The sequence below is a fragment of the Erinaceus europaeus genome, chromosome 3, assembly GCF_950295315.1.
Source record: "Erinaceus europaeus chromosome 3, mEriEur2.1, whole genome shotgun sequence".
NCBI lineage: Eukaryota > Metazoa > Chordata > Mammalia > Eulipotyphla > Erinaceidae > Erinaceus > Erinaceus europaeus.
The window spans coordinates 52,862,646-52,984,541 of NC_080164.1; the positions used below are offsets into that span (position 1 = coordinate 52,862,646).

At 38.0% G+C, this 121,896-nt stretch overlaps 1 protein-coding gene across 3 annotated transcripts; it reads left to right on the plus strand.

The window, feature by feature from the left end:
* Window positions 1-63,397: 63,397 nt before the first annotated feature.
* Window positions 63,398-120,811, plus strand: PELI1 (pellino E3 ubiquitin protein ligase 1). 3 transcript variants are annotated; one of them, XM_007539616.3, is made up of 7 exons: window positions 63,398-63,778; window positions 104,765-104,904; window positions 107,953-108,082; window positions 111,904-112,005; window positions 117,371-117,568; window positions 117,656-117,844; window positions 118,366-120,811. In XM_007539616.3, the coding sequence occupies exons 2-7, from the start codon at window positions 104,834-104,836 to the stop codon at window positions 118,930-118,932; spliced, it is 1,257 nt and encodes a 418-aa protein (XP_007539678.1). In that variant the 5' UTR covers window positions 63,398-63,778; window positions 104,765-104,833; the 3' UTR covers window positions 118,933-120,811. The 3 variants fall into 3 exon arrangements, with proteins under 3 accessions (XP_007539678.1, XP_060043177.1, XP_060043178.1); XM_060187194.1 differs by lacking the exon at window positions 63,398-63,778 and adding an exon at window positions 84,017-84,155; XM_060187195.1 differs by lacking the exons at window positions 63,398-63,778; window positions 104,765-104,904 and adding an exon at window positions 110,244-110,362 and having other exon boundaries at window positions 108,009-108,082.
* The last annotated feature ends 1,085 nt before the right edge of the window (window positions 120,812-121,896 follow it).

The following is a 121,896-nucleotide window of genomic DNA, read 5'->3' on the forward strand; positions in this document are numbered from 1 at the left end:
AATATCTCCAGTCTGCCAGAGGTGTGAGTTTGTTTTTGTGTCACCCCTCACCCTTATATAACCTCCATCCATAGTTCTCTCAAAGTCTTAGACACAACTTACCTACTCTTTTTTTTTCTTTTTGAAAGTTCACATGTTTCAATTATCTTCATTCCACAAATGAGTGAGAGCAAAGAATGTGATTTTTCAATCCAAGCATCTATCTGCCTTTTTCAATGTTGGTTATTCACATATTACCTAAACTACATGTAAAATCTAGTCCAGTAAATTAATCAGTAGTTCATACATATCTAATCTAAAAGAAGTACAAAAGCACACCCTCATTCCAAAAAACAGACTTGTATTTTAAATAATATTTTTATTTTATTTATTCGATAGGGCAGAGGGAAGTTGAGAGGGGAGAGGGAGATAGGGAGCAAGAAGAGAAGCACCGATAGCACTGCTTCACTGCTTTCAAAGCTTTCCTCTTGCAGGCAAGGACTGGAGGCTTGAACCGAGCCCTGGTGCATTGTAATGTGTGTACTCAACCAGGTACACTACCACCCAGCCCCTAGATTTGCATTTTTAATATATCTGCTAGAACAATAGTTTCCTAACACAACCACCTGATGTTTCTCACGTTTTTTACTATAGTCAGAGGATAACAAGACTTTATTTTTCTTCTACTGTAGAGATCTGTAAAGGAACTAATGGCTCTAATTAAGGAAATTTTTAAATTTCCCAAACACTAGTTGGGGTAGAAGGTTCTGTTGTTTGGTAAGATGTTGTAATGTGGTTATCACAGTAGGAGTTACAGCATTATCTGACAGCAGGCGAAAGGAACTGAAAGTGTTGTGCCTTTTTTAAAATACGTGAAAATTTGCCTCCCATGCAGACATAGAGATTTAGGCAATATGTTGTATATAGAAAGGTAAAAAATGGATTTCTTAATTTGAGTTCAGGCCACTCAATCTCAGAGAATTGTTGCTTTTTCTTTGTGCATGTCTGTGCCTGTGTATTTATTGGCAATAGTGATAGTAGAGCTGGTAGTATGCGTATTAAGGATTGGGTGTGAAAGAAAAATGTTCTTATATTCATCCACCTGGAGCATGCAGAGAAAATAAGGACCTTAGAGGGGACCTTTTCTGAAAGACAAGGGCCTGCTATTAACAGTCTTACTGACTCCATGTGCTATTTTTTTTTTCTCCAGGGTTATCCCTGTAGCTTGGTACCAGCACTATGAATCCACTGTTCCTGGCTGCCATTTTTCTTTTTCTATTTTATTGTATAGGACAGAGAGAAAGTGAGAGAGGAGGGGGTGATAGAGAGGGGAAGAGAAAGATAACACCTGCAGACCTACTTCACTGCTTGCAAAGTGATTCCTTTGCAGGTGGGGAGCCAGGGGCTCGAACCGGAGTCCTTGCTCAGGTCCTTGCACTTTCTACTATGTGTGCTAAACATGGTGTGCTACTACCCAGCCCCCATGATGCTATTCTTAACTGAATAACTTAGATCTTGGGAAATGTTATTGTGGCTTCATTTAGACTACCAGGGCAAACAAAAGGAAGCAGCTGGTAGCCGGATTTAATAGAAGTTGCCCTTTTAGCAGAGTTTCACACCTGAGGCCAGTTGATAGGAAACTAAGAAGGAAAACAGAAGGTTATAGGTCTCCTAGATGATTTCATAGTTCCTCTTTCCTTTCTCCTACCTCCTAGATGTGAGAGATAAAAAAAGAAAAAAGGAAAGATTTTCCAAAATGGAAGATGGCAGGGGAAAGTAGGACATAAGCACTAAGGAGACTACAGAATAGGCCACCAAGAGATAACAGTTATTTTAAGAACACTAGAACAAGGCTAGTCCTTTTTCCAACTCTGACACAATCTCCCACAGACAATATCTGGGGTCCACCTGCATGTTAGCTGTCAGTCTCAGTTAAAAACTAGTAAAGTCATGGACCCCCCTGGAATATACCTAAAATAGACCTACCAGCTTTTTCCAAAACAGAGATCCCAAATCTTCATCTGCAATATTCTTGCCTTTAGGTTCCTGATTAATCAACCATTTGTTCTGCTTTATATCTTAATTCTTCTTTTTTAAAATTTCTTTATTGGGGAATTAATGTTTTACATTCAACAGAAATACAATAGTTTGTACATGCATAATGTTTCCCAGTTTTCCATATAACAATACAACCCCCACTAGGTCCTCTGTCATCCTTCTTGGATCTGTATTCTACCCACCCACCCACCCTAGAGTCTTTTACTTTGGTGCAATATGCCCATTCCATTTCAGGTTCTACTTGTATTTTCTTTTCTGATCTTGTTTTTCAAATTCTGCCTGAGAGTGAGATCATCCCATATTCATCCTTCTCTTTCTAACTTATTTCACTTAACGTGAATTTTTCAAGATCAGCTGAAAATGGTGAACTCAACATTTTTGATAGCTGAGTAGTATTCCTTTGTGTATATATACCACAACTTGCTCAGCCACTCATCTATTGTGGGACACCTGGGTTGCTTCCAGGTTTTGGCTATTACAAATTCTGCTTCCAAGAACATATGTGTACACAGATCTTTTTGGATGGCTGCGTTGGGTTCCTTAGGATATATCCCCAGGAGAGGAATTGCAGGATCATAGGGTAGGTCCATTTCTAGCCTTGTGAGAGTTCTCCAGACTGTTCTCCACAGAGGCTGGACCAATTTACATTCCCACCAGCAGTGCAGTAGGGTTCCTTTGACCCCACAACCTCTCCAGCATTTGCTGCTGTTACCTTTTCTGATGTATGACATTCTCACAGGAGTGAGGTGGTATTTCTTTGTTGTCTTTATTTGCATTTCACTGACAATTAGTGATTTGGAGCAATTTTCATGTGTTTCTCGGCCTTTAGGGTCTCTTCTGTGGTGAATATTCTGTCCATGTCCTCCCCCCATTTTTGGATGTGGTTATTTGTTGTCTTGTTGTTGAGATTAGCAAGTTCTTTATATATTCTGGTTATTAGCCTCTTGTCTGATGTATAGCATGTAAAGATCTTCTCCCATTCTGTGAGGGGTGCCAGATAGCTAATCTAAACTCTCTTTATTAGAAATCCCTGTCCTTTATATCTCCTGAGGCAGAAGTGTCAGGTCGGAAGAGGATGTATATAGGATGGGGGTGGGGAGAAGGAAAAAGCACACGAACCAGTGGGGATTAAATGGTGGAAAACAGGATACTAGGAGAGGGGGCAGAGTGGAAAAAGAGTGTGAACCAGTGGGAATTAAACCAGTGTGAACAAAACGATGGTTATGTAAATAGACCACAGCATCAAGCAATGCAACAGAAGGGGTCTTAGAAGCAGAATTTAGAAGCAGACCAACATTTCCCCCTTTCTTTTTAAGTAATGACCATAGTATCAGGACTGTGGGGTGAACAGAAACCTATATCATGAAGGTGTATTCAAAAGAACTGGCATAAGACATGGAGGAACAAATAGGAGAGCAGCAAGAACCAATGTGATGCCAAGGGGAGGCCTGAGAGGATATTTCCTGCCTCAAAGGGCAGTGCCTAACTGGTGAAAGGGCGTTTCCTGCCTCTGGGGGCATTTCATGCCTCAGAGGGCGTTTCCTGCCTCTGGGGGCAGGACCTGGTAAGAAGGTGAGGTTTTCCTGGCTCTAGGGGCAGGGCCTGCAGGCGAGGAGCATGGCCTATAGAGTCCCAAGACAGCTAGATGCAAAGTCCATGGACTGCTGTGGTCAGTCTTTGAGAAACCCAGCAGCGTAAAGGGAAACTGCTGTAAAGTTGTGTAAAGTATCCAAGAGATGTACCAGTAAGTCCAATAGAAGTTTCAGTCCAAAGCAGATAACCATGGAAGAAATGCCAGGGGATGAAACGCTGCACATCTGTCTCGATGGGGAAGGTCAACCACTCTAATTCCACTTTTCTGTAGAGAGTGAGCTTTGGAGTCTGTGAATCAGTTTCTTCAGGTTGTGCCAGGTCACATCATTGGTTTTGGGTGGTGTGTTGTAGTCATGCCATCTTGTGGGTGATGTCAGAGGACAGGGGTCCAAATGGATTTCTGGGGATTCCATTTGAGCAGATGCTTTTTCATGTGAAGACTTGACAGTTATAATTAACTTAGTTGTGAAACAAAACTTGTAGCAGATTAGAAGTTTACTATAATTGATAACTCAATTATAATTGGAAGTCCTTTCTAGTATGATTTTAAGGTTGTTTAAACAGTTTATACTCAATAAAATGTGGAGAGGTAAACAGAAGAACCATGGTTAGAAGCCTCAAGCATAAGAATCATTAGCATAACCATTGTGCTTTCTACCCAGCCCATACTCATACAGTTTTCAGGATTAAACGTATCACATTTATACCAAGACATAAAAAATATCAAAAGAGAAAAAAACAATTTTTTGGACTGTTTCTGGATGTCTCTAGAAATCATGGCTGCATCCAGCATTTTTTTTAAAGTCAATTAAATTTCAGAATACTCACAGCAAAATGGGTCATACAAAAATTAAGTCATTCAAATCACTTTCTTATGAAACACAACTTGAACCAGATTATTAGATTCCACTATGTCATATAATGAGTCCCCCAGAGGAATTCCTAGTCCAAAAAGCTCCTCAAAATTCCATTTAGGCTGCTTCTGATGGTTCCTGCGGGATTGCAGGCATCCATCCCCAAGAACATCTTCCCATAGAAGAAAGAATTGAATCAGGAGGGTAGAACTAACCACGTGTTTCCATTCTTGGGGACTGCCAGGGTACTGAAGAATGCTCTTTAAGTTAGAGTAGTCCTTCTCCACGGGAAACATGCGAGAAGGAGTCCAGAAAGTCCCAGGGGAAATCTCCACGCATCTCCCAAGCTCTATGATCATGGTCATAAGGAACCAAAGTTCCTGGTCAGGGAACCAAAGTGTGGCCCAGCGCAAAATGTTCCAAAGACAGAGAAACTGTCTCATGAAGAAAGAGTAGAGGCTTTGGGAAACCTCTTCATAAGTAGAAAGGCAGCCCATAGTGGATAGTCAGCTAAACAGCTTTATTTATCTGGGGGATGGGCGGATTAGGTCCCACGTTGGTGCGCCATATGCCAGGCTAGCTTTGCAGGTGGGAGAGAGATGACCAGGGACTCATGGCTGACCTGGGAATGCAGATCAATCTTTATTGATGAGGAATGCAGTGCAAGCTAGCTAATCTAAACAGAAGGAGTCTTAGAAGCAGAATTTAGAAGCAGACCAACAGAGGGGTCTGTTGGTTTGGGTAGTGGTTTTTTTAGCTGTGAGGAAGCTTTTTAATTTGATGTAGTCCCATAGGTTTATGCTTGCCTTAGTCTTCTTTGTAACTGGATTTGTTTCATTGAATATGCCTTTAAAATTTATGCTGAAAAGAGTTCTGCCAACATTTTCCTCTAAGTATCTGATAGTTTCTGGTATAGCAACAAAGTCCTTGATCCATTTGGGATTTGCTTTTGTATTTGGTGAAATATAGTGGTTCAGTTTCATTCTTCTGCATGTTTCAACCCATTTTTTTCCAACACCATTTGTTGAAGAGAGTCTGCTTTACCCATTTAATAGATATCTTAATTCTTTTTCAGCCAACAGGTTCCAGATGCTACCATGATGCCAACCTGACTTCCCTGGGCAGATTACCCAACCAATGTGTCCTGAAGCCCCACTTCCTCAGAGCTCTTCCCACTAGGGAAATGCTGGGGCTCATGTGGAGTGGCTCCAACGGGGGGGTAGGTAAGCCTCTGACCCTCCTTCATCAGCTCTAGTGGCTGTGTGAATTAGAAAAAGGCATCAGGAGACATTCTGGTACAAACATCTGTTTATTTGAAGATGGGTACAGGCTTTTATACTGAGTTAAACAAAGAAAATTTTTCACATATGTCAGAAATTACAGATTTCTTAAATGTCAGCTTGCTCCCATGGTAGGGGGTTGGTATGACAAGAACTGATGAGATACATAAAGGTCAAGCCAATTAGTTTCCATGATGCAGGCAAGTTAATTATCCAAAGGTATTTGAGAAAAGCATAGGGGTTAAACCAGTAAGGTGCAGTAGAGAAGAAGAAAAATAAAACTTGTTATAAATCACAGATATCAAAGGGCACAAGGAAATAGAATATGGGGTCTTACTGCCTGGTACTGGCAGGGGTGTATGGTAGAGTGTGTTCTCCTATATGATCAAAAGGTGAAGTTATAGTGGATGTGTGAACTTTGAGTGAACCCTCAAGCAGGCAGCCATTTGGCCTGATAGCAGGGAGAACTAAGTGTGAGAGGCTTGTACGCTTTCCGTGAGCTTGAGAGATTAACAAAGAGAAACAAAGTCTGGGAGACTTTTCCTCTTGGCTCTTCTCTATAAGGAGAGAGGCTAACAAGTGGGGTGTCTTTCCAGACTTCCATCCAAGGATAGGAGAGCTCCCCTAAGCTCTACCAAGCTTTCACATAGTCCCACAGGAAAAGAGAGTGACAGGCTGGGAATATGGATCAACCTGCCAGTGCCCATGTTCAGCAGGGAAGCAATTAAAGAAGCCAGACCTTTCACCTTCTGCACCTCAGAGTGATCCTGAGTCCATACTCCTAGAGGAATAAAGAACAGGAAAGCTTTCAAAGGAGGGGATGAAATATGGAGTTCTGGTGATGGGAACTGTGTAGAATTCTACCCCTCTTATCCCATGGTCTTGTCAATATTTCCATTTTATAAATAAAATTTTTAAAAAAATAGAAAATAAAACCTTTATAGTTTAGTTAGTTTATAGAATTGTGATGGATCAATATAAAACAGAATAATCAAAATGTATTTAAAAAAACACTAGAGCAAGATTAAGAATGAAGTGTTCCAGCAACAATATACCTCAATGTAAAAGTGCTTAATAGGCCACTATAACTAGACCTAGACCTAATAGGCTCAGCAAGCAAGTAATTGCCTAAAGAAGGCACCATAAATTATCTAACTAAATATTTACTACTTAGGCCTAGATACTCTCCTGTCATAACGCCTATTTAACTTTGTTTCAACCACTCTATCTACTCAACCCTAGCCTCTTCTGACAACACCAGCATTATTGTCACCCTTTGATAAGCTTTAGAAGAGCACTATATACATTTAGCCAACAGATATACTGGCAAAAAATACATATCAGCTAAAGGACAATTATCATCTCTATGATAATCTTTATTAGAATAATCAAAAAAAAATAAAAAAGAATCATCAAAAAAAGTAAATGCAGTAAAACTTAAGGTTACCACACTAAAAAACTAGATCTATTGAGGCCAGACCCCATAAACCTAACACCAGTTTGGATACAACACTCAGTGCTTTAACAACTGGGAGAAAGTCTAAACTCACCAGATAAAGAAAGGACTACAAAAGCTGGATAAAGAAAAGATACTAGCTCACTTAATGAGGGCCTTTTTGGTCAATACCAGGCCACCCCATCATCTAGGGCCCTATTCAAGGAATCTTTAGATTTCCAAATAGATACAATGAGCCTAGATCTCTAATAGATGCCTCTCTCCACCATCTATCGTCACTTCCATCAGGAACATCATCATAAGGCTCTTGTGGGACTCTTCAAGACTATATTCTCACTATAAAGTAGCAGTAGGGACTGCCCCACTTTTCAAAGTGGGCACCCTACTCTGCCACTTGAGGAAGATTGATCCTAAAATGAGTTCAGTCTAGAATGTTCCTAGCTGACTGACACAGGCTCCTGTGTTAAATATGAACATATATGGGCTCTGGATCAGACTGATGAGGTAAACAGTTTAAACAGAATGTATTTATATACTTTCTTCAAGGTTGGGAGCTACTGTCTGCCTTTATTCTACTTTCTAGTTCTATTCTCAACTCTGATACCATCTTCCCATTTTTAGTCTACCTGAATGTTAGCTATCAAGTTCAAGCAAAAATTACTAAAGTCACAAACCCATGGGAACATACTTAAAATAGACTTCCTAGCTTCTCTTCTTCATTCTTTCTTTTCCTTTTTTCTTTTCATATTTTATCTGATAAGAGAGAGAGAAATTGAGAAGAGAGGTAGATAGAGAGTAAGAGAAAGAGCAATACCTGCAGACCTGCTTCACCTTTCATGAAAAGTCCCCACTGCAGGTGGGAAGCAGGGGTGCCAATCCTGGTCCTTGTGCAAGTCCTTTCGCATAGCACTATGTGTGCTTAACCAGGTGTGCCACTGCCTGGCCCCCTTTCTAGCTTCTTTCCAACCAGAGACTCCTATTCTTATCTGCTCTACTCCTACTTTTTGGTTTTTATTCATTAAACATTTTGTCCTCCTTTATATCTTTTTTTAAAAGAATTTATTTATTTATTTATTTATTCATGAGAAAGAGGAGAGAAAGAATCAGACATCACTCTGGTACATGTGCTGCTGGGGATTGAACTCAGGACCTCATGGTTGAGAATTCAATGCTTTATCCACTGCGCCACTCCTCCTTTATATCTTACTTCCTTTCAGCCACCAAGTTGCAGATGCTACTATGATTCCATCCTGACATTCCTGGACTACCAGTCCCTGTTCAGGCGCCATTATGTCAGGCAGGAGAGAGAGACAACCAGGGACTCATGGCTGAGTGGTACGCAGTTCAGTCCTTATTCATGTGGAACGCAGTGCAATCTAAGCTATCTCTAATCACAATCCTGTCCTTATAGCCCTTATATATCCTGAGGTGGAAATGTCAGGTCCGAAGAGGATGTATGTAGGATGGGGGTGGGGAGAAGGAAAAAGCGTGCAAAACAGTGAGGATTAAACCAATGCCCCTCAGGGCGATGCTTAGTTAACAGTGGTTATGTAAATAGAATACAGTGTTAAGCAGGGAGGATTAAAACAATGAAACAGAAGGGGTCTTAGAAGCAGAATTAGAAGCATACCAACACTGAACCAATTTGTCCTGGAATATCACCTCCTAGAGCCCTACCCCACTAAGGAAAGATAGCAACAGGCTGGAAGTATGGATCGAACTGCCAACATTCATGTCCAACAAAGAACAGTTACTGAAGCTGGAAGTCCCACCTTCTGGACCCCATAAAAACTTTTGATCCGGGCAGGGGTAGATAGCATAATGGTTATGCAGAGACTCTCATGCCTGAGGCTCTAAAGACCCAGGTTCAATCCCCTGCACCACCATAAACAAGAACTGAGCAGTGCTAAAATAAATAAATAAATAAGTATTTTTAAAGTTATTTCATGGTCTGGGAGGTGGTGCAGTGGCTAAAGCACTAGACTCTCAAGCATGAGGTCCTGAGTTCAATCCCCAGCAGCACACGTACCAGAGTGATGTCTGGTTCTTTCTCTCTCTCCTATAATTTCTCATTAATGAATAAACAAAAATCTTTAAAAAAAAACAAAAAAACTTTTGATCCATACCCTTAGAGGTGGAAAAATATTAGGGGAAGGTGATCAGAGGGCTCTGAACTCTAATTCCATCAGGACTCACAAAGAGAAGTGGAAAAAAAGAAGGACATTCAGAAGTAGTAATAAGTATACATATAATTTAGAAAGGAAAAGAAGGCAGGACCAGAGAAAAATAGGCAAATATATATAAATACAGATAGTTATAGAATAATAGACAACCCATATCTGTGATCTTGGGAGAACTGCTGCAGTTTCCAATGGGGAGAATGGGGACACAGAACTCTGGTGGTGGGAATGGTGGGGAATTATATTGCTGTTATCTCATAATTTTGTAAATCAATATTAAACCACTAATAAAATTTTAAAAGAAGTTGCCTTATAAATTAAAAATAAATAAATAATTCCTACAAAGAGAATGGCAGAACAGTATAAGTCCCTTTAAAGGGCATCTTCACTCAGGATATCCCATCTTCCTACAGGTATGCTCAGTATCAGGAAGTGAGTCTGGATCTGAAGCTAGGAGCCAAGCTGACAAGAAAGGACTATTGGCCAGGGCAATACAGGCCCAGATCAGTTACTCTTAATTCCTGTCCTCTTACTGACATGAGCTAAGGCACTTTGGAAGCTTCATATCTATCACTTGGCAGACTGTTTACTTTGGGTATCTACTCTTCATTGTTCCAGAGAGGGTCCTGACAATCAGATCTTCTGTCTTTTGAGGTGTCCTTAAGGAAGTGTAGCAGGGAGTAAAGAAAAAGAAAAAGAAAGAAATCAAGAAAAATACATACTCAAAGTCAGAATACTAGCCTTCTGTCATGTGGTTATCCAGATCTTCCCCCTTAGAAACTGAGCATTTATCAAGAACATCAACTCCCATAATGTGAGGCCTCCACTTGACCCTATAACTATTTCTGAACAGTGTTTTACCTATGAAAATACAGGGGCTATTTATAACTGCAATCAATGGGCAAGAAATAATAGGTGTCCATAAAATACACAGTGCTGTTTGACAGTTTGTTATTCACCAGCTGTAGAAGAGTACATCTATCATCAAAGATGTACCTTCAGACACAAATGCCATTTTGTTGGTTGCCACAGCCAAGATTCTGAACATACAGAATGTATGTTTTACTGCTAAAGAGCAACCTACAATGTAGAATTACCTACCAATCACACAAATATGGTCTTTCCTGTAATGCATGTTCAGGGAATACCTGGTAGCATGCTTGCCTGGGTCACTGTGCTCCTGTTGCTAAGATGCCACTATTCCGGATGAGCTCTCAGAAAGAAAATCTAAAGCTGTGTTGTTATCGGGTTCTCAGGCAGAGAGACAAGACACACTGAGGCTATAATGTTGGAAGCAGTTTTTATTATGCTGGCAGACCCATCCAGACACATGTCCACAAAAGACTGGGACCTGAGCACAATGGCACTTGCCCTTTTATACAGTTATCAGCTTTCCTATAATAACTCATAGCAACAAGTTTAACAGGTTATTTTTTCTTTTTCTGTATACAGAGAGTACAATTTGTTTGGGTTATCAGCAGGCTGTTGGGTAGAAGTAGCAGATTCTAAGCCACCGACCAAGACCACTTTGATTACAGCAGTAGAAAGCCCTGTTTTTGCTGGGAGGAAGGGGAAGATTTCCATGAACCACATTTTATTGCAACTAAGAAGTTAACTCCTGCTTTTCTCTTTAGAAGCTAACCTTTGCTTGCCTCAGTGTGAACAATGAACTTTTGAGTGAAGACCCATCTTGCTCTTGGGATAAGAAATATATATTGTACCCCAAAACAAACTACTGTGTGCAGTTAAAACGCCCCTGTATGAGGCCACAAAATTACGGAAAGGATTTGTCAGAGACTGAAGAGATTACCTGACTTCCAGTCTTCCAGCTTAAAAAGGATGCATTTTTGTCACTTCCATAGGAAAGATTTTGCCAGCCTCTACAATTAGCAAATTGCTCCACCTCACAAAGCCTTTAGTTGAAAGGCCTCCTTGACCTTGCTGACTCCTTCAGAGGCTGCTGGGTCAGACCCACTTCTTTCTGAGATTAACTCAGAGTGTCTCTATGAAATCTAATCCTCCTGATTTCCCACCAAAGGTCTAATCAGTGAGAAAAACAGGTATTAGGAGAAAAAAGTGTAGAGCCAACATGAAAGTCTTGTACTATTTACAGGGAGATAAAAAGCTTTTAAAGTATACAATGTATAAGTAAATACATTGTTTTTAATTATTTTACCTTCTTCTACCAAGTCCTGCTCTTAAACAGTCAAACTTGCTGAGTACAAAGTAAATGGAAGTCTATAACAAGTTGGGTAATTAAGGCCAATAGATAGTTAAGACAGATAAGTCAAGGACAGTAAGTCTGAGACAAATATTGACTAGTTCCTCTGTCTATATTGATCACCTAAGTCAAATATTCAATCACTTCTTTATTCTTTGCTGGTAGACATTGATGACATATTCATAACGTATTCCTAATCACTACCAGAAAGGTTATTACTTACTGAAGTCCACCCATAGGGAAACTAAGTTACCCCTTCAGGATTACAATGCCACTGATGAATAAGGCCTAAACACCAGAGCTCTGACCAACTTGGCAAACTTTCACATTCAATTTCTTAAGCATTTCTTCCTGGGGGTCAGTTGGGTTAAGTAAACATGGAGAAAAGTGCAAGGACCAGAGTGAGAATCCTGGCTGGAGCCCCAGGCACCCCACCTGTGTATGGGAGGTATGACTTCAAGAAGCATGTCAGCAGGTGTTGTTAAAATTCGGAGGCTCTTGCCGGCCGGGCTAGCTTCACGGCGGGTAACAGAGACGCGGAGACAACGGCTGGGCAGGGAAGCTGTATTTCTTTATTCAGGAACAACGATTCACAAACTAAGACAAACTAATCACCAAACAGAACTCTGCTGTCTCTTTGCGGCGGCACAAGCACTCTCTCTCTTACTCTGGAACTCAGGAACCCAGGAACTCTGCCCTCTCGAACTCTCCTACTCGGGAACCCCCTGAAACTCTGGCACTCTGGAACTCTCGAGGTTTTCCTAGGGGCGGGGCCAAGCTGGCCCACGAAATTAACAGGACTGATGCAATTCTCTTGGCGGGGGAGAACTAGAACTCAATGTAAAGCATACAACAAGCAGGTATCTAACTTTCTCTCCCCCTCTCTGTCTTCCCCTCCTCTCTCCATTTCTCTCTGTCCTATCCAACAACAATGATATCAATAACAACAATAATAACCACAACAATAAAACAAGGGCAACAAATGGGAAAAATAACCTCCAGGAGCAGTAGATTCTTGGTGCAGGCACCAAGCCTCAACAATAACCCTGGAGGCAAAAAAAAAAAAAAAAAAAAACAAATTCTTTCTTACAAACTATTGTAATTTGATGAGATTGGGCATGTTCAGGTTGGTATTGCCGTAGACAACAAACTATTGTAATTTGATTAACTTTCTTCTATTCCATAAGATTTGTCTTCAAGACCCCACCAATGTGTCCTGGAGCTCCGCTTCCCCAGAGACCCACCCTAATAGGGAAAGAGAGAGGCAGACTGGGAGTATGGACCGACCAGTCAACGCCCATGTTCAGCGGGGAAGCAATTACAGAAGCCAGACCTTCCACCTTCTACAACCCACAATGACCCTGGGTCCATGCTCCCGGAGGGACAGAGAGTGGGAAAGCTATTAGGGGAGGGGGTGGGATATGGAGACTGGGTGGTGGGAATTGTGTGGAGTTGTACCCCTCCTACCCTATGGTTTTGTTAATTTATCCTTTCTTAAATAAAAAAAATTTTAATAATAATAAAAAAAATTAAAAGATTTATCTTCAAGACAATTTTTTTAATAAGATAAAAGGAAAACTGGGCATAAACAATTTAGTAACAATCTGCTTCTGTTAATCTCATCATGTTCCACAAACAGACTTTGAGTGTGAAAATCACTAGATTAAAATCCAGATTCCCAGAGTTAATTTCCATCCTGGACGTATTAATAATAGACTTGTTAGAAGAAACGTTTAGAATAATGACTTTTCAATAATTCTAATATTAGTCCTCCTTCTAAGTTACACTGTGAAGTTAGACTTCAAAGAATATACACCAAGGATTTTTTTCCCTGACCAAAACTGTAACAGTTTTTATAAAAATTTATTTTCTTTGACTTATGTTTTGAATGTAATGATTATGCTTCCGTGTTATTCCTGAATCACATCTAAACATAACTTAGATCAAGTGTTTTGACAATTTAGGAGATAGTTAATATTAATTTTTAAAACTTGTGTCCTCTCTCCAGGACTTAAGTAATTATATTTTAATGTTTGTTTTGTTTTGCTTTAATTTCCCCCCTTTCTCCACTGGAGCAAGTAGCAAACATATTTCCATAATTCCTCCCCTAAGTTTCTAAAAAGCGTGTTCTATCTTTGGCTACAGTTGAATTTCAGATCTTCTAAATTCTTGATCACCTGGCATCTTAGATGTGTAGTTGTGTAGCATCCTCCTTCTTCCTATGGGTTTTTACATCAAACCCTATTGTAGATGTGTACAGAGGTCTGCTTTAAGGCAGAGTTTGCTTTCCTAACACCAAGATTTAGGTTGCCCTGAGACCTACTGAGATGGTCTCCTCAAATCAGAAGAAAGGAATTGCTTTGGAGATGGGCATTGTCTCTTCAGGTTTTATAATCAAATGTATTGAAATTCTTCTTCTCCTCCTTCTCCTTCTCCTTCTCCTTCTCCTTCTCCTTCTTCTCTACTACTACTACTACTACTACTACTACTACTACTACTACTACTACTACTACTACTACTTCCTCCTCCTCCTCTTCTTTTTCTTCTTTCTCCTTTTTTTGGGTTTTTTTTTTTTTTTTTTTTTTTACCTCCAGGGTTATTGCTGGGGCTTGGTGCCTGCACTACGAATTCACTGCTCCTGGTGGCCATTATTTTTCCATTCTTGTTGCTGCTGTTGATGGATAGCACAGAGAGAAATTGAGAGAGAAAGGGAAGACAGAGAAGGGGAGAGAAAGACACCTGCCTCCCAGATCTCCCTCACTGCTTACAATGGGACCCCCCCTGCAGGTGGAGAGCCACAGGCTCAAACTGGGATCCTTGAGCTGGTCCCAGTGCTTGATACTGTGTGCGCTTAACCCAATGCGCTACCAACTGGCGCTGGTGAAATTCTTTACACTTCCTTTTTTTTAACAGTTAAAACTCTGACACCAATCTCTGACACCACCTCCTCAGGCAATACCTTTGGCACACCTGCATGTTAGCTGTCAGGCTCAGGCAAAAATTAGTAAAGTCATGGGCCCCTTGGAATATACCTAAAATAGACCTACTAGCTTTTTCCAAAATGGAGACCCCAAATCATCTACTCTATTCTTGCCTTTAGGTTTCTGACTATTAAACAATTTATTCTTCTTTATATCTTAATGCTTTTTCAGACACCAAGTTGCAGATGCTACCATGATGCCAACCTGACTTCCCCAGGCAGACGACCTCACGAATGTACCCTGGAACCCTACCTCTCCGGAACCTTGTCCCACTAGGGAAAGATAGAAACAGGCTGGGAGTATGGACCAACCTGCAAACGCTGATGTTCATCAGAGAAATAATTGCAGACCTTCCACCTTCAGCACCCCATAATGATCCTGGGTCCATGCTCCCAGAGAGATGAAGACTAGGAAAGTTTTCAAAAGAGGGGATGGGATACGGAATTCTGGTGGTGGGGATTGTATCTCTCTTACACTGTGGTCTTGTCGATATTTTTTATAAATAATAAATAAAAACTCTAAGCATCCTTTTATATTACCAAGAAAAATCTTTTTTTAAATTATTTGTAACACTGAATTTGACAAAATCAAAACAAAAAACAAACCTCACAAGTTGTAGCAGGTGTAATCCTTCTTAAGGACATTTCTTAAAAATCACTAACCATGGGGCCTGGTGGTGGCACACCTGGTTGAGTGCACATATAATAGTGGACAAGGACCAGGGTTCAAGCCCCCAGTCCCTACGTGCAGGGGGAAAGCTTTGCGAGTGATGAAGCAGGTCTGCAGGTGTCCCTCTGTCTCTCCCCTCTGTATTTTCTCCCCTCCTTTCAATTTCTGGCTGTCTCTATCCAATAAATAAATAAATAAAGATAATAAAAAAAAAATTTAAAGGAAAAAAAATCACTAGCTTTTTCAGCCCAATCATACATGATTTTATTCAAACTATGAAATGATACCCAGTGTGATCTCTATGTTCCAAAACAGCTGTGTTTTGCTACAAACTTTAGATAAAGTAGTCAAAATAAGCCCTAAGTATAATGTTCGTTGTGTGTGGTGGCAGCGAAGAGAGGGTCGTATGTAGACCCAAATGTTTTGAATGTACTCATTGGAATTTCACAACTACCTGGAGAGATAAGAGTTTTCATTATCCCCCCCCACCCCAATGTTAGGATATGACAAATGAGGAAAGTGAGATACAGAGAGATTAAATAAATTATATAAAATCACACTACTGGTGATTGGCCAGGTTATTTAATAAGAGGTCTAACATATGACTTGCAAAGATCTGCCCCTCCTGCTTTCATTCTACTCTCTCAGATTGACTCTTCTTCCTGCCCCCATGCCCTGCGTTTTAAAAATAGTGTGGGATTAGTCTGAAATACTAGTTGCCTTCAAACTCTTTTGTTTCCCCAAACCCTGTCATCCTAATAGCCACATCTTTGCCCCTGGCTGGAGTCACAAAGGAAACTTGAACATCTGACATACATTGGTCATGCCTCCTCCCTTTGGGAGCTAATTTCACACTGTGATTAGTGATGCATGTAAAAGCATTATCTCCTGCTGCAAGCGGAGATAATATACCCCAGGGTAAAAGAGTATATTCTTAGTTGTACCCTTCTTATCCTATGATTTTGTCAATGTTTCCTTTTTATAAATAAAAATTAAAAATTAAATTAAATTAAAAAGTATATTCTCTGCCTATGGCAAACCTTAGGGAAAGAAAAAGTTGGGGAAACCTAGGCGCTCCCACAAGCAGAATCAATTCTTTTAATGTTTACAGTAAAGATGAGACAAGAACAATAAAAACACATTTGAACTGTTGTCATGCTGCCCCTCCCCCTCTAGACTTCCCTTTCCTCAGGACCTGTTGGTGTGCAGTTGCTTCATACAAACACAAGCCAAAGTAGACTGGCAGAGCCAGTAATACAGAGCCAAGTAATAGCTACTTGGCTATTACTCTTGCTCCCCTTTGTCCCTATATAAGTGGAGCTGAAGTCCGATTGCCCCTCAGGATAGATGGAATCTGCCTTGTGTTTCCTGCTTTAAAGAACCTCCTATATGAACTAATCATCATTAACTTCCAAATCCTGCAGGGAAGAGGTTGAAAAAAGAATCTGTTTATGAATAGTTAAAAAAAAAAAGTCTTCCTCTGTTCTCCACCCCCCACCAAATGCTTGTGTCAAAAGCAACTGGAAGCAGCAATTGTTCTCTTCAACATTTGTCCAGTTCAGATCATCTCAGAGCTTGCATTATCTCTGCTAAAGTCTAACTCCTGGGGAGTTTGGAGAAGCAAATGATCTAAAGCATGTTTGAACCACATTGAGGCTTTGGTTACTTGAGACATTCAGAAGTTATTTGGAGCCTATTTATGGAATGAGTTAAACTTGAGAGAAAAGGCACAAAACCAGGCTCCTGGTATGACCAAATTGTGGCATAAATAATTTCCCCCATGTTGGGGATCCTAAGCATTCAGAAGTCAGTGCCACAGACAAAGCTTCCTGTACTGGAAAGACTTCACAATGGCTTATTCTGGGAGATTCTTGTACACCAACTATTTACTTTTAAAACATTCTATGGGAATCATTTTAATTTAAGAGCTACTCATGACAGCCGTTTCGGGGGCAACTTTTCTAAACAGACTGTAACAAAAATGACAGTTTCAGCTAAATCACACTCTGTTCTTCAGACACTTGACTCATTTTTCTTTACTATAGTAAATCTGTGTTCAGAACATAAAAACCTGTTCTTGAGCCACTCTGGCTCAACCTTAAGGACTTGGTTTTCAAGCTGTATTGCATTTCCTAGATGAAAAATTCTTCTAAATAGTTTTATTTTAAAAGAACAGTAATGATGACTTCCTATAGTCAACCTATTTTAACTGAGCCTTTTTGGATCTTCTCATTGGGATACTTGTTGAAGCTAATAGAATTGGGAAATGCCAGAAACCCTAATAAGGGTAAAATTTCACACACACACACACACACACACACACACACACACACACACACGTCCCAACCTCTTAGAGATATTCTATAGTGTTTTTCAAAGACTAGCTTAAACATTGGACATTGCCTCAGATTCTGAGTGATTTAATATATTGTATATTTTATGCTTTACCTTTAGGGTATCCAGCCAAAATATCTATTCTATGTCTATTACATATCATGCATTGTTCTAGACATTTTACTAAAGTTAGTCTTTTCGCCTTAGATCTTTTGCTTTTTTGAAAACTTTGCACATTGTTTATTCTGTTTTTATGATGCTTGTGGAAGTTGTGCCTTTAAGTATGTTTTCCTTTTACTTCACTTTAATTTGTGTAACAAAAATTCTATATGATCTTCATCCCTTGAGTAACTATAATAGTCTTCATAGGCTGCTATTCATTTAAATATTAAAATGAAAATGAACATGGTTGTCAAATGTTCATCCTTCCATTATCCTTCCACTTTCAAAAAAAATAAAATTCTCTGAAGATATACATCCTAAAGTTCTGTTATAAATTATTGCAACAGCAAAAAAAAATTGAAAGAAAAGATATTTTTCTTTGAAATCTTAGGAAAGTTCTTTTTTTCCATGCAAAGCTCCAAACAAATGCCAACAAGAGCCAGTAAGGTAGCTCATCTGGACAGTGCACCTGCTTTGTCATCCACACCATCCACATTGAGCCTGGCCACACTGCACTGGAGGAAAGTTTGGTGCTTTGGTATCTTTCCCTTCTGTCTCTATCTTTTCGTTTTGTTGTTGTTGTTTTGTTTGTTTGCCTCCAGGATTATCACTGGTGCTCAGTGCCTGTACTGTGAATTCCCTGCTCCTGGCAGTCATCATTTCTCCATTGTTGCTGTTGGATAGGATAGAGAGAAATTGAGAAAAAGAGAGGAAGACAGAAAGGGGGAGAGAAAGGTACCTGCAGACCTGCTTCAGCACTTGTAAAGCGACCCCCCTGCACATGGGCAGCCAGGGGGTAGAACCCAGATCCTTACCCCTGCCCTTGTGCTTTGCACTATGTGCACTTAACCCTGTACACCACCGCCCCCCCACCCCTGTCTCTCTGTATCTATGTAAAAGAGTCAGCTTAAAAGAGTGAAGCCCGAGTGATAACTGAAAAAAAATTTTTTTTATAAAAATAGATGAAAAAGCATAAAACTTACTAGAGGAATTTTTCTTTAGCACCAGAAGGACCAACTTCAAACCTAAACTTCACCTCTTCCTAGTGACCTTGATCAAGGTACTTAATTTGCTAGCCCTTGGTTTCTTGTCCAGCAGGAATAAGATTTGTATTCTGCTAAATCCAGTGTCAGAATGTATGTAGTAGACTTTCTTTCCTTCCTCCCTTCCTTCATTCCTTCCTGCCTTCCTTCCTTCTCTCTTCCTTTTTCTTTCTTCTTTTCTTTCTTTCTTTTGTTTTCTTTCTTTTCTTTCTTCATTACTGAGTGGGACTTTATCACTCCTGACTCATTACTTAACATTTATAAGCAGAAGCCAGATAATATCACAGCACAAAGAAATGTCTTTTTCTTTGAATCCCAGTGCTGAATTTGGATCTGTCTTGATCTAACTTTGGATGTTAGTCATTATAACTCATATTATATATTTATTTTTTCTTTCAATAAATACTCATTAAATTCTGAACAGATTAGTCATAGGTTCTGCCTTCAAGTTTCAGTGGGTGCAATAGGAAAGATAAGATGTACAAACAGACCTAAGTTCCAGACAAGAAGTGATAGGTATTAGAAGAAAGGCAGAAATTAAATTCTAGGGGATCACAATGATTATAATTTCTTTCTACTGGGAAGAGAATGATTAAAGACACTTTATGGAGAAATGTCTTAATAGGTGTAAATTATTTGTAAATTTACATCAAAATAAAATATAAATAGTTAAGTGGATAGGACTATAGATGGAATAACACTCATTGAGAGCTATGTGGAAGTCAAGTAATGTAATACTGTACATGGTGATTCATTACACTAGTGTGAATATTTTTAAGCAAGTTTGAAATTTTGCATTATAAAAAGTTACTCTTTACCCAGAGCCATTTACAAATTTAATGCTATCCCCATCAAGATCCCAACCACATTTTTTAGGAGAATAGAACAAATGCTACAAATGTTTATCTGGAACCAGAAAAGACCTAGAGTTGCCAAAACAATCTTGAGAAGAAAGAACAGCACTGGAGGCATCACACTCCCAGATCTCAAATTGTATTATAGGGCCATTATCATCAAGACTGCTTGGTACTGGAACATGAATGGACACACTGACCAGTGGAGTAGAATTGAGAGCCCAGAATTAAACCCCCACACCTATGGACATCTTTAACAAAGATGCCCAGACTATTAAATGGGGAGCAGGGAGTCTCTTCAACAAATGGTGTTGGAAAAAATGGGTTGAAACATGCAGAAGAATGAAACTAAACCACTATATTTCACCAAATACAAAAGTAAATTCCAAGTGAATCAAAGACTTGGATGTTCAACCACAAACTATCAGATACTTAGAGGAAAATGCTGTCAGAACTCTTTTCTTCATAAATTTTAAAGACGTCTTCAATGAAATAAATCCAATTATAAAGAAGACTAAGGCAAGCATAAACCTATAGGACTACATAAAATTAAAAGGCTTCTGCACAGCTAAAAAAAAAAAAAAAAAAAAACTACTACCCAAACCAAGAGACCCCTCACAGAATGGGAGAAGATCTTTACATGCCATACATCAGACAAGAGGCTAATAACCAGAATATATAAAGAACTTGCAAATCTCAACAACAAGACAACAAATAACTGCATCCAAAAATGGGGGGAGAACATGGACAGAATATTCACCACAGAAGGCCAAGAAACACATGAAAATTGCTCCAAATCACTAATTGTCAGAGAAATGCAAATAAAGACTACAATGAAATACCACTTCACTCCTGTGAGAATGTCATACATCAGAAAAGGTAACAGCAGCAAATGCTGGAGAGGTTGTGGGGTCAAAGGAACTCTCCTGCACTGCTGGTGGGAATGTAAATTGGTCCAACCTCTGTGGAGAACAGTCTGTAGAACTCTCATAAGGCTAGAAATGGACTTACCCTGTGATCCTGCAATTCCTTTCCTGGGGATATGTCCTGAGGAACCCAACACAGCCATCCAAAAAGATCTGTGTACACATATGTTCTTGGCAGCAGAATTTGTAATAGCCAAAACCTGGAAGCAACCCAGGTGTCCCAAAACAGATGAGTAGTTGAGCAAGTTGTGGTATATATATATATTACTCAGCTATCAAAAATGTTGAGTTCACTGTTTTCAGCCAACCTTGGATGGACCTTGAAAAATTCATGTTAAGTGAAATAAGTCAGAAACAGAAGGATGAATATAGGATGATCTCACTCTCAGGCAGAATTTGAAAAACAAGATCAGAAGAGAAAACACAAGTAGAACCTGAACTGGAATTGGTATATTGCACCAAAGTAAAAGACTCTGGGGTGGTTGGGGAGAATACAGGTTCAAAAAGGATGACAGACAGAAGCAACCAATAGCACAGCTATATACAAGATACTGGGTACTGTACAGCAAACCCTAACAAAAGGACTTTTCAAAGTTAACCCAATTACCAAATACTGTGATAACATTAACTATCAATTGTCTTTTTGAACCCTGAGACAGCAGGAACCTCACATCTCCACTATAGAGCCTCTACTTCCCCCCAGTCCTGGAACCATTGGATAGGGTCCACTTTCCCGTAAGCCTCTCCTAATCCATATCAAATAATATTGCATCTGCCGATCGCAACCTAATCAACACAACGATTGCCACCTCAACATGCTTCACTTCAGACTGTGTCCAGAGACTACATGTGTGGAATGACAACCCTTCAGCTTCATTACTCGGGTGAGACCTTTCCTTTCATAGTATACTCTAATTTCATCTCAGGTGGTTTACTTTCTAACAAAGTCCCAAAACCTAGATATAGACCAGGTTCTGTGAGAGAAAGCATATGTTCACACGTATCCATAAACTACTGCAAAATATATACCTGAAAGCAGAAGTACACTAGAGTTTGCAGTGAGTACCCCCCTAACACTTCCTCTCCACTAGTCCAAGCTTTGGGTCCATGATTGCTCAACAATTTGTTTGGCTTTGTATGTTAACTCACTTTTCAGTCACCAGGTTCCAGATGTCATCAGGATGCCGGCCAGGCTTCCCTGGACTGAAGACCCCACCCATGTGTCCTGGAGCTCTGCTTCCCCAGAGACCCATCCTACTAGGGAAAGAAAGAGGCAGACTGGGAGTATGGACCGACCAGTCAATGCCCATGTTCAGCAGGGAAGCAATTACAGAAGCCAGACCTTCCACCTTCTGCAACCCACAATGACCCTGGGTCCATGCTCCCAGAAGGACAGAGAAAGGGAAAGCTATCAGGGGAGGGGGTGGGATATGGAAATTGGGTGGCGGGAATTGTGTGGAGTTGTACCCCTCCTACCCTATGGTTTTGTTAATTTATCCTCTCTTAAATTAAAAAAAAAAAGGATGACAGAGGACCTAGTAGGGGTTGTATTGTTATATGGAAAACTGGGAAATGTTATGCATGTACAAACTATTGTATTTACTGTTGAATGTAAAACATTAATTCCCCAATAAAGAATTTTTTTAAAAAAGCACAAGGTCCTGCATTCTATACCTGTGGTGCTTTGATTCTCCTCTTGCAAATAAATTAATAAATATTTTCAAATTGGGGGGCTGCATAGTGACATATCCAGCTGAACATTGCACATCATCATGTGCAAGGACCTATAACTGAGCCCCACTCCTCACCTGCAGGGAAGAATCTTCATGAGCACTGAAACAGGTCTTCAGGTGTTTATCTTTCTCTCTCCCTCTCTATCTTCCCCTCTCTCAATTTCTCTGTCCTATCAAATAGAATAGAAAGAAAAGAAAAAATAAAATATCTGGGGGGAGCAGTGAACTGATAATGCTCGCACTAAACCACAGCAATAACCCTGGTGGCAATTAAAAAAAAAGTCAATGTATTTCACAAAATTGATTTGTATACTAAACTACAGCAAAAAGCCACAAAGTATATGACATCTGGGTCTGGAGGACTGACTAGACAAGAGAGGCATTAGTGATCACCAAAGAAATTATCTAAATTCTCTTCCTTATGGTTGAAGGAAAAGAACTTCTTACGGCTTCTTCCATACCCTACTCAATCATAATCCTAATCACCTGAGGTTTCTTAGTGTGAAACAATAACTTGTAAAGAGCACAAATAGGCTGATAACAACACATGATTTTTTCTAATATCAAAGCCTATCCTTGGAGAAGGATGAAATAGCAGTCTGTTTCATCATGGTGAACATAATTCTGTGAATTTATATGAAGTTAAACTGAGCCCCATCAGCAAAGTTCAGAGACTTCAGGACATCTGTGGACTTCAAGTCATTAAGCAACAAGCCATAACTCTCATACTTCATGGAGATCATACATGAAGGCTCAGGGAAGAGCATGTGTCAGTATTTGTTGGTGAGACAAAAGTGTTCAACAAAGCATTGACACAAGGATTCTCTGTGGCTCTGTGTGACACACACAGCTACAATGCTCTATAGGTATGCTACACTATGTAGTGATTTCTGCTAATTAAACATAATGTAGTTTTGAGATAGGCAAGTCTCTAATGTATTCAAATACTCTCAGACATACCAGGGAAAGAGAGAAGCACATGGGTAGAACCCAGTCACCTCAGCATTCCATAAAATTAAACAGATTCAGAAAAATACTGCAATAGGGGAGATGCTAGAGACATTTTTATACACTCTTAAGAGTGAGACCGTATTTCTCATAGATGTTGTGTGGCATATTATTGTGTCCCTGCATATTTTATTATTTATTTGTTTTATTTAGCCATCAGGGTTATCATATCATATGTTATTTCATAGATATCTGCTAGAATTTTCAGAATTTAGAGTTCTACAAGCAAACTAGATTCTTGTTGCTATTTATACTGCTTTTTGATGGTTTTGTTTCCATAATCCTCAGATTATTTATTTATTTATTTTATTGGATAGAAAAATCAACAAAGAAGAGATAGATATGAAGAGAGAGAGAGACAGCTACAACACTGCTTTATAACTTGTGAAACTTTCCTCCTGCAGGTGGGAACTAAGGGCTTAAACTCAGGTCCTTGTACTGAAATACATGCTCTTAATTAAATGTGCCACCATCTGGCCTCACTAAAAAATATTTAAATGCTTGTCTATATCTTAAGATCAGTAGGAATGTATCTTCCTAAGAACACCAAAATGTTTCATTCAGGAAATGTTAGGAAAGGTGTGTGTGTGTGTGTGTGTGTGTGTGTGTGTGTGTGTGTGTGTGTGTGTGTGTGTGTGTTCTAAACATTATTTCAGTAAGATAAATATACTCTTACAAGGGTCTCTGCTTTTTACTGTGAGACAAAGTAATCTGAATACTCTTTAGATATGCTATCAACAGTTGCTCTGCTTTCAGTTTTGACAGTTACAAGGTCCTGATATCCTTACTCTTCCTTCTAAAGAGAAACAATATTTCCTGTTTATATGTATATTCAGTCTGACAACTAGTTAAATTTGTTTCTCAGCCCTGCTTGATCTCTGTATTGTCAACTGATAAAATTTCTTGCTTTTACAGGGCCAAACATCTTTCAGATCTGAGATCAGAGGTCACTTCCTGGGGGAAGAAGGGAATCAGAGGACTTTAAAGAGGTTGAAAGGTCTAAATTTACTCACAGAAATCAACTCAACAATCTAACCTTGTAATCTTCATGTTTTCCTTATTCCCACCAGTCATGTGATAATTTGACTGGTGTTCATCTATTCATGAGATGATGTAAGTTTCACGGGATGAGATCTCCATTAGTTTTGCTTACTGTTATATTCTCAATGATGAAACCAAAGAAAGTGCTCAAAAAGTACTTTTGAGGGAGTTGGGCTGTATCACAGCGGGTTAAGGCAGGTGGCGCAAAGGACCAGAGTAAGGATCTTGGTTCGAGCCCCCAACTCCCCACCTGAAGGGGAGTCACTTCACAAGTGGTGAAGCAGGTCTGCAGGTGTCTATCTTTCAACACCCCTCCTCTCTCGATTTCTCTCAGTCAAATTAAAAAAAAAAAAGTTGAATTAATGAATGTGATATACATGAGATTAAATGAGAAAATCGAAGAAATTTTTCAAAGAACGTGTTAATAGAACTTTATATATATATGTATATATAATATATATTGTCTTTTGACTTTACTTGATAGGACAGGGAAATTGAGAGGAGAGGGAGACAGAGAGGGAGAGTGCAGACCTGCTTCACCCCTGCAGATGATCCTTGTGCATGGTAATGTGTATGATCAAATGGATGCACAACCACCCAGCCCCCTCAATAGCTCTTTTGATTTGTATTGTGCAATAAGTAACCACTAGTCTCATGTGGTTACTTAAATTAAACAAAATTTAACATCTTGCTCTCTAATTGAACAAGTCATGTCCAGTCTGTGGAGTTGCAAATTTGGAGAACCTATTTTAGGGTACAGCTTGAACTTGAGGCAGGGGTGAAAGAGTTACTGGCTGAAATAAGGAAAATTGTGTTCCAAAAAAAATCCCAAGACTATGCTTTTAAAAGTCTGGGGATCTCATTTGGAGCAAGTTTTTCAGGGTATAGGTTATAAAATTATATTTAATTATGTATTAACTTTAGCCTTTCTTCAGCTTCTCTCTGTCTTCCTCCCCAAACACTTTTAACTTTCTATTGACTTGATTAAGGTTACTTTGCATGACAGTATCACATGCCAAGTTATTTTCTCACCACTGATATTATAGTCCAAACTAAGAAGAGCAGATTTGTTATTTGTCCAAAATTTTTTGTGAGACAGTAACAACACAAAAGGAATTCTGAGATCCTTTGAAAGTTTTGAAGGTGGTTTATTTCTTAAGATGACCTACTTATAAGAGGTTTATCCATGCTTAGTGGAATTTTAATTTGTTTTAAGTGGTAGGGCTAGTATTATTCTACTATAAATAGACAGTATTTAAATCCTATTCAATTTGAAACAGGTAAATAATTTCACTTCAATTTCCTCATCTTTTTTGAGACTTAATTTTTATTAAGCTATAATATTGTTAAAAGTATATCAAATAATTCTTAATGTATTAAGTATTTCTGTGTTGAATACTTATATAGAAAACAAGCAGTAATTATAGTGTCAAGCTTGTTTTGACTTAAATAGAAAGTTATACATTTTCATTTTTCTTTCTTGTTCAGTCATTAGATTATTCTTAAAGAAATACATAAGTCAAAAATGTCTTCATCTTTTAATATGAATGGTAACGTTACCTAGTTATAAGATAGCAGTGTAAGTTACATGTTAAAATAAACATCAGATGTTCAATTCAAATGGAGGCACATTGTATGTTAGTACCAAACAGATAATTCCCATTTTATTGTCACACTTCAATATTAATTACTAGTCATATATACACTGATACAATAGCAATGACACTGAGAAATTTGGTAATAGTGACTAGAAGAATACAACATGAGAGGAAATGGATTAAAAATGAAGAGGAACATTTATTGGGAGCTAATGATGTGTCAGACACTGTAAGTGCTTTATGTACATGTATTACATGCATTTACATGTATTAAATCTCATTTACTCTCCATAACATCTCCATGAGTTATGACTTAATCACTGCATTTTGAATATGACTCACTTACTGGTTTATAATGTGAAAATCTAGTTTAGCTAGACTTAAGTTACAAAGAAACTTTTTCTGAAAAAAAAAAAAAAAACACTTTTTCTCTAGGGTGACCTTTCTGACCCTTTAATTTCCCCTTCAGACCTTCTCTTCCCTGATGCCTCCTATACCAGTGGCTCTGCCTCCCACACTGGACCTTGGCTAGTACCAAGGTATGTGTCATTGTGAGATTAAGAAATTTGCATGGTGCATGGTGTACACAGTGCATGGTGTAGCCAGAATTGGAAACCTTCATCTGCTTCCAGAGTCTGTGTTCTTAAAAATCACTATATACCTTCGTGTCAAAGAAAGATGGGAAGGATATGGAAGAAGGAAAAGAGGTAAGAATTGAAAATTATAAACAACTAGGGAGGAAGATAAGACTAGGAGTGAAAAAAGAAGCAAGGAAATATAATGAGAACTAGATGATAAACAATGGGAAGAAGGAGGTGGATGGAAGGGATGAGGAATACAAGGAAAAGGAAACAGGACAGGAGCATTTCCAGCTCCACTTGCCCTACCATTCCCTGCTTAGCACAAGGGGGTCATTTAAAGCATGGTTAATATATTCCAGAAGACAGCAGAGTACTAGTGTTTAATTGTTGAGAAAGCAAATCTGCTTTTGATAACATTCTTATACTAAAAATTATATCTAAAGTTTCATAACTTTTAAAGTAGGGGACCTAATAATATCTCTAAGTAGTCTTTGTTTTATTTTATTTTATTGTTTGCCTTTTAAAGGTTTTGCAGATAATAATAACATGGGGGAGACACTCCACACACCAACAATCAAGGTTCCATCATCAGTTGAATATCCTGTAATTCAATGGAATTCTGACACTATCTGTCTGGACATGACATCACATCCCACAGAACTCAGCTCTACAAGACTCAGTTCTACAGGACTACCCTCTTCAGATGCCAGTTGAAAGTTCAGGTTGTCATTGAGGCTTCTGATAAACAGCTAGAGATAAAAGGTTCCAATAGTCTCACTTTATGTTAATTTATGTTAAATTAATTTTATGTTAATTTACTAGAGGCAGATTCTCACCCTTAGTTGGCCTAGGTATTTACAAAGTCCCCTTACTAACAGAACAAAAGATGTCTTAACAGCTCTTATCCGTTAGGAAATCCCAAGTGTTCTAGGAGTTCTGTGCTAGAACTAGGGTTGAAAATCAAAGTTTTTTTCTAATAAATCATAACATGATGCCTTTATCAAATTTCCACAACATTGCATAATTCAGTGGAAAATATCAGCATGTAAGCCAGCAGCCTTTATTACAGATTTTGTCCATGAGTTGAGAAATCAAGTATTTTTATGCAAGAAAACAATGACTAATAATTTAATTACAAATCATCATGTTCAACTGGGGTGATTATCAATTTAACTATGTGATATTCAACATCAAGGATGTGGCAAATTTTACACAGAACTTCAAAATAGAGGTGTGAAATGTCATTTTCTCATGTGACTATTAGGTTTACCATAGGTATTTACTATGTATAATGTCATAGTTCCCAAAGAGGCATAGAAGTTCATTTAAAGTCTTGCTTTTCTTTTCCACTTTGAGCACACTAAGACTAAAAATATCCTGTCCAGGATATAGAAAGTGCTCTTCAAATGTCCTGGTGCGCATGGAAGCAAAAGGACTGTATACCTGACTTTAAGGACAAACCACCTCATTCCTACTATTCTGCATGGCTGCCCATGTGGTGCTCTTGACTTGCATTTAAAGTACTGGTCAGTATGCTTCTGACAAAACTGTGCCAGGAGAATAGGTTTTATGAGGGGATGGGGCTATAAGATGTGGTAGTCTCGCTCTCTACCTTCCTCTCTCTCCCAAAGGCCCTGTTCTACCAAGCTCCATGTTGCCACAGTAAGTTAATTAGACTATAGAAGGACAAAAGGACTCAAGATTGACTTATATAACTGGGTTCCTTCTTATCACAAGAAGAAGTTGAAAAGAGAAGGCTGAACCCAACACAATTGCTTAAAACATATTCCTGCCTTCTGAAAATATTTCACTAGATTTTAGTGAGTTTTGTTCCTTTAGTGAGATCGCCATAGTCTCAGAATAGCATCAGAAGACACTTTTTAAAAAATTTACTTATTATTATAAATATTCATAAATATCACTAATTATGTTATAATCATCATTACCTTCGAGGACCTACTTGTTTACAAAAATGTTAATCCACTTGAGTTTTGGGTACCAGAGCTGGAAAATAACATTTAATCAGACTTAACCCTGAAGCAGCTATGACCACAAAGTAATGGGAGCATGGAATTCTAATAGCTCCAGTCTTTGTTCTATCTCCTTTTTTATACCCTTCCTCACACATTTTTTTCCTTCCCAGTTCTTAGCTTTCCCAGATACTGGTCTCCTGAGTAAATATCTTTTCTGTGGCTTCAAACCTCACTACAGTTGCACCTGCCTGTGCTAGCTTCTGCCTCCCTCTGTGCACAATTTGGATGCTCAGTAATACCATGGACTGCTCCTGCTCCTCTGCACAGGCACACTCAGGTAGCAACTTTTCAGCACACCCAGCAGCAATGAGAGCCTGAACATGAAAATAGAAAGCTGTCTCCTTAATTAAATAAGTTTCAGTTCTGGGGGACATGTTGAAGTAAATATGCTGAGGCATGACCCCCTACTCTCACGGGAAGGACTTGCTGAAACAGACTGGAGGCGATATGCTGAGGAGAAGCAGACCCCTCACCCACACAGGAAGATTTACCCCTGCCTGCACCGGACATCTCCAAACAGAAATGGATTATAAATCCTATGACCCAAGCCATGACCCTTCCCATGCCAGACAGAGTAACAGGATTCCATATAAGGACCAAACAGCAGGTCCTTCAGGCTTTTAGTTCCTCCCTCCCCATTGGGCTCTCCATCACAGCTCATCTCCCACACACACACCCCACCCCTTTGGATACTATATTAAACTTTCCTTTGTCTGCACTCCTGACTCTATTTGACTTTTTGCCTTGCAATTCTAACACTTCGGTGCTAAAACCTAAGAGGGGCTACAGACATAACCTTTCTTTCTGGGCCTTTGTAGTGTCACACAAACCTAACACATTTATTAACAGTTTATACTCCAGTCCCTGCATCTGGATTCTGAGTATACAGCAACAGTATATTTGCACTGAGCCTTCCTACAGATGACAGTTGACTCTGCCTAAAGCCTAGACTATATAGAGGTGCAGTTGGGGGGAGCAATAATGAGAAATACAGACAGCAAACATTAAAAAATGAGACACCTGCAGCCCTACTATACCACTTATGAAGCTTTCCCCCTGCAGATGGTGGCCAGGAGCTTGAACCTGCATCTTTGCACACTGCATTTGTGCATTTAGCCAGGTGTGCCAGCGCCTGACCCCCAGACTTGGATTTCTTAGGATAACATCAAGCATGCTTTGTGAAACACATATGCTATGGAACCCATCACCAGAGACAATCTCTACACTTGATCCTCAATGAGACTCTAGCCTTTAGCAAAGTTCAGTTTGCTTCAATCTGTTGTAAATGACATCTAATTAAAATTACTTATCAAGGCAAAAAATAAGGAGTTGAAGCAAGGCATTTATTCTTTTTAGAGGCAAAAGTGTGTGCCACTAACAGTGGCCATCAGGCAGCAGCACACACCCCCTCAGTCTTCTCCCATCTTTTACACCTGATGCAGAACTATTTTCTCCACCCCTGGGCTGGGCTTCAGAGCTCACAATCTCTCCTGTTGCCTAAATAAAGGGGAAGAGAGTCTGAGGGTCTCTGCTGGAGGATTAGCAAACACTGCAAGGAGCTGACCTAAAGAATACAAAACTACTGGCCACAGGTGGTCATAGATAACAATTTATAAAAAGCATTTTTATACTAAACAGTTATTCTATTCATGTTCTTTTGAAGAGAAGACCTAACCATCTCTCACAAATTCTTAATTGGCTTGAACAACTGTAGTTAGTACAATGAGGAGAAGAACGTAGTTACTAATAATTATTGAATACTTTTCACAACTCAATTGCTCTTCTAAACACTTTGTTTAATCTTCTTGTCCATTAGAATATAAATCCCAGGAGATTTGAGACTATTGTAGTTACATATGCACTAACAGTCTTCAAGATCATAGAAAATATTGTCGAGCACACAGATCTTGGTTTCTAACTGCTGCTTTCCTTGGCAGAAGGCAGAGCATAATGGTTATGAAGAAAGACTTTTATGTCTGAGGCTCCAAAGATCTAGGTTCAATCACACCCCACTTACTCCACCACCATCTTAAGCCAGAGATGAGCAGTGCTCTATTTAAATAAATATATATATATACATAAATACATAAATAAATAAAAGATTGTTCTCCAGTAAAAGAAGCCAGGAGTTCTACAGAAATGACTGATTCTAAAGTTAGAATAGATAAAACATGAGTCCTGAGCATCCTGTAGTCCTAAAAAGCAGGAAAGTATTTCAAAGCATGGGAATGTGTCAAAGGTGCATAGAAACCAACCTGAAAGAGCATCCCATAACCAAGTCTGAAATAATTTGAATTGCAAAATAGATAATATAGAATTATATTATTATCTAAAAAATAAAATACATATAATTCATACTGATGTAAACAAATAGATGAATGAATTAAGAAGAAACTCTTATAAAAGAATTTTAACATTAGATGCTGATATTGAATACCTCTCAAGAAGGTAGAGTTTAATATTTTCATTCCAACTCCAAGTATTTACTGTAACCTGTGCCCAGCCTGGTTTTCAATATTCTAAGTATTTCTAAGTATTTACAGCTTGTAATAACCTCGTCCTAGTAGATGTCCCAAATTAAGACAATTACATTAGCTATTTACCTGTGTAATATCAAGTCAAATTCTTCCATTAAGGCTGAGAGAAGGTGTACCCAGTAGAATGCATGCTACCATACACAAGGACCCAGTTGAAGACCTGGGTCCCCATCTGCAGGGGGGGAGATTCATGAGCAGTAAAGCAGTGCTGCAGGTGTCTCTCTTTCTTCCTGTCTGGATTTGTTGTGCAGGCACTGAGCACCAGCAATTACCCTGGTGGCAATAAAAATAAAATAAACAGAACAGAAATAAAATTCTTCCCTTAATATACATTTAATTTATATTAAGGCATTTGAGTATTTTCTTTTCTTTATTTTATTATTATTATTTTTTTACAAGAGCAATGATCAGCTCTGGTTTATAGGGTTGCAGGGATTAAGCCTGTGACCTTGGAGCCTCTTTGCATAATCATTATGCTATCTACCACAATCTGCATTTGAATATTTTTGTATAGCTATCCAAGGGTTGAGAAAATATTTTCTTTTGTCTCCAAAGACTGAGGTAGTAACTTACATTTATTATAAGCATACATGTATACTAACATGATTTCATAAGTAGTTATCTCTCACTTTTATAATGAACTAAGATGCAGTAAGGTTAAATGACTTGACCATACAAATAGTAAGATAAACTCAAAATATACACTTATTCTAATTCCTAGTCCTCTATTTCCCTAGCTGGCCCATGCTGCTTCAATGGAAAAACTAGCAATTTTATTGATATCCTATATGCAAAGAACTATGAAAACAGGTAGAGCTACAATTATCCCTGCCTTTTTGTTTCAGGTTCTAGATATGTGCTTATTGTTTCTTGCCTGGTAATTTTCTTTCTATACTTGCCTGACAGAGAAGGTAACAGATGCAGAGTGTGAGAACAGATGAGAAAACAAAATGTGTGCTGACACCAAAGTCAAAATTAGCTCTTGTAAGAGGGAAAGATTGAAGAAGGCATTCTTCTTTGAGATAGTTTATTTTAGATCATCCATATCTCTACAGCATTTACAAAACATAGAAAATACTAGGAAACTGCCTTTTCAAAAAATATTTCTGTAATGAAAAGTTTGCTAATTTTGTAATAGTTGAATGTTCTTCACTTACTTGCTTATATGTCTTTTTTTTTTCTTACTTTATCATTTTTTTTTTTTTTACTAGGATAAAAAGTATTTTCCTCAGATGTGTGGGGTGTTTAAAAGACAGAATGTTGGGAGTCGGGCTGTAGCGCAGCGGGTTAAGCGCAGGTGGCGCAAAGCACAAGGACGGCATAAGGATCCCGGTTCGAACCCCGGCTCCCCACTTGCAGGGGAGTTGCTTCACAGGCGGTGAAGCAGGTCTGCAAGTGTCTATCTTTCTCTCCTCCTCTCTGTCTTCCCCTCCTCTCTCCATTTCTCTCTGTCCTATCCAACAATGACAACAACAATAATAACTACAACAATAAAACAACAAGGGCAACAAAAGGAGAATAAATAAATAAAATAAATATTTAAAAAAAAAAAAAAAAAGACAGAATGTTTTAAACTGAGTGCTCACTTCATTCCCTCACACAACAGTGTGCCAGCCTAACATCTACCATGTACTATATCTCAATAGAGTTCATGGCACATCTTTTTCACAATTTAACACCCTGAAATGGGAGTGTGTTTTATTAAGTACCCTCTTAAATAGCTTGGACTGAACTTGAAAAAATTGTTAAAGCAACCATCTCCATCTTGTAACAGTTAGTGTTGGAGACCTGTGCTCTGTTTGTAGTGGAAAAGGAAAATTAAAGACTCTAGCTGCAATAATTTAAAGAACAGCAGGAAGACATCTCTGATGATTTTTTTTCCCCTTTCTTGTGTTTATTTCATCACTTAACTACCAGAAATTCTTGGCTTAGTTAAATCAGCACAGTAATACACTAGTTTAATTGGGTTGTTTTCACTTAGTCCCAACAGAGACCCCCTCAGAGGTAATGTGGGAGGGGGTTGATTGGGAGTGGAGAAGAGAAGAGGGCTATTAAGGAACCTAAACCATCTGAGAGGGTTTAGGGGCACTTTGAAAAATAAAAGGTGCCTCAGAGAAGGTTTAGCAGTAGGAGGTAGGTTGAGAAGTAAAGTTTAAAATGGAATAAACATTTTAATGAAGTAAATAAACACACCCCAAGCAAACCACTATACATTGTAAATTTGCATGTGACTATGGTAGATGTTAAAAGAATGGTTGGTGGTGGAGTCTAGGCATGGGAGAGAGTGGCATAATAGTTATGCAAAAGACTGTCATGCCTGAAGCTTCAAAGTCCCAAATTCAATCCCAACTCCACCACAAACTAGATCTAAGCAGTGCTCTACTTCTCTCTGCACTCTTTCTCTGTGTGTCTCTCTTTCATTAAAATAAATATTTTTAAAAGAATGATGATGTTAAAAATAAATAGCTCTCATTTCTTTTTTTTAAATTTTTTAAAAATTATCTCTATTGAATAGAGACAGTCAGAAGTCTACACGGAAGAGGGTGATATAGAGGGAGAGAGACAGAGAGACACTTGCAGCACTGTTTCACCACTTGCAAAGCTTTCCCCCTGCAGGTGAGGACTGAGGGCTTAAACCTGGGTCCTTGCACACTTAACATGTGCGCTCATCCAGATTCACCACCACCTGGCCCCTTCTCATTTCCTAATGAGAAGTTAACCAAATGTCTGGAATAAAGTGAAATAGCTTATAATTTATAATTTAACATCAAAACTATAGTTAAATCATAGTGCTCTGAAACAAGTACTGTCATTTGTTTCTGTTATTACCCAACGCTAAAATGTCCTACCTAAAAGTCAATCAGTATGTAAAGCATTAATCTCCAATAATATGATTTAAAAAGTCAACCAAAACTTAATATGTATTATGTATTGATGAGAAAAAAGTAAGTTTTTTAAAAAGATTTATTGATTGATTGATTGATTGATTGATTTTATGAGGGAGAGGAATAGAAATAGAATGAGTATTACTCTACTACATATGATGCCAGAGATCACCCTCCAGAGCTCATACTTAACAGTCAGGCAATCTGGCCTCCTATGTAATCTCTTGGACCTTGAGGGGAAAAAAAAATAGTTTTAATCAGGAACCTAACAACCCCCAAAAGATGGCTGGCTCTTATTTCCCAAAACCCTTGAAAATAGTGAGCAGTAGTTATAGGGGCAAAGAGTTGAGAGGCTAAGATTGGAGGTTTGCAGACGGGCAGAGGTAGAAGTGCAGACTCTACTATAGTAATTGGATTCATGGGTTTCATATCAGGACAGTCCTTGATTTTCTCAGGAAACCTCTACAAATTCTTAATATAAGGTTCTCTTAGGCCACATAGTCTGTGAGAGGGTTACAGTTTACCATATAGCAACTCATGCTGTACTCTAGTCCCATATAACCTAAGGGCAAATCTGTCCTATAATAAATTTGTCAGTTTCCTCTAGGTCAGCTGCTGGAGTTTTTGAACAAACAAGTTGGGTGGAGGTAGATAGCATTCTGGTTGTGCAAAGAGATTTTCATGCCTGAGACTCCAAACTCCCAGGTTTAACCCCTCACACCACCATAAACTAGAGTTGAGCAGTCATCTAGTGAGAAAAAAAAAAGTTAAGCACTATTTAATAATCATACAATATACCAATATCAGGGCTAATGGTTAAGTGCACATTGCCAAGTTTTTGTTACACTGAATATTTCCTGTTCTGTTATATTGTCAACCATAAATATTCTCAAAATTGAGTATCTAATTCTTGATCAGCAATTGTCTAAGAGGCCAGCAATCCCATGCATTTTACTGAGGCCACTGGTCACTGGAAATCACAGAGCTATCTGGTCAAAAGTTATTGGATACACTTTTCCTTTCTTATCAGGAAGACTACCAGATCAACAGAAGTTATGTCTCACTCCAAGAATCATGTTCCAATTTCAAGATATTATGCAACCAGTAATAGAGACACAGTATTATGACACAGTATATTATGACACAGTAATAGAGAAATAACTTCTATATACCAATTTACTTAACAGTTCAAAATGGTGCCTATCACCCTTTTTAAAAAATTTTTATTAGAGACTTAATATTGATTTAAAAAATTATAAAAGGGGGCATCAGGTGGTAGCACAGTGTGTTAAGCGTATGTGGCGCAAAGCACAAGGACCAGCTTAAGGATCCCAGTTAGAGCCCCCGGCTCCCCACCTGCAGGGGAGTCGCTTCACAAGCGGTAAAGCAGGTCTGCAGGTGTCTATCTTCCTCTCCTCCTCTGTCTTCCCCTCCTCTCTTCATTTCTCTCTGTCCTATCTAACAATGACACCATCAATAATAACGACAACAATAAAACAGTAAGGGCAACAAAAGGGAATAAAATAAATAAATAAATATGAAAAAGAAATATATATATAACATAACAGGGGTATAATTCTTCACTGTTCCCACCATCAGAATTCTGTGTCCCCATTCCCTCCATGGGAAACTACGGTAGTTCTCCCAAGGTTGCAGATTTGGGTTGACTATTGTTTCTATAACTATCTGTCTATATCTATATATATTTACCCTTTCTTTTTCCTGTGTTCCTGCCTTCTCTTCATTTCTAAGTCACACATACACCTATTACTATTTCTGAATGTCCTTCCTTTTTTCCTCTTCTCTCTCCAGGTCCATCAGGACCTGGAGTTCAGAGCCCTCTGGTAATCATCCTCTATCATTTCTCCCTTGCTGGGAGTATGGACCAAAATTCCTTTTGGGGTGCAGAAGGTGAGAGTTCTGGCTTTTGTAATTGCTTCTCCCCTAAACATGGGTGTTGGTAAGTCAGTCCACACCCCCAGCCTATCTATCTTTCTCTAGTGTGTAGGTCTCTGGAGAGATGAGTTACTGAGACTCATTAGTGAGGAAAGTCTAGGAGTCATGAAAACATCTGCAACTTAATGGTTGAAAGGTAGTAAGATATAAAGCAGGATAAAATGATTAATGAGCAGGAACAAAAAATTAGGAATGGAGCAGATGAGAATAAGGATGTTAGAGTGGAAAGTAGCAAGGGAATCTGTTTTAAGTATGGTCCTAGGGGCTCATGACTTTTATAGTTTTTGCTTGAGTTAGATAGCTAACATGGAGGTGGACAAAAATATTATCTGAGAAGTTGATGCCAGAGAAGAGAAAAGGTCTAGAAAGTTGGATTAGGGCAGAGAGTAGCTCCCAAACTTGAAAGAAAATCTATGAATAAAATTAACTGTATACCATAGGGCCCACATATATTCACAGGAGCCAGTGTAACCTTTGAGTTTCTGTGGGTCTGAGCTCACAGTTCATGGTCACAGCTGGGAACATTCCAAGTTGCTCTCATTTCAGGATCAGTTTTCCTTGAGTAGTCAGGTAGGATAGTGAGGCAGTGCCTATCACCTTTGCAGCATCTATGGAACTGAACACCAAGCCACAATCCCCAATGATGAGTTTCCTTGTACTTGAATGACCATAGTTTGCATCTCATGACCTAAAACCATAGTTGTTTCTAACTGTGCCATGAGTGGGTACCTGATTCAAGGAAAATTGATCTGTGGACTACCCAGAAACTTCTGAGAAATGTAATTTAAGTGTACTTTAGTTTTTGGTTTGGATTTTGATTGCATTTCCAAAGCCTTCCACATGTATGATTTCATTGTTCCAGTCCTATTTTCTCAGATAGTTGAACACACACAGAGATATAGAGACACCACAGAGAAAAAAAAATAAACTTTTTTCCAGTACCACAGTTCTACCTACCATGTAGATTATCTTGTTAACCAAATGGTTGTCCAGAGTGGACCAACTATCTTCTATCTCTCTGAAAGATTGATGATACAAAAATTCCATGTTATACAATTGGTAACTAGAAGTAGTGAGACACAGAAAGAATTTCATTGAAAGGGAGAAAATAGGTAACTTTAGTAGTATAATAGCAGATTAAAGATAGATAACAAGGATCCTGAACAAATTTCCAGTCAATTTTCTGAGATAGCTTGCCATGTTTCCTGTTTCTACTAAGATATTTATTCTGAGTTTTCCTGAACTATAAATACATTAGTCAGAACTGCCTAGATTTTGTGATGGTAACAAGTTGTTGGTATGCTTCTAGTTCTGCTTCTGGGATCCCTTCTGTTACATTGCTTGACGTTGTGCTCTATTTACATGGTCATGTTACATTGGTTTGGTCTCACTCTCCCTGCCTCCAGGAGATTTTGGTTTAGTCCTTGCTAGTTGGCGCTTCTTCCTTCTCCCAGCCCCCTAGCCTACATACTTCCTTGCTTCCTGACTCTTCCACAGGAGGAGAGAGAGGCAGCACAGAATTGGGTTGTGATTAGATTAGATTAGTTTTTTGAAGCATTTGCTTGTGAATAAAGAAATATTGCTTCTCCGCTCAGCCATGTGTCCCTGGTCGTCTGTCTCCCACCGCGAAGCTAGCCCGGCATACTGGCGCCCTGAAAAATGACTGACAACAAGTTAGATGAGTATCTCTGCAGCTTAACGCAACAACGGTTATTTCACCTTTTTTGTAGAATCTGCCCCAGGTCTAGGAGACTCTCCAAAGCATATGCACTTCAGTACTTCATGTTTTCCTAGGTGAGACCTGATTACTGACTCTTAAATACTTCACCCTGTCTGTAATATATTACTTCTACCAACCATTGGCCAGAGTTTATTACCGTCTGTTCAACTACAGGAAAGCTGAGAAATGTGATTTTCTAAGTAGTATGAAAAAGAAAGTTGGAAAAAGTGGATGAATAGGGTACTTAAATATAGAATACCTTGTTACCATATTTTAACCTTTTCTTGGTGCCTGACATCTATCATTTTAGTCCTTCTTGTTCTTCACTGAAACCCATCAGCTAGCATTGCATTCATGTCATTTACTCATTTTTGATTCACTCTCAGACACACCTAGCCACACCTCTTGCCACTAGCAAATTTGAGACCTCATGATAAATAACAAAACTGAAACAAGCAGGGACTTGTGTTGTTGAGTAGATGCTTTTGGCAGCCTTTTTTCCTTCTAAAATAAGAATAGTAGCAATAAATGATGGACTTTTGCCATATTGGGGACTTGAAGGGAGGAGAAAAGGTAATATGAGATCATCATCTCAGTAAGACCAAAGTATTGTAATATATCTCTTTGCAATATATTAGAAGAGTAAATTCTATTTAAAATGAAAGAAAGAAGCTAAAATTTACTGTGTGTCTACTATTATGTCCTATAATAAAGTATCATCTCACCTATTTGTTACTAAGAAATATTACTGGGATAGATATTACTTTAGAGCTGGTAGTCCAAGATATAAAGACATTATATGATTTGCTCAAAGTGGCAGAGTGAGGATGACTGAGAATTCAACCCAGAGTTCTAAAGAAAAAAACCTCCAAATCTATGCTTCTCACAATTTCATGAAGTATGAGAAAAGCAAACCCAAAATACATCCTGCGAGAAATAATCCAGGATTTTCTGATGCTATTCCTGAAAGAAATAATGTTCAGGAAGGACTTTTTTAGGAAATTTGCCCCAAGACTTTTGAAGATTATATCTTTCATACACTCATTTATTCATAAATATTTAATGACTATGAATGAAAAGTGAAGAAAAATAACAGGAATTAAAATCCTTGTTCTCAGTTTTTTCACTATATTTAGACACATATTCATGAGTAGACAGATAATTATGATAAAGTGAGATAGTAATTGTAATGGGGATAAAGAAGTGGTGTTGTGTGTCCTAACTCAGAATACTTGCTCGGGTCCTAAGATGTGCAGGAAGCTTGCTTTCAGTATCAACATTTGTAGTGCTTGGTAAAAGATGTCTAGAAAAAAAGTTGGTTCTGGAACAAACTAAGTTCTTTCAGTCTTTTCATGGGAGAATTATGATGGGTTAGCCCAACTGGGGCATTGGGACCAGGCCCTTATACTTTTGTATCAGTTGTTCATTGTATATGACCTATCCCTAGAAAAGGAAAGCAAAATGTGATGTTATGACTCCCTTCAACCAAGGGAAATCTTCCAAACTAAAATTTAGTTGCATTATGTTTGTAATCAAACTTCTCAGCAATGAGGGGAATGAGTATTTCAGTCCTAACAAAGTAGCCCATCACAACATTCACTTGACTTACTAAAGGGGAAATTCTTTAAAGATGTCGGCCTTGGAACTGAGTCCTAAAATACAAATAGGAGGTATCCATGAGAATGACACATACAGAGATATATCTCCACTAGATGAGTGCATTCAGGGCAGTCTATCTGCCTAAAGGAAGGAGTCATTCATAAGGGAAAATAGAAAGTGCTACAGGTTAGGTGAAGAGGTCAGATCCTGCAGGACATGGTTCACTTTGTGAATGAGTTTGTACTTCTTTCTGAAGGCTACAGCAAAATATTCAAACACTTTATTCAGGGAGTGATATAATCAGATTTGCTTTGTAGGGAGAGAATTCTGGCAACAGGTGCAGAATATATTAGATAGTGATGAAACTAATGGGGGGGGGGGGAGCAGACTTGTTAGAAAGCTTTGATCTCTTAATAGGTCACCCCAGAGAGAAGAATTTCTGAATAGCAGTATCCCTGAGAATTGATAAAAGCAGATTCCAAGCATATAAGTGGGGAAAACTGAGAAAACATAAGAAATCAATCAATTACATCTTAATGGGTAGTGAAAATTGTAAACTCAAAAATGACTTGGAGGATGGTTTCATTCTCTTATTGTGAGCTGAGCACAACAGAATGTTAGTGAAATAGAGATTTTTGAGAGACTAAATTTCATTCTGGGGAAGTGAAAGAAGCATGATGCCATAGTAAAAGAAAGACTTTTAACTAGAAAGAATGGCAAAAGGCCTTTGTCTACCTAGATAATGAACTTAAATTGAGAAAACTTAGTAAGTGCTAATGCTCTCTCCATAACTGTAAGTCAACTTTCCTTTCCTTCATTGTGACTGCTTTAAGTAGTTAACAATGGCCCATACAACCTAATTACAGCTTAAATTTGTCAATCGTAAAAAGCCATTCATCAGATAGAATGGATAGACACAGGATACCCACAATGATACTGTTATGATTTGCTTTAATTTTTTCCAATTACATCTGCTATGATGTTTCATTTAAGAAATAATAAGAAAATATGTTATTAAGCTCACTACCAAATTCCAAGTTAAGAGTTTTGTTCAAAAGTTGTGTTCTCATGGCCCAGAAAGTAGTACCTCAATAGAATCCTGCACTTGTAAACAGGAAGTTCTGTGTTTCATCTCTGGCATCACATATGCCAGATAAATATTTTGGTCTTTTTCCATATCAATAAATAAAATAAATCTCATTTTAAAGCTGTGTTCTTAAATATTTCTCTAGTTGAGCTTTAATCTATGTATTGTTTTTATAATATATTATTTTAAATACCAACAAGAGAAATATATTCAATTCATGGCTTCTCTTTAGTCATAGTTTTAGTTAACAAAAATTCATTAAGTAAAAAAGAAAATTATTTTCTTCAACATGAGCAAAGAGAATCTCTCTTTATAAATACCACATTTAACCCATATGATTTGAGTTTGCCTAAATTTTCTCTAAAAATGATCATATACATCAGAAATAAAGCTCAGCCATTATTGTACTCATTTCTCTTAGGCATAAAAGTTTATGAATTACAGAGACAGAAATCTTTGAGATATCTATTCATGAAGATAGACATAGACTTGCAAGTGTTTGTAGAATATTTGGCTGTTGGCCATGAGAATGTGAATTTACATCCGTTCTTAGTTACATAAAGATACAGAGCCAGGAAAATAAAAAAATAAACATAAATGCACTCTTACTTCCAGCCCCTCGACATGAACTGAGTTTTGGGGTTTCTCTAGCAGTTTTTTTTTATCCAAAAATGTTTTAAAAGCTTTTCTGTTTGATGTATATATAGTCTTGATATTAAAATAAAATCTTCAGGGTCATAATGTAAATCAGTCCTAGTGACACATATATAACTTTCTGAGCAACTGTACCCGTTATCCTAGAAAATAAAGTAAAATTTAAATCTGTATTTTAATAATTTTAGTGATATGCAGCATGAGTATGATACAAAAACAGACATATGGGCAGGGGTAGATAGTATAATGGTTATGCAAAGAGACTATCATGCCTGAGGCTCCAAAGCCCCAAATTCAATCCCCGCACCACCATAAACCAAAGCTGAACAGCGCTCTGTTAATAAATAAATAAATAATAAAATTGAAAAATAATAATAATAAAACAGGTATGTTATAGATATCACACCATTGTGTGTGAGTAGGTATTGGGATAGTGAGATTACATCACATTAAAATTGAAAGGTGACACTGTCCCTTGAGGTCTGAAACATGTGAACCAATAAAAGTGATAAAGAAAAAAGGAAAGGAGGTAGATAGAGAATAGTTCACCCTGCAGAGCATGCACCTTACTATACTTGAGGCCCTGGGTTTGAAGCCTGGTGTCATATGGAAGGAAGCATCAGGTATAGCACCAGGAGAACTCTATGGGTTTTGAAGTAATGCATTTCTTTCTCTCCTTTCTTTCTGTTTCTCTTTCCCTCTCTCTCTCTTTATTATTTATTATCTTTATTTATTTTTTGGATAGAGACAACCAGAAATTGAGAAGGAAAAGGGTGATAGAGAGCAAGAGAGGTAGAAAGACACCTGCAGTACTGCTTTACCACAAAGCTTTACCGCAAAGCTTTCCCCCTGCAGGTGGGGACCAGGGCCTTGAACCCAGGTCCTTGCACATTCTAACATGGACGCTCATTCAAGTATGCCACCACCCAGTCTCTCTCTCTCTCTCTCTCTCTCTCTCTCTCTCTCTCAGTATGTAAAAAAGAATTTTTAATTTTTTAATATTTATTTATTCCCTTTTGTTGCCCTTGTTGTTTTATTGTTATAGTTATTATTGTTGTTACTGATGTTGTCATTGTTGGATAGGACAGAGAGAAATGGAGAGAGGAGGGGAATACAGAGAGAGGGAGAGAAAGATAAACACCTGCAGACCTTCACCACCTGTGAAGCAACTCCCCTGTAGGTGGGGAGCTGGGGGCTCGAACCGGGATCCTTACACCGGTCTTTGCACTTTGCACCACCTGTGCTTAACCCGCTGTGCTCCCACCCGATTCTCGTAAAAAGAATTTTTAAAATGGTCCAATAAGCTGCTCAGTAATAGTCATTCCCTAGTACCTCATAATAAATAGAGAAAGGAAAGGAAAGGAAATTAAAAGATAGGTTTTTTTCTGAGATCTCAAACAGTTGGAGATAAAGTTCATTTTGAACATTTTTAAATAAGCAAAAATGGGTATGTCCTATCTTTACAATGCTGCTGCTAAAATGCTTCACTTTCTTTAAAGGAGAAGAAAAGAAAACATGTTCATTTTATCAGTCTATTATCTGAACTTCACCAACATATGCAAAGTACCAGTCTATTTACTCAATTGTTCCTTTGACAAGGCCTGTCATATTGATTCAGTATTTAAATGACTTCTTATGAAATAGTATTATAGAAAAATGCTTCTAAAAATAGATATATTCTCTTAGGTGGTAGAAACACTCCCCTGATAAAAAGACATTAAACTTCTTCTAACTTTAAACTAATCAGTATATAGGTGCTAAATGAAGATTTATGTGGAAGTCAACTTTCAGAGTATCTCTGCCATAATAAAATTTCAAAATATATATATATTGCTATAAACTCAGATGACATTTTTTAGTTGATTTAATAATGATTGACAAGATTGTAGGATAAGAAGACTACAATTCCATACAGTTCTCACAACCAGAATTCTATATCCCATCCCCTCTATTGGAAGCTTTCCAAATCTTTATCCCTCTGGCAGTATGGACCCAGGATCATTATGAGGTACAGAAGGTGGAAGGCCTGATTTCTGTAATTGCTTCTCTGATGAACATGGGCATTGGCAGGTTGATCCATACCACCAGCCTGTCTCTATCTTTCCCTAGAAGGATAGGGCTCTGGAGAGCTGGGGTCCCAGGACACATTATAGTATAGTTGCCTGCCCAGGGAAGTCAGGTTGGTGTCATGGTAGCATCTGTAACTTGGTAGCAGAGTAATGGAGCTGAAGGGTTGACATCCTACACCTGGTGTTTCTGACACAGTCCAAAGTGAGACATGTCAAGATGGTACTGGTTGCATTGATTTGGTTGAGATCAGTAGATGTAGTATCAAATGGTATAGAACTAGAGATTATGAAAGAAAATGAGGCAAGCCCCAGTGGTTCCAGGACTGGGAGACATATGAGTTTTATAGAGAATGAGGAAGGTTCCTTGTTCTATTGTCAGCATCAGTTCTGGCTTCTGCCAGCTCACACTTATCTTCTAGTCCCTGTCCCTCAAAGACTGAGATAGCTGGAACCTCCCTGACTTGTTCATCACTTCATTCACAATCTCTGATATCTGTCCTTAGTACCTGAAAGTGTGGACTCTAGTAAGAAAAAAAAAAATCTGCTTTTACATCCTGACCCTCCCCCACTTTCTACTGTGCAGTCTTGGCAAAAAAGTATTTACATGTTCTCACCTCAATTTCCTTGTGTATAAAAAGAGGGGGACCATAGGGCCAGGAAATGGTGCACCTGGTTGAATACACACATTACCATGTGAGAGGAGGTTTGAGCTCCTTCTCCCCACCTGTAGAAATGGAAGCTTCATGAGCAAGACGGTCTGCAGGTCTTGATTCTTCTCTCCCTCTCTGTCTACCCCTCCCCTCTCAGTTTGTCATATATCATAAAACAACCTTTACATATAACAAACATGTAATAAATGTTATAGGATCTATAGTGACTGGAGGAAATATTTTTCTTCTAATATTCTATGGCTAGGGTAAGGAAATAATAGTTTACTTAAATATATAAAACATTTTTTACTAACTTTATTTGATAGAGACAGTTAGAAATTGAAAGGGAAGGGGTGATAGAAAGGGGGAGAAGGAGAGAGACACCTGCAGCACTGCTTCACCACTCACAAAGCTTCCCCCCTGTAGGTGGGGACCAGAGGCTCAAATCCGGTCCTTGTACATTGTAATATGTGCTCTCTACTAGGTGTGCCACCACCTGGCCCCTTTTTCATCCTTTCTACTGCTAAACTTTGTGAGGTGTGTTTGTTTTCTTGTTACCAGGGCACTGCTCAGCTCTGGTTTATGATGCTGCTAGAGATTGAACATGCGTTCCTTGATGCCTCAAGCATAAAAGTCATTTTGCATAGCCATTATGCTATCTCCCCAGCCCTTTTATAACTTTTTATATATTTTCCTCCTTCCTTCCTACATGCCTTCCATTTAGTTTTAGAAACTTAGTATTTTTACTTTTACCTGTGGGTCTTATTTGGTTTACAAGACAAATTATCTCAAGAAAATTGAAACATTTGCCATATTAGACTGGGAGATAACCTATTTTTTTCTTCTTTTTCTCTTTCTTAGTATTAGTACAAGTCTAAGAACTCATATATGTGTGATAATGCTGAGCAACTTCCCTGCCCAATTTTCACTTTTTTTAAGAGAAGAGAGCAAAAAAAAATAGAGAGAGAGAGAGACAGACAGACAGACAGACAGAGGAAATAGACACACCACAGCACTGCTCCACCACTCACCGAACTGCCCTGGTGTCCTCTACGACCTTCCCGTGGAATGCTGAGGCTCAAACACATGGTCTCATACTTATAACCAGGTGTGTGCTCTACCAAATAAACCATCTTCTAGTGCCCCCCCCCCCTTAAGATTTATTTTACTTATTTGTGAGAGAAAGGAAGAGAGAACCAGAACTCTAAAATATAGAAGGCCAGAAATGGAACTTGGGACTTGTGCTTAAGAGTCTAACCTTTAACCACAGACTTCCATCCTCCTCTATGCCTTTTCCTTTTTACTGTTATTTCAGTTCATTTCATGTTCCATTTATAAAGATATATTTGAGATTGCTTCTCAGTCAGCAAGTTTGCCTGTGTTCCCACGTGCAAAAGTTTGCCTTTTATTCATGTGCGGTCAACCATATTAGTAGCCAAGGCCACAAATCAGCATGTCATCAGTAAAAACTCACAGAAATTGTAATCCTATATATTAAAACATAATCCATTTAATAATAAACAAAAATTGTCAAATATTTGTGTAATGTATTGTTTCTTTTTTATTATTAGATTTAGTTTATTTTTACATATGAGAGAGAATTTCACTAGAGAAATAAAGACAGTGTGAGAGAGGAGAGAAGTCAAAGCACCATTCAGTATATGCAGTGTTGTGGATCAAACCAAGAGCCTCAGGCTGGCAAGTCCACTGCTCTGCCAGTTGAGCCATTTTCTCCAACTGATGTGTTGAGCTTCTTTTTAACTTGTGTGTTTTACCAGTTGTGCCACCACCCAACCCCTTGCATTTCTTTTGGTTTTAGTATAGCTTATTTGTCTTCGACTTCTAACTTTGTCTAATCCTCCAGCTGAAATAATCTCTTGGAATCTAGAAATAAGAAGTAAAAAAAAAAAAGTAAAAAATGAAGCTGTTGTTGAAGAATAAGTAGCACAGGTGCTCACTTAATTCTAGAAATGAAATCAAAAGTTTCACCTGAAGTTTTTATAAAATTCAGCTATAAAAGTTTTTTTTTTTCTTATTTTGCATTAATCTCATTACTCTATGCCTGTGGAACAAGTTTTTTACTGTTTCTCTTGACACTTATCAAACAAGACATAATATGACTATCTAATACCAAGTAGGATTCTTACAGCAATATCTTCTGTGTTTCTAAGTTCTCAATGGATACATTGTATTAATAATGCTTTAATTATTTCCTGTGCCTAGATAGTTTTGATTACTTAAATTATCTAAGGGACCACTTGTGCCACTCAGTTGTTAGGTCTAGTTGACCAGGTGTGGCATGTTAGCAGAGTGGATATTCAAAAACTTTCTTTCTCATAGAATATGAGTAAGGGGAATGTTACTGTTAAGGTCAGAACATTCCTGGGAGTCAGGCAGTAGTGCAGCAGGTTAAGCGCAGGTGGTGCAAAGCGCGAGAACCAGTGTAAGGATCCTGGTTCAAGCCCCCGGCTCCCCACCTGCAGGGGAGTCGCTTCACAAGCAGTGAAGCAGGTCTGCAGGTGTCTATCTTTCTCTCCTTCTCTCTGTCTTCCCTTCCTCTCTCCATTTCTCTCTGTCCTATCCAGCAACAACGACATCAATAACAACAGCAACAATAACAACAAGGGCAACAAAAGGGAATAAATAAATATTTTTTTAAAAGACCAGAACACTCCAGAAGGCATTTGGCATGCGGTCAGTGATTACAACACAGCAGATATGTTTCTAAGAGGAAAGGTGAGAGGCAATAGTGACTACTAGCTAGAGATGGTATAGTTCCTGTTAGAAAGTTGATAGAGTTAAAACCCAGGCAGAGCCAATGACCAAATTCAAGGCATTCAGGGAGAAGGAAACATTCCTCCTTATTCTCAGGAAGATCAGCTGTTTTTATTTTATTCAAGTCTCCAACTAATTAGATTGGTCCAAAACACATTAAGAAGTGCAATCTGCTTTACTGCATCTACCAATCCAAATGTTAATCTTATCCAGACACACTTATAATAATGTTTAACCAGCAATATAAGCAGTCTGTAGCTTAGTTTCAAGTTGACACTTAAAAATTGACCATCACTAGAAAGAGTATAAATATGGTGTGATCTCACTCATAGACAGAAGTTGAAAAATACTACCATGACGCCAACCTGATTTCCCCAGGCAGACGACTTCATCAATGTGTCTTGGAACCCTACCTCCCGAGACCCTACCCACCCCACTAGGGAAAGATAGAGACAGGCTGGGGGTATGGATCCACCTGCCAATGCCCATGTCCACTGGAGAAACAATTACAGGAGCCAGACCTCCCTCCTTCTGCTCCCTATAATAATCCCAGGTCCATACTCCTAGACGGATAAATAAGGAAATTTCCAATGGAGGGGATAGGATATGGTACTCTGGTGGTGGAAATTATATGGAATTGTACCCCTCTTATCCCACGATCTTGTTGATCATTATTAAATCACTAATTTAAAAAAAGAAGTTGAAAAATAGGTAAACACAAAGAAGAACTTGGACAGGGTATTGCACCAAAGTAAAAGACTCTGGGGTAGGGGGAGGTTCAGGTCCTAGAACATGATGACATAGGAGGACCTAGAGGGGATTGAATGTTATATGGAAGACTGAGAAATGTTACACATGTAAAAACTACTGTATTTTACTGTTGAGTCTAAACCACTAATCCCCAATAAAGAAAAAAAACTCAAAATGAAGAAAATTGACCATCACAAGAATTTGTCTCATAGGTTTGTGGCAAGGATTAAATGATAATACAGCAGGATGCATGCCACACAATCTTAAAAATGTAAAATATTCTGTTTGGTTGGTGAAGGTGATAAGGTAATGCTTTTTGAGGAGGTGATAATTATACCTCAGAACACTTTTAAGTTTGTAAACCAAGGTTACTCCATAGAACAAATAAAAGCTATTTTTAAATATAATGCAAAATGTTAACACCTTCCACTGTTATTCTACACAGTCTCTCTAGGTGACTTTATCCACATTAGGTGGAGGTTCAGTGATAAATGACTCCTATATATTTTCACAGCATTCACTGTCTGAATAAGATTTATTATCCTTATCCACAAAGTTCCTTCTCCTGAACGCATGCCTGAAAACCTCAGAATGATCCTTCTTTCCCTTACCTCCTTTGTCAGCAATTGAGTTGTGGTTAGTCTATCTCTTAAACAACTTTGCTGCTTTTTCATTTCCCACGGCTACTAGTTTGTCCATCGCTCTTGATCAGATATATTGGGTATTATTTTAACTCATCACCCTGCTCAAACACAAATATGCTTTACATTACTTCTGTGTTCAAAATCTTGTAGTAGCCTTTCACTGCCAAACAAGTTGTCATAGCCTCATAGAATGTGTTTGTTAGTGGTTGCTTTTCTACAATCATCTGGAATAGTTTGAGAAGAATACATGTTAGTTCCTTGAAAGTCTTATAGAATTTGTTAGTAAAGCTGTCTGGGCCTGGGATTTTATTTGTGGGAAGATTTTTGATGACTGATTCAATTTCTAAACTAGTCATTTGCTTGTGTAAGCTATCTACTTCCTTTTGGGTTAGGTTCAGCAGGTGATAGGCTGCTAGGAATGTATCCATTTCATCTAGCTGTCCAAGTTATTCCCATAGAGATATTCATAATACTCATATCTGATTTATTTTGTATTTTCCCATCTTTAGTTGTAATTTCATCTCTTTCTCCTGGTTCTTTTTATCATAGCTTTCTCTCTTTTACTTTTTGTGAGTCCAGCCAGTGGTTTATCTATTTTATTTTATTTTATTTTTTGCCTTCAGGGTTATTGTTGGGCTTGGTGCTTGCTTGCACTATGAATCCACTTCTACTGAAGGGCATTTTCCCCATTTTGTTGCCCTTGTTGTTGTTGTTATTGTTTCCATTGTTGTTGTTGGACAGGACAGAAAGAAAGAAAGAAAGAGAGAAAAGGAAGACAGAGGGGGAGAGAAAGATAGGCACCTGCAGACCTCCTTCACCACCCGTGAAGCAACCCCTCTGCAGATGGGGAGCCAGGGGCTCAAACAGGGATCCTTACTCTGGTCCTTGCACTTTGCACCATGTGCACTTAGCCTACTGTGCAACCACCTGGCCCCCCTATATATTTTATTTATCCTTTCAAAGAACCAGCTCTTGGTTTTATTAATCTTCTGAATTATCTGTATAGATTCTATTTTATTAACATCTGCTTTGATTTTTGACTATTCCTTTTTCCTGCTGACTTTTGGTTCTCTGTTGTCATTTTTCTAGTTGTCTTAGTTGTGATGTTAGTTAGCTTACTTAAGATCTTCGTTATTTGCTAATATGGGCCTGCATTGCTATAAACTCCTCTCTTAATTAAGACAGATTTCGCTGCATTCCACAGGATCTGGTCTCTTCATTTTCATGTTCTTCAGGTAATTTTAATTTCTCTTTTGATTTCTTCATTGACTAGGTATTATTCAGAAGTGTATTGTTAAGTCTTCATAGTTTGGTTGTATTGCTTTGTTTCTTTTTGAGGTTGATTTCTAACCTCTCCAACTCATGCTCTGAAAAGATGCTTTTTATTATTTCAATATTTATGTATTTATTAAGGTTGTCTTTGTGTCACAACACAGATTGATCCTTGAGAATGTTCCATGTGAACTTGAAAGGAATGTACATTCTTTCTTGGGGGATGAAAGGTTTTGAATATATCTGCTATGCTCATCTCATCTATGACTTCATGTAAGGCCTCTATTTCCTTGTTGATTTTTTTGTCCTGATGATCTGTATTTTGCAGTGCATGGTGAGTTGAGGTCTCCAACAAATACTGTGCTGTTGTTGATGTCTCCCTTAAGGTCAGTAAGTACCTTCTTTACATATTTGGGTGCATGCATATTAGGAGTATATATATTTATGGTGGTTATGTCTTCCTGTTGGACTAATCCTTTGACCAATATGTAGTGTCCATGTCTATCACTTTTTACTTTCTTTGCCTGAAATTCTAATTTACATAATATCAGAATAGCTATCCCAGCGTTTTTGTTTGCATTATTGGCTTGGAATACTTTGTGCCAACCTGTCACACGGAGCTTCGTGTCTGTCTTTCTTTTGGATTTGTGCTTCCTGAAGACATAGAATAGATGGGTCTTGCTTTTTAATCCATTCAGTCACTCTGAATCTTTTGACTGGTGAATTTAAGGCATTCACAGGATGATTACTAATAAATGTGGTTAGCTTATAGTCACTCTAATTTTTGTTTCTAGGTTGCTTTAGATTGTTGACTCTTTGGTTGTTTATTGTTTTGTGTGGATGGCTTTCTATAATGGTCTTGCCTACTGTATATATGTTTCCTATTTGTCTTTGTGCTATATTTTGTTTTGTGGTCATCATGAATATTGTGTTTAACTAACAATACCTACAAGAGACTTTTTTAATTTGCCTTTGGTTCACCAACATTGGATCATGCCACTCTGACTATTTGGCTCTCCTCTTTCCTGTGTCTGGTCTTCCCTGTTCTTGTGCTTCTGGTTTTATTCTAATATTTATCATCTCATTAAAAGTTGGAATTCCTTTGCTTCTTCTGTTCAAGTGGGACTCCTTTCAGTAATTCTTGCAAGGTAGGTCTGGTAGTGACGAATTCCTTCAGCTTCTAAATGTTTGCAAAGGTTTTTATTTCTCTCTCATATTTGAAGGATAATTTAGCAGGATACAGAATTCATGGCTGGCAGTTCTTATCTTTTAATACTTTGAATATGCCACTCCATTATTCCCTTCTTTCCTCTAGGGTTTGTGATGAGAAATGCTTATGTATGTGTCTTTCTTCTTTCCCATGGCAGCCTTCAATGTGTTTTTTTTTTTTCCTTTTCCCTGGTTTTGGATAGTTTTACAATACTGTGTCTTGGTGTGTGTCATTTTGAATTCAAAATTTAGGTGTGCATTCACTTTCTTGGATTTCTTTATTTTTTTTTGTTTGCTTTTAAAGACTATTCCCTTTTTGTTGCCTTTGTTGTTTTATTGTTGTAGTTATTGTTGTTGTTATTGATGTTGTTGGGTAGGACAGAGAGAAATGGAGAGAGGAGGGGAAGACAGAGGGGGAAAGACAGACAGACACATGCAGACCTGCATCACTACCTGTGAAGTGACTCCCCTACAGGTGGGGAGCCAGAGGCTCGAACCGGATCCTTAAGCCAGTCCTTGCACTTTGCACCACCTGCATTTAACCTGCTGCGCTACCGCCCGACTCCTGGATTTCTTTATTTTGAACATTTCCCAGGTACAGAAAATTCTCTGCTAAAATTTCTTTGAATATGTTCTCTACTCCTATCTCCCTCTCCTCTTCCTCAGAGATCCCAGTTACTCTGATGTTCATCTTTCTGATGGAGTCTGCTATTTCAGAGAGAAGTCCTTAAATTTCCTAAACTTTTCCTCCCCAAGAGTTTTAAATACACAGTGTGGTATTTGTGTTTTCTAGTATTGATATGCTCTCTTCCACCTGATTAAGTCTACTTCTAAAGCCTCTTAACCAGAAGTACACTCAAAGTGTCCTTTAGACCCTGCAGTTCTGTTTGGAGGTTTGTTTTTTGTTTTGTTTTTCCTGTACTTTGTAATTCTTTTGTAAAATTATCACTGAGTTCTTGAATCTTAACTTTCGTTTCTTGAAGTGATTTCATAATGAATTTTCTGAACTCTGCCATTTTTTTTCTAGATCTGTGTCTGTCTGGTTGTTTGGGTTTTCTGTCATTGCTGTCTATATATTTCTGTTTCTGCGTTTAGTTTTATTTTGTTGTTGTGCCAGCAGAAGGTGCTTTGGCTAAGGTGTTTGATTTCTCTATTTAAGTATCTTGATGGGGGCGGAGAGATTTTATCCTGGATCACCAGGCTGGGTTAGTGTCCCTGATGTCAATCAAGGGTCTCCCTGCTGCTGTTCCACCTTTGTATAACAACAGCATTGGAAACTCAAGAAGTCACAGTTGTAAATTAGTGATTTGTTTTAGGTGATTTTTTTTTTTCTTTTCAACAGTTCTTTATTGCTTAAACAGACCTAGAAGTAGTGTGGAACCAAATCTCCCGATTTCACTCTGGTTTCTCTTCAGATCGTATAAATCTTTCACCTTTTACCAAATCTCCTGATTTGGTGCCAGCCACCTATGAGCACTTATTTTTATTCCTGGGAATGGTTCCTGTACCCATTTCCTGTCCACAAGCTACACGTGTCTGTACTCACCTGTGGCTTAAGTGGTTTTCTTTTTTCTTTCTCTTTTTTCCTTTCTTTCTTCTTTCTCCCTCTCTCTCTCTCTCTCTCTCTCTCTCTCTCTCTCTCCCTCTTTTGAGTAGTTATCTTACTGACTCAGACCAAGAAATACTGTGCCTCAGCAGTCACTCTCCAGTTTGGTGCCAGTTGCCCCTGAATATGGTCTTTTAGTCCTGCGAATCTCTCCCTCACCCCTTTCCTGTCCACAAGACACACCTGTTTGTACTCACCTGGTGAGTTTCTGAAGATATCCTGGTTGTATTTTGTTGAGTTTTTGGATGATTTTCATTGCTTTTCCTAGTTGAACCAGGAGAGCAAAATGCAGCTGCTGCTACTCTGTAGCCATACCTCCAGAAGTCTCAGGCCAAGCTATTTAATTCTTCCCTATTTATTTGTTTGTTTGTTTTACAATATTGCAATCAATGTCCTTGCTCACTTGTAAGTACTTCCTCATTTTCAAGACTCAGCTCAGTTACCACCTCCTCTTTGAAAGGTTTTCTGACTGCATTTTCATGAATACTATTTCCACTTCTCCTTTTCCACAATTCCTTAAATATACTTATAGGAAAGTGCCTATAAAAGTTTTATTGCTCTCACCTATACAGTGGATTATAAGTTTTCTGGGGGTTAGAAACATAACTTTGTATCCATAGTCTGGAACCACTCTGCAGGTTTCCCCAACTGTTTGAAAGTAGATGGTTCCCCCTGAATCTCCCACAAACCAAAATGTTTTAAACTGAAAAAGCAACTATCAGGCTGGCAAGATAACTTACCTGGATAGTGCAACTGCTTCATCCAACATGCAACCCTGGTCCACCACTGCACTGAAGGAAATATTGGTGTTGTGGTATCTTTCTTTCTTTCCTTCTGTTTCTCTGAAAAAGGCAACTTGGAGCAGTTAAGCCCCGGTGACAAAGGAGAGAATGAAAGAGAGAAAGGAAGAAAGAAAGATCAGAGAAGAAAAGAAAGAAATAACTGAGTGTGTTCAAAAGGTGGAGGAAACTTTGATGTTGTGGTATCTTTCCTTCTGTTTCTCTGAAAAAGCCAACTTGCAGCAGTAAAGCCCCAGTTACAAAGGGAAGGAAGAGAAAGAGAAAGAAAGGAAGAAAGAGGAAGAAAGAAAGGAAGAAAGAAAGAAAGAAGGGGAGAAAGAAAAAACAGATGAGAGTAGGAAAGAGAGATATGTGGATGTACTCAAAAAGTATTTGATGAAAGAATGAACTCATGAAATTTAAGGTGAATAAGTATAAACAAATATTCTGTGGGTATGTAAATCAGTAAGGAAGGAAGCAATCTAAATCTCATGAGTTTTCCATTTCTCATTATGCATCATATATAAATGCACACACACACACACACACACACTGGGAACTCCTTGCATGATTCTACTGCTCTTAGGCTGACTTTTTCGTTCTTTTTATTTCTCAGAAATACAGAAAGAAACATAGAAGGAAAGTTATAAAATTATGAAATCTCTTGCCCATTCCCACTTTGGTGCTCTCATGTGGTGCCAGGGCTCAAGCTAGGCTCTACACATGATAAGGTATACACCTTACCATATGAACTCTCTCTCCTGGTTCCTAAGCAGTATTTTTATTTTGCCATTTCGGTTATCACTGGAGCTTCGTGATTGCACAAATCCACCATTCCTGGTGGTCATTTTTTTTTCTTGATGTAGGGAGAGAGGAATATTCAGCATTGCTTCACTTGTGAAGCTTCCCTTCTGCATGTGAGGACCCAGGGCTTGAATTAAGGTCCTGGTACATAGTTACGTATATTCTTTTCTGGGTGAGCCATCTGGTCCTATACAGTATTTTTTGAAGTTCCAAAATAACTGCCTATAGACTCATTGGTAAAACTAATGTTGAAAATATAGGCTGCAGTAGTTGCTGTACAAGTATACTCCTTTAAAATATTTAAATCTTAACTGCAACCCAGGAGGCAGTGCAATGGCTAGAGTGATGTACTACTAGTAGGCAAAGACTTCCAAATTCAATCTCAAGCAACACATGTGCCCCAGAGTGTTTCTCTCGAGTTGATAAATAAATATATCTTTTTTTTTAACTTAACTAACTTGTCTTTGACATTTCCCAAATGTATTTAAAATGTCAGAGCTAACATTTGGGACAAATCTTTTGAGTGAAAGCCCAGGCGTTCAAATCATGTGCCATTGACAGATTTAAAATAGGAACATGTTCCATGTTGATGATGAGCTCTTTGGAGACTTTGAGGACATTAGAAAAGGATAATCTTATTTCAGGGAGGAGTGTTGGAAGGCAAGAGTTCTGAGACATAGAGTATTTATCTGAAGACTAAAATGAGCATAGACACAAATACACTCAACTTTAGTACTCTCAAATCTGAGAATCTCATTAAGAGTCCACTATGCTGGCTGGGGTCTGCCTGATCCCAAAGGATCTGAATTTTTAGTTCTTTTTAAAAAAGTAATTTTAGACTCTGCTTGAATCATTATCAATAAGAACTTTTTAGACACACAAAAACTAATAAAATATAGTCACCTGTTGGTGCAAAAACATGAGGGATTTGAACTAAACATGAAAGGGTATCCTTATTTATAACAGGTAAAGCATTTTCAGTAAAAAGAAAAATAGTAAATTTGCAAGTTTCTTCAAGTAATAAGATTTCCTTTATATTATTACTAGCAATTAGATTTATTTCATGATATTTTGAAGAAAAAGTATAAACAGTTGTCTGGGAGGTGGCGCAGTGGCCAAGGCACTAGTCTCTCAAGCATGAGGTCCTGAGTTTGATCCCTGGCAGCACATGTACCAGAGTGATGGCTGGTTCTTTCTCTCCACCTATCTTTCTCATGAATAAGTAAATAAATTCTTTTTTTAAAAAAAGCATAAATATTGTGATTTTTTAAAGATTTTCACGTATTAAATAGTATTTTCATGTATGCTTCAGGGAACAGAAATACAATTTTAATTGATTTTTATAGGATCAGATAGTAGTTATATAAGAGAAAAGAAGCTTACCAAAATTTATTAAGATCAAAAGCTCTTTTATAATTTAAGAAATACAAAACACCGAATTTATTAGTGTCCAGGATTTAAGTTCTTCCTCAAATGATAGCCAACTATATTGAATTAGAAAGCGCAGACTAGGTCAAGTGGTGGCTCAGCTGGTTATGCACACATATTATCATGTGCAAGGATTCTAGTTCAAACCCCTGCTCCCCACCTGCAGGGGGGCACACTTCACAAGTGGTAAAGCAGGTCTGCAGATGTCTATCTTTCTCCCTTTCCTCTCAATTTCTCTCTGTCCTGTCAAATAAAATAGGAGGAAAAGGGAAAAAAATAGACGCTGGGAGCAGTGGATTTGTAGCAGTGAAGTTATTGCTACTCCCAGCAATAACACCGGTAACCAAAAAAAAAAAGTGCAGATAATCAGTAAAAGCATAGCTGCTTTGGTCAAGGGCTACCTATAAGGATTAAATTAGTTGTGTAGACTGAGCAGATGGCAACTGGACATAAACTTGTTTTTCTACAGCAGATTTTCCCTGAATTCAAAGAACTATGGATTTTGAAAACCTAATGATGAAACACAGTTTCAGAAAAAAGTTTCACAGATTTTGACATGTACACATGAATACCACCTTGATTTTCCTACACCTGACTTTGACCAGTATATGTTTAATGGTCTTATATTGTAGCTTATCATTGAAGCTCAGTTTCAGAGGAATATATGTGAACTGGGAGTTTATTGTATTCCAAGCTTTGTGCAAAGCATCTTATTTTTACTTTATTCATCAAGAAAGCTGATTGAACCAACATTAAGTGGTTTTTACCTATAAAATGAAGTGTCTCTGGTATTTTAATCACAAATATATGGACACCAGAACTATGATGAAGTAACTGGCAGCAATGATCAAATTCTGAGCACCATATGTATCTACCCAGTTCGAAGAACTATTTTTGTATTATGTGCACTTAACCCGGTGTGGCACTGCCCGCTCTTGTATTTGGTCACTGTATATAGTAAAGAGTGTACTCTGCAGGATGAACTGTCTTCTGGCCCCCAACATTTTACTTCTACATATATTATTAATAGTATATTACATAGTTATATGTTTTACATTTTAAATATTAATAGTCTTTAAAATTTTATAATGAGGATTTTTTTATATTTAATGTAAATTAAAAATTTGAATATAAAGTGGGATTTATACCAGGATTTAAGACTGGGTCAATATAAATAAGTCAATAAATGTGATTCACCACATCAATAAAAGAGAAATTAAAAAATACATGATTATCTCAACAAATATAGAGAAAGCGGCTGTCAAAAATCCATCAAAACACTGCAAAATATGGGGATAGATGGAAAATTCCTTAATCTAGTAAAATCCACATACAGCACATCTACAGCAAACATCATACTCAATGGTGAGAAACTGAAAGCATTCCTACTTAGATTAGGTACTAAATAGGGCTGCCCATTATCATCATTGCAATTCAACATGTTGCAAGTTCTTCCCATAGCAATTAGGCAATAGAAAAGAATTAAAGGGATACAGATTAGAAAAGAGGAAGTTAAGCAGTCACTGTTTATAGATGATATGACAGTTTACATAGAAATAAAGACAGGTGGCGCAAAGCGCAAGGACTGGAATAAGGATCCCGGTTCGAGCCCCCGGCTCCCCACCTGCAGGGGAGTCGCTTCACAGGCGGTGAAGCAGGTCTGCAGGTGTCTGTCTTTCTCTCCCCTTTCTGTCTCCCCTCCTCTCTCCATTTCTCTCTGTCCTATCCAACAACGTCAGCAATAACAATAATAATGACAACAATTAAAAAAAAAAGAAATAAAGAATCCAAAAAGAAGCTCTTGGAAATCATTAGGTAATATACTAAGGGGTCAGGCTACAAAATTAACATACAAAAGTCAGTAGCATTTCTTTACATAATGTAAACACTAAGTCTCAAGAAAAGAAGTCCAGAAATCATTCTCATTCACTATATCAATAAAATAAACAATAAAATAAAGACAATAAAACATCTAGGATTACACTGAACAAAGGAAGTGAAAGTCTTGTATAATGAAAATTATTAGTCACTATTCAAGGAAATAGAAAAAGGTACAAAAAAGTGGAAAGATATTCCATGTCCATGGATTGGAAGAATTAGCATATCAAAATGAATATTATACCTAGACCCATATACAAATTGAATGTAATCCCATCAAGATCTCACCAATTATTTTAAGAGAATAGAACAAAGACTACAAATGTTTATCTGGAACCAGAAGACACCTAGAATTACTAATTACTAAAGTAATGTTCAGAAGAAAGAGCAGAACTGGAAGCATCACACTTCTAGATTTCTTTTCTTTTTTTAAGTATTTATTTATTCCTTTGTGTTGCCATTGTTGTAGTTATTATTGTTGTTGGTATTGATGTAATTGTTGTTGGATAGGACAGAGAGAAATGGAGAGAGGTGGGAAGACAGAAGGGTGGGGGAGATAGACACCTGCAGACGTGCTTCACCACTTGTGAAGCGATTCCCCTGCAGGTAGGGAGCTGGAGCTTGAACCGGGATCCTTATACCAGTCCTTCAGCTTTGTGCCAGGTGCGCTTAACCCACTGAGCTACCACCGGACTCCCACACTTCTAGATTTCAAACTATATTATAGGGCTATCAAAACTACTTGGTACTAGAGCAAAAACACTGACCATGGAATAAAATTGAGAACCCAGAAATAAGCCCCCATACCTATGGACATCTAATTCTTGACAAGGGGGCCCAAACTACTAAATGAAGAAAGGAGAGTCTATTCAACAAATGATGTTGGGAAAATTGAGTTGAGACGTGTAGAAGAATGAAACTGAACCACTATATTTCACCACACACAAAAGTAAACTCCCAAATGGATCAAGGGACGCGGATGTTAGACCAGAAACTATCAAATACTTAGAGGAAAATATTGACAAAGATCTCTTTTTTTTTTTTAGGAGGGAGGTATTATTATTATTATTTTGTTTGTTTTATTGTATAGGACAGAGAGAAATTGAGAGAGAAGGGGGAGATAGGAGAGAGAAAGATAAGCAACTGCAGACCTGTTTCACTGCTTGTTAAGCATCCCCACAGCTCTTTTCCATGTAAGTTTTATAGGCATCTTCAATGACACAAGCCCAATTTCAAGGAAGCTAATAACAAAAATAAACCAATGGGACTACATCAAATTGAAAAGCTTCTGCACAGCAAAAGAAACCACCTTAAAAGAGAGACAACTTATAGAATGGGAGATCTTTATATACCATACATCAGATAAAAGGCTAATACCCTTTTTGAGCTCACCAAGTTCAGCAACAACTGGCAGCCCGGTTCCATGGCTGCCAGTTCTTAGCAACATCACCCCGCCAGATATTCGTCGGGATGCGGCATCATCTAAGTTCATTTCCCACGTCTACGCTCTACCGGACCTGCCAATATACGCGGATATCTTCGCCCACCCTGTCCAACGCTTGATGTCTTGTCACCCAATCTGGTCCCCTACGCCTACACTGAACTTCTCTGTTCCAGACTCTTGGAAACAGAGTTGGCAGTCAGCTGAGGTAAAGAACAAACAGCTCATCACAGACCCCTGCAAGCGTCAACCCGGCTTTGACCTAGCACATTATGATTGGGCCCTCCTCAATCGCTATCGAACAGGCCATGGCCGGTGCGCCGCTATGTTCCATCGCTGGGGAGCCAGAGATGACCCGAACTGCCCCTGCGGCTACAGACAGACTATGACCCACATAGTCAACGACTGCCACCTCTCCAGATTCAAAGGAGGTCTCGAAAGTTTACATCAGGCTCAACCTGACGCTGTTGACTGGCTATGGAAGAAGGCAAACGCTAGAAGAAGAAGCAACAAAAATAAAAAATACAAATGACCCCATCCAAAAATGAAGAAAAGATATGAGTAGAGGGAGCCGGGTGGTAGTGCAGCGGGTTAAGCACATGTGGCACGAAGCTCAAGGACCGGCATAAGGATCCCAGTTCAAGCTCCCGGCTCCCCGCCTGCAGTGGAGTCTCTTCACAGGGGGTGAAGCAGGTCTGCATGTGTCTATCTTTCTCTCCCCCTATCTGTCTTACCCTCCTCTCTCCATTTCTCTCTGTCCTGTCCAACAACGATGACATCAATAACAACAAGAAAACAAGTGCAACAAAAGGGAATAAATAAATATTTTTTAAAAAAGATATAAGTAGAATATTCATCAAAGAAGAGATCCAAAGGCCAACAAACATGAAAAAATGCCCTCAGGCCATTGATTGTCAGAGAAATGCAGACATAGACAACAATGAGATACTACTTCACTCCTGTGAGAATGTCATACATCAGGAAGGATAGTAACAATGAATGCTGGAGAGGTTGCTGGAGGAGAGGATACCTTCCTGCACTACTGGTGGGAATGTAAATTGGTGCAAGCCCTGTGGAGAAAACAGTCCGGAGAACTCTTAGAAGGCTGGAAATGAACCTGTTCTATGGTCTGGCAATTCCTCTCCTGGAGATATATCCTAAGGAACTAAATACACCCATCTGAAAAGATCCGTGTATACCTATCTTTATAGCATAATAATTAATTTACAATAATTTACATAATGATTTAATATATATATATATTACTCAGATATTAAGAATAATGAATTCAGGACCAGGTGAGGTGGTGGCACACCTGGTTGAGCGCACATGTTACAGTGCTCAGGGATCCAGGTTTGAGCCCCTGGTCCACACCTGCAGAGGGAAAGCTTTGCAAGTGGTAAAGTAGGACTGCAAGTGTCTCTCTTTCTCTCTCCCTCTCTATCTCCCCTACCCTCTCGATTTCTGGCTGTTTCTATCCAATAAATAAAGATAAAAAAAATTGAAAAGAAAATAGAAAAAAAATGAATAATGAATTCATATTTTCACCCCATCTTGGATGAAGTTTGGAGGAATTACGTTAAGTGAAATAAGCCAGAAAGAAGGATGAATATGGTATGATCTCACTCATAGACAGATATTGAGAACAGAAAGGGAAACAAAGTAGAACTTAAACTGGATTTGGTGTATTGCACCAAAGTAAATGACTCTGGGGGATAGAGAGGCCTGCTTTCAGGTCCTGGTACATAATGGTGGAGGGAGATCTAGGCCGGGATGAGAGTGTTTTGCAGAAAACTGAGAAATTTCACACATGTATCAATAACTGTAAACCATTAATCCCCCCCAAATGAACAACAGTTAAAAAAAGAATTTGGATATAAATTTAAGTTTTCATGTAGTTTTTTTTCATGCTAAAGAGAGTAGCTTTAACATTTATTGTAATGTAATTCTGTTAGCAACATTCTCTAAGTTTTTGTTTTCCTTAGCCTTAGCTTTTTTTAAGGCTTATTTGTTGGTTATACCAAGATTTATTTGCTTCAGGGGTTACTGCTGAGGCTTTTCCCCCCCTCAACCCCCCCCCCCCCCGGGGAGGCTTAGTACCTGCACTAGGAATCCATTGCTCCTGGTGGCCAGTTTTTCTGTTTTTATTGGATAGGACAGAGAGAAATTGAGGGGGTGGGGAAAATAGAGATGGAGAGAGAAAGACAGACATCTGTAAACCTGCCTCACTGCTTGTGAAGTGATGCCCCCACCCCCACCCCACCTCCTGCAGGTGTGGAACTGGGGGCTCAAACCTTGCACTTCGTACTACATGCACTTAACCCAGTGCGCTGCAACCTGGCCCCCCAGCTTTCCCATTCTTTATCTCTCTGGGAGTATGGACCAAAGACCTCTATGGGGCACAGAAGGTCGGAGGTCTGGCTTCTATAATTGCTTCTCTGCTGGACAGGGGTGTTGACAGCTCAATCCATACCCCCAGCCTGTATATGACATTTTTCTTTCAGTACTTCAAAAATTCCTTATCTTTGTCTTGCATAATTTCTGATTAGAAGTTTAGTCTCTGTTTTTCTCTATAGATGATATACTTTTCTCCATTAGCTGATTTTAAGATTTTCTTAGTACTGGTTTTCAACAATTTGAAATATCTTTTGGAATTGTGTGTGTACCTTTACCTTGGTTAATGCTCAATTTTCATTGGGCACCAAGACCTCATCACAGGCTTTTTGGGATGCTGACTCTTTTGGTTCTGAGGCAGGTCATATTTCATCCCATTGGCCACAATGCTCATGTTTTTGTATAAACATGTAAGCCAATTTGAGGTTTCTGGGAAAGGAATTTCCAAAAGTGACCCTTTTAGATCTATGTGACTAAACTTAGAGGCACATTTTTGTCAGCTGTATCATTTGACCATAAAGCTAGTATAAATATGGAAAAATGATGAAACAAGAAATGTGTCTTTAATTACTTCACTAAATTGTTGAATTGTTCAGTCCTGTAGCCTATTTTCCATTAGACTTTCTTTTTTATTTATTTATTCCCCTTTGTTGCCCTTGTTTTATTGTTGTAGTTATTATTATTGTTGTTATTAATGTCATCATTGTTGGATAGGACAGAGAGAAATGGAGAGAGGAGGGGAAGACAGAGAGGGGGAGAGAAAGATAGACAGACATCTGCAGACCTACTTCACCACCTGTGAAGCGACTCCCCTGCAAGTGGGGAGCTGTGGTCTGGAACCATGATCCTTACCCAGGTCCTTGTGCTTCGTGCCACATGCTCTTAACCCACTGTGCTACCGCCCAACTCCCTCTCTTCTTATAATACTTTAACATCTTCCAGTCATGCAGTATTCTCTAGGGGTCTTTCTAAAACGTGTATACACATCTTATTTACAAGCTTGCCATGGCTTTCTATAACTTCCAAAAACGGGATGACGACAACAATAACTCCACACTTCTTAGCATACCATACACAGTCCTTCATGATCTAAAATATCTCCCTTACTCCATTTTATTCTTGGCTAGATCAAAATACTCTTTAATCTCATGCATTTAGGTCTTTGCACTTGCTACCCTTTATCCTCTAGCCTCAATGTTCTCACACACTTCTTTACTTCCCTTTCATTCACTAAAATACACAGACATACTAACTCCTTGTCTTCCTCAAGTTTAAATGTTCTGATCTTACCTGATTCCGGTGTAACTGTATCCAAACTACCTTGTGTGTTTTCCAATTATAGTGTTTATCACACTGAGTCTGTTTATTTGTCTCCCCCTCTGAACCATAAACACTGTGCAAAAATAAGAAGTGTTCCTTTCATGTTTTTGAATCTCTGCTTCTGGAGCCAACTAAAGTGCCCCAAACAAAATACACACAATAAATGTTTTTGAACTGATGAGTGTGGTCTTCAGACATAAGGATTTCTGATGCTGAGACTGTATTTGGAAAAGCTGGCTTTTCCTGCCCCAAATATCTTCCTGATTTCTAAGTTTAATCTTTTTCTCCCAGAATATTAGGGCTGTACATAGACAGAAAAGGTCTTAGGATAGCTTGGCTAATCCTTTGGCTAGCTATTAACATGCCCTGACTTTCCCATCCTCTACCACCTATTCACACCTGGGTATCCAGAATGGATGCAGATTTCACTGACCAGCCCAACAGCACACATAGACCTTGCTTCAGTCTTCTCACCACCAACTGAAAGTTGCCACTAGACAGACAGTAAACAATTTTCAAATTTCCACTTATCTTCAGAATTTACTAGATTTGTATTTCTTAAAAACTAGGCTTTGACCTCAACACATCTGAATTATTTTATACTGACCAAGTAAAATGTTAGTTTTAATCCTAATCAAATCCACTTGAATCCTAATCATTACCTTTCTGAATTATTTTATACTGACCAAGTAAAATGTTAGTTTTAATCCTAATCAAATCCATTTGAATCCTAATCATTACCTTGGTCGGCCTTTAAATCAGTTAGATGTGACTGAGAGAAGAAATCCATCCTGGGTTTCTGATAGTGGTGATGTTCCTAACAGTTATAACCTAAGTGGTAAATTTTGCAGGCAACCACATTTCTACAAGGTTAAAAGAAGCTTCAGTTGAAGGTAAGTAAAAAGGATTTGTTTGAGGGGGAAGAAGAAGTGATAGAACTTGTGATGGTGATGGAGTTTTTGTTAGAAAAACGAGCAGCAAGGAAGTTTGAAATATTGGAAGTCGGATTTCAATGGGCACTGGTGAGTTGAGAGATCTGGAGATGAAGGAGTTAGAATTAGCTAAGGGCGGGATCCCCAACAGCAACCCCTTAGTACAAGACGGGCCTTGTTCTAGCCTCGGCAGCAGCAGAAGCACTGAACACTTCCGCGCCTCCGTTTGCCGGGGACCATAGTAACAGCGGGGCCAACCACTCCTCCCGAACATGCGCAGTGCAGAGCAAGCGGCCGCAGTCTTCCATAATAATGTAGCGCTTGGAGAACTACAACTCCCAGAAGACCACTCGGCACCGCGTCTCCGCCTCCTGGTGTGACCCTACCCTTCAGCCCCGCCCTCTAGCTAGTCCCCTCCCCTCCCACGGAGTGTGTGTCAGTGACCCGGAGGCGGTGTGAGGCGGAGGGACCGTCGGGGGGCGCCGCCGCCGCCGCCGCCGCCTCCACCAGCAGCAGCAGCAGCAGCAGCAGCAGCAGCAGCCGCAGCCGAGCCGCGCGCACGGATTTGTCTCGAGCCCTTTAGGAACAAACGACCGAGCGGGCCCTGCGCCTTTCCCTCCACCGCGGCTCCTCAGCGCTCGGCTCCGCGGCCAACTTCCCCCTGGCCGGGCTTGGCCGGTTGGCGAAGAAGGCGGCGGCACCACCGCGGCTGTCGGCTGGCGCTTCCTGCGCACGCTCTCCTCTCACCCCCGCGCTCCGGGTGTCGCGGCCGTGCTGGGATCCCGCGGCCACCAGCAGTTGTCCGGTGAGTGTGGCCGCCGGACGCCGCGGGAGGGAGAGATGGTGCTGCGGCCACCGAGCGGGGCGAGCAAGGCAGGCGCGCAACTTCCTCGGCGGCTTCCTCGGGTGGGTGGCCGGCTGGCCGACTGGCTCTCCCCGCCCGTCTGCGCGCCCCCGCGCGGGAGGCGGCGGGGAGCGGAGTTTGCGGCGCTGCATCCCGCGCCCTCGCGCTCGCCGGCGCCTTTGTCAGGAGCCGGCCCCGCGCGCCCTCCCCCTCCGCCGGGGAGCGCGGTCGCCGCCGAGCCCCGAGCCCCAAGCCCCAAGCCTAGGAGCCCCGAAGCCCCGAAGCCCTTGCGGGGCTGCTGAAGGGAGCTCCGTGGGGATGGGGGTGGCGGGTGGGGAAGGAAGAAGACGGGAATGAAAGAGAAACAAGGAGGGGGAGTGTCGGTGGTGGGCTTTTCTTTTGTTTGTGCGTGCTGGTAACTTCTTCCTTACATAACGCAGACTTCCAAGTTAGTCATTCTTTCTTGTATTGTTAGGATTATTATCAACTCAACTCCGCGGGTCTCCCGCGTTTGCTTTCATCTCGAGATCTCAGAGCCTTGAAAAACGGCCATTAATTTACACCTCCGGGGGCCCTTGCGATACAAGTTCCTACGCCCGTTTCCGCCAGTGGGTAAACTGAGGCCCCGAGGAGCTCTAATTGACGGGGCGCCGCCGCCGCCGCGCGCCTGCCGGTCTCAGGACCCGAGAGCTCGCTCCCCGCCGCCCCGTGGAAAAGTTAGAGATGCTCATCTCACAGGTTAACTGAAGCCTGGGACAGGCCTGGATAATTGCTAGGTGGTTGAAACACTTCTTCCATGGAGTTTGACTCTTAAAACCTCAAAGGACGGCTTTACCAAAAAAAAAAAAAAAAAAAAAAAGCTACGAGTAAGGAAAAGTCATCCATTAGTCGGACTCCCCAACTACATATATGTATTTGTACATACAAGTTTTAAGAGGCAAGAAAGCAATCATGGGCGAGAGGATTATGTAAATTGAACAGATTTTAATCATTACGCACAAGGAAGTGTCTTTCTTTTAACAACTCCAACAACCTTCCTATGTTTATTTTCAGACTGGAACAACAAATATTGGTACTTTTTAAGGTGGCTGGTTGTGCTAAGGACTGAGGCTTTAAGTATTCGCAAAGATTATCTGCCTTGGTTCAGAGGCTGTGCACTTGTGATGCAAAATGTTAATTTTTTTTCGAGGCAGCTGATCTTTTGTTACAGAACCAACAGTCTTTTTCTACAGTGAGGACGTATTTTACATATGGGGGGGTCGCAGCGTTTTTAGAATTTAGTGTACATGCATATAGTGTGAATTTAAATTTCTGAATCTCTTAAATTCTCATGGAGGCTTATGATACTTTGTAACTAATAAAATGTGTTCCTTGAATGACTTGTGTTGTAGCACAAATGCAACATATGAATTCCTTGTTTTTCATTCACACTAACAACCTCTTCTGAAGGAAAACACTGAACTCTGAGAACAGGTTAATTTTGATAGTTGAACCATACTGGAACCAAATATTGAAATCAAGCTTCATTTCTCCTAATTATTTCCTGAGGCGAATAGTAATCAGAACTGTAGTAACAGTACTTTAACTTAATCTGAATTTAATTTTGTATTATCTAGTTGCTTCTAGATTTTAATATGCTGGTTCCATCTAAAAAAGTGATCTTGAGTTTAAAACAATCGGAAAGTAGAACAGCTAAATGTAAGGAAAAGTGCATGTAGTGAGAAAGCTATAATGCCTCACCTAATAAGTGTACAACTATTAAAGAGAAAACTATCAGCTGGGTTTTTAGTGATACAGAGGTGCTATATTGTCATATTTGTAGTATTTATTGATTTATTTAAAAAAAAAGAGCCGGAATTGTGCCTTAGTGGAAGATATTAGGGGCAGGGGAGGAGGTGTCTATATCTCCTTAAAATTGTCTTTTAAATTACTTTATAATTGGTTATACTGAACACTTTAGCAGTTACAAACCAGATTTACCATTGGCATCTATACTTTAAAAAAGCCACAGACCCAGTGTCTTTGTTCAGTCACTGGAGTTCAAGACAAAAGCTAGTGTTGACTGGTGAAGTCTGGCATTGCAGCTTCCTAATTTCTGTGGAATCTCTGAAAGGAAATGACTGAGAAGTACAAAGCAGGAAACTGAGTCTAGTACTGCTGAATGCTACTGACACAAGCCTCAAGGGGAGCCCAAGTATGTTTCCAGTTTCTTTATTGGATAAAGACAGCCAGAAATCAAGAGGAATGGGGGAGATAGACAGAGAGACACCTACAGCACTGCTTCACCACTTGCAAAGCTTTTCCCTTGTAGGTGGGGGCCGGGGTCCGAACCCAGGTCCTTTCGCATTGTAATGTGCTCTCAACCAGCTGCACCATCGGCCTCCTCCGGCACTATTTTTAATAGTCATACCCAACCTTAGATTAAAAAGGAGTTTTAATAGTGTATGGTCAAGTGTAGTATTCTATGGAATGATATAGGTATAATTTCTTGAGAGTGTAAGTCTATGTGAAAGAGACAAACTCAACTGGATGTTTTAATTCTGCTTGATACATTCAAACATACATGTATACATGCAAGGCAACGCACATTTCTTAATACTTATGTATCTTGAAAAGCCATTTCATATGTGTCTTGCATTCAAGACTAAAGAGATTACATTGTAATTTAACTGCTGTTAGCCATGACACATACTTGGGAAGCTGAAAGACTAGCATATGTTTAGTGTTAGGGATGAATCTGACTTTTCATCTTGTATTTGTGCTTGAACTCTCCGATTACTACTTGCTTTAAGAACATACTGATTTCCTGTAAAGAACTGTTAAATCATGAAAATTGGACCACATCCTCAGTGTTTAAACTTCTTCCCCCCCCCCACTTTTTGGGGGGATTAGTGTTTTACAGTTGACAGTAAATACAATAGTTTGTACATGCATGACATTTTTCAGTTTTCCACATAACAATACAACCCCCACTAGGTCCTCTGCCATCCTTTTACAGGACCTGTACTCTCCCCCTACCCACCCCAGTCTTTTACTTTGGTGCAATACACAGCTCCAGTTCAGGTTCTGTTTAGAGTTTTCTCTTCTGATCTTGCTTTTCTTATTTATTTATTTATTTATTTATTTATTTATTTATTTATTATTGTATAGATAGAGAAATTGAGAGAGGAAGGGGAGATAGAGAGGAAGAGAGATACCTATAGCCCTGCTTCACCACTTGTGAAGCTTTCCCCCTGCAGATAGGGGCCAGGGACTTGAACCTGGGTCCTTGTGCACTATAATGTGAGTGCTTAACCATGTGTGCCACCATCTGGCCCCCCTGATCTTGCTTTTCAACTTCTGCCTTTGAATCAATGTTTAAACTTCTGTATCCTCCCAATAGTCTATAACTGTGTATTTTTTTTAATCTTCTACTCATAGGACTATAGATAGATAGGCTGATTGATAACTAGGTTTTTTTAAACTAATTTATAATTGATTTACAGCATTATATAATGTGAGTACATTTTCACACTTCTTTGTAGGTATATGGCTCTCCATACCCACTACCAAAGTTCTAATGCCACTATACCAGAAATCTCTGTATCTGTCCCCCCAGACCCATCTTCCCTCTTTAAGATTACTGGTTTTAAGTGGCTAGTATACTAGGTAGGTGTTTCTGTTTGCCATCAAGGTTGTAACTTGGGCTCGGTGCTTGAGTCCAGTGCTTTAATACTCTGTGCCACCTCAAGGGCTGAACTTTCTATTTTATTTAATCTTTTACTTTCAGGATATCATTAGGAATCTAGCTCTTTAATTCACTCAGATTTTTGTTTTGTTGTATGTATATGTATAGATGGTATATATGTGAATGTATAGATAGTTAACTAGGCTGTTCATATACTTTCAGAATTAAGTTGCTAGAGTAGATTATTTAATGTGTTTCAAAGACTAACCTATATGCGTGAAACACAGAACACTTAATTTCTCACTTGTTTCCTGTTAACTGTGAAAGTCTTCAACAAGATCTCTTTGATTTACTTGTAAAAATACAAGTGGCAGTAGTTTTTCTTGAAGTACTTTGGAATTCTATTATGGTAAACTTCTAATGTGTAGTTTATTTTACAAATAGCTTTCAGTCTGTTGATTTTTTTTATGGTAGGATTATGGATCTGTTTTTCATTTCCATTTTTGTAGAATAAATAAATAGCTTATGATAGAGGAGGAAAAAAAAGGGTGGGGAGGTGAACCCAAGAGGGAAGGGGAAAAATGGCTTTTACAAAACAGTAAACATGACCATGGATGTTTCTTATAACTTGAATCTACTTGAGTGGCGTAATGAACTAAGACTCAACATTTGTATATTATGAATACTAATCTCTAATTCTGCTTCCATTTCAAGAAAAAAATGTTTTGTAAAAGGAACTCATTTTATGTTGATTTAAACAGTTTTAGCCATGATAAAGTCCATTATTTGGAATTAACAATATTATGATGAATAGCAGTAATTAAGAATTATTTGAAAACTCAGCCTATTTCCATAGATTTATGTAGCATCAGATTCTTTTTCAGCTTGTGCATTTTAAGTCATTTCACATATTCCAGTATCCAGTATTTTCATATATATATATGTGATATATCATATATCTCTTCACTTTAAACTTTTTATCACTGTGACACATAACTTTATCTTCCTTTGTCACCATTGGCAGTGCCTGACCATATTCTATATTTGTTTAGCATTTTTTATACTTTTAAAGTGGTCTTGGGATGAACTAAGGACTTTAAGAATAAAATATAGACAGTAAGTATAAAACTTTTTCTGATTGTGTGACCTATTTACCTTTTTTCCTTCTTTTGCTCTTTTTACCATGCATTCTGATGGAGAGATGGTATATTCCATCAGCTAAGCACTGGTAGCTATGTGATATGCAGGATGCAGTCTTTTTTTGGACTGAATATTATAGGAAAGAGTAATAAACTCACTGACTTAAAGCCTTCATGAGTTAATCATGCATCCATATGTATCTAAACTACTAAAATTTGACAGTGGAATTAACACTCTACTGGAATTTCAAGAGCTGTTTTCAGCTCTTGGTGTACGTTCTTTTCTAAAAACAGGAGACTTCATCTTCACTGTAGTATGAGTTAATGATAAATGTCCTTGGGGAAAAACTGTGAACTGTGTCTGGATTTCAGCCAAGTTTCTTTTGGACAGTTGAGAGTAAAGAATAATTTTTAAAAAAAAATCAATGTGGTAAAGACGTTTATAATTTTTCTTTCATTCCCTGGAATACATTGTGAAGTGATTGGCTTTAAATTTATTATTGGGGAGGGGCACTGATTTTTTTTTTTTTTTAATGCTCAGCATCAGTTGACAATCCTTAGGCACAATTTAGCTTGCTTTTTTTTTTTTTTGGATAGAGGGTAAGAGATAAAGTTAGAGAAGGAGAGACATCTGAGTGCTGCTCCACTGCTAGTGAAACTTCCCTCCTGCAGGTGGGGATGAGGGACTTGAACCCTGGTTCTTGTACATGCTGACCTAACATCTGTACATGAGTAGGTGAGCCACCACCCAGCCCCCACTTCCATTTTTTTTTAAATTTTTTTTTAATATTTTATTTTATTTATTCCCTTTTGTTGCCCTTGTTGTTTTATTGTTGTAGTTATTATTGTTGTTGTTGTTGTTGGAGAGGACAGAGAGAAATGGAGAGAGGAGGGGAAGACAGAGAGGAGGAGAGAAAGACACCTGCAGACCTGCTTCACCGCCTGTGAAGCGACTCCCCTGCAGGTGGGGAGCCGGGGTTCGAACCGGGATCCTTATGCCGGTCCTTGTGCTTTGCGCCACCTGCACTTAACCTACTGCACTACAGCCCGACTCCCCCATTTTGTTTTTTTAAACAATAAGTGAAAACAATCAGAAGTGCTTTGTTAGTTCTTCAAAACCTTAGTGTTGTATTCCTGGTTCTTGGCAGATAGTATCCATAGTACTTCATGTTCCTCTGGGTTTACGCCAGATTTAATGAACTGCATGTACTGGAGGCACTAAAAGCTGATTTCCTTTCATTTTAGACTACAGTTAGCATAATAGATTTTTCTTCAAACTTTTCCATTGCCATGTTTTAAGACTTCAAGAGAGTCAAAACCTCAGGTTATAAAACTTGTTCGGTTTATCATGTATAAGTACATGTGTTAGATGTCTTGATGATAAAATACTGACTTAAAAATTCACAGCCCTTTAGACAGACTATGTATGTCTAGTGTATCTGAAAAAAAATTTTTTTATTGCTATTGTATCACATCATGATCATTCAATCCCTGGACTGTCACTTCACCAAAGAACAGTGGCTTTTGAGGTGAACTCTTAAACTGTTCAGCATAGAATAGATCTGAAATACATGTTGTTACCATACTTTTAAAAAAATTACTTATTTAATGAGAGACAGATCAGAACACTGCTCGACCACATTCAATGGCAGGTCTTGAACACAGGACCTCAGGTTTGCAAAGTGTCTCTACCTGCTAAACCATCTTCTTTTTTTTATTATTATTTTTAAATATTTATTTATTTTCCCTTTTGTTGCCCTTGTTTATTGTTGCAGTTATTATTGTTATTGATGTCTTTGTTGTTAGATAGGACAGAGAAAATTGGAGAGAGGAGGGGAAGACAGAGGGGGAAAGAAAGACACCTGCAGACCTGTGAAGCGACTCTCCTGCAGATGGGGAGCCTGGGGCTCAAACCAGGATCTTTATGCCAGTATTGTGCTTGGCAAAACTTACGCTTAACCCTGATGCGCTACCGTCGGACTCCTGCTAAACCATCTTCTAGTTGTAATACCAGAATTGAAAAAAAAAGTCAAAGTCATAACACACAGCAAAAAATAAAATGATATTTTGCTAAAACTTCTTGGTTGTGTCTCATTTAAAAATGGCATGCCAGCTTATTCGCCTATATTTTAGTTCTTAAAAACCTTTCTTTGTGGCTTTTGCCAGAACTTACCTCCTGAAGCTGTCTTTAAAATGATTCCCCAAAAGGATTTGTTAGGTTTCAGAACTAAGTAGGTTGTTAATGATTCAGTGTGCCCCCTCACTCTCCTCCCACTTCTAAATTGAAATCTCCTTCCTACCATCTCGGTGCCCTGAGTCATCATGCCTAAACTCTAAAGAACTCTTATCATATGAAAAACCTCACCATGAAGTAAAATTGAGAGAAAACAATCTGAGTCAGAGATCATTCGTTGATCACAATAATACAATATATAGTTGACTTTATTATAACACTCATAAATTCTGAGGCGTTTTTTTTTCCAGTTCAGTTTTAGTTGCTTATTTTGTTTGTTCATTAGTGAAAATAATAGCTGAAAAATTTATTTGTTGCATATATGAGAAAGAGAATTTCACAGGGTAGAGAGAGGAAGAGAAACCAGGGCACCATTTGGTACATTCAATGCTAGGAATCAAACCAGGAACTTCAGGCATTCAAGGCTGATGCTCTACTAGTTGAGATGTTTCTGAAACCACTGAAAATAATTTTTATTGAATATATATATGAGAGTAGATACAGTATGAGACACAGGATAAGAATCAGTATGCCAGAAGTCAAAAGACTAGGTTTTCAGGTTCATTTATTAGTGTGTGCCTTATATATTTTACTTAACCTTCCTGAATTTTAGCTTACTTACCTTACAAAGTCAGTATCTTTGTAGTATTCCTTTGGAATAGATACTGGTAGTAATTTGCCTCAGGTCAACTTCAGACTCTTAGTGGTATAGTCAGCAGCTATATGGTTGGTGTTCTAGATGAAATTAGCCTTTTAAAAGTTTTTTCTTGTCTTCCCCTCCTCTCTCCATTTCTCTCTGTCCTATCCAACGACAACAACAATAATAACTACAACAATAAAACAACAAGGGCAACAAAAGGGAATAAATAAATAATAAAAAAAAAAATTAAAAAAAAAAAGTTTTTTCTGGGGACTAGGTAGTGCTTCACCCAGCGAAGCACACATGTGTCACCTTACTTCAAGACACTTGTCCCTAACTGCAGTGAGGAAGTTTCATAAGTGCTGGAGCAGTGAGCTTTGGGTATCCATCTCCCCTCCTCTGTCTCTCCATATCCATATTTCTTATCTCAGTTGCTATCAAAAAGAACAAAAGAGGAAAAACAAAAACAAGAAAAAACACTGGAAATTGTGGAATCATAAAGACACAGAGCCCCAGAGATAGCACTGATGGCCAAAAAAAAAAAAAAAACTGATTTGTGCCTCATTTTTCTCATTTATAAAACAGGTGGTGGTAGTATTATTTGCCTGCTAAAATATTATGGTTAAAGAATGAATATATAAAAAGCCCTTTGAAGAATATCTGAGGGCTTCAATCTCCTGCACCACCAGAAGCCAGAGCTGAGCAGTGCCCTGGTAAAAATAAGTACATAGATAAATATCTGAGGGATAGGGAGGCAGCATAATTATGCAAATAGCTCTCGTGCCTGAGGCTCCACCGCTCAATCCCTAGCAGTACAATACAATGAGTCTGAGCCATTGCTCAGAAAAAAAAATCTGATCCTTATAATAATAAGCAGTGCATATGTGCTAATACTATTACTTATCATCTTGGGTTTAAGATGAGAAAATTGGACCTCAATGAAATTGATTCAAGTCTTACAATTTTTTGTTTTGTTTTTTCTTTTAAAATATTTTATTTTAATGAGAGATACTGAGAGAAGAGTGTGAGAATGGAGTACTGCTCAGCTCTGGCAGATGGTGGTACAGGGGATTGAACCTAGGACCGTAAAACCTCAGGCATGAAAATCTTTTGCATAATCATTATCCTGTCTTCCCAGCCCAAGTCACATGATTATTAAATAAATAATGGTACTAAGAGTCAAAGATAGTCTGACTCTAGAATTCCCTTAACATCTCTCTTATTTTAATTCATCTTAACTAATAATTGATATCATCCTCTTACAAGAGACTAGTATTTCTGTTATAAGATTATGTAATTCATTTAGCACTTACACATGGTGAGTATTTAAAATGTAAATCTAGAGTATTTAAGTAAGGCTCACTTAGTATGATCTGAATATACCTCTTCGTTCTGTTACATGCTCTGTACCTTGTTTTTCTCCCTTCCCTATTACTAAGTCACTAAAATCCCTAGAAAGTGAAAGCACTAATTTTATCTTACTCTAAAGTGACTTTAGTTGTTTTAACTTACTTATTTTCTAAAGCATTTTCAGGATGACTTGAGGTCTCAGTAGCATGTTATATCCATTTGGTGTGCTTAACAGTGAATCATTTTTATGATTATAATTAACTTTCTCCTTTTGATATTATGTAATTTGCCTGTTTTAAAAATTCTAAGATATTTTAACTTCCCAAGACTTTTCCTTTGAATTTCAATTTGATCAGCTGGTTTTTGAAGAGGAACTTTGATTTTAGTCTTTTGATATCTTTGTATTAGATTCTGTATGTAGATGAATCTGCTTCATTTTAGTCCATTAAGCTTCAATGCCTGGCTTTCATTTAGTCTTTTCATGAAAAAGCACATCTGGTTACTATTTACAGCATTTATAGGGTGATTTACTTGCTCCCCTCCTCCCTTTTAGTTGCTGCAAAATAAAAGAAGAAAAAAAATTCCTTTGTGTTAAGAAAAATCAAACCAGAAGATACAAAGTATTGCAGCTTTTACACTTAGCAGGGAGAAAGTTTTTAAGAAAGATTGGACTTGAAAAATATCAGAATCAAGCTTGACAAAAAGTCTAGTAATAATCTTGTTTTTTTTTTATTGTAGTTATTGTTATTGTCGTTGTTAGATAGGACAGAGAGAAATAGAGAGAGGAGGGGAAGACAGAGAAGGGGAGAGAAAGATACCCGCAGACTTGCTTCACTGCCTCTGAAGCGACTCCCCTACACGTGGGGAACCAGAGGCTTGAACCCAGTTCCTTAAACCGGTTCTTGCACTTGGCGCCACGTGTGCTTAACCTGCTGCGCTACAGACACAAGTGGTAAAACTGTGCGGTGTCTCTCCTTCCTTTTTTAAAATTTATTTATAAAAAGGAAACATTGACAAACCATAGGATAAGAGGGGTACAACTCCACACAATTCCCCACCACCAGAACTCTATATCCCATCTTGTCCCCTGATAGCTTTCCAATTCTTTTTTTTTTTTTTTAAATATTTATTTTATTTATTTATTCCCTTTTGTTGCCCTTGTTGTTTTATTGTTGTAGTTATTATTGTTGTTGTTGTTGGATAGGACAGAGAGAAATGGAGAGAGGAGGGGAAGACAGAGAGGAGGAGAGAAAGACAGACACCTGCAGACCTGCTTCACCGCCTGTGAAGCGACTCCCCTGCAGGTGGGGAGCCGGGGTTCGAACCGGGATCCTTATGCCGGTCCTTGTGCTTTGCGCCACCTGCGCTTCACCCGCTGTGCTACAGCCCGACTCCCAGCTTTCCAATTCTTTAACCCTCTGGGAGTATGGACCCAAGGTCATTGTGGGATGCAGAAGGTGGAAGGTCTGGCTTTTGTAATTGCTTCCCTGCTGAACATGGGTGTTGACAGATTGATCTGTACTCTCAGCCTGTCTCACTCTTTCCCTAGTGGGGTGGGGCTCTGGGGAAGTGGAGCTCCAGGACACCTTGGTGGGGTTGTCTGTGGGTGAGGGTGAGGGAGGATGTTTGGTCTTCCTTTTCTTTTACCCGCTCTGCAGGGATGTGAGGTTCCTCCAGAAGCAGTGGAATTGTGGGCTATATTCTTTTACCAGATTAACAATGCTTATTTGCTTGGTTTTTATATAGATATCACTTTAAAGACAATGATTCTCTTTAAGTGAATTTTCTTTTTAATTATTTTGAGGATTTTCTTTTTAATTATTTTGAGGATATGCTGTTTTACAGTACTGGAATTGTCATAGAGATTTCATATCTTCCCGATATATGTGTTAGCATTTTCTTACGTCCAAAATGCCAACTCCTACTACTGAGCTTTGGGCTCTCTGCCTCTCTCTCTTTTTAATAATTTATTTCCTTTTTGTTGCCCTTTTTTATTGTTTGTAGTTATTATTGTTGATGTCGTCGTTGTTGGATAGGACAGAGAGAAATGGAGAGAGGAGGGAAAGATAGGGGGAGAGAAAGACACCTGCAGGCCTGCTTCACTACCTGTGAAGCGACTCCCCTGCAGGTGGGGAGCGGGGGCTCAAACCAGGATCCTTTTGCCGGTCCTTGCCCTTTGCGCCACCTGTGCTTAACCCGCTGCGCGCTCTCTGCCCTCTTGAAACCTCTCCACTTTTATGGATATGCAGATATGGGATAAGGGTTTATGTTATACCATTCTTTTAATATTCTTTGTTTTGTGGTCCAAGAGGTGGTGTAGTAAGTAGATAAAACACTGGATTCTCAGTCATGAGGTCCTGAGTTCAGTCCATGGCAGCACAGGTACCAGAGTGATGTCTGGTTCTTTCTCTCTCTCTCTCCTATCTTCTTCATAAATAAATAAATAGTAAAACAGAATTAAAACTTGAGAGAGAGGAAATGATAATTAAAAAATATCTTTGTTTCTTATATGAGTGAGATCATCTCATATTTACCTTTCTTTTTCTGGCATATTTCACTTAGCATAATTCCCTTCATTTCCTTTGATGTAGCAAAAGGCAAGATTTCATCTTTTCTTAAAGCTGAATGGTATTTCCGTGTGTGTGTGTGTGTTTGTGTGTGTGTGTGTGTCACATGTTCTTTACTCACTCATCTATCATTGGACACATGGGTTGTTTCCAAAACATGAATATTGTGAGGTGTGCATGTATCTTTTTGTATTAATACTTTTGTTGAATAAGTAGGAGAGGGATTGTTGCTTCATATGGAAGATCTATTTTTAATTTTTTAAAGAAATTTCCATATACTCCTACCAATACTATATGAAAGACTTATTTTCTCCATATCCTACCAGCATTTGTCATTTCTGGCCTTTTTTTTTTTTTTCAGTACAGTCATTTTTATAGCATTATTTTACTGAATATAAATAGTCTATGTGTTCACTATAGAAAAATTGGAATAGGGCTGTTGAAATAGCTCACTTGATAGGAGCTGCTTTTGCCATGTGTGCAATCCAAGTTCCAGTCCAGCCCCCACTGCATTGAAGGAAGCTTTGGTGTTCTTTTATATACACCAAAAAAAAAAAGAGAAGGAAAATTGTAATATAGTAAAAGCGTAAAATTAACCATAGTTCCGGGGGTCGGGCGGTAGCGCAGTGGGTTAAGCGCATGCGGCGCAAAGCGCAAGGACCGACGTAAAGATCCCGGTATGAGCCCCCAACTCCCCACCTCCCCCTTTCTGACTTCCCCTCCTCTCTCGATTTCTCTCTTCCCTATCCAGCAACGAACGACATCAACAACAGTAATAAGCACAAGAAGTCTACAACAATAAGGGCAACAAAAGGGGGGAAAAATGGCCTCCAGAAGCAGCTGCGCTGAGCCCCAGCAATAACCCTGGAGGCAAAAAAAATTAACCATAGTTCCATCTCTCAGAATTCTGTTTGTACATAGTTTGCTACAGCCTCCACCTCCCAGATACACACCTGAAAAGTAGAACATTCCTGATAATTAGTGATGATAAATGTTTTTTCATGGGCCTGTATGTCTTTGAAGAAATAAATGTCTGTTCAGATCTTCTCTCCATATTTTGAGGTTGTCATTTATCTTCTTGTTGAATTTTGTAAGTTCTTTGTATATCTTGGATATTAGTCCTTTGTCAGGTGTATGCTGTTTTGTCTTGATAGTTTCCCTTGCTGTACTGGGACTTTTTAATTTGATACAATCCTGTTAATTTTTAGTTTTGTTTTACCTATTAGAGTTGAATCTTACAATACATCTCTGAAGCAAATGTCATAATGTTTTGCCCATTTTTTCTTAATTGTTAAATGACCAAGTATTGAATTCATTTGAGTTAACTTTAGTTCATGATGCCAGGTAGTGATCCAGTTATGTTCTTTTGCATGTTGCTATTCAGTTCTCCCAACATTATTTTTTTTTAATATTTTTATTTCCTTTTGTTGCCCTTGTTGTTTTATTGTTGTAGTTATTGTTGCTGTTATTTGATGTCGTTGTCGGATAGGACAGAGAGAAATGGAGAGGGGGAGAGAAAGAAACCTACAGACCTGCTTCACCACATGTGAAGCTACTCCCCTGTGGGCGGGTAGCCAGGGGCTCAAACCAGCATTCTTATTAGGTCCTTGCGCTTTGCATCACATGTGCTTAACCCACTGTGCTACCACCCCACTCTCTCCCAACATTATTTTATTGAAGAGACTTATCAATTTTATGTTCTTAGGTCCTTTAAAAAAAAAGAGCATTTTGGGTTAATATCAAGGGTATGTCTTTGTGAAGGAATTCTTTTACATTATATTTTGCTATGTCACAGTAGCATTGTCTGATATACTCAATGTATTTACCAGTTTACATGGATGATTAACTGATTTGATTACATCAGGGGAAAAAGATGGGATAACTAGATAACTTTTACATTACATAAAATAATTTAACATTATTAGGCCTGTGATTTTGTTTCTTCCCTTTTTAAAAGATTCATTTTTTTATTGATTTGTAAAATTATGTGGTTTCAGAGGTGTAATTTTGTGCATACATAATGTGTGTGTGCAACTCATGGTACCAAACCAATATTCCTGTACCCTCTTCCCAAAGTAGAGTCTGTAAAATACAGTGTAATTTTAGGGGAGTCGGGCTGTAGCGCAGCGGGTTAAGCGCAGGTGGCACAAAGCACAAGGACCGGCATAAGGATCCCCGTTCAAACCCCGGCTCCCCACCTGCAGGGGAGTCGCTTCACAGGCGGTGAAGCAGGTCTGCAGGTGTCTATCTTTCTCTCTTCCTCTCTGTCTTCCCCTCCTCTCTCCATTTCTCTCTGTCCTATCCAACGACAACAACAATAATAACTACAACAATAAAACAACAAGAACAACAAAAGGGAATAAATAAATAAATAAAATACAGTGTAATTTTAAGTGGAAAACTTAAAATCTAAGAATTTGCTAAAGAACATCTTCATAATCACAAAAGGGAATATATATGTATATTTAGGATAATATATTTTATGAGGTATAGGAATTTAAGTGTTTTTAAGTATTAAGATTAATTAGACAAAGCCTACTCAGATATGATTTTAATTGCAGTTTATTGAGTTATGTGGAAAATGAGCCAAAAATAGTTTAAACAAAATGCTTGAAGTCATGGTATTCTGAGCCTAGTATGTTTTTCACTGAATGTCAGGGGTATATTAAAGTGCCTACATTTTTTTTCCTATAAAAAATTGTTCTGACAGTAAAGTTAAGTGATTTTCACAATTTATTGCTATTTAAAAATTTCCCTTAACTTCACATTTTGTTCTGAATGCCTTGATTTCTTTCCTCCACCTACATGATTTTGAAAGCAAGTGAAGCAAAAGTTGCAAAGTAACACAGTGAATTAGAGAACCTGACTTTCTTTCAAAACAAAACAAACCTTTATTATAAGATTGCTTTTTATTGGAATGAGTAAAGGAGTCTTGGGCAAATCTTTGGTAAATGTGAATAATCTAATGATTTAGCTAAAATGAATAGGAAAGCCTTACTATTTTCCTTGTAGAAAATTGTCCCAATAAACACAACGTTAAGCCAGATATTCTAAGGTCAAAAGTTAAAAAACAAATGTGTAGGTCCAAATATCAGCAATTATATGCCTATATCAGGGATTTTAAAGAGAAAGAGCCCATAGGTTAATTAGAATCTTGTTTATTTCTGTTACAAAAAATTATGGTGTTAGCTTGCTTAAAACCCCATGACTAAGGGTGATTCTTACTAAGAATTGTAAGCTCAATGAAATTCAAAGATGTGTAGAATTTTCAACAAGTGTATAGTAAAATTTAAACAAATACTCTATCACTGATCCATAATGGGCACTCCGTAAATGTTTATGGGTTAATTCAATTTTAAAAGTTTCAAGAAAAGACAGCATTATTTTTTCTAAACTTTAAAACCAATGCACATCACCCACTAAACCTCACTGCCCCCTCATTGTATCTCGGTTTTAATACAAATTGGTTCTCCCTTTTGAGTGTAAAGAAACCTGGTTTGTATTTTTCATCCACCCTTAGTCTGAGCTGAAATTACTTAAAAGGAATTTTGATTTAATAGTATTTACTTATTTCAGGTTCTAAAGTATAGAAGATAGATGCTAAATGATATGAATAGGAGAACCTTTATCTGAAATGATTGGCTGGAAAATAAGTAGACAGACTGATGGAGAACAGGTTTGGAATAGGAATGTAGTGGTCAAGTCCAACAATTGTAGTTAGGGGAAGCTAAATCCTAACTAAGATATTAGCAAGGCAACAACTCAGATTATGATTTTCTTTTACAACAGGATAAAGAATTATGGTTAATAAAACTGAAATTTCAGTCAAGATTTCATTGGCAGTAGAGTTGGAGCAGAACAGCATTAAATAAATTTACACACAGCAAAGTTCTAAAGGCATCCACTTCTCTATTTAGGCCATACTTACCAGTGCTAAGAACTGTACTTCTTCTAGCGTTTGCCCTTCTTCCGTAGCCAGTCAACAGCGTCAGATAGAGCCTGATGTAAAGTTTCGAGACCTCCTTTGAATCTGTAGAGGTGGCAGTCGTTGACTATGTGGGTCATAGTCTGTCTGTAGCCGCAGGGGCAGTTCAGGTCGTCTCTGGCTCCCCAGCGATGGAACATAGCGGCGCACCGGCCATGGCCTGTTCGATAGCGATTGAGGAGGGCCCAGTCATAACGTGCTAGGTCAAAGCCGGGTTGACGCTTGCAGGGGTCTGTGATGAGGTGTTTGTTCTTTACCTCAGCTGACTGCCAACTCTTGTTTCCAAGAGTCTGGAACAGAGAAGTTCAGTGTAGGCGTAGGGGACCATATTGGGTGACGAGATGTCAAGCGTTGGACAGGGTGGGCGAAGATATCCGCGTATATTGGCAGGTCCGGTCGAGCGTAGACGTGGGAAATGAACCTAGCTGGTGCCGCATCCCGACGAATATCTGGCGGGGCGATGTTGCTAAGAACTGGCAGCCATGGAACCAGGGTGGAACAGATGGTTCCAGAAATTATCCTCATGGAGGAATATAATTTGGAATCGACCAAGTGGACATGGGGGCTACGGAACCATACTGGGGCACAGTATTCTGCAGTGGAATAGCATAATGCCAGAGATGATGATCGTAGTGTGGAAGCGCTCGCGCCCCATGAGGAGCTGGCCAGTCTTGCAATGATGTTATTCCTCGCACCCACCTTTGCTGCAGTTTTTATGAGATGTTCGTGAAATGACAGAGTGCGATCTAGAGTAATGCCAAGATAGACTGGCTGGGCTTCATGCCGGATTCTCGTATCGCCAAGCTGCACATTAAGCTCACGCGAGGCCGAGGCATGGTGTAGATGGAAAACAGATGATACCGTTTTTGCAGTGCTAGGGATTAGTCGCCATTTTTTACAGTAATCAGATATCAGAGACATGTCTTTCGTGAGTGTTTCCTCGAGGATGTCGAACTTGGATGCCTGAGTTGCACAGCAGATGTCATCGGCGTAGATGAACTTCCTTGAAGAAGTTTCTGGGAGGTCATTGATGTACTCAATGTTATTTAGAACTGTACTCAATATTATTTAGGAAACATTTCTGTGATGTCTACATTTTAGGTCAGATAGCCTAACATTTTACCTATATTTAGCAAAAACCCATTTTTCCATAATGTAATAACAGGCCAAACACTATGATTTTACATATTTTTTACCCTAATGTTACTGGTAGGCATTTAGTCATGGTTTGATACTCCTTTGTTGTGTAGCATGATAGAAAACACACTTACTTACATTTAGAGCTCAGCTTTTGCCACTTAGCTTCTAAGTAACCTTGAGCAAATTGTTTAGCCTGATTTCTTCTACTGTCATAAGATTTTTGTAAATAGTGAATTTTGTGCTTTTTTGGGGGGGGTAAAGTTAGGGGGATACAGTTGGCTTGGGGATGTCTTCAACTATAATGAAAACATACATAACTGGTAAAATGATTCTTTCTCTGGCTTTAGGAAGTAGGAGTTAGAATATATAGAGTTTTAAAACTTATGCAAGTTCTAAAGTTGCAAAAGTTCTGGTCACTGGCTTTTCAGTGGTTTAGTATTTGAATTTCAGGTATTTGCTAACAGCCAGTGATATTGAGATTTGTTTAATGTGTAATACTTTGTTTCTTTGTTACTATAACAGCTTTTTTGAGATGTAATTCATATAATTTACAGTTCACCAGCTTAGGATATATACTTCAAGGTTTATTTTTTAGTTTTGCCACAGAGCTGTACTACAGTCATCACAATCAATTTTAGAATATTTTATCATGTATAAATTCGATCTGTAGCTTTTAATCATCCTTCAAATAGATATTCATAAAATCTTTCTGTCTTTGAATTTGCCTATTGTGAATGTTTTATATATAAGGCATCATGCGATCTGTAGTTCTTTGTGATTGGGTTCTTTTATGTAGTATGTTTTCAAAATGTATTTATCACTTGATGGACATTTGGGTTATTATTAAATTTTTTTTAGCTGACATGGGTAATGCTGCCGTAAGTGTTCATGCACAGGAATTTTTAAGGACCTATGTTCTAATTTTCCTTTAATGTTAGCCTAAGAGTTGAATTCCTGGGTCATAGGATGACTGTTTCATCTTTTAAGAAACTATCAGGAAGCTTTCCAGAACAACCACACCATTTCCTTCTTCCCTCCCTTCCGTCCTTTTTTTTTTTAAGACTGTATTTATTTATTAATGAAAGGGGTAGGAGAAGAGAGAGAGAAATAGAGCATCACCCTGTACACGTGTTGCCAGGGATTGAACTCAGAACCTCACACTTGAGAGCCTAACACTTTATCCACTGAGCCACATCCCAGACCATTTTGTTTTCTTACTAATAGTGATTGAGGATGTTCAAGTTTTCTACATTCTTGCCCAATACTTGCCTTTTTAGTTACAGCTATCCTACTAGGTATGAAGTGGCATGTCATTGTGGTTTTGATTTGTATTTTTTCTTTCTCTCTCACCCCCATCCTTCCTTTTATGCATTCCCCGCTTCTCCCTCCCTCCCTCCTTTTCTTCCCTTACTTCCTTTCTTGCCAGTGTTTTCCCACCTGCAGATTCCACTGGTCCTGGTGGACTCCTCATCCCCTTTTGTAAGATAGAGGGTGAGAGACAGAGACAGAGAGAGACCAAAGCACTGGCTGCTAGTGAAGCTTCCCCTTTGCATGGTACTCTCACATGGTACCTTGGACTTAAACCCACGTCCTCACACATAGTAAAGTATGTGCTGTAAGAGGGGAGCTATTTCCTGGCCACTTGATTTATATTTGTTTTAATTTTTTATTAGTGATTTAATAATGATAGATAAGCTTGTGGGATGAAAGGGGTACAATTCCACACAGTTCTCACCAACAGAGTTCCACATCCTATCCCCTCCATTGGAAGGTTCTCTTTTCTTTATCCCCCTGAGAGTATGGACCAAAGACCTTTATGAGGTGCTAAAGGTAGGAGTTCTAGCTTCTATGATTGCTTCTTCACTGGACATGGGCATTGACAGGTTGATCCATATCCCCAGCCTGTTTCTATCTTTCCCTAGTGGGGCAGGGTTCTGGGAAGGTAGGGTTCCAGGACACATTGGTGAGGTCGTTTGCCCAGGGAAGTCAGGTTGGTGTCATGGTAGCATCTGCAACATGGTGGCTGAAAAGCATTAAAAAGCATATAAAGCAGAGCAAATTGTTTAGTAAGCAGGAACCTAAAAGTAAGAATATAGCAGATGAGATTTGGGGTCTTCATATTGGAAGAAGCTAGAATTTTTTTTTAAATAACTAATATGTTGATTTTTTTCTTCATGTACTTAATATTATTTGTACTTCTTAGGAGAAATGTTTGTAAGGATCTTTTAACAATTTTTGTTAGGTAAATTATATTTTTATTATTTCATTGTCAGAGTTCTATATATTGCTCTATATACCCATATTTACAGTGCACATGTGTTTTGCAGGTTTTTTTTCATCCTTTGGGTTACCTGTGGTGGTACTTTTGAAATGCATATTTCCTCAGTTTGTTAAATGAGGCTTCCCAGTTAGTAAAGCCCACAAAATATGAATTCATGAGCATCTAGTTAAAAAGCCATGACCTATCTGGTGGTCAAAAAGAAATAAATCTCCAGGAGTCCAGGTGGTGACACACCCACATGAGCACACACTGTTACTATGCACAAGGACCGGAGTTCAAGCCCCTGGTCTCCACCTGTCGTAGGGAAGTTTCACAAGAAGTCAAATAAGTCTACAGGTACTTGTCTTTCTCTCTTCCTCTCTGTCTCCACCTCCCCTCTCAATTTCTCTCTGTCCTATTTAATAAAATGAAGAAAGGAGGAAACAACAGCAAAGGGAGAGAAAGGGAAGGAGAAGAGTAAAGGAAGGTAGAGAAAAAATGGCTATCCAGGAGTAAATCACACCTTAAAGATTTTCTTCCTTTCCTTGTTTTAGTTGTCACCATGGTGTGCCTTTCATCAATCTTTTACCTGTCTAATTTTGGCTTTCTCTTTATAGTATAAAAGTACACAGAAACAATAGAACCAGGCCCAGGTAGTGGCACACCTGTTTGTTGTGCTCTAAGTTCAAGCTACAGGTGTCTCTCCTTCTCCTTGTCTCCCTCTTTTTATCCATCTTTCTGCTGAAAGAGTGACCAAAAGGGGAAAAAATGGCCACCAGAACAGTGGAGTCATGCAGGCATTGTACCCCAATGATGATGCTGGTGGCAAATAAAATAGAGAAGAATGGTTAAAAGGAAGGAAAAAGAAGAAGAGCTACAGGTGAACGCTTGACCATCTCATGTGAAATTCTCAAATAGTACAAGATGTAAGTTACTTGCTGACTGATATAATACCATTTGCTATTCCATAGCAATCATTGGTATAGTTTTTGGTTGGTGTTAGATGGAGTTAATAAGCAAAAAAGTAGGCACATCTAGATATATGGTAAAGACATTGTAGAATATCAAATGCTGTCTGTGTGAATTTGCCTTTTAGGTTAGAGGATCCTGATCTAAGTGTCACTGGTGAGGTGGAATTAAAGGATGAAATAGTTTACACACCTACTATAGGTGTGGCTAGAGGTGAAGGGACTATGAGGAATGATAACCTTGATTGCATCCTTGGTAGTATGCAGAGATCATTAGAGAAGAAGCACGTTGTTAAAGGTCAGTTGTGTCCAAAGGTGAAATAAAAGCCGAGTGCTACTAATAAGAAAAATAAGAGAACAAACAACTGAAAAGGCCTAGGAATTATAAGGTGAGTGTACTTTATTTATTTTTAATTTTCAGGGTATTAAAGGTATCACTGGTTCCTAACCTCAACTGAGATAACTGCCAAAAGTTCAAACATTGTAGATACATAAATACGTAGGAGAGTAGGTGGCAAGACAAGTAGGTGGTAAGATTCAGGTACACTTGCCAAAATTTGATTTCCACTAGTCAGAAGCTACTTAAAATTGAGTTTCTGTATGTGATTGGCCTCATTGGTGTTAATCAGACATATTTGTAAAGGAAGCATATGTGAAGGGGGAAGGGGGTCTTGAAAAGTATTTTTGTAAATAATGACCTATAAGCATCTTTAAATCACCCACATCTTTCTAGCAAATAAAATAACATATATAAATACGGTTGTTTCATACTACTATCAGATATTGGTAATATATTTTGTTATTTTGATTTTTATTAAAAGTAATTAGTTATAATTCCAATAGGAAAAAGAAGAGCTTAGAAATTTTTGTTTTCTTTTCCTTACAAATATGCTTCTTTTCACACTTTAAAAGTCACTTAGAAAATAGAACAAGTTAATCTTCTAACAGCTCTTTAAGAAAAAAATTTTCTCTCAGGAAATTAATTGATATAAAATACAAATGAAAATTTTATACTATTAATACTCTTTAATCACTAAGGTTCATGACAATAACATAAACTGTTAGTAGTGGCAGTACTTGCTGTAGGTATTGAGCCCAGAATATTTTTATGAAGATTGGCAGGTCTTTGGGTTTTATTGTGGAATCAATTCATCTACATTCTCTTTAGTATGAGTATTATACCTGTCATGTCCGGCTTCTTGAGCAATATCATCAGCCTCGAATCACATGACAGGTAGGATCACCAAATAACAAAGCTCTAAAATATGCCCACATCATTTTTACAGGTATGTTTCCTGGAGAACTTGTGTTTACATTGGCTAAAAAGCAGGATTTATTTCACAATAACCTAAGTGTGTCTGCTGCCAGCATAATGAACAAAAGAAATGCTATGTATATCCACTGAAGAATTGTTTTAGGGAATGTAATGTAACAAAATAATGGAATGCTAGAAGGCTACTGATTGAAAGTTATGGCTGTAGAGGATGGTTCATTTTGTGTCAATTGGCAAGAAATTATTAGATTTAGGGCCACTAAAACATATATATATATATATATGAAAACATTGACCCTTGGGCCCGAAGTTAAATTATTAGTTTAATGGATGGAGTGTAATAGACATTCTACATAAGCAGTTTACTCTTGCGACTTTATATCATCTTTTAAAAAATAAACTTTAGTATTTTTAAGTGTTTTGTTTATTTAGAGTAAAGAGAGAAATTTAGAGGGAAGGGGGGGAGGTAGAGTGGAAAGGAAAAACACCCACAGCACTAAGGCAGTGCTCATGAAGCTTCTCCCCTGTAGGTGAGGGACCAGGGACTTGAAATACAACTCCTTGTATACTGCAAGGAGCTCTGCTGGGTGAGCCACCACCCAGTCCCATGCATGCTCTTTCTCTCTTACCTCTTTTCTTCTTTCTTCCCTCCCTTCCTCCTTTCCTTCCTCCCTCCCTTCCCCCCTCCCTTCCCCCCCTCCCCTTCCTTCCTTCCTTCCTTCCTTCCTTCCTTCCTTCCTTCCTTCCTTCCTTCCTTCCGCTTAAAAACAAGGCAGATTTGCCTTTGACTTTATAAGGGCATGGACTAGTTCTCTATCACCATAAGATATAGGACTGTTTTCTTAAGAAAAAAGTTTGGGGGTGGGGGTTGGAGAGAAGGCGGTAACTCTTCAAAAAAATTTACAAATGTTAAAATCTAGGAGCAGCTAGTAAATTGGGTGCCTTCAGTGCTGTGACATTAAATCAACAATGATTTTTTTTGCCTGGCTCATGACCTGAGAATTAACAAAACTACATTTCCCAAGAATCTCTGTGTTGAGAATTCTGTGTCCTGGGCTGGGGAGATAACATAAAGGTTATGCAAAAGACTTTTAAGACCAGAGCAGTGGAGCAGTGTTCTTCCCCTCCTCTCTCTCTCTCTCTCTCTCCCCATTCTCTCTGTATTGTTCTTTCTTTGTATCTCTCATTAAAAAAATGAGTAAAATATTGAAGAAAACAAAAAAGAACAACCTGTGACAAAAAGCAGTGATGCCCATCTTCAGTGGTGCAAATCACAAAAGTGGTAGCAAATATGAATTAGCCAATTATGGACCATGGGGATGGGAAACTATGAGAGCTTTAAGTTAATCTTATACCATGCTGTCATCTCCCCCCACACACACACCTGTCTTGAGAACACACTGCCCTTCCTTCCCTGAAAAGGGCTGATGAATAAAGGTATTATCTCCCTGTCCCTGTTCAAAAGGCCAATACTCAAAAGGCCACGTTGAAAGTATATGAGCTGCTGCTTCACCTCCCTAGGGGACTATCTCTAAATAACTCTCCAACCCCAACATATGCAAGTGATTGAATCTCTTCTTTCACTTACCCTCTTCATGCCTCACTTGGCAAAACTCAAACTTTATCCCTTTAACCTCATCTGGTGAATTCTCACTGACCTGTGGCCATGTACACTCTACTACCACAGTCTACCAAACTACTTCATTCAGTATCTATTTGAAAAAGCAATACAATCTCAATTTACCACAATCTAGATACTGCTACTGCTTTTCCATGTTTATGAGCACTAAGTGAATTCAATTTATTTTTAAAGAAAAAAGCTGGAAATAAACAAGAATGAATCATGCTGAAAACATTACTAATATTCTAACGCCTGGGGCTATATAACAAGCAAAAGAAAATCTGACTCCTTTGATAATGTTAAAAAGTTACTATTTACATATTAATTGGATTCTTCTGTTTTTTAAAATATTTTTTATATTTATTTTTTTTATTTATTCCCTTTTGTTGCCCTTGTTTTATTGTTGTAGTTATTATTGTTGTCATTGTTGTTGGATAGGACAGAGAGAAATGGAGAGGGGAGGGGGAAGACAGAGAGAGGGAGAGAAAGATAGACACCTGCAGACCTATTTCACCGCTTGTGAAGCGACACCCCTGCAGGTGGGGAGCCAGGGCTGAACCAGGATCCTTATGCAGGTCCTTGTGCTTAGTGCCACCTGCGCTTAACCCGCTGCGCTACAGCCCGACTCCCGATTCTTCTGTTTTATGGAATGTTTCTTAACAGATTTGAGTACTGTTTTAAAAATAGGCTATTACACTATCATGGAAAGGTAGTTCAGTATCTTATATTTCTGACATTTATAGAGCATTTATATAGTTAATTTAGTCAGCCTTTTAAAAAGAACTAGCATACTCCTTTTTGAAGTACCTTATTTCTTATCTCGAAATTAAGTCTGTGTTAAAAATTGTTCTGTGTCCTCTATTCAAACACTAAGTTAGAAAAAATTGAAATCCAGAAATCAATTCCTTTTGCTATAGCAACAAAAACAATTAAATATCTAGGAGTAAACCTAACCAAAGAAGTGAAAGACTTGTATACTGAAAATTTTGAGTCACTACTCAAAGAAATTGAAAAAGACACAAAGAAGTGGAAAGATATTCCATGTTCATGGGTTGGAAGAATTAACATCATCAGAATGAATATATTACCCAGAGCCATCTACAAATTTAATGCTATCCCCATCAAGATCCCAAGCACATTTTTTTTAAATATTTATTTTATTTATTTATTCCCTTTTGTTGCCCTTGTTGTTTTATTGTTGTAGTTATTATTGTTGTTGTCGTTGTTGGATAGGACAGAGAGAAATGGAGAGAGGAGGGGAAGACAGAGAGGAGGAGAGAAAGATAGACACCTGCAGACCTGCTTCACCGCCTGTGAAGCAACTCCCCTGCAGGTGGGGAGCCGGGGTTCGAACCGGGATCCTTATGCCGGTCCTTGTGCTTTGCGCCACCTGCGCTTAACCCGCTGTGACCCAAGCACATTTTTTAGGAGAATAGAACAAATGCTACAAATGTTTATCTGGAACCAGAAAAGACCTAGAATTGCCAAAACAATCTTGAGAAAAAAGAACAGAACTGGAGGCATCACACTCCCAGATCTCAAACTGTATTATAGGGCCATTGTCATCAAAACTGCTTGGTACTGGAACATGAATAGACACACTGACCAGTGGAATAGAATTGAGAGCCCAGAAGTGAGGCCCCACACCTATGGACATCTAATCTTTGACAAAGGTTCCCAGACTATTAAATGGGGAAAGCAGAGTCTCTTCAACAAATGGTGTTGGAAACAATGGGTTGAAACATGCAGAAGAATGAAACTGAACCACTGTATTTCACCAAATACAAAAGTAAATTCCAAGTGGATCAAGGACTTGGATGTTAGACTACAAACTATAAAATACTTAGAGGAAAATATTGGCAGAACTCTTTTCCACATAAATTTTAAAGACATTTTCAATGAAACGAATCCAATTACAAAGAAGACTAAGGCAAGTATAAACCTATGGGACTACATTAAATTAAAAAGCTTCTTCACAGCAAAAGAAACCACTACCCAAACCAAGAGACCCCTCACAGAATGGGAGAAGATCTTTACATGCCATACATCAGATAAGAGTTTAATAACCAACATATATAAAGAGCTTGCCAGACTCAACAATAAGACAACAAATAACCCCATCCAAAAATGGGGGGAGGACTAGGACAGAATATTCACCACAGAAGAGATCCAAAAGGCCGAGAAACACATGAAAAAATGCTCCAAGTCTCTGATTGTCAGAGAAATGCAAATAAAGACAACAATGAGATATCCCTTCACTCCTGTGAGAATGTCATACATCAGAAAAGGTAACAGCAGCAAATGCTGGGAGGGTGTGGGGTCAAAGGAACCCTCGTACACTGCTGGTGGGAATGTCAATTGGTCCAACCTCTGTGGAGAACAGTCTGGAGAACTCTCAGAAGGCTAGAAATGGACCTACCCTATGACCCTGCAATTCCTCTCCTGGGGATAGATCCTAAGGAACCCAACACATCCATCCAAAAAGATCTGTGTACACATATGTTCTTGGCAGCACAGTTTGTAATAGCCAAAACCTGGAAGCAACCCAGGTGTCCCACAACAGATGAGTGGCTGAGCAAGTTGTGGTATATACACAATGGACTACTACTCAGCTGTAAAAAATGGTGACTTCACCGTTTTCAGTGGATCTTGGATGGACATTGAAAAAATCATGTTGAGTGAAATAAGTCAGAAACTGAAGGATGAATATGGGATGATCTCACTCTCAGGCAGAAGTTGAAAAACAAGACCAGAAAAGAAAACACAAGTAAAACCTGAAATGGAATTGGCGTATTGCACGTAATACAGGTCCATGAAGGATGATAAATGACATAGTGGGGGTTGTATTGTTAAATGGGAAACTGGGGAATGTTATGCATGTACAAACTATTGTATTTACTGTTGAATGTAAAACATTAATTCCCCAATAAAGAAATAAATTTTTTTTTAAATGTGGTGAAATAGCTCACTTGGATAGCATGCAGCTTTGCCAAAAAAAAAAAAAAATAGAAAAAAATTGTTCTGTGCATCCTCTTCTGTTTCTTCCCTTTTGAGCCACAGACTTTCTTAGAGAGGAGGTGGGGGGGGTGTGATTTCTTGCTTTAGCCAATAAAATCTAGAGTTATACAGTGTTTACCTCTTGCGTAACATCGCTGTACCCACACACATTAAGAAGTGCTTAAGTGAAAGAACACTGAGCAAACAGGCTATTCAGTGTGTGATTTCAAGTGTAATGGAGAGATGCTTTAATACTATCTGGATTTTATCCTCTGGTGAGAACGTTGTTTGTCTAGATTTTAGTTCTAGTGATGGACTAATGATGTAGCTGTTCTATGGTATAATTTTAACAGTCACATTGACAGTGCTTCAGTTTAAAGGTAAGGTTGTTAAATGAAAATTTTGATTCATAAGTTGTTTGTGTTTTCACATTTTTCACTTTAGAATTGTGTGATAATTAATTTCCTTCCGTTTTAAGGAGAGGGTTGATGATATTTCAAGTTCCAGGTCTTTGTGTTTTTAAGGGAAGATTTAACTTGTGATCTCACTTCCTATCAATCTTAAGGAAAGCATAAGAAACACAATTAGTCTTTATGCTATTGATTATTGGTCAATTGTGAAAATCTATCATTTGTATAATTTTTCTAGTCTGAGCTATTGCAGTTCATTCTTTGCATCCTTTAGAACAATAATGTCATGTATTGTTTTCTTTTGAGTTTTTAAATTTTATAATTATGTTGCTTTCTGAAAGAAATTGAGAGCCAGAATGAAGATACTATTCTATTTTGATTGACTATTGGCATTTACTCAGAATATAGCTTTTTGGCCATCAGTCTCCTTGACGTATCTCAAGGAGGGTGAAATATTTGAAATAACTACAATTTACTATTTAGACATTTTCTCAAAGCAGGAAAAAATTATAAAATAGATGAGTGCCTTGCTTTATACGGATTTTTACTTGTGAATATTTATTGCTCTTCCTCTGTGGTAGAAAGACATTTAATGATGTTACAAGGGAAACTTTCTGCTCAAAAAATGAGCAGTCACAGTTTCCACCAGTGTTTTGGGTTTTTTTTTTAGAAGCATTTTATTTTAATTAAAAGGTATAACTGAAATTTTTTCTTTTTATAGGGAACATGAAAAATTAATCTGCTTCCTAGAATATGCTGCCCAAAAATGTGTGCTAATTTTTTCATCATATTTTCTAATCTGTAAAGGAGAAATGTTATTGTCGTGTATGTGTAAAATAGAAATTAAGTCTGTGGCAAAAGAAAAGGTGCAGGTTAGGAGGAAAATTAGATAATTTACCTAATGGAGGTATTTGTAATTTGATAAACAATAATCAGATGGAGAGAGGAAATTAGTAGAAACGTTCCAGCTATATGTGATACATCCTTTTCCTAATAAAAAAAAAAAGAGTTAAATAGAAATAACATACTGAGTGATTTAAAATGTTCACTCTGCTAAAAAGAAAAAAAAAAAGATGTTCTTAGCCTCCCACACACAGTGTCTCTAAATTACTGCTGTAAAAATTTATCAGGAAAGCATTATGATGTGGTCAAAGAAAGATCAGCTGCTGCCTTTTAGAACTTTTCATGAGCCAAAGAGAAAAGTAAAACTCATATATGATGAAACTTTTGTTTATTATTGAAATTAATAACACTTTTCATCTTTTAATAATTATTTATCTGCATAGGTAAATGACATAGCTATTTAAAAACCATTGAGGATTCCATTGAATTTGAATTTTCGGCTGCATTTTTCCTTGTCTTTGCTCTTGAGAATGTGCATTAGAATTGTGAACTAGGAAATAATTTAACTTCCTTGTGAACTTGACTTATGTGTACTCTTTTTCTTCCATATAGAGAACCATACAGCATTCAAACTTGAATCTACTTACAATGATTTTTGTGACACTTATTATATTTCAGGGCATATTATATTTATTAAGAACAGTACAGGGCCAGGGGTGGCGTACCTGGTTAAGCACACACAGTACAGTGTTCAAGGTCCCAGGTTCAAGCCCCTAGTCCCACCTGTAGGGGGAAAGCTTCACAGGTGGTGAAGCAGGGCTGCAGGTGTCTATCTCTCTCACTCTGTCTCCCTCCCCTCTCAGTCTCTATCAAATAGATAAATAAAAGAACAGTACAAAATTAGGACTTTCTGTATAGTATCAGAATTACCAACAAAGAACAGATGTAAACTTTTGTTTAGGTACTGAGAATTAAAAATGAATTTCTGAGAAAACAAATCTTAGTGATGAGGCAGTGTAAGTTGAGCAAAACTATTAAGACCTACTAAATATTAGATATTTAGTTAATGGTTTACAGTGTTAATGGTTTACAATACAGTTGTTGACACATGGATAAGATTTCTCATCTCACCATGATAGGTGTCTGCAAAACACTCTCACCCCCAACTTAGGTCCTTTCCCACTATCATGCTCTAGAACCGCCCCCCTTCCCTCTTTCCCCAGGGTTCTTCACTTTGTGGCAGTACACCAAATAGGTATTTAACACACATTTTGGCTTTTTTTTTAATGTTGTATTAAGTCCTTGGAAATTACTTGTTTATTCTCACATTAGGACAATAGCACATATATAAACTCTTAACTTTTTTTAATCAGTGAATTAATAATAGTTTATAAGATTACAGCAGCATAGTTCTGTGCACCCTGCCTTTGACAGCTACCATAGATCTTACAAGTTTTGAGAAAATCACACTCTAGTACTTGGTAGTAAAAAAAGAAGAAGAAGAAGAGGAGGAGGAGGAGGAGGAGAAGAATACTTTCTTGTTGAATTAATTTCCCAAAGTAGGTCCCCCCCACCATATACTTTTAAACTCAGTTATTTTTAGTAATTCCAGAATGCTAGCTAGAATTTGAATTATAATCTTTGTTTTTTTACCCATTAGTGATGTTTACCATAGTTCCTATTTCTTAAGATTTCTTAAGATTTGGGGGTCAGGGGTATAAGCCAGTCAATACAAGCAAAGTAATGAGAATGATCTCGACAGAGCCAAAACCAAGTGCCATAATGAAAAAGGGGTAGCATAAGAATGGATGCTGAATTTAGAAAATGTTAGAATTTCCCATGGATTTTTTTTCTTTTTAAATCAGACAATTATAGACAAGAAAGTATACATTAATCACATAAAATAGTTCTCTAATAGTAGAATAAGTCATATTGTCATTAGCAACAGCAGAGGGACAGACACAAGTCATTCATGGCAGGCTGGCAAAGGGAAACAGGGTCTCTTCTTAGTTGGAAAAATGTCAGTTGTGCCCACCATGGCTTGCAGCCTGATTTGGTGGGGTGAGGGTTTTTTTTTTTTTTTAAATTAACTCATTTATTTGTGATGAAGACCAGAGTACTGCTTAGCTCTGCTATGTATTGGATCTAGGTCCTCAAGCATGCAAATTCTGTTTTCTACCACTATCTATCTCCCTGGTCCCCATGAATCTGTCTTTAGCCTGTTTTTGTTCCAGATAACTTTTTTTTATGATTTAAAAATTTTTATTAGGGAGTCGGGCTGTAGCGCAGCGGGTTAAGCGCAGGTGGCGCAAAGCACAAGGACCGGCATAAGGATCCCCGTTCAAACCCCGGCTCCCCACCTGCAGGGTAGTCGCTTCACAGGCGGTGAAGCAGGTCTACAGGTGTCTATCTTTCTCCTCTCTGTCTTCCCCTCCTCTCTCCATTTCTCTCTGTCCTATCCAACAACGACGACAACAACAATAATAACTACAACAATAAAAAAAAAACAAGGGCAACAAAAGGGAATAAATAAATAAAATAAAATATTTAAAAAAAATTTTATTGAGGGGATTAATGGTTTACAGCAAATACAATTAATAGTTACATGTGTGTAATTTCTCAGGTTTTTTTGCAAAACACAATCACCTCCAGACCAAGTCTTCTTCCACTCCATTATGCACCAGGACTAGAAAGCCTCCCACTAACCATCCCTCAGAGTCCTTTACTTTGGAGTGATACACCAATATGAGGGCTTTTGTTTTTTCCCCTTCTAAGGTTATTGCTGGGGCTCCAGGTACCTTCACTATGACAAATCTATTGCTCCTGGAGGCTGTTTTTTGCCATTTTTGTTGCCTATATCCAGGTAACTTTTTAATCTCACTGAATTTGCTCCTCTCTGCAGAATTTTGTTTGGGACTTCAGGGGAATTTCTAGTTCTTATTTCTAAGAAACATTATCATTTAAGGAACTCTGGTAATCAGAAGTGTTGAATACAGGCCAAGAATAAGCTAACAAACAAACCAAAAAAAAAGTGAGTCCACAGTTCTGTCTTTTGATAAACATTTTCTAGATGTGGGGAATTATATGATCATTTAGGGACAGGGTTTTATTTAAACTCACTATCTCTCCCCCAATAAGGAATACTGCCCCAGAATATGGCTACCACTAGACTATGGACCTACTTTTAATGCGTGTTTTTCTTCCTTGATGTTATCGAGAATTTTCCTCAGTGTAATGCCCTTCTTTCCCTTGGGCCCTCCCCCCACCCCCTCCCTTTTTTTTTTTAAACAGGCGTACAGAGTCGACTTCACTTGCCAAAGACTTAGTTGGTTACTACCAGAAAGCAGGTTGACCAATACATTGAGCATTGAGGAATTCAAAGAGGTTTGAATAATCTTAAAAAGCACTAGTCAGGGAGTCAAGCCATAGCATAGCAGGTTAAGCACACGTGGCACCAAGCACAAGGACCGGCATTCGAGCCCCCCAGCTTCCCACCTACAGTCGCTTCACAGGCGGTGAAGCGGGTCTGTACGTGGCTATCTTCCCCCCCCCCCCCTCCAGAGTTATTGCTGGGCTCGGTGCCTGCACCATGAATCCACTGCTCCTGGAAGCCATTTTCCCCCCTTTTTGTTGCCCTTGTTGTTATAGCCTCGTTGTGGTTATTATTATTGCCATTGTTGATGTTGTTCGTTGTTGGATAGGACAGAGAGAACAGAGATAAATGGAGAGAGGAGGGGAAGATAAAGAGGGGGAGAGAAAGATAGACACCCACAGTCCAGCTTCACCGCCTGTGAAGCAGCTCCCCTGCAGGTGGGGAGCCCGGGGCTCGAACCGGGATCCTTACACTGGTCCCTACACTTTGCGCAATATACACTTTACCCACTGCGCCACCGCCCGACCCCCAAGGTGTCTATCTTTCTTTCCCACTCTCTGTCTTCCTCTCCTCTCTCCATTTCTCTCTGTCCTATCTAATGACGACGTCAATAACTACAATAACAATAAAAATAAAACAAAGGCAACAAAAGGGAAAATAAATTTTAAAAAAGCACTAATCATAGTTTGTAGTTGTTACTAGTTTGTGTTGGAATGTAACGTATTTATTTAAGCTTTATTGAGTAATGGTTTACAGTATAGTCTCTTTTTCTTCTTTCTTTTCACCACTCCCATCACCAAAGGTCTGTGTCCCCATCTACACCCCTATAGATAACCACTGTAGTTCTCTCACAGTCGTAAGTTTATGTTGACATTTTGTTTTTTCATGTGTATACTTAATTCTCTATATCTGGATATGAATGACACTATTCTGTAGTTGTCCTTCACCCCCTTGCTTGCTTCACTAAGCATAATCCCTGATTCCATCCATTTTATCCCAAAGGACACAATATCATCTTTTTTATTGCAGAGTAGTATTCCATTGAGTATACATCCTATAACTTTTTTATCCAGTCACCTGTCAAAGGGCATTTTGGTTGTTTCCAAGTTAGTGATATTGTGAATAAAGCCACTGTGAACATGGAAGTTCATAATACCCCTTTGAATCAGTGTTATTATATATTTTGGATAAATGCCCAGTAGTAAGTAGAATTCCTGAATCATAAGGTATTTCTGTTTCTATTTGTTTAAGGATTCTCCATACTATTTTCCATAATGGCTGCACCAATTTTTACTACCACCAGCTGTTTAGTAGAGATCCTCTCTCTCCACATTCTCTCCAACATTTATATTCTCTTGTTTTGTTGATGGAGCCCATTCTCACAGGTTTGAGATAGAATCTCAATGTGGTGGGTTTTTTTTAAAGACTTTATTTTATTTTAAATTTTTTAAATTATTTATTATTGCATAGAGATGAGAAATTGAGTGGGGAGAGGGAAGTAAGAAGAGAAAGATAAACACCTGCAGCCCTGCATCACTATTCATGAAGCTTTCCCCCCTGCAAGTGGGGACCCGGGGCTTGAACCCAGGTCCTTACGTATTAGAGTTTGTGTGCTTAACAAGGTGCACCATTGCCTGTCCCTCTCAATGTGGTTTTAATTTACATTTCTCTAATGAGTGAATTGGAGCATTTCTGAATATGTTTGTGCGCCATGTGTATCTCTCCTTTAGAGAACCGTCTTATTCATATCTTCTGCCCACTTTTTTACTGGGCTGTTCTTTCTGTTGAACTGCATAAATTCTTCATAGATATTTGATATCAACCACTTGACTGAAATGTAATGTACAAATAAATATCTTTTCCCATTTACTGGGTTTCCTTTTTATCCTTATGGAATTTTTTCTTGATATGTAGAAGCTTTTCAATTTGATATAGTCCCATGTGTTCATTTTTAGTTTTGTTTCCCTTGTCCATGGGGTACACTCTCCAAATACGTCTTTAGTGTTAAGGTCCTAGAATGTTTCATGGATACATTCTTCTATGTATTTTATAGTTTCAGGTCTAATATCTTTGATCCAGTTTGAGTTAATTTTGCTGCATGCTGTTAGATGGTGGTAGTTTCATTTTTCAACATGTGATTTGTTCAATTTATCCAATGCCATTTGTTAAATAGACTTCCTTTTCCTCATTAGGCAATTTTGTATAATTTGCCTATACATGTGTGGGTTTAGTTCTGGGCTCTCTGTCCTGTTCAACTGTTCCATATGTACATTTTTATTCCAATACTACACTGTTTAACTACTGTTACTTTGTAATATAAACTGAAGTGATAAATTGTGGCACCTCCATTTTTCTTCTTTTCCCTCAGGAGTGTTTTGCTATGTATTTTTTTTGTAGTGACACACAAATTTTTGGATAAGTTGTTTAATTTCCTTGAAATATGTCATTGACACTTAATAGGGATTGTGTTGAATCTATAGATTGCTTTTGGCAGCATTGCCATTTTAGTGGTATTTATTCTTCCAATCCATTTACAGAGATGTTCTTCCTGTCGTCCACTATTTCTTTTAAGAATGTTTTATAGTTTAATTGAAAATGTCCATCTCCTTTGTTAGATTTATACCTAGTATTTTATCATTTTGGATTCAATTGTAAATGAGATTGCTTCCCTTTCCTCTGTCCTATCTTTTACATACAGAAATGCCACAGATTGGGTGGGGTTAGATAGCATAGTGGTTATGGAAAGAGACTCTTATACCTGAGGCTCCAAAGTCCCAGGTTCAATCTCTTGCACCACCACAAACCAGAGCATAACAGTACTCTAATCAAAAAAAAAAAAAAAAAAAGAAAGAAAGAAAGAAAGAAAGAAAAGAATAAAGAAATGCCACAGATGTATGAGTATTGATTTTGTAACTTAGTACTGAATTTATGGTTTCCTGTAGGTTTCTGGCAGAGTGTTTGGGGTCCTCTACAAATAATGATAGTTTTTTTTTTAATTTAAAAAGGGAGACATTAACAAAACCGTAGGATAGGAGGGGTACAACTCCACACAATTCCCACCACCAAATCTCTATATCCCATCCCCTCCCCTGATAGCTTTCCCATTCTCTGTCCCTCTGGGAGCATGGACCCAAGATCATTGTGGGATGCAGAAGGTAGAAGGTCTGGCTTCTGTAATTGCTTCCCCACTGAACATGGGCGTTGACTGGTTGGTCCATACTCCCAGTCCACCTCTCTCTTTCCCTAGTAGGGTGGAGCTCTGGGGAAACGGAGCTCCAGGACACATTGGTGGGGTCGTCTGTCCAAGGAAGTCTGGTCGACATCATGCTAGCATCTGAAACCTGGTGGCTGAAAAGAGAGTTAACATACAAAGCCAAATTGTTGAACAATTATGGACCTAAAGGCTGGAATAGTGCAGATGAAGTGTTGGGGGGGTACTCACTGCAGACTATTGTGTACTTTTGCTTTCAGGTATATATTTTGCCCTATATTTTTAGTTTATGGATACGTGTGAACATATGCTCTATCTCAGGGGACCGGGTCTATATCTCGGTTTTGGGACTTTGTTAGAAAGTGATCCACCTGGGATGGAATTAGAGAATACTATGAAAAGAAAGGTCTCACGTGAGTAATGAAGCTGAAGGTTGTTATTCCACACCTGAAGTATCTGGACACAGTCTGAAGTGAAGCCTGCTGAGGTGACACTTGTTGCGTTGATTAGGTTGTGATCAGCAGATGCAATATTATTTGATATGAATTGAGAGAAACATGCAGTAAAGTGGGCCCCACCCTAAAGCTCCAGGACTGGGAGCACTATAGGCTCTATAGTGGAGATGTGAGGTTCCTGCTGTCTTAGGGTTCGAGAAGACAATGGGTAGTTATTATCATCACATTATTTAGTAATTGGGTTAACTTTGAAAAGTCCCTTTGTTAGGATTTACTGTATAATGCCCAACATCTTGTATATAGCTGTGCCACCGGTTGCTTCTGTTCTCCCTGTTCTAGGCTTTTGAGAGAGTCAACATATCAAAGACTCAGCCTATGTATTAAAAAGATTCAGTCTGTCCTGTAAGAAGTTTGAGATATACAATCAACTTTTCCCCTCTCATATTAATTAGTGATTTATATGACTACAAATTAATAGGAGTGTGCATAAACACCATTCACACCACCGAAAGACTGTATCCCATCCCACCTCCCACCCCCAACACCCCGGGAAGTGGAATGTCCACCCTCACACTCACCCTCACCCCAGGGTTTTTACTTTGGTGCCCTACTCCAGATTTAGTCAAATCCTGCTTTGAGTTTCCCTTTCTGTTCATCTTTTTCAACTTTTGTTCATGAGTGGGATCATCCCATATTCATCTTTCTAACTTAGCTCACTTAACATAATTCCTTCTAGCTCCATCTAAGATGGATCAGAGATGGTGGGTTCATTGTTCTTAATAGCTGCATAGTATAAATAATGATAATTTAACTTCATCCTTTCCATTCTGAATTCCTGGTTGCAATGACAAGGACTTGTAGGACTGTGTTGAAATAGAAGTGGTGAGAGTGGAAAGTGGACATCCTTACCTAGTTCCTGATTTTAGGGGGAAAGCTTTCATTCCCCCTCCCCATTGAGTATGATGTTAGCCATGGGTTTATCATGTATAGTCTTTATTATGTTGAGGAATTTTCCTTCTACTCCCAGATTCTTAAGGGCCTTTATCATAAATGACTGTTGGACCTTATGAATGTAACTTACTTAGGACTTATTTAACAGAGGTGTACCTTCTAATATTTCCCCTAAATATTTGGTTCCCGACATAAGGTGTCTTACTTAAGAATCAGCCCCAACCAACATTATCTGGGGATATTAATTACTAGCATCAGAAAACCTAGACAGTAAGTCCAGGAGACCCTAGTTTTCCTACTTGTAAAGTAGTGGTAAATTATTTTACTTGATATAGTTGCTATAGAAATTAAATGAGTTTATGTATGTTGAATTAATACTGTGGGTTCAATCCTAACTCTACCAGATGTTTCTTGTCTGGCTTTGAACTACTTGGTCTTCCTGACTGACACTCAGTTTCCTTATCTGGAAAATTAAGTTAAAAAGATTTTTCCATCTAATTCACAAAGCTTTTGTGAGGGTCAAATAAAATAATCTTATGTGAAAGCATGTTGCTAATTAGCCATTCTACCCAAGTGCAAGACAGGTCTTAATCTAAGATTGATTCAATTGACACCCCTTTTGACTTAAAAGCATTCTCTTATGCTTTCCAAAGCCTGCTTTTAATTTTTCTAGATATGGGTCTCCTAGGTCAAGAAGATACTATTTTATCTGGCCTCTACAGATTAACCTTTTTCTAAATGTCAGGCCTACTCAGTTCTGATGTTACAGCTTCTTCTCTTGTCAGCTTGGTTCCAGATTCCTTCCCTTCAACTGCTGAAGAGAGGTTGCTACAATAATGAAATGTTTAAATGTGCAGAAATGTTAATCATTAATGACCATCAAGATAAGATGACAGTTTTCCATTCTCACACCCAGCCACCCTTAGTAATTCTCATATTGAAACTGCAACTACTTTCAAAGTCATTGCCTTTGCTAACACAAGACTTAGTAATAACCTTTTGACATTAGTCTGATTACATTAATAAGCAAACATTTATTAAATACCTTACCTGTATGTCAAACAATATGCTAATAAAAATAAGGGAGTTCTTTTTGAAACAAAGTGCCATCCCCAGTTTGAGGTTAGAATAGGGGAAAGTGGAAATAGAAAATTGAGACATTTTTGATTATCACAGCTTGGAGGTACAACTAGCATCCTGGAGGGCAGGTGTTTTGAAAGGCTAGGAATGCAAAGAGCAGCCCCTTTCATATCAAAATGTCATCTGTGCCAAGGTTGAGAAACCCTAGTTAAGAGGAACAAATAGTGTACACAGATAAGACATTAATTGCTTCCCCAACAGGATGAAAATAGATTATCCTTATATGTAATAAAATGTCAATATATTATTTGACCACCCTAAAGGGAGAAGCTGAAGATTTGATTGGGCTATGCCTTGTATAGTGGGCAGTTCTCAACTGCTGCTCTGAGAAATCAAAAGAATACTAACAGAAAGTAGTAACCTTACATTCCTGTTGCTAACACCATTGATTCTCTTATACTTTTGTGGCAGAGTGCTGCTTGTTAATCCCCTGGATTGTGAAAGAAGGAAGAGTATGATGAAATTTTCATTTGCATCAAGAAACTGCTATAAATTTATCTTCAACTAAATTTAGTTATCAACTAAATTGGTTTCATAAGATATTTTTATCACAATTATAGAAAAAAATTTCTTTGCATTTGAGTCATTCTTTTGAAATCAACCACAGGGAGACTCTAGTATAGATGGAAATCTGTTTCATCAAAGATAATTTATGCACTCCATATTATAGTTTTACCTTAAAGAAGCATCTTAACATTTTCATGTTTTAAAACATTTTCCTTTTTTTTCTTCAGCACTTCTGAATGCCTTGCCCACCAAAATAGAGGTGTTCAAACAATTGTGTGAACACATCTATTTGGTCTGTTTTGTTTCTTACTTAGTATATTTTAGGTTAAAATTTTATGCTTATATTTAGTAGGTAATAAAAGTATGTAAACAATAAAAGAAGTTGTTATGTTGAGGGACTAATTTGAACAAAGATTCATAGATTTTCCTTATCAATAACTATCATTGAAGTCATTCTTTGGGAAAAATTTAATATGAAAATAATTATACTTTGCTGACCTCCAAAGAGCAAATTATTAGAGTGCATACTGACCAACTTAATGAGTCCATCTTCAAGGAATATATCTAACTTTAAAAAATTACTTATATCACCATTACTATTCAACATAGTGTTGGAAGTTCTTGCCATAGCAATCAGGCAGGAACAAGGAATTAAAGACATACAGATTGGAAGAGAAGAAGTCAAAATCTCCCTATTTGCAGATGACATGATAGTATACATAGAAAAACCTAAAGAATCCAGAACGAAGCTTTTGGAAATCATCAGGCAATACAGTAAGATGTCAGGCTGCAAAATTAACACTCAAAAGTCAATGGCATTCCTCTTTGCAAACACTAAGTTAGAAGAAGATGAAACCCAGAATCAGTTCCTTTTTCTATAGCAACAAAAACAATAAAATATCTAGGAATAAACCTAACCAAAGAAGTGAAAGACTTGTATACTGAAAACTATGAGTCACTACTCAAAGAAATTGAAAAAGACACAAAGAAGTGAGAAGATATTCAGTGTTCATGGGTTGGAAGAATTAACATCCTTAAAGTGAATATACTACCCAAAGCCATATGCAAATTTAATGCTATCCCCAACAAGATATTATGAGTCCTTGATATTATAACATGTGTGCTCAATCAGATGTGCCACACCTCCTAGCACCTTAACTCTTCATGTTTTCCCACCCAGAAAGAAAATAACACTGGTCCAGAATTCATTTCTTTTATATGTTAATTTGGAAAGGTTCTTGCTGATGAGAACAACATTCTTAATTTTCAAGGACAAAACAGGTAACAACTAAGGTGAAACTTCCTTTTTCAAAGACAAAATTTGCAGTTGACCAAACACATCTTTAACTCTAGAGTTATAGAAAGTAGTCATATTATTATAGCAATATTTTTTCCTCCCCCTTTTTCCAGTCTCAGATTTAACAGCAATCTCTCTTCTTAATTCTGATCATCACATTAGGATAGGTCTGTATATATGGTATCTGCCTAACTAACATAATTAAACATCGAGTAAGGTCAGCAGTTGAAGCATTAGAATACATTTTATGTATATACCTTTTTAAGTTCTCAAGTATATGACTTGAGAATTCAGGAACTGATTTTGAAGAATTTTGCATCTTATGCAGATCTGAAAATATAGAGGATATATTAAAAAGAATGAGTATAAAAGTAGTGTCAGGTTACTGGTCTTTGTTAAACACTGTAAACCATTATGGAGCTCACAAATCTTCAGAGCAGTATGTATTCAATATGTATTAGAATTGCAATGAAACATTTCACAGTAAACAGCTGTCATGACACAATTTACTTAGTTTTAAGAATGCTAAAATATAATCCCATTGAAAAGTGGAGGAAAAAACTAAATGACCTCTTCACCAAAGGGGATATACAGATGACCAGTAGGAATTATTATAGCATATAATTAGTTGTAAATTCACTTACAATTATAAAAGTGATGCAGGGAAAGATTCTTATATATTTTTTCCAGTTTGCCTTAATTTTAAAATAATACTAAACTATCACAACCTGGATATTGACATTGGTAGAGATAATAGAACATTCCCATCAGCACAAGACCCTTCCTATTGTCCTTTTGTAGATGCACCCACTTCGCTCCCATTCCCACGCTTTCCTTAACTCATGGAAACCACTGTTTTCCATATCAATAATTTTGTTTTTTAAAAAATACTGTGTGAAAGTAGTTGTTCAGATAACCACTTAAGATTAGCTTTTGTTTTACATAGTATAATTCTCTGGAGATTTACCCAGGTTTTCTATTTTTTTGGTTTTGTTTTATTGCTAAATACTATTCCACCATATAGTCATAGGATAGTTCAGTTGTTTGCTTGGTAAGTAACATTTAGGTAGAGTCTCAGTTTGAATCTGTTATGAATAAAGCTGCTATAAGCTTTTGTGTGCAGACTTTGTATGAAGGAATATAAGATTTTATTTCTGTCTTTATTGCCCAGGAGTACAGAATATAATGGTCCTCTTTTAAATGTGTCTGTGTTTTATTTTCTTTTCAAAGCATATTTCTATTTATTTATTATTGGATAGAGACAGAAATTGAAAGGGGAGAGGAACAGAGAAGCAGAGAGACAGACACTGGCAGCACTGCTTCACCACTCTTGAAGCTTTCCCCCTGCATGTAGGGTCCAGGGGCTTGAGCCTGAGTTTTTGCACACTATAATGTGAGAGCTTAACCAGGTGGGCCACTGCCTCAAACACAGATTTATTTATTTATTATTTATTTATTGTGCCTATGACAGTCTTTATTAGAATCATCAAACAAGTAAATGCAGTAAAACTCGAGGTTAACTTATTTATTTTAATTTTATTATTATTTTTTTACCCAGAGCACTACTCAACTCTGGCTTGTGGCTGTAAAGGGGTTAGAACCTAGGATGTGAGAGCCTCACGCAGGAGAGTTTGTTTGTGTAACCATTATGTTATCACCCATGTCTATGCGTTTATTTTCTTTTTTTTTTTTTTTAATTTTTTTTAATATTTATTTTATTTATTTATTCCGTTTTGTTGCCCTTGTTGTTTTATTGTTGTAGTTATTATTATTGTTGTTGTCGTTGTTGGATAGGACAGAGAGAAATGGAGAGAGGAGGGGAAGACAGAGAGGAGGAGAGAAAGATAGACACCTGCAGACCTGCTTCACCGCCTGTGAAGCGACTCCCCTGCAGGTGGGGAGCCGGGGTTCGAACCGGGATCCTTATGCCGGTCCTTGTGCTTTGCGCCACCTGCGCTTAACCCGCTGCGCTACGGCTTGACTCCCCTGCGTTTATTTTCTAAGGGAGACCAGAGCTCCTCTCAGTCATTCATGAGTCTTGGGAATCAAACTTTCTGTAATTCTCTTAACTGTTTTCTTTACATACATTTGAAAACACTGTTCAAGGTTTTGCAATAACCCTAGAACATTCAAAAAATCCAGAAAAGGAAAGTTTCTTGCATTAAGCAATTTATTGTTTGTTTTCTGTCAGAAAATTTCCACCAGCTATTCTGCTAGAATAGATCTGCTGGTGATAAATTCTCTTGTTTTTTTTCCTCCTCAAAGAGTATCTGGGTTTTACCATCAGTTTTACAGGATATGGCCTGTTCAGTTGACCCTTATTTTCCTTTGGCTATATCAGAAGTTTTTGTCAAAAGTTTTGTTTAGCTAATGCTGTTTCTTTATTGTTCTTTTGAGTAGAAGAGGAAACTTTTGGGGTTGTTTGCGTGTTGTGTTTTGTCTCTACCAGAGGACATTTCCAGGTTATTGGATTATTTAACTTGGAGTCAAATATGTAATTATTTAGCTTAGAGTCTAATATGATATACTATGAGCAAAAGAGAACTAACATTGTGTCTGTCATTCATTGGACCCTGAGGTCTGAAGCTAGTCTGTATTCTTACTGCTTTTTAAAGTCATTTTATACTCCATATATACACACACATAAATGGTGGAGAGTTTTAGTTATATTTTGCAAGACAAGTGGGAAAATTCATCTACTTCATTCTCCTAGAAGTAGAAGTCCCTTAATTTATATTTTTGAAAATATGTTCCAACAGTTATACCAAGTGTATACCACTATTATGGAAAACACCACCTACTTTGTATAATGTATGATACTTTGCTTAATATCATGCTCATAAGTACTACTAGAAAACAACATCTTTATTTAAACTGAAATTTATTGTTTACATTATTAATGGAAACTTTTCCCCTCTAGGAAATAATGCAAAAGGTGTCACAAGGCTCCTGACCAGTGAACAGAGATTTGAGAAAGACAACCAAGCTCATGTTTTCTCCTGATCAAGAAAATCATCCATCCAAAGCACCAGTAAAATATGGTGAACTTATTGTCTTAGGGTAAGGCTTCTCTATCTGATGATGTATAAAATTAAATAATATGTAGTAACTTTGTCATTTAGGTTAAAGTTAAATTTTTTAAGATTTTTTATCTTGAGATACTTCTGAAAGGGGATTTGATCCACATAAATAATAGTTCTAAATCTAAAGTCTTTTAATTCCTATATTTATGCCATTTCTTTTAAATATTCAAATATTTGTATAAGCTTGTCTCACCCTCACTCTCAAAAAGAACAAAATTTCTCCAAGATGAAATGAGATATATTTTTCTAAATTTACATAGTTATTCCATTTGTTTCCCCAGAATGCCTCACCCCTTTAGATCACTTTATATAGGTTATTATTTGTTTGTTATTTTGCTCCTTTGAGGTAGTTGTTAGTTTGCTCTTGTGATTCTTAAGCTCACTGTATTGAAACATTTATTTACAAGACTGTTGTCATAGTTCCTGTCATTCTTAATGAAGGGAGTTATAGAGGCATAGCAGTATGATGATTTTGAAGTCCAGGGCCTTACCACTTAATTACTTTAAAGGGAATGTTACCCATCCAGCTCCCACAGATACAATCTAAAGATAGAGCAATAAATGACTACATTTTTCTAATTTATCCAGTCTAAACTTGCCATAACTGTCAAAACAGAGATATAATGTAGTCTATTAACTAAAGCTTTCAGGTAGTAGAAATTACTAAATTTACTCTGCTGGATGTTATATATTTTAGAATCAAACTGATACAAAATCTTCTGTATGTGAAATGTGTTGCTTCCACTGAGCCTAAGAGAATATAAAGAAATAGTAAATTAATTGAGAGTTAGGAATCCTGGATTTCAGTGCCTAGAACAACATTTCTATCCACATGAGTTTGAATAAGTCACTTTACCATTTATAGACCTTAGCCTTTTCTTATGTTTGGTGATAGTTACATAAGAACTTTTGAGACTTTTTTTTTTCTCAGAAGCAAAATTTGAAAGATCATAAACTTAATAAAGTAGCTATAATATTACAACTTTAAACCAAATAAATTTTAATGTACCAAATGACAGCTTTTAGTTACCAGCTTTCCTCTAACAGGAATTTTAGTCATATATGGAGACTAAAATATTCAAATTTAGCATGATTTTAAACTATCTTACTAAGCAGTTTCTTAGTTAATTGTTAGCAGCAATAGTTGTCTCTGTATCTGGCTCTTGGTTTTTAAAAATGCAGATAGAGCTTCCCAACCCTCTAGAGGTAAAGCTAGACCAGGCTGTCAGTTTCATATTGTTGCTTCTTTGCAAAGAGCTTTGAACTACAGTAATGTGACATGGGATTAGAAAGTCTATCTTCAGAACAAGAAGTCAGTACTCACAGGACAGGGGTTCAGTGAAGAAACCCAGTATGTGGCTGGTGGCAGCACACGGTATAGGATAACTAAATTAATGTATTAGCTAAGGAGCTCTGCTACATTCTTTTAGCAAGGCTGTTAAAATTCAGTAGAATAAAGAGTCAGTATTATTTCTTCATAGGGCAGGTCTTTGTTTTGTTTTGTTTGTTTTTGTTTTGCCTCTAGGGTTATCACTAGGGCTCAGTGCCAGCACTGCAAATCCACTGCTCCTAGTAGACTTTTTTTTTTTTTGAATAGGATAGAGGGAGAGAGAGAAAGAAAAATAGACACCTGCAGACCTACGTCACTGCTTGTGAAACGTCCCCTCTGCAGGTGGAGCAGGGGGCTCAAACCAGGATCCTTGCGCTTCATATTATGTGCGCTTAACCCAGTGCACCACCAACTGGCCCCTTCATAGGGCAGTTTTTGAGTGAGTAAGCTCCCTTCTCTGTCTCGTCAACTGCTAGTATAGGTCATTTTTAGTCTCATTTTCCTCCAGATTGATCAGTTATTTTATTGAGGAATAGAAGCAGTAAATGAAGAGAGATTATTATTAAGCCTCTGCTTAAACCATAATGAAGCAATAAAGAATGAATTAAAAAAATCATGACCAACACCTGGATTCAAATTTTAACTAGCAGTATCACTTTTGTGACCTTCAGAAACTAACTTAATGCTTTTGAACCTCTGAGGAATAATTTGATTCCAACCCTATAGAAATGCAGTGATATCATTCTCTCAAGAGTTCTTATGAAGACAGATAAAGTGATGTATGGAATAGAATCCAATAGTGCCAGCTTCATAGTAGACATGCAAAATATTTTCTTTTGAACTTTTCTCCTATTCAGTATTTGCTTATTTGCCTGCCACCAGGATATATATACATACATATTTTTTTCTTTTCTCTCATTGATAAAAGCTCACAAGATCTGAATAAGAAAAGTATGTTTAATTATTACATAAGCATCTCGATTGGACAAGTTTTGTCAACATTTTCAGTGTATACATTAAAAGTAGTTCATACTCAACAAGCAAACCTAAAGAATCCTTTTTACAAAGGTTCAGCTATTTAATTTTAATCAGTTCATAGTGTACTTTGAAAGGCATTTTAGTACATGGAAACATTTTTTTAAAAATAAAGGGGCCAGGCAGTAACACACCTGGTTGAGATACAGAAGGATCCAGGTTTAAGCCCGCAGTCCCCACCTGCAGAAGGGAAGCTTCACAGGTATGGAAGTATTCCTGCAGATGTCTCTCTTTCTCTATTCCTCTTCCCTCTCTGTTTCTGTCTCTATTTAAATAAATAAATTAAATAAGCCTCCAGGAACAGCCACCAAGCCCCATTGATAACCCTGATGGCAATTAAAGTAGTGAGTCATAAGGAGTCGCATACATAATTAATCAGTCCTTAATTATCCTCAATACAAGATGGAATGGAAGGAAAATAAAGATAACTCAGTTATGTATGATCTAAACAGTACTTCTTTGTAATGAGAAATGTAGAAAGAATTTCATTAAACTTCACACTAAAGACAGCTAGTCTTGTGACCAGTGATTACTAACGGAACTTAAGATAATTGTTGTTATAATAGATAATTCACTGATCCTGTAAGGCAAAGTAAAATGTTCATTTTAGAATTGTGTCATTTTTACAAAGATCACCTAATCTTTTTTTCTCCCAATCAGGTATAATGGGTCTCTCCCAAATGGTGATAGAGGAAGAAGGAAAAGTAGATTTGCTTTATTTAAAAGACCTAAGGCAAATGGGGTGAAACCAAGCACTGTGCATGTTGCTTGTACTCCTCAGGCTGCAAAGGTAAAGAAAAAAATTGGGCCGGGATTTATGAATTAACTTGGAGATGTTTAAAGACACATGTTATATTCCCTTGAATTCCTATACTAGAACCTTAATTTTGTTTGAATGCAAGAAGATACTGGGGAGAGTGGGAGTTAGGATTTTTGAATGACTGACATGTGAAAGAGGACTTGAAATTAAATTTTTTTGTTTATTTATTGCCTCCAGGATTCTCACTGGAGCTCGGTGCCTGCACTATAAATCCACTGCTCCTGAAGGTCATTTTACCCCCATTTTGTTGCCCTTGTTGTTATTGTTGGATAGGGCAAAGAGAAATCAAGAGAGGAGGGGAAGACGGGGAGAAAAAGGTAGACACCTGAAGACCTGCTTCACTGTTTGTGAAGTATCCCCCCTGCAGATGGGGAACTGGGGGTGTGAACTGGGATCCTTGTACCATTCCTGGTGCTTCGCGTCATGTGTGCTACTGCCCAACCCCCTCAGTGTGTTTATTTTTTAAATAAACAATTTCATGAGAAAACCAGTACACTAATTAGCTCTAGTATATGGTGGTACTGGAGGGTTGAACCTGGGACCTCTGAGACTTCTAGCAGGCAAGAGTGGTCCACTACTACTATGTTATTCCACTGACCTTGAACTTTCTTTTTTCTAAGGTTTTATTAATGAGAGGGACAACAGAGCATCATTCTGGCATTTATGGTGTAAGGATTCAGACTCACAACCTTACACTGGCATATACCTTAATTCTTACTTTTCTTCAAAAATTTTTTGTCATGTTTTGTACCTGTGCCATTTCACTACTCTTTTTTCATTCAAAGAGAGAGCAAGGAGAAGAGGCACCATGGTACCGTAACTTCTTCCAGTTTCATGGTACTCTGTGTAGTGCTGACTCTCAAAGTTAAGCATTGAGCTATCTTTTCAGCCCCCCCCCCTTTTTAACAGCCCCACAGCATTTAACATCATTTGTTAGTAACGTAAGATTAATCAAAGTAATATGAACTGTTTTAGAACTACATTCCCAACAACGGGCACCTAAAACATCGAAATACATTGATTTCTCAACAATCTCTTCAGTGATCATTTCTTGTTGGGGGATCTTTCAAGCAGAGTAATATTACCAGTAGCTCTTTTTAACAGGATCCAGTCCAGTTTCTTTCATGATTTTGTTTTAGAATGAATCCTTCTGCATCACCTGAGATTCATATATAGGCCTTTTTATGCAGCTTCACTTGCTCATAAAGCCACACCTGAAGCCAAGGTCTATTTTGCAAGTATATGAAGATGAGCTTAATAGACTGCACTATTATCTTCTATACTAGTTAGCCCTAATCACAGAACACAGTACAACATAGTGGCAGATCACAAAGACCACACTAACACTACTGTCATACTTCTGATGTTTTTAATGTTAGCTTCATTCACTTTTATTAGGTGTTAAAAATCTTAAGAGATCAAAGACTGACTCTTTGAATTTTGGAGGGACATAGTAGTGAGGTCATGAAGAGAGCTAATTGTTTAGTCTGGCAGTCATCTGGGATGAGTGGTTAAACCCTGTTTTCTAGTCTAGTGAAAAAAATATTCTTAGTGTAAGAGTAGGATTCGTAGCTAAAAAAATTATTAAAAGTAGGACTCAGAGTCTCAAAACAAAAAAATCTCTGAAGACAAATTAAAAAAAATCTGTTCTAACTTCCAGAATCATGAACAGTTATTAAGTGAAAATTGTTGAATGCTGAATAAAAGTAATAAGTAGAATTTAAAACAACAATATACTTAGGAATGCATAATTCTATAGTAAAAGATGTTATATGTTCTTGAACTTGCATACATGTATAGAGTTGGGGAGGACATGGAAACCGCCTCCATTTTAGAATTCAGTTACTTTTTAAAAATGAACAAAATGACAGTGTTATGCTTTAGCAAAGCTAGGTGGTGTTTGTTCACTTTGTATATTTGAAATTTTTATAGCCTTAATTAATCTTAGAGATAGTGATTTAAGACTTTATTTAGTACAGGTAGATTATAAAATGAAACCAAGTAAAATTTTACAGTACTAGAATTCTTTTTTTTTTCCTCAATTACTATTTTATTTTTTATTTATAAAATGGAGATATTGACAAGACCATAGGATAAGAGTGGTATAATTCCACACAATTTCCACCACCAGAAAAACTTACAGAAAGCAAGTGGAAACACCAATATCCCATCTCTCCCTTGAAAGCTTTCCTATTCTTTATCACTCTGGCAACATGGACCAGGATCATTATGGAGTACCGAAATTGGAAGGTGTGGCTTCTGTAATTGCTTCCTCGCTGAACATGGGCATTGGCAGATCGATCCATACTCCCAGGCTGTCTCTTTCCCTAGTGAGGTAGGCCACTGGGGAGGTGAGTTTCCAGGACACCTTGATAGAGCAATAAATGACTACATGGAGTCATCTGCCAGGGAAGTCAAGCTGGTATGGTAGCATCTGGAACCTGGTGTCTGAAAAAGAGTTAAGATAGAAAGCAGAACAAACTGTTGAATAATCATGAACCGAAAGGCAAGAATATTGTAGGTGAAGATTTTGAGGTCTCCATTTTGGAAAAAGCTAGTAAGTCTATTTTAGGTCTATTTCAAGGGGCCCATGGCTTTACTTGTTTTTGCCTAAGTCTGACAGCTAACATGCAGGTGGACCCAAGGTATTGTCTAGAGAGATGGTGGAAATACTAGAATTCTAAGAAAAAAAATTTTTCATTTAACCTCTTTCCTATATGTAGTCATTTTGTGTGTCTATATCTCTTTTCCTTTTACGCAATCTGTTTCCACTTCCTTTCTGTAAGTTTTTCCCCTTCTGATATTATCTTCAATTTAAACACATACAGAAAATGTCTGAAAAAAGCAAAACTGAAAAGTTTTTTTTTTTTAGCAATATTTTAATATGGAGTAAGCCAAGAATGTAGCCATAAGGGTTGTTTTGTTTGTTTGTTTGTTTGTTTTTGCTTTGCATCCAGTTACTGGGGCACTACGAATCTGCTTCTGGTGGTCTTCCCCCCCCCTTTCATTTGATAGGACAAAAGAGAAATTGAGAGGGCAAGGGAGAGATAGAGGGAGAGAAAGACACCTGCAGACCTGCTTCACTGCTGGTGAAGTATCCCCCTGCTGCAGGTGAGGAGTGTAGGGCCTTGTACCTGGGTTCTTATACCTAATACTGTGTGCACTTAGCTGGGTGCACCACTGTCCAGCCTCCCCCCAAGTCATAAGCATTGATATCCATTTTTTCTGGTGATATTTAATCATTCTATGCATTTTTCTGTATCTAGTACAACATATGGCATATACTTGTCATCCATGGAATTGCAAAATGATTAGGAAAACCTGTTAAGTCTTATTGGTTAACATTGTAACTCTTTGTATTGGTTTAAAAGTGAGATTACTCTTCTTGTATAAAATTTTAGTTTCTCCTTATCAGAGCTGTACTAAGTGCTATTTTCACCTTCATATGTAAGATTTGGTTATAATTTATTACTTAAAATACTAATAAAGCCCAGATTTCATAGTATATATGTAATGAAATTCAGGTGTTTTTCTCTCACCCCACCCCTCTCTAACTGCTACAGTGTATTCTTGGAGCTTCAGGCATGAGACTGTCTTTGCAGAACCGTTATGCCATGTACCCCCACCCCAGTGTATTCTGTACTCCACTTAACCTGAAAAACTAATTTTGTAACTGAAGTTTTTCAAGAGTTTGCATCTCAGGGAGAAAAGAAGTCATATTTATTAATGTAAAGATTATCTGATTTGGCTGACTTAAGTGCTAATTCTTTTCTGCTTTTTCCCTACCTTAGGCAATAAGCAACAAAGACCAGCATAGCATATCATACACCTTATCTCGGGCACAGACAGTGGTCGTTGAATATACTCATGACAGCAACACTGATATGTTTCAGGTATTACATTTGAATTGTTTTCCTTTAAAAACAAGTGCTGAGTGGAAGAAAAGCCTATTGTCAAAAGCCTATTCTAAGTCTGACCACTTTGCTGTGGTCAGACTTAGAATTACTATATTTCATAAAGTTAATGTAGTGGGGCTTTGTAGTAGCACACCTGCTTGAGTGCTGCACCATTACCAAACACACAGACCCAGATTCAAGCCTTCTGTCCCCCACCTGCAGGGGTAAGTTTCATGAGAGGTGAAGCAGGGCTGCAGGTGTTTATCCCTACCTCCCCTCTTAAGTTCTGTATCCCATGTCAAGTTGTAAAAAAAAAAAAAAAAAAAATAGAAGAGGAATAAATGACCACTGGAAGCAGTAGATTTATTGTACAGGCACTGAGCCCCAGAATTAACCATGGTGGTAAATAAATAAATAATAAATGTATGTTAATGTAGCGAGGTTAAGAAATGGGCTCTGAAATTTTATTTCTTGGTAAACATTATAGTGCTCAGTTTCCTCTTATGATTGTTAGGAAGTCTGAATGTGTTAGTACGTCTGAAGTGTTCACAGTTGGACCAGGTGCCTGGTAAAAACAAAGCTACTAATAGTAATAGCTATAACTAAACTCTTAACCATTATCCAAAGAAAGAAAAGAAACTCAGAAATGTTTTGCTCAGGTTTATGATTCTTTTTGTTACTACTACCTGCCTTCTTCTCTAGGCACTTTCTAGCTGTTCATATCAAATAGGTGAAGTGAGACTTATTTCTCAGAATGTATTTGATCAAAACTACTGGAACAATTAAAGCTTTTTCTCTCATTATTTGCCAATCTAGTACTGATGTTTTTATAAACTAATAGAACAACTAAACTCAAAGATATAAACAAATGTCATCACTTTTTCTTCCTGAATTATATAAAGCCTTGAACTTTTTGAAAACAAAAGTTAAATAGGACATAAAGTACCTGACAGTATTGCTCTTATAGCTGTTGTCCCAGTGACTTTTTAATTTTCTTTATTTTCTATGATTAAATGAAAGTATAAAACCCTAACATTTTTGTCTGTTTTTAAGATTTATTTATTTATGCGGGAGGAGGAACATGTAATACCAGGTATCAAATTTAGGATCTTGTGCTTGAGAGTCCAACTCTTAGTATACTGGACCTTCCAGGCTACTTGGCAGTGCTTTTAATTATAATCAATACAAAATATTTCTTTGAAGTCACTTTTTTCCCTGATCCTTCTAGTGGAGTTCATAATTTTTTTATCACAGTAAAGATATTTTTCATTCCAAAGGTCTAAGATCATTTGCTTTGTTTACCATCATAATAAAACTCAAAAGGGACATAGCCTGGGAGATGTTGCAGTGGATAAGGTACTGGACTCTGAAGCATGAGGTCTGAGTTCTATCCCAAGCAGCACATGTACCAGAGTGATGTCTGGCTCGCTCTCTCGCCCCCCCCCCCCATCTTTCTCATTAGTAAATAAAATCTTTAAAAATTAAATTAAAAGGAACTTCAGTCTTTATTAACCAAACATACCCCCTCAAACTGTCAAGGCTAAATATTTTTTAAATTTAATTTATTTATTGGGTAGAAACAGAAATCAAAAGGAAAGACTCCTGCAGCACTGTTTCACAGCTCATGAAAATTTCCTACTGCAGGTGAGGATGCTAAATAGTTTATATTTGTTAGACAAAATTTCTAAAAAGTAGTTTTATTGAAAATAATTTGCTGAAAAAAAGGAATTCTTAGTACCTACATGCTTTAGTTTTATGATAATACTTTATAACAAATGCATTAATAAACTCATCATTTCTAAATGTTTACTTTAAACATGCCTCTTTGATCACTTATTCCTCTGACTTTTAAATGAAATTAATTTATTTATTAGCTAGTACCTCTGAAGACATTTTTAATTTCCTAATTCCTCATCCACCAGAATTCTTATCTGGGAACCTTGTTGCTGATATATAACCAGAAACCAGGAAGAAAATATAAAGGACATCTAGACATACAAAACACATGTTACATAGTCCTTGTGTGTTTTCTTTTTTTTTTATTGGGGAATTAATGTTTTACATTCAACAGTAAGTACAATGGTTTGTACATGCATAACATTCCCCCGTTTCCCATATAACAATACAACCCCCACTAGGTCCTCTGAATCCTTCTTGGACCTGTAATTTCCCCACCCACCCACCCCAGAGTCTTTTACTTTGGCGCGATATGCCAATTCCATTTCAGGTTCTACTTGTGTTTTCTTTTCTGATCTTGTTTTTCACCTTTTGCCTGAGAGTGAGATCATCCCATATTCATCCTTCTGTTTTTGACTTAGTTCACTCAACATGATTTTTTTCAAGGTCCATCCAAGATCGGCTGAAAACGGTGAAGTCACCATTTTTTACAGCTGAGTAGTAGTCCATTGAGTATATATACCACAACTTGCTCAGCCACTCATCTGTTGTGGGACACCTGGGTTGCTTCCAGGTTTTGGTTATTACAAATTGTGCTGCCAAGAACATATATGTACACAGATCTTTTTAGATGAATATGTTGGGTTCCTTAGGATCTATCCCCAGAAGAGGAATTGCAAGATCATAGGGTAGGTCCATTACTAGCCTTGTGAGAGTTCTCCAGACTGTTCTCCACAGAGGTTGGACCAATTTACATTCCCACCAGCAGTGTACGAGGGTTCCTTTGACCCCACAACCTCTCCAGCATCTGCTGCTGTTACTTTTCTGATATATGACATTCTCACAGGACTGAAGTGGTATCTCGTTGTTGTCTTTATTTGCATTTCTCTGACAATCAGAGACTCGGAACATTTTTTCATGTGTTTCTCAGCCTTTTGGATCTCTTCTGTGGTGAATATTCTGTCCATGTCCTCCCCCCATTTTTAGATGGGGTTATTTGCTGTCTTGTTTGTTGGTATGCTTCACATTGGTTTGGTCCCAACAGTTGTTGAATTTGGCAAGCTCTTTATATATGTTGGTTATTAAACTCTTGTCTGATATATGGCATGTAAAGATCTTCCATTCTGTGAGGGTTCTCTTGGTTTGGGTAGTGGTTTCTTTTGCTGTGCAGAAGCTTTTTAATTTGATGTAGTCCTATAGGTTTATACTTGCCTTAGTCTTCTTTGTAATTGGATTCGTTCCATTGAAGATGTCTTTAAAATTTCTGCAGAAAAGAGTTCTGCCAATATTTTCTTCTAAGTATCTGATAGTTTATGGTCTAACATCCAAGTCCTTGATCCACTTGGAATTTACTTTTGTATTTGGTGAAATACAATGGTTCAGTTTCATTCTTCTGCATGTTTCAACCCATTGTTTCCAACACCATTTGTTGAAGAGACTCTGGTTTCCCCATTTAATAGTCTGAGCCCCTTTGTCAAAGATTAGATGTCCATAGGTCCTTATGTGTGTTTTCTATACTCCTTGAAGAATCCCTTAGTCTCCAACATGAATACCAACAATAATAATAACCACAACAATGATAAAAACAAGAGCAACAAAAAAAGGAAAATTAATAAATACATTTTAAAAAAAAACACAAAAGAAGAATCCCTTAGTCTCTCACCAAGAACCTTTTTTTGTAATTTATTTTTTTATTTAAGAAAGGATAAATTAACAAAACTATAGGGCAGGAGGGGTACAACTCCACACAATTCCCACCACCCAATCTTCATATCCCATCCCCTCCCCTGATAGCTTTCCCATTCTCTGTCCCTCTGGGAGCATGGACCCAGGGTCATTGTGGGTTGCAGAAAGTGGAAGGTCTGGCTTCTGTAATTGCTTTCCCGCTGAACATGGACATTAAGTCGGTCCATACTCCCAGTCTGCCTCTCTCTTTCCCTAGTAGGGTGGGTCTCTGGGGAAGCGGTGGTGTCTTCAGTCCAGGGAAGCCTGGTCGGCATCCTGATGGCATCTGGAACCTGGTGGCTGAAAAGAGAGTTAACATACAAAGCCAAACAAATTGTTGAGCAATCATAGACCCAAAGCTTGGAATAGTGGAGAGAAAGTGTTAGGGGGGTACTCACTGCAAACTCTAGTGTACTTCTGCTTTCAGGTATATATTTTGCACTAGTTTATGGTTACATGTGAACATATGCTCTATCTCACAGAACCTGGTCTATATCTAGGTTTTGGGACTTTGTTAGAAAGTGATCCACCTGGGATGGAATTAGAGAATACTATGAAAGGAAAGGTCTCACCCGAGTAATGAAGCTGAAGGGTTGTCATTCCACACATGAAGTCTCTGGACACAGTCTGAGCTGAAGCATGTTGAGGTGGCAATCATTGCGTTGATTAGGTTGCGATTGGCTGATGCAATATAGTTGATATGGATTGGGAGAGGCATGCGGGAAAGTGGGCCCTATCCTAAGGTTCCAGGACTGGGAGAAATATAGGCTCTATAGTGGAGATGTAAGGTTCCTGCTGTCTTAGGGTTCAAAAAGACAATGGATAGTTAATGTTATCACATTATTTGGTAATTGGGTTAACTTTGAAAAGTCCTTTTGTTAGGGTTTGCTGTATAATACCCAGTATCTTGTATATAGCTGTGCCATTGGTTGCTTCTGATCTACTTGGTCTAGGCTTTTGAGAGAGTTTGCATATCAGATACACAGCCTATATATTAAAAAGACTCAGTCTGTGTTTTTAAAACTTCGAGACATATAATTAATTTTCCCCCTCTCATATTAATTAACTAGTGATTTATATGACTACACTTTACTAGAAGTGTACATAAACACCATTCCCACCACCAAAAGACTGTATCCCATCCCACCCACCCACACCCACCCCCCACTGGCCCAGGAAGCCGCATGTCTACCCCTCACCACAGGGTTTTTACTTTGGTGCCCTACACCAAGAACCTTTTATATTATTATTCTTTGAAATTTTGTTATTTATTTTTGACACTGTAAAAGAATATGAGTAGCAGGTTAGAGGAAAAGCATCCTGCTAGAATCAGGTATGCTCAATAGCAAGGAATGATAGTTGACAACCTGACAGAAAAAAAAAAGAAGAAGAAGGAAATCTATGATGTATACATAAGACCTCCAACCAAGTGTATGTGAACCCTTCACATGAGGATCAGCATTCTTCTATAATCTGATAGCACCTTAAGACATCCTTCCATTTCAGTTTAATATAAGTGATAATCATAGTATAGTGTCTTGGAGTCATCATAAAAAATTACTGCATATGATCACTATATTCTGATTTTTTTTTTTAAAAAGTAATGCATAGTAGACATATTTCCACCCAACAAAGTGAAAATTAAAACCAGCAGCAGTCATCTAGAAATCTCAACCATTTGAAATTCTTTATTCTCTGAGCGTTTGGTTTATATTTGTTTTTTCCTTTTTTATTCCTTTAGATTGGTCGGTCAACTGAAAGTCCCATTGACTTTGTAGTAACTGACACAGTACCTGGAAGTCAAAGTAATTCTGATACACAGTCAGTACAAAGTACTATATCAAGATTTGCCTGTAGAATCATATGTGAACGGAATCCACCCTTTACAGCACGAATTTATGCTGCAGGATTTGACTCATCCAAAAACATCTTTCTTGGGGTAAACACTTTTTTTAATGCATTATTTATAACCATTCCTGTTTCTTAATTACAAATAAATTAAGCTTGTTACTCTTATTCCTACTAGGAAAAGGCTGCCAAATGGAAGACGTCAGATGGGCAGATGGATGGCTTGACCACTAATGGCGTTCTTGTAATGCATCCACGCAATGGGTTCACAGAAGACTCCAAGCCTGGAATATGGAGAGAAATATCAGTGTGTGGAAATGTATTCAGTTTACGTGAAACCAGATCAGCTCAGCAGAGAGGAAAAATGGTATGTGGTTGTAGCTTCTTATGCAGTTACAATACTTAGCGTGAGTTGGACTGAATATATTAAGTATTCACTCAAACTGTTAAATCAGTTGTTGACAGAGTACTAAATATGACTACCAAATACTATACTAAAGGATAATATCTTAATGTTTTAATAGGGTACTAAGAATGGATCCTTTTTTCATATTATGTTAATAATATTTTAAAGCCCAAGTTCCTAAATTAAAGATCACTTTGTATTTCATACTTACATTCTGTATCTTGAAGTTGATTAGAAGTACTTCTGACTAGCTAGACATTTAATTATAAATTGTTTTTACAATAAGGTTAAGGAGATATGCTACAGCTCAATATTTTATCTTTGATTTTCAAACATGTTTCCTATTACTGCCATTTAGACCTACCTATTTAGTAATGATCTTAGGAAATCTTGATTACTAATAAGGCTCATCTAAGACCAAAATTCTCATGTAAAAACCCAAAACACAGTGGTGAATGTTTCTTGATTCTTTTTTCCTATAGGTGGAAATTGAAACCAATCAGTTACAAGATGGTTCATTAATTGACCTCTGTGGTGCAACATTGCTGTGGCGTACTGCAGAAGGCCTTTCCCACACTCCTACAGTGAAGCACTTAGAAGCTTTAAGACAGGAAATCAATGCAGCAAGACCTCAGTGCCCTGTAGGGTTCAACACACTGGCATTTCCTAGTATGAAGAGGAAAGATGTTGTTGATGAAAAACAACCATGGGTATATTTAAACTGCGGCCATGTCCATGGCTATCATAACTGGGGAAACAAAGAAGAACGTGATGGAAAAGATCGTGAATGTCCTATGTGTAGGTCTATTGGCCCCTATGTTCCTCTGTGGCTTGGATGTGAAGCTGGATTTTATGTGGACGCCGGCCCTCCAACCCATGCATTTAGCCCATGTGGGCATGTGTGTTCAGAAAAGACAACTGCCTATTGGTCCCAGATCCCACTTCCTCACGGTACTCATACCTTTCATGCAGCCTGTCCCTTTTGTGCACATCAGTTGGCTGGTGAACAAGGCTACATCAGACTTATTTTCCAAGGACCTCTAGACTAACAGACAGTTGTCTTCCAGGACTACATTATAAATTTATAAGCTAAGTGAGTTGGGGTTTCCAACCTATTGTCCATATCAGTTTCTCTGCTTTGATCATTTGCATTAAGATGAAGAATTTTTTAAAAACATTTATAATAAAGTAGCAGTTTTGAGCAAAAATCTGGGAAACTCAAGCAAAAGAATTTCTGGAAGTACCAGACTTCTTAATTTTGAGTTTTGAAAATATATTTTGAGGGGAAAAAGATATAGTCTAATCTGATGCCTTCATTTTAGTGTTTTTGAATCACCCATCCTCAGTGTTGAAAAATTGTTTTGTATAACTGAGGGTATTGTTGGTTCAAACTATGTTAGTTTACAGTTTGTTGCAAACATTGTAAAATATAGCAACATGTATATTAACTTTTCTATTTATCTTTATAGAAAATGTATTAGAATGTTCTTGATAGAGTAGCATAGTAACAGTGGTGTCACACTCTTGGTGTGAATGGTAGTTTAGCAAGCATAACTAGCAAGGATTTGCAAGATTAGAAAGAACAAGAGCTTCTCTCCCACTCCCATATCAATATGGAATTTGATAAATTATAATACTTTGTAAGACCAAATTCATATTAATTACCATTGTATAAAGGTGTTTGTTTTTAACCACATTAAAGATAATCAGGAAAGGTTTTTTCCTTAATGTTTCTCTCAAGTGTAGTACTATAACAAGTTTAATGCTAAGAAATATTTTATATGCTCCTTTGAATATGCAATTTAATCTAGAATATCTATTTTTCTCTCATGATAACTAATCTGTTTTTAGTATCAACAGCATTTGGCAAGTTTATTTTTTAGATATAAACTGGTTCATCTGTTCACTATTTCTAGGAAAAAAATAAATCCCCTGAGAAAAAGCATTAATTAGCAAGAAAGGAATGTAGCTTGATTTGCTTTTAGAAAAAGAAATGCCTAGTTAACTCGTCTATTTGGCCTTATTGAGGCATTAGGAAGCTAGGTATAAAGGATTGTGTGACAATAGTAATCCCCTACCCTCACCCTTATCAGCCTTTTTTTAAAAAAAACCTAACAGACCAGCCTTAACTATGGAATTGAATGGAAATTGAGAGTTGCCACAGTGTGACTCAAGGGAATGTTTGGTTGGCAGATGAGTACCAGAGACAACAGAATGGAGAAACATACTTGCATGGTCTGTTTATTCTCTAATTGCAGTAATTCCTTTGCTTTCAGGAGCAAGTAAAAGTTTCTTCTCCCCTCCCCCTCCCCTGTACTTAAAAAAAAAAAAAAAGAAAGTATAAACTACAAGAAATATACAGATGGTTGCACTACATCAAACTCTTTGTGACACTTGTAGAAGTCAATACATTTTTAGATTAGACAGAACTATCTTTTTAATGTTTTGGTTTTTTTCTTAGTTTGAAAAGTTGTGTTGTACAATTCTTAATTGACTAACAGATTTTTGTATGTGGTATAGCATAGCTTTAATTTACCTTATCACAACATTGTTCTGAATTTCCTTTTGGTTTTTAAAAAACAACTTGTTGGTTAAAAGCCATGAATTGTTTTACTTTATTTCAACTTGTCAAACTTTCCTTGGTTTTTTAAGAATGGTCATTTGGGTTCACTCAGGAAATGCATGTCAGGAAACTTCTATTATTAAGTTTACTAGTTGTGATGTATCAGTAACTGCTGTTACCCCTTTTTCAAAGAAATATAATTGATTTGGAAATTTTCTAGACTTTCACATGTTTTGTGACTAATGCAAGGGAAATCAAGTCCTATATTGTATTTGTTCTAGTCATTTCTATTCAAGCTATATATTGTAGCTAACTTTTATTTGTAATTAATTTATTCAAAATAAGTAAATACTTTTCAAAATAGATACTTGAATTTGTCTCTGAGTTCATTTTTTTCATAATTGAGGATGAAAAGCTAGAAGTGAAAACTTGGAATAGATGAGGAGTCTGCATTTAATGTAACGTCTCTGACTCTCTTGCAGATGCTTTTCTTAATAATAAAGGAATTATATTTAACGGCTAAATAAATGAGGCCACCGCTAAGTTAAATGCTGCATGGAGTGTTCACTCTTGGCAAGCTGTATACCAGACTATTGAAACAGTGCCTCAGTAACCATAAAAGATTCATGTTCCCAAATGTTCTTGAATTTCTTCCTACCAACTGAAGGGGTCGGGAATCTGGCTTGTTTTTATCAAATTCAAGTTTTAAAAACACAGGTAGTGTGGTCCAGGAACACAGGTAGTTTAAATTATTAGATGTTTGGATATTCTGATCTTTTGTTGACTACTATGAAACATGTTTAGTTGTATTAAAGGAAAATCAGTATTCTGGCCAGGGAGGAAAAGTTGTACTTAGATATCCTAAAGGAACTTTCAAGAAAGATAGCCTTGTGGATTAACTCTTATCAAAGCAATCTTACTTAACATACAAAGCCAAACAAATTGCTGACCAATCATGGAGCTATAGGCTGGAATAGTACAGATGAAGAGTTGGGGGGGGGTCCTCCATTTTGTAGAGAGTAGGTATATTTTAGTTATATTTTAAAGAGCCTATGGCTATACTATTTTTTCCACTGAGCCTGAAATCTGATATGCATGTGGATCCAAGTTATTGTCTGGGGAGATGATGTCATGGCTTTAAAAAGGACCAGAAAGCTGGATCAGGGAAGAGAGTAGCTCCCTAATATGGAAAAGGTATAAATATTGTTGACTGTAAACCCATCGATTTGATGTAATCTGGGGCCCATATTCAGCTTATGTGACCTCTGCATCCCTCTAGATCTGAGCTGACATTCTGTGGTCATGAGTTGGAACATTCCAAGCTGTTCCAATATGAACCCATCTTCCTCAGGTGTAGCATAGAGTATGTTGTCCATCCTCCCTTCGGAGGATCGAACATTCTCTACCATTGTTGATCCAAGTTGAGGGTAAGGTCCTATGGGGGCCCACA

Bases quoted from the DNA above. Each gene is read 5' to 3' on its own strand.
- PELI1 (XM_007539616.3), top strand. From the start codon at position 104,834: ATGTTTTCTCCTGATCAAGAAAATCATCCATCCAAAGCACCAGTAAAA. The intron at 112,006-117,370 runs GTATTACATTTG...TTATTCCTTTAG, and splicing joins GCAACACTGATATGTTTCAG to ATTGGTCGGTCAACTGAAAG. The intron at 117,569-117,655 runs GTAAACACTTTT...TATTCCTACTAG, and splicing joins CCAAAAACATCTTTCTTGGG to GAAAAGGCTGCCAAATGGAA.